Here is a 119,674-nt window from a genome sequence, read left to right on the forward strand (position 1 = left end):
GCAGAGTAACATAAAGTCAAATCCACTGTGTTATTTCGGGAGGTGTATTCCCATGCATCGCTTCACACCCACACATGGGTATACGCTTCCTCATTTCGGCTGTTTTTTGCTCTTCTCCTTATCCTCAGCCTCCACGACCACTATACCACCAGGGTGACCGTGGTCTATGTTGCCAGCATTGCAAGTTCCTCTGTCCTAATTTTTGGCAGCTTTTGCTTGGAAGGCATAGGCAAAGACTATGGGAGACCCACTCCCCAATAATGGGAATAATGTTTTTAATATGCTGTACTGCATGGCTCTTGTAAGGGACATTGCAAGTTCCCCCTTCCTAATTTTTGGCAGCTTTTGCTTGGAATTCATAGGCAAAGACTATGGGAGACCCACTCCCCAATAATGGGAATACTGTTTTTAATATGCTGTACTGCATGGCTCTTGTAAGGGGCATTAAAATCGTCTTGTTAAGCTACTGTGACCTCCACGTCTCTTCCAAGGTTCGTTAATATTGTCTTTTTATTCCACTGCGACCTCCACCACTCTTCCAAGGGGCATTAAAAGCGTCTTGTTAAGCTACTGTGACCTCCACGTCTCTTCCACAGGGCGTTGATATTGTCTTTTTATTCCACTGTAACCTCCACCACTCTTCCAAGGGGCATTGATATTGTCTTTTTATTCCACTGCGACCTCCACCACTCTTCCAAGGGGCATTAAAACCGTCTTGTTAAGCTACTGTGACCTCCACGTCTCTTCCACGGGGCATTGATATTGTCTTTTTATTCCACTGTAACCTCCACCACTCTTCCAAGGGGCATTAAAACTGTCTTGTTCAACCACTCTGAACTCCATGTCTCTTCCAAGGGGCATTAAAACCATCTTGTTAAGATACTGTGACCTCCACGTCTCTTCCACGGCGCATTGATATTGTCTTTTTATTCCACTGTAACCTCCACCACTCTTCCAAGGGGCATTAAAACTGTCTTGTTAAACCACTCTGAACTCCAGGTCTCTTCCAAGGGGCATTAAAACCATCTTGTTAAGCTACTGTGACCTCCACATCTCTTCCAAGGGGCATTAAAACTGTCTTGTTAAACCACTCTGAACTCCACGTCTCTTCTAAGGGGCATTAAAACCGTCTTGTTAAACCACTCTGAACTCCACAGCTCTTCCAAGGGGCATTGACATGTTGTTTGTAATTACCTCTAACCTCCACGACTCTTGCAACGGGCATTGCATTTCCTCCTAATTTTTGTCAGCTTTTGCTTTTCAATGCATACGCGAACGCTAAGGGAGACCCACTCCCCAATAATGGGTAGAAGGTTTTTAATACGCTGTAATCCACGTCTGTTTCAAGGGGCATTGCAGTGCCTAATAATTTTTGGAAAGCCTTCCATTCCTTGCTTAGGCCAACAGTGTACAGGAGACCCAGTTGCTATAAATGGAAAAAACGGTTTAGTTAAGGCCCTCTGACCTCCATGTCACTTCCAAGGGGCATTGGAGTGCCTCGAAATTTTTGGTAGGCATTGCATTCACTGTATGCCTTATAACTGTGTAGCTGAACCGCTCCTTTTGGTACAGAAACATATCCTACAAGACATGTGTGGTTGGCTGGCCTGATATTGATGTGAATGGTCCCTGTTCCTCCTGCTCTTTCTCCTTTGCCACCACCTCATCCATCATTCATCACCTGAAGCTTTGTTTTAACGGGAGTCATAGAACTGGGATAGTAGCAGGAAAACATCCAGCAATCCTCGAAGAAGGTAGAATATGCGCCAAAACGCTGACCACCTCAGGCCTAGCTGCTACTACATACATGCACTTGCATTCCAAGGAACAGAAAGCTAAGGAGGTGGATGGCCTCATGATCATGAATAATTTACTCGTTGTGTAGGAGGCCGACCACTGCTGCTGTCTACCTTCTGAACTTTGTGTTGAAGCCTGATTGACCCAGGACCCGCAATCCTCTATGTCTGGAGGACGTGTTGCATCCCAGTGTCCAACTGTGTCCCGGCTTCCACAATATTAACCCAGTGTGAAGGCGTCAGTGAGATGGACCATTATTGGCCACATTCACTTGTCCACGTGTTTGTGGTTAGGCTGTCCTTCCCACTAAATGCACTGGGGAGGGCACAGGTAATGTTTTGGTATGCGCGCTTGTGTATAAGGCGCACCGGGACAAATAGGGGCGGCTGGGGACCGTTTATGGACACCCGGCCATCCCCACGCGGGTGGGGACTGTGTGTGGGCACCCGGCCGCGGGGCGGCTGGAGACTGAGTATGGACACCAAGCCGCCCCCTGGCGGCTGGGGACCAAGCGTGGACACCCGGCCGCCGGGCGGCTGGGGACTGAGTATGAATACCAGGCTACCGACGCAGCCATGACGTGGTGGCCAGATTCCACCTCCACATGCCTAAAAGGCCCAATTTCAAGTGCATGCAAGCTAGCAGTATGGTATTGCAGCCTGGGGGTGGGTGGGTGGCAGGCTGCATACTTGCGCTTGTATTGCAAGTTATGGGGAGGTACAATTGAACACTGCCCTGGGACAAGGACTTGCACGGGGGTAGTTGCAAGTCTTCATCTTCTGATGCGGCAAGGATCACTTCTGATGGGCACACTTTTAGGCAGTGAGCTGGGTGTCAGAGATGCTTCCAGGGGTCTTCCCCATGCTGTTCCCATGTCTTTTTAGCACTGTATGCATGTGTCACACAGCACATGGCCAGATAAGGTTGTAAAATGTTAAAATGACATTTCCCGGTGAATGCATTTGAAAGCAATACAAACGTGCAAAAACGCATAAAAAATGCTACTTGTGAACATAGCCCAAGGTGTGGAGGAGTATTTTTGTTTTTGGTTATTTATTTTACCTTATACACAAGTCTTTACCCTGGAAAGGATGTTCCTTAACCCCTTTCCGACCTGGTCAGTAATAGTACGCACCAGGTCGGGAAGGCCGGTTCAGCGGGGGCTCCGGCGGTGAGCCCGCACTGAAGCGAGCACATGTCAGCTGATTATTGGAATCGCAATCCACCCGCGGCTGTTAACATGTTAAATCTCTGACCGTGGCATTTAACTCGCGCTTCTGGGAGTCCTAAGCCCCGCCCATCAGTGACCCCGTCACGTGATCGCGGGTCACCAATGGGTGGGCATGACAACTCAGGGTCTGCAGCAGACGCCTGTGGTTGTCATGTCTCAATTGCTATGAGCGCCACCTAGTGGTCAGCGCTCATAGCAAGTGAGCATTTCTCCTGCATACAAGCGATCTGCTCATCGCTTGTATGCAGTAGAAGCAATCAGACAACTGCTGCTTCTAGTCTCCTCTGGAGACTATAGAAGCAAGCAGAAAGTGTAAAAAAAAAGTTTTTAAAAAAATAAAAAATATATAAAAGTTTAAGTCACCCCCCTTTCGCCCCATTCAAAATAAAATATATATATATAAAAAAAAAAAACACATACACATATTTGGTATCGCCGCGTTCAGAATCGCCCGATCTATCAATATAAAAGAAGAATTAATACAATCCGTAAACGACGTAACGAGAAAAAAATTTTAAATGCCAGAATTAAGTTTTTTTGGTCGCTACAACTTTGCAATAACGGGCGATCAAAACATCAGATCTACCCCAAAATGGTATCAATAAAAACGTCAGCCCGGCACGCAAAAAATAAGCCCTCACCTGGCCCCAGATCCCGAAAAATGGAGAAGCTAAGGGTCTCGGAAAATGGCGTCTTTTTTTTGTTTTTTTTAGCAAGCTTTGGATTTTTTTTTCACCACTTAAATAAAAAAGAACCTATACATGTTTGGTGTCTATGAACTCGTAACGACCTGGAAAATAATGATGGCAGGTCAGTTTTAGCAATCTATGAACGTGGTAAAAAAAGGACCCAAAAAACAACTGTGGAATTGCATTTTTTTGCAGTTTCACTGCACTTGGAATTTTTTTCCCATTTTCCAGCACACGATATGGTAAAACCAGTGATGGTGTTTAAAAGTACAACTCGTCCCGCAAAAAATAAGCCCTCCCATGGCCATATTGAGCGAAAATTAAAAAAGTTCTGGCTCTGGGAAGAAGGGGAGCAAAAAAGGAAAACACAAAAACAGAAAGACCCATGGTCGTTAAGGGGTTAACATATTTCACAGGAAAGCACTTTCACTTTAGTTTTTGAACGTTTTATTGTGAGCCTGTAAAAGTGGCTTAATACCTCTGACCACGTTGTTGACAGCAGTGACCTGGGGGTCAGAAATGCTTCCAGGGGCGATCCCCATGCTGTCCCCATGTCATTTGAGCACTGTCACTATCGTTTTGGGCACTTTTTAGGCTTTCTACAGACTGCCGGGGGAGCTGCCGCAAAAATGTTTGGGTCTCCCATAGACTAACATTGGGCTCGTTGCTCGGGTCGAGCACCCGAGTATCACAGTGAGCTCGGCCCGAGCTTCGAGCACCCGAGCATTTTAGTGCTCGCTCAACACTAATAGGCTCTATTGATGAGCGAGCACTAAAATGCTCGGGTGCTCGAAGCTCGGGTCAAGCACATTGGAATACTCGGGTGCTCGACCCGAGCAACGAGCCCAATGTAAGTCTATGGGAAACTTGAGCATTTTTCTGGCGGTTCCCCCCGGCGGTCTGCAGAAGGTCAAAAATTGCAAAATCGGGGGAACAGTGATCAATTAAACGTCAGGCAGGCAGTATATAGGCAGGCTGGGTATATAGGAGGATGCATGAAAAACATAGCAGGGCACTTGGAACACACTAGTGCCCTCCGATTTTCATGCACCCGTCTCTTTAAAAAAGCCTGCCGGCAATTCATCAGCTGCATTCACCGGTACCGACAATTTAGAACAGAAAGAATAGAGCATCACACATAGATTTGATAGATAGAAACATGTCAGTCACATATGTATTAAGTACAGTGACAGTGTTGGTTACTGTACTTGTCATTTAGTGTTAAAGGATTTATTAAAAAAAAATAATAGTGTTTTCATGCACCTGTCTCTTTAAAAAAGCCGGCCGGCAATTCATCATCGGTACCCGACAATTTAGAACAGAAAGAATAGAGCATCACACATAGATTAAATAGATAGAAACATGTCAGTCACATATATAATAAGCACAGTGATAGTGTTGGTTACTGTACTTGTCATTTAGCGTTAAAATAAAGGATTTATTAAAAAAAAAAAATTGGCGTGGGGTTCCCCGTAATTTTAGTCTCTAGCGGAGGTTAAGCAGACGGCTGGGGCAGATGTTTGAAGCCTGGGAAGGGGGTAATACCCTCGGAGCTTCCCAGGCTACTAATATTAGCCCCCAACTGAATACCGAGCCTTTACTAGCTATTAAAATGGGGGACCCCTAAAAAAATGACGTGGGGTCCCCACTATTTTAATAACTAGCAAAAGCTAGGCAGACTGCTGGGGGCTGATATTAATAGCCCAGGAAAGGTGCCATGAATATTGGCCCCCTCCCAGGCTAGAAACACCAGCCGTCAGCCTCCCCAGAAATGGCGCATCCATAGGATGCGCTAATTCTGGCACTTAGCCTCGCTCTTCCCACTGCCCTGTAGCGGTGGCAGTGGGGTAATAGTGTTGGGGTTGATGTCAGCTTATAATGCCAGCTGACATCAAGCCCAGGTTATTAATGGAGAGGCGTGTATAAGACACCCCCATTAATAACCCCATAGTCAAAGTTAAAAAAAAAATGCAAACACCCAGAATAAAGTCCTTTAATTGAAATAAACACACAATTCTTTAATGTTCTAAATTAAATTCTACTTACCATCACGCCCATTCCAGCTGAAGCCAACGATCTCCTGCAATAAAAATAAAATAATAAACCAACCTCATCCTTACCTTTCCATGGTTCCCAGGACAGCTTCAGCTCTGCTTCATCGAGGTGACAGGCTGGATCATAGCAGAACGCTGCCATCCAGCTTGCCATGCCGCAGACACTGAGAAGCTTCTCAGTGAAGTTCCTCAGTGTCTCGCTATGACGGCATCCAGATGAGCCGAGTTCATGTCCAATGAACTCAGCTCACTTCATGCACGTCACTGACAGCGTGGGAGAATTCTCCTGCGCTCAGCGCGGGAGAAATCTCCCACGCTGGGATGGCATTCTGATGACAGGCTGGATCGCAGCTGAGCACTGCCATCCAGCTTGTCATCCTTCAGAGACACTGCCAAGCGCAGTTTCTGCGCACTGCGCCATTTCTGGGGCGGCTGACGACTGGTGTTTCTAGCCTGGGAGGGGGCCAATATTCATGGCACCCTTCCTGGGCTATTAATATCAGCCCCAGCTGTCTGCCTAGCCTTTGCTAGCTATTAAAATAGGGGGGACCCCAAGTCATTTTTTTTTGGGTCCCCCATTTTAATAGCTAGCAAAGGCTAGGTATTCAGCTGGGGGCTGATATTAGTAGCCTGGGAAGCTCCGTGGGTATTACCCCCTTCCCAGGCTTCAAACATCTGCCCCAGCCGTCTGCTTAACCTCTGCTAGAGACTAAAATTACGGGGAACCCCACGCCAATTTTTTTTTTAATAAATCCTTTATTTTAACACTAAATGACAAGTACAGTAACCAACACTATCACTGTGCTTATTATATATGTGACTGACATGTTGCTCTCTTTCTAATCTATCTGTGATGCTCTATTCTTTCTGTTCTAAATTGTCGGGTACCGATGATGAATTGCCGGCCGGCTTTTTTAAAGGGACAGGTGCATGAAAACACTATTATTTTTTTTTAATAAATCCTTTAACACTAAATGACAATTACAGTAACCAACACTGTCACTGTACTTATTATATATGTGACTGACGTGTTTCTATCTATCTAATCTATGTGTGATGCTCTATTCTTTCTGTTCTAAATTGTCGGGTACCGATGTATGCCGCTGCTGAATTGCGGGCTTTTCATGTTTCACTGTGAGCACTGTTCCCATCAATTTGGGCAATCACTGTAATGCCACAACCACCATGGCTGTGGCATTACAGTGAGTGGCAGACAATCCCTGCATGATTGGTGCTCTAAATAACGCCAGACATGCAGGACGGGGACCCGAGCTCCCGCCCGAGCATCGCGCAAGTACTCAGCGAGCTCCGAGCATCTCGAGTACTGAGATGCTCAGGCGAGTACCGAGCAGTGGCGAGCATGCTCGCTCATCACTAATAGGCTCCTGTCAGGTATATACTGTATTATTGGAGGCAGGAGAATGTATGGGCTCCTACCAGGTATATATTATTGGAGGCAGCAGAATGTATGGGCTCCTGTCAGGTATATATTATTGGAGACAGCAGAATCTATGGGCTCCTGTCAGGTATATATTATTGGAGGCAGCAGAATGTATGGGCTCCTGTCAGGTATATATTATTGGAGGCAGCAGAATGTATGGGCTCCTGTCAGGTATATATTATTGGAGACAGCAGAATCTATGGGCTCCTGTCAGGTATATATTATTGGAGGCAGCAGAATGTATGGGCTCCTGTCAGGTATATATTATTGGAGGCAGGAGAATGTATGGGCTCCTGTCAGGTATGTATTATTGGAGGCAGGAGAATGTATGGGCTCCTGTCAGGTATATATTATTGGAGGCAGGAGAATGTAAGGGCTCCTGTCAGGTATGTATTATTGGAGGCAGAAGAATGTATGGGCTCCTGTCAGGTATATATTATTGGAGGCAGCAGAATCTATGGGCTCCTGTCAGCTATATATTATTGGAGGCAGAAGAATGTATGGTCTTCTGTCAGGTATATATTATTGGAGCCAGCAGAATATATGGGCTCCTGTCAGGTATATATTATTGGGGGCAGCAGAATGTATGAGCTCCTGTCAGGTATATATTATTGGGGGCAGCAGAATGTATGGGCTCCTGTCAGGTATATATTATTGGGGGCAGCAGAATGTATGGGCTCCTGTCAGGTATATATTATTGGAGGCAGGAGAATGTATGGTCTTCTGTCAGGTATATATTATTGGAGCCAGCAGAATCTATGGGCTCCTGTCAGGTATATATTATTGGAGGCAGCAGAATGTATGGGCTCCTGTCAGGTATATATTATTGGAGGCAGCAGAATGTATGAGCTCCTGTCAGGTATATATTATTGGAGGCAGCAGAATCTATGGGCTCCTGTCAGGTATATATTATTGGAGGCAGCAGAATGTATGGGCTCCTGTCAGCTATATATTATTAGAGGCAGGAGAAAGTATGGGCTCCTGTCAGCTATATATTATTGGAGGCAGGAGTATGTATGGACTCCTGTCAGGTATATATTATTGGAGGCAGCAGAATGTATGGGCTCCTGTCAGGTATGTATTATTGGAGGCAGGAGAATGTATGGGCTCCTGTCAGGTATATATTATTGGAGACAGCAGAATGTATGGGCTCCTGTCAGGTATATATTATTGGAGGCAGGAGAATGTATGGGCTCCTGTCAGGTATATATTATTGAAGGCAGGAGAATCTATGAGCTCCTGTCAGGTATATATTATTGGAGGCAGCAGAATCTATGGGCTCCTGTCAGCTATATATTATTAGAGGCAGAAGAATGCATGGTCTTCTGTCAGGTATATATTATTGGAGCCAGCAGAATGTATGGACTCCTGTCAGGTATATATTATTGGTGGCAGCAGAATGTATGAGCTCCTGTCAGGTATATATTATTGGAGGCAGGAGAATGTATGGGCTCCTGTCAGGTATATATTATTGGAGGCAGGAGAATGTATGGTCTTCTGTCAGGTATATATTATTGGAGCCAGCAGAATCTATGGGCTCCTGTCAGGTATATATTATTGGAGGCAGTAGAATGTATGGGCTCCTGTCAGGTATATATTATTGGGGGCGGGGGCAGCAGAATGTATGGGCTCCTGTCAGGTATATATTATTGGAGGCAGGAGAATGTATGGGCTCCTGTCAGGTATATATTATTGGAGGCAGCAGAATCTATGGGCTCCTGTCAGGCATATATTATTGGAGGCAGGAGAATGTATGAGCTCCTGTCAGGTATATATTATTGGAGGCAGCAGAATGTATGGGCTCCTGTCAGGTATATATTATTGGAGGCAGCAGAATCTATGGGCTCCTGTGAGTTATATATTATTGGAGGCAGCAGAATGTATGGGCTCCTGTCAGGTATATAATATTGGAGGCAGCAGAATCTATGGGCTCCTATCAGTTATATATTATTGGAGGCAGGATAATCTATGGGCTCCTGTCAGGTATATATTATTGGAGCCAGCAGAATGTATGGGCTCCTGTCAGGTATATATTATTGGGGGCAGCAGAATGTATGGGCTCCTGTCAGGTATATATTATTGGAGGCAGCAGAATCTATGGGCTCCTATCAGGTATATATTATTGGAGGCAGGAGAATGTTTGGTCTTCTGTCAGGTATATATTATTGGAGGCAGGAGAATGTTTGGTCTTCTGTCAGGTATATATTATTGGAGGCAGGAGAATGTATGGGCTCCTGTCAGGTATATATTATTGGAGGCAGCAGAATCTATGGGCTCCTGTCAGGTATATATTATTGGAGGCAGGAGAATGTATGGGCTCCTGTCAGGTATATATTATTGGAGGCAGGAGAATGTATGGGCTCCTGTCAGGTATATATTATTGGAGGCAGCAGAATCTATGGGCTCCTGTCAGGTATATATTATTGGAGGCAGCAGAATGTATGGGCTCCTGTCAGGTATTTATTTTTGGAGGCAGCAGAATCTATGGGCTCCTATCAGGTATATATTATTGGAGGCAGGAGAATGTATTGTCTTCTGTCAGGTATATATTATTGGAGGCAGCAGAATGTATGGACTCCTATCAGGTATATATTATTGGAGCCAGCAGAATCTATGGGCTCCTGTCAGGTATATATTATTGGAGGCAGCAGAATGTTTGGTCTTCTGTCAGGTATATATTATTGGTGGCAGGAGAATGTATGGGCTCCTGTCAGCTATATATTATTGGAGGGAGCAGAATGTATGGGCTCCTGTCAGGTATATATTATTGGAGGCAGCTGAATGTATGGGCTCCTGTCAGGTATATATTATTGGAGGCAGCAGAATCTATGGTCTCCTGTCAGGTATATATTATTGGAGGGAGCAGAATGTATGGGTCCTGTCAGGTATATATTATTGGAGGCAGGAGAATCTATGGGCTCCTATCAGGTATATATTATTGGAGGCAGGAAAATCTATGGGCTCCTGTCAGGTATATATTATTGGAGGCAGCAGAATCTATGGGCTCCTGTCAGGTATATATTATTGGAGGCAGCAGAATCTATGGTCTCCTGTCAGGTATATATTATTGGAGGGAGCAGAATGTATGGGTCCTGTCAGGTATATATTATTGGAGGCAGGAAAATCTATGGGCTCCTGTCAGGTATATATTATTGGAGGCAGCAGAATGTATGAGCTCCTGTCAGGTATATATTATTGGAGCCAGCAGAATGTATGGGCTCCTGTCAGGTATATATTATTGGAGGCAGCAGAATGTATGAGCTCCTGTCAGGTATATATTATTGGAGCCAGCAGAATGTATGAGCTCCTGTCAGGTATATATTATTGGAGGCAGCAGAATCTATGGGCTCCTGTCAGGTATATATTATTGGAGGCAGCAGAATCTATGGTCTCCTGTCAGGTATATATTATTGGAGGGATCAGAATGTATGGGTCCTGTCAGGTATATATTATTGGAGGCAGCAGAATGTATGGGCTCCTGTCAGGTATATATTATTGGAGCTAGCAGAATCTATGGGCTCCTGTCAGGTATTTATTTTTGGAGGCAGCAGAATCTATGGGCTCCTATCAGGTATATATTATTGGAGGCAGGAGAATGTATTGTCTTCTGTCAGGTATATATTATTGGAGGCAGGAGAATCTATGGGCTCCTATCAGGTATATATTATTGGAGGCAGGAAAATCTATGGGCTCCTGTCAGGTATATATTATTGGAGGCAGCAGAATCTATGGGCTCCTGTCAGGTATATATTATTGGAGGCAACAGAATCTATGGTCTCCTGTCAGGTATATATTATTGGAGGGAGCAGAATGTATGGGTCCTGTCAGGTATATATTATTGGAGGCAGGAGAATCTATGGGCTCCTATCAGGTATATATTATTGGAGGCAGGAAAATCTATGGGCTCCTGTCAGGTATATATTATTGGAGGCAGCAGAATCTATGGGCTCCTGTCAGGTATATATTATTGGAGGCAGCAGAATGTATGGGCTCCTGTCAGGTATATATTATTGGAACCAGCAGAATCTATGGGCTCCTGTCAGGTATTTATTTTTGGAGGCAGCAGAATCTATGGGCTCCTATCAGGTATATATTATTGGAGGCAGGAGAATGTATTGTCTTCTGTCAGGTATATATTATTGGAGGCAGCAGAATGTATGGACTCCTGTCAGGTATATATTATTGGAGCCAGCAGAATCTATGGGCTCCTGTCAGCTATATATTATTGGAGGGAGCAGAATGTATGGGCTCCTGTCAGGTATATATTATTGGAGGCAGCTGAATGTATGGGCTCCTGTCAGGTATATATTATTGGAGGCAGCAGAATCTATGGGTCCTGTCAGGTATATATTATTGGAGGCAGGATAATCTATGGGCTCCTGTCAGGTATATATTATTGGAGGCAGCAGAATCTATGGGCTCCTGTCAGGTATATATTATTGGAGGCAGCAGAATCTATGGGTCCTGTCAGGTATATATTATTGGAGGCAGGAAAATCTATGGGCTCCTGTCAGGTATATATTATTGGAGGCAGCAGAATCTATGGGCTACTGTCAGGTATATATTATTGGAGGCAGCAGAATCTATGGTCTCCTGTCAGGTATATATTATTGGAGGGAGCAGAATGTATGGGTCCTGTCAGGTATATATTATTCGAGGAAGGAGAATCTATGGGCTCCTATCAGGTATATATTATTGGAGGCAGGAAAATCTATGGGCTCCTGTCAGGTATATATTATTGGAGGCAGCAGAATCTATGGGCTCCTGTCAGGTATATATTATTGGAGGCAGCAGAATGTATGGGCTCCTGTCAGGTATATATTATTGGAGCCAGCAGAATCTATGGGCTCCTGTCAGGTATTTATTTTTGGAGGCAGCAGAATCTATGGGCTCCTATCAGGTATATATTATTGGAGGCAGGAGAATGTATTGTCTTCTGTCAGGTATATATTATTGGAGGCAGGAGAATCTATGGGCTCCTATCAGGTATATATTATTGGAGGCAGGAAAATCTGTGGGCTCCTGTCAGTTATATATTATTGGAGGCAGCAGAATCTATGGGCTCCTGTCAGGTATATATTATTGGAGGCAGCAGAATCTATGGTCTCCTGTCAGGTATATATTATTGGAAGGAGCAGAATGTATGGGTCCTGTCAGGTATATATTATTGGAGGCAGGAGAATCTATGGGCTCCTATCAGGTATATATTATTGGAGGCAGGAAAATCTATGGGCTCCTGTCAGGTATATATTATTGGAGGCAGCAGAATGTATGGGCTCCTGTCAGGTATATATTATTGGAGGCAGCAGAATCTATGGGCTCCTGTCAGGTATATATTATTGGAGCCAGCAGAATCTATGGGCTCCTGTCAGGTATTTATTTTTGGAGGCAGCAGAATCTATGGGCTCCTATCAGGTATATATTATTGGAGGCAGGAGAATGTATTGTCTTCTGTCAGGTATATATTATTGGAGGCAGCAGAATGTATGGGCTCCTGTCAGGTATATATTATTGGAGGCAGGAGAATGTATGGGCTCCTGTCAGGTATATATTATTGGAGCCAGCAGAATCTATGGGCTCCTGTCAGCTATATATTATTGGAGGGAGCAGAATGTATGGGCTCCTGTCAGCTATATATTATTGGAGGGAGCAGAATGTATGGGCTCCTGTCAGGTATATATTATTGGAGGCAGCTGAATGTATGGGTCCTGTCAGGTATATATTATTGGAGGCAGGATAATCTATGGGCTCCTGTCAGGTATATATTATTGGAGGCAGCAGAATGTATGGACTCCTGTCAGGTATATATTATTGGAGGCAGCAGAATCTATGGGCTCCTGTCAGGCATATATTATTGGAGGCAGGATAATCTATGGGCTCCTGTCAGGCATATATTATTGGAGGCAGGAGAATGTTTGGGCTCCTGTTAGGTATATATTATTGGAGGCAGCAGAATCTATGGGCTCCTGTCAGGCATATATTATTGGAGGCAGCAGAATCTATGGGCTCCTATCAGGTATATATTATTGGAGGCAGCAGAATCTATGGGCTCCTGTCAGGTATATATTATTGGAGGCAGCAGAATGTATGGTCTTCTGTCAGGTATATATTATTGGAGATATTAATGTATTTATGTGAGCCCACTATTGTGCAAAAGGTGAAATACTGAGAGAAGACACAAAATGCAGCGTCTACACACAGAGCACAGCTGTATATAGTGCACAGACTACACAACCAGCAGATCAGCAGCCTTATAGATGTCCCAGATAGTAGAGCAGTGTGTACAGTATATACAGATAACTGTACCGTGTATAGAGCAGTGTGTACAGTAAGTAGAGAAGTGTGTACAGTATATAGAGCAGTGTATACAGTGTATAGAGTAGTGTGTACAATATATAGAGCAGTCTGTACAGTATATAGAGAAGTCTGTACAGTATATAGTTCAGTGCGTACAGACAGTATATAGAGCAATGTGTACAGTATTTTGAGAAGTGTGTACAGTATATAGAGCAGTATATACAGTATATAGAGCAGTGTGTACAGTATATAGAGCAGCATATACAGTGTATAGATAGTGTGTACAGTATATAGAGCAGTGTGTATAGTATATAGAGCAGTCTGTATAGTATATAGAGCAGTGTGTATAGTATATAGAGCAGTCTGTATAGTATATAGAGCAGTGTGTTCAATATATATAGCAGCCTGTACAGTATATAGGGAAAACAAAAACAGTTGGAGCGCCAATGGTGAAGAGCCTGAGGTTTGGGGGGGAGGGGGAGAATGTTGTGACCACTCACCTGGTCCTTCTGTGCCAAGGAGCCCCGCACAACAAGGGAAAACGCTTCCAGGTGGGAGTCTGTATGATGACCGCAACTTAACAGGAAAGCTGTAAGGAGTGACCGAAGTGGACGTTCCACAATGACATCACGGCAGGTCGTGTAGTGAGCTGGTTGTAAACAGAGCAGGTTCCACCGCTCTCCACAGGGGAGACTAGCAATCAAGAAAGAAATAATTGTGCAGTGTTAGGGAAGCACTAGAACATCTAGACAGGGGATTAGGGTTATAACACACAAACGTTTCATTGTTTAATAAGCTCTCTAATGCCACGACGCGTTTCGATAGCAGAAGCTATCTTCCTCCTCTACCTGAGGAAGATAGCTTCTGCTATCGAAGCGCGTTGTGGCGTTAGAGAGCGTATTAAACAATAAAAGTTTTGAATGTTATAATCCTAATCCCCTGTCTAGTTGTTCTAGCGCTTCCCTAACACTGCACAATTCTTTCTTTCTTGTACAGTATATAGAGCAGTGTGTACAGTATATAGAGCAGCATTTACATTATAAAGAGCAGGCAAATTTTGGCCACACAACAATACACGCCCATTTACCGATTTCTTTCTCCGCTGGCAGGAGGAGTTGTCAAAGGGGCGCTGGTAATGAGGGGCATTCAGCAGACGGCCCTCATCCCCATTCCTGGTATGCATGGCCCACTCATCCCCATTCCTGGTATGCATGCCCCCCCCATCCTGGTATACATGGTCCTCTCCTCCCCAGTCCTGGTATGCATGGCCCCCTAATCCCCTATCCTGGTATGCATGGCCCCACTATCCTGGTGTGCATGGCACCCCATCACTGCACACATGAAAAAAATAAACACTTCTACGCACCTTCCTTCCTCCCCTCTGCTCTAGCGCTGTGTCCTGTCTGTCAGTAGCTGATCTCAGCATCTGAGCAGCGCATGACATCACTGCCATGCGCTCTCAGATGCCAAGGTGAGTTGCGGGGATATTCACTCCTCTCCACACCAGGACTATGGGCGTGGAGAGGAGTGAATAGTCATTCTCCTTAATAGCACGCACTGTCAGCACGGGCGCAGCATCTGCTGCAACTCCGCGGTCCTCTGTGACTGCTACTAAAGAGAATGAATATTCACTCCTCTCCACTCCCATGGGCATGGAGAAAAGTGAATATTCATTTTGTTTAGCAGCGGGCACACATGGTAGTTGTGGCTGCTGTCTACTACCTGTGCTCGCTTCTCCACCGCCGCAACACCACCCTCCACAGCTGGGAGAACAACTGAGCCGTGACTGGGAGCGGGACTGAGCCGTCAAAGCGGGACAGTCCCGCCGAAAACAGGACGGTTGGGAGCTATGTGTACAGTATATACCTGGCAACATACAGTTGCACACACACAAACACAAAGTAACTGTAGGGGTAACTCAGGCACCTCCCTATTGGGGAGAGTGCCTTTTATACAAGATGCCTCCCAGCTGTTGGGTTGGGGGAATCTTTGCAGGTGCGCATGCTGCCCCTCTAAGAGCATGGGAGCACGCGTCAGTGTGGTGTGCTCAGGAGAAGTGGGGAGAGGAGTGTGAGGACGCTACCGTGGCCAGAGCAATGAGTTTGTCAGCGTCCCTCATGAAGAATGCAGGTGAACTATGCGAGGGCGCCGGCAATGGATAGTACAACCTTCTTGTAGTAATGCCCCATCCTGGTCACCTTCTTACAATAATGTGCTCATCCTCGTCTTCATATTGTAGTATTACCCCATTCTTGTCCCTATATTGTAGTAAAGTCCCTTATTGTACTGTTGTTCACATACACATAAAAGAAAAACAAAAAGCTTGTTCACACCTGTCCTACATTCCCTTCATGTCATTTTTGCACATGCGGCCTACAGGCACTCTAGACCCCTTGATGATTGCGGCGAGGTCCAGGGGTCCGCCGACGTCAGCGCACTGGACACATATTCAATTGAAATGTATTGCCGCGCAGAGACAAGCTCTCTGCATAGCAATACCAATACATTCAGCCCCTCAATGTCCCCACAGCCAGCTCCCACATATTATCTCCACAGCCAGCTCCAATATCCATTGACCCTTCCCAGCCTATTAATATCAGCCTCCAGGTGTCTGCTTTGCCTTAGCTGGTTATTAAAAATAGGGGGACCCCACCTCATTTTTTTAGGGTTACCCCACTTTTAACAACCAGCAGAGGCAAAGAAGACAGCTGGGGGCTGATAATAATAGGCTGGAAAGGTGCATGGAAATTGTCCCCTTCCCATCTTAATAAGACCAGCTCACAGCTGTCTGCTGTCACTTGGTTGGTTATTAAAAATAGGGGGGCCCCACCTCATTTTTTTAGACAATTTTTTTATTAAATAGGTTAAATAAGCCTATACACCCTTTAGTATCATATGAAAGGGACTAAAGAGTGCTAGTTTATTATATGTAGGGGGCTTGTGACATTAAATATCTACAGGATATCTATTCTAAGGGTTTTGCTGTGGATTTATTGTACTTGGCTGATGACATTTCCTGTCTTTACTGAGATGTGTGCGAGAAAAAAAGGACGGAGTGCGCATGGTCCGTGTGCCGTCTGTTTTTTTTCCTCGCACTCATTGACTTGCATTGGTGAGTCTCGGGCGTTCTCATGCTGCAAGTTTTTTACTCAACCCATTTCCACCTGACGAAAAAATCTCACAGATGAACACTGCTTTATTGAATAACATTAGTGCAAGTGCAATGCGATGCGATTTTTTTTTCTCACATTGCACTCGCCTTATTTATACACAGATGTGAGCGAACCAAAAGGGCTCATAGTCATCTGCATTTAAATCGGACGAGTGCAATCCAATAAAAAATTGGATTGCACTCTGACTAATGTTATTGAATGATTGTTTTCATCTGTGATTTTTTTCTCAGCTCGAATCGGACTGAGAAAAAAATCGCAGCATGCTGCGAGTGGCCGCGTATATCGGACGATACTCCGCAAGGCACACAAAATCGCACGTCACACAGACCATGCGTGTATATGCATAGTGTGACCAGTCAGAATAGAATAGATATATGCATAGAATAGATAGAAAGATGTCAGTGAGCTATATAGTTGCCATTTTCCGAGAGTTGTGGCGTCTCCATTTTCCAGTACGTCCCCATGACAGCACCATAGGAGGAGTAATCCCATATCCTGCGTAGGGACAGGAAGCACAAGAGGTTAAAAGCCCTCCCACCCCCAACCTCCTCAGTGTTTTTCCTGTCCCTACACAGGACAAGGAGTACAGGAGGAGCGCTGGTGCAGGAGCACTGGTGTGAAGATAGAGATACCTCAGGGGACCCCGGGGTGATCGGGGGGGCCACGGCCCTCTCCTTCCCGCCGCCAAGCGGGTCCTGGGCCGACACTCCCTGTCGGGAGTCCGTCAGCCCACCGGTGTGCTGGAGCCTCCGGGTGCCGCTTCCCCATCGCCGGGGCTCTCAGCGTCCTGCTCTGGGCGGGTCCGGCTTCTCCTGGCTCCAGGATCGCCCGGCGTCGGAACCGGTTCGGGATGACGACTTCCGGTGGCGGTCGCGCAGGAAATTCAAACCATGGTTAAGACCAGACGCCAGGGAGCAGGGAAAATGACTGGACGACCAGGTAAGGTATAAGAAGGGGGACTGGGGAGCACAAAGACAGGCTTACAGCTTGGTCACCCCTGACAGCAAAATGGCAGAGATGACTCACCCTGATACCCTCCCTGGATCGCCCCAGAGTCATGTGAGTGTACCATTACCTCCTTTATATGGTTAATGGAGCTTACTCTTACCAGGCCCTCCATATTTTTTATAGGATCTATCTGGGCAGTTACCACCTCCTTCTGAGAAAGGAGGTGGTATCTTTTGACCTAGAAGACACCAATGTGTGGGACACTATTCCTAAAATTGACGTCCCGGTGGCTAAGGTGGTCAAGAAAACCTCTATCCCCTTTGAAGACTCGTCAGGACTTAAAGATCCTATGGATAGGAAGGCGGATGGACTGTTGAAAAAAGCCTGGGAAGCTTCAGTGCCAATTATTAAATCTAATATTGCTACTACATCTATTGCCAGATCCATGAGAGTCTGGCTAGAAGAGCTAGAGAGTCACCTACGAGATGGCACTCCGAGGGAATCTCTCCTTCAATCATTGCCCCTATTAAAAATGGCAACAAATTTTATGCCCGACGCTTCAGCGGAATCGGTCAGATTTGCGGTCAGAAATAATGCGCTTTCCAACTTTCCGTAGAGCTGTTTGGTTAAAAACATGGTCTGGAGATACAGCTTCTAAGAACAAACTGTGCTCCATTCCATTTTCAGGGCTCAGAGTACTCGGACCGGTACTAGATGACATTCTAGAAAAAGCATCCGATAAAAAGAAGGGCTTCCCTGAGGAGAAAAAGAAGGAGCAGCCCTTTCGTAAACCTTTCCCCTCCCATAAATATAACACGCAGAAAAAAGGGGGGTCCACAAGCTGGAGTTTTAATAAGGGGAACAAAGATAAAAGATTCCAGCCCAGTACTAGTACCCGTCCAAAACGACAATGACTACGGTATGTCAGAGTAGGGGGCGATTAAAGTTTTTCAAAAACAGTTGGCATCGGGTAACTCAAAATCCCTGGATACTAACAACTGTAGCGCAGGGTTACAGGATAGAATTTTCTCAAAATCCCCCTCAAAAATTCCGTCTGACGAGAGTTTCCCCTACCTCTCTTTCCCGTCTGCAGGCAGACATAGAGAAGCTGCTACATCAGAGGATTATTGTACCAGTTCCAGAACACGAACAACATCAGGGTCATTACTCCTCCCTGTTTTCAATAAAGAAACCGTCTTTGGAGTTCCGTACGATTATCAACCTGAAACCCCTAAACCGGTGGGTCCGCTACAAGAAATGCTGCATGGAATGAATAAGATCAGCCATCCCTCTAATAGACATGGATGCGGTAATGTGCACCTTGGAACTTAGGGATGCATACTACCACCTGCCAATACATTCCTCAAGTCAGCAATATCTGAGGTTTGCACTACCATCAGGCAGTCAGATCAGGGGCAGACCTACCGCCCGTGCAGCCGTTTCATTGAACGGGGGCCCCCGAGGGAGATGGGGCCCCTCCAGCCTCCAGCAGGGCCGCCATCAGGGCATTACTGCCCTGACTCCAGCATGGGGCCCGGCAGGTCGGGGCCCCCTCAGAGCCCCGTTGGGGCCCCCCTCTTGTGCGTCTCCTCATGGGGCCCCCCCACAGTCACATCACCCCCCGCCGTCACATGACCGGAGATGTCCCTGCGCTCAGCATGGGTCCCCGGCCCCATGCTGAGCGCAGGGACATCTCCGGTCATGTGACTGCGCCGGCACAATACTTACCCCTCCCCGTGCCTCCGCAGCGTCTTCCGCGTCCTCTGACTGTGACGTCTCAGGTCAGAGGGCGTGGTGATGTCTTTACACCACGCGCGCTCTCTCCTGACCTGTCACAGTGCAGAGCGGGAAGACGCGCACAACGCTGGAGTCCGGAGCAGCGCCAGCAGCCGGTAAGAAGTGAGGTGAGTATTGGATTTTTTTATTTTTTTCATGTATGGGGGCATGGGGCATTATATGGTGGGGGGGTGACATCCTGCATGGGGCATTATATAGGGGGGGTGACATCCTGTATGGGGCATTATATGGGGGGGGTGACATCCTGCATGGGGCATTATATGGAGGGGGGTGTGACATACTGCATGGGGCATTATAAGGGAGGGGGGTGTAACATCCTGCATGGGGCATTATATGGGGGGGGTGACATACTGCATGGGGCATTATAAGAGGGGGAGGGGGGAATTGACATCCTGCATGGGGCATTATATGGGGGAGGGGGGAATTGACATCCTGCATGGGGGCATTATATGGAGGTGGGGGGGTGTGACATCCTGCATGGGGCATTTTAAGAGGGGAAAGGGGGAAGTGACATCCTGCATGGGGCATTATATGGGGGTGGGGGGGAGTGTGACATCCTGCATGGAGCATTATAAGAGGGGAAGGGGGGGAAGTGACATCCTGCATGGGGCATTATAAGGGAGGGGGTGACATCCTGCATGGGGCATTATAAGGGAGGGGGTGTGACATCCTGCATGGGGCATTATAAGAGGGGGAGGGGGGAATTGACATCCTGCATGGGGCATTATAAGGAGGGTGGGTGTGTGACATACTGCATGCTGCATTATAAGGAGGGGGGGTGTGACCTCCTGCATGGGGCATTATCAGGGAGGGGGTGGTCTGACATACTGCATGGGGCATTGAAAAGGGGGGAAGTGACATCCTGCAAGGGGCATTATATGGGGGGGAGAGGTGACATCCTGCATGGGGCATTTTATGGGGGGTAGAGGTGACAACCTGCATAGGGCATTAAAAGGGGGTTGTCATCCTGCATGGGGCATTATAAGGGGGGTAACAGCCTGCATGGAGCGTTATATGGGGGCCAATATTCTGTATGGAGCGTTATATGGGGGTCAGTATTCTGTATGGAGCGTTATATGGGGGACAGTATTCTGTATGAAGCAATTTATGGGGGCCAGTATTCTGTATGCAGTGTTATATGGGGACCAGTATCCTGTATGGAGCGTTATATGGGGACCAGTATCCTGTATGGAGCGTTATATGGGGACCAGTATCCTGTATGGAGCATTATATGGGGACCAGTATCCTGTATGGAGCATTATATGGGGACCAGTATCCTGTATGGAGCATTATATGGGGCCCATAATACTGTATGGAGGACTATACTATCCGGTCTGCACTGTGCGCTGTGAGGATTCGCCGGTTTCTGAGCTATTGTAGAATTTACAGTAGATATCGCTCATGTAATGTAGTAAGTGAAATCTTTGGCATTGTACTATATATATATTTCTCTGTGGTATCTGTGCATCATGAATCGTGGTATGTGTTAAAGGGGCCACTGAAACTCTGTCGCCCAGGGCCCACAAAAACCTGGAGCCGGCCCTGGGGGTAAGTATAAAAAGTTTTATTTTTTTTAAATACAATTAATTAACTAGGAGTGGGGGGAATCAGAGATGCACGGGGGGATGAGAGATGCACGGGGGGGAGGCCCTTCATGCCCCCTATGAAGGGCAGGGGGGGGGCCCCAAAAAAATTTTTGCACAGGGGCCCACTACAGTCTGTGTCCGCCCCTGAGTCAGATTCTACACTACCAGTTCCGATGTCTTCCCTTCGGCCTGTCATCTGCTCCCGGAATCTTTACAAAGATCATGGCAGAGGTGGTGGCCTATATCCGACTCAGGGATATTACCATCATTCCATACTTGGACGACTTCCTGTTGGTAGCAGGATCTCCTCTAGATATGACGCAACATCTGGAATTTGTCCTATGGACATTAACCGGCCTGGGTTTGATTGTGAACAAAGAAAAATACAGTCTTGTCCCAAGTACATCACACATCTTCCTGGGAGTCCATCTCGACTCCCGAATACGAATGTCTTGTCTCCCTGAAGACAAGATGCTTTCAATTCCACAAAGGATTCGTTCTTTTGCAAGAGAGAAGAAACCTTCAATCCGGAAGGCAATGAGTATTTTGGGAATCATGACGTCATGCATCTCCTGCGTCAGATGGAGCCAGTTCCATTCCAGGCCTCTACAGAAATGCATCCCAGAAGTGACAGACGGACATCAGAATTACCTAGGCAGGAAGATGTGTTTGTCCAGAGACGCCCAGGACTCTCTACACTGGTGGCTCGACCAGAAGAATCTACAGAAGGGAGTGCAGTGGATTCTGGAACCTTGTCTTTTAGTGACCACGGACGCAAGTCTCTCAGGATGGGGAGCTCGAGTGGGAGATTCTTATCTCCAAGGAACATGGTCCACGGAGATTCAGACCCGATCATCAAATTTTCGGGAACTTCAGGCAATCTGGGAAGCCCTACAGAGAAGCCGGGCGGTCTTAAAAGACAGACATGTAAACATTTTGTCAGACAACATCACGGCAGTCTCTTTCATCAGACATCAGGGCGGACCAAGACATCCACTTCTCCAGTCCCTGGCCAACAGAATATTCTTAGGTATAGAGAAGATAGTGAGCTCCATTTCAGCAGTTCATTTTTGGGGATCCGACAATCAGGAGGCAGATTACCTCAGCAGGCGTCAGATGAAGGCTTCAGAATGGGAACTGAAGGAAGAGGTGTTTCAGCAATTAACTCGCAGATGGGGTCAGCCGCATCTAGACCTTTTTGCATCCAGAACAAATACAAAGGGGACATCTTTCTTCTCTGTCGACCCAGGAGATCATCCTCTGGCAGTGGACGCACTCTCACAATAATGGGGAAAGGGCCTAACATATGCCTTCCCACCTGCTCCTCTAATTCTGAGAATGCTGCGGAAAATTCAGGAAGATCGAGCGACAGTAATAGCAATTGTCCCGTTCTGGCCAAGGAGAAGTTGGTTCTCCCTTCTACGTCAACTAGCATTGGAAGACCCAATCATTTTACCTTTTCAGGAAGATCTTCTGATTCAAGGTCCACTGTTTCATCAGAATCTTCAACAGCTCCAGCTCTCAGCTTGGCTTCTGAAGGGGAGATCCTGAAGAACAAGGGCTTATCCGCCAGAGTGATTCAGACTATGCAGGCTAGTAGAAAACCTGTAACCCAGGCCATATATAAAAAAGTCTGGAGGACCTTTAGTCATTTCCACAGGACGGTAGACACCTCTCAGCCAGACATCCCTGCGATCCTTGATTTCTTGCAGGCAGGATTTGACGCAGGTCTTAGACCAAGTACCTTGAAGGTGCAGATTGAGGCACTAGGTGCTTTCTTCGACACATCATTGTCCTCGCATCCCTGGATAATCAGGTTTGTCAAGGCAATCCAGAGATTTAGGCCTACACAGAGAATTTCTTCCCCTCCGTGGGATCTGAATCTTGTCCTGAGAGTCCTTTGCAAACCTGCCTTCGGCTCAGTTAATGATTTGGGAATAAAGAACTTGACTCTGAAAACAGTCTTCTTGGTGGCAATCACCACAGCTAAACGGTTGGGTGAAATCCAGGCTCTGTCTGTCGTCGAGCCTTGTATGCAGATTCGGGATGATTGCATCAGTCTGAAACTGAATCCAGGTTTCTCCCCGAAGGTGGTGTCATCGATGACCTTAAACCAAGAAGTGGTTCTTCCATCATTCTGTGAAAACCCTAGGAATCAGAGGGAGGAAGAGGTCCACCATCACGATGTCCGCAGAGCATTGTTGGCCTATTTGGAGGCCACTCGGAACTGGAGATTAGACTCTAACCTTTTTATACAGTTTGGGGGAAAAATAGAGGCAGGAAGGCTTCAAAACCATCCTTAGCTAGATGGGTCACATCCATGATTAATCTAGCATATCTTTCAGAAGGACAGCCTCCCCCTGAAATTATCAAAGCCCATTCCACCAGAGCAATTTCCACCTCATGGGCAACTAGAGCAGGGGCTAACATTAAACAAATATGTACCGCAGCCACATGATCAGGACATACTACTTTCTGCAAACACTACAAGCTAGATGTTCTCTCACAGCAGAGATCTGCGTTTGGTAGGAAGGTACTTCAGGCAGTTATCCCACCCTAAGCTATGATTTCTTGGGTATACTCCTATGGTGCTTTTGTAGCGCCCCGAGGGTTCGGCCGCTACAGGAGTATTGCACCTCAAACCAGAGGTGTGATATTCCACTCCCTGGTAAGGATGGAGTATGGACCAGGGCTCAGTTAGCTGCATATGACTCGCCCCCTGGGCCGTGGGGCACGCGGATCCGGGCGATAGGGGAACGACGGGGGTAGTAGTAGTGGCGGCCCGGTCCCGCGGCTCAGGGTGGTCAGGCCATTGGTAGTCTGCTACATACTTGAGATAATGTCCGACTACGCCACCCGTGGATTGCGGTTATTAGGAACCGCCGCTGCAAGGCAGTCCGCTGGGGCTGATGATGGGTGCAGCTGAGGTGATGTGACTCCCCACGGGAAGAGTGCAGCCCCAGGGCAGTGTAGTGGATGGTGGGAGTGATGGTAGTGCGAGTCCCGGTGCTGATAGTGCTGGAGGCGCGAAGGAGCACACAGACAACAAGTTACAGTCCAGGGTCTTTACTCACAGTTCATTTGTTCCGGGTCACTTCTGTCAGCAGTGACCGCCCGAGCCGTGCTGCGTCCACCAGGTGTGGGGCTCGGTCAACTCCCAGGCAGTTCAGGAGCATGGCACAGGACCCCCTTTTATCCTTTCTCTGGCCTGCCTCACCAGTGACCCACTTTTGTCCAGCTGCCGCGGACCTGTGCGGTTAAACGTGGGCCCCGTCCTCCGCTGTCCTATATGGTGCCTTCCTAGCAGGTTTGATGAGGTGTCGCACCAATAGATGATCACGACGACCGGTCTTTGGCTGAGGGTTGTTTCTCCTCCACCAACTTGGGATCCGGTACCCTTAATCTGCCTGACCCTGCACCCTGGATTCTCGTGGGTTCTTAGGGTCCCTTCCACCTTCTTGTTCCTGAGCCCTTCTGTTTCTCTGTCTCTCCTTCTTTGCAGTTCCTGTTCTGTTCCTTTCTGTTCCTTTCTCTTGGAGCTGAGATGAGCCAGAATCTCAGCTCCCCTTCACCTCCTCCTCGGCCTCTCACTAGGCCCTTCTGGAGTAGAGCTCCTACAGAGCCTCTACTCCCTGTCTTCTCCTCTGGCTGAACTGACTGAATGAACCAAGATGGTGCCCACCTTTTATACCTCCTTCTAACCATGAGCCCAGGTGACCAGCAACCAATGGGCTCCTACCTACGCTCAGGAACCGCCCCCTATCTGCCCCTACAGCACTGGGTGTTCCACCCCTCCCTCCCCACTCCAGCAGGGACATGGTCGGTCGTGCCTGCACTTATGTCTAGTGGGAGCACCGTTGAGCTGTCCCTGAGAAATGGGGTGTGTGTGCTGCATGCAGCTAACTGAGCCCTGGTCCATTCTCCATCCTTACCCGGGAGTGGAATATCACACCTCTGGCAGAGGTGCAATACCCCTGTAGCGGCCGAACCCTCGGGGCGCTACACATACAGCACACACACCCCATTTCCGAGCGACAGCTCAACGGTGCTCCCACTAGACAGAAGTGCAGGCACGACCGACTATGTCCCTGCCTGGAGTGGGGAGGGGGGTGGAACACCCAGTGCTGTAGGGGCAGATAGGGGTTGGTTCCTGAGCGTAGGAAGGAGCCCATTGGTTGCTGGTCACCTGGGCTCATGGTCAGAGGGAGGTATAAAAGGTGGGCACCATCTTAGCTCTAGGAGAAGAGAAGTTCAGTTCTGTCCAGAGAGGAGAAGACGGAGTAGAGGCTCTGTAGGAGCTCTACTCCAGGAGGGCCTAGTGAGAGGCCGAGGAGGAGGTGAAGGGGAGCTGAAATTTTGGCTCATCTCAGCTCCAAGAGAACGGAACAGAAAGGAACAGGAAGGAACGGAAAGGGAGAAGAAGAGACAGAGAAACAGAAGGGCTCAGGAACAAGAAGGTGGAAGGGACCCTAAGAACCCACGAGAATCCAGGGTGCAGGGTCAGGCAGATTAAGGGTACCGGATCCCAAGTTGGTGGAGGAGAAACAACCCTCAGCCAAAGACCGGTCGTCGTGATCATCTATTGGTGCGACACCTCATCAAACCTGCTAGGAAGGCACCATATAGGACAGCGGAGGACGGGGCCCACGTTTAACCGCACAAGTCCGCGGCAGCTGGACAAAAGTGGGTCACTGGTGAGGCAGGCCAGAGAAAGGATTAAAGGGGGTCCTGTGCCATGCTCCTGAACTGCCTGGGAGTTGACCGAGACCCACACCTGGTGGACGCAGCACGGCTCGGGCGGTCACTGCTGACAGAAGTGACCCAGAACAAATGAACTGTGAGTAAAGACCCTGGACTGTAACTTGTTGTCTGTGTGCTCCTTCGCGCCTCCAGCACTACCGGTACTGTGACTCTCACCACCATCACTCCCACCATCCACTACACTGCCCTGGGGCCGCACTCTTCCCGTGGGGAGTCACACCATCCCAGCTGCACACGTCATCGGCCCCAGCGGACTGCCTTGCAGCGGCGGTTCCTAATAACCGCAATCCACGGGTGGCGTAGTCGGACATTATCTGAAGCACGTAGCAGACTACCATTGGTCTGACCACCCTGAGCCGCGGGACCGGGCCGCCACTACTACCCCCATCGTTCCCCTATCGCCCGGATCCGCGTGCCCCACGGCCCAGGGGGCGAGTCACTTTCATGGGGACGTACTGGAAAACCGGAATTAGTCTTACCGGTAATGATGTTTCCAGGAGTCCACATGACAGCACCCTTATTTCCCTCCCTATATTGCTACTGTATGTGACTCTTAACATATGTCTAAGCAGTCTAAAATAAAATTTTGTTGTACCCAGCCAATGTGGTTCTTGGAAAATCACTGAGGAGGTTGGGGTGGGAGGGCTTTTAACCTCTTGTGCTTCCTGTCCCTACACAGAATATGGGATTACTCCTCCTATGGTGCTGTCATGTGGACTCCTGGAAACATCATTACCGGTAAGACTAATTCCGGTTTTTCGGGACCTGGCCTTGTGAGGGCTTATTTTTCACTCACCGAGCTGGCTTTTTTATTGATACCATTTTGGGGTAGATACGATATTTTGATTGCCCATTTTATTGCAATGTTGTGGCGACCAAAAAACATAATTCTGACGTGTTGATTCTTTTTCAAGTTACACCATTTAGCGATCGGATTAATTATTTTTATATATTGATATATCGGGAGATTCTGAACCCGGCGATACCAAATAGGTGTATAATTGTTTTGTTATTATTGTTTTATTTTGAATGGAGCGAAAAGGGGGTGATTTAAACTTTTATGTTTTTTAATATTTTTAAAAACATTTTTTTTTTACTTTTTACATGCTTCAATAGCCTCCATGGGAGACTAGAAGCTGCGATCATTAGATCGCCTGTGTGTAGCAGAAATGTTCACTTGCTATGAGCGCCGACTGCTGGACGGTGCTCATAGCATCCTGGCAATGACAACAGCAGGGGTCTCCTGCAGACCCTGGGTTGTCATGCCAACCCATCGGTGACCCGCAGTCATGTGACACGATGCCGATGGGCAGGACTAGTGACGTCCTTCCGCCGTTGCCATGTTAAATGCCACTGTCAGAGATTGACAGCGGCATTTAACATGTTAACAGCCGCGGGTAGATCGCGATTCCACCCGCGGCTGTTAGGGGCACATGACAGCTGATCAGAGCAGCTGTCATGTCCCAGAAAGGTGCTGGCTCATCGCTAGAGCCTGCACCAAAGGGAGAGACATGCCATGAGCTGTACATGTACGGCGCATATCGTGAAAAATAGGGAGCGTCCCACATCATTTACCCCTTTTAAATAACCAGTAAAGGCTACGCAGACAGCTGTGAGCTTTTATTAATAAGCTGTGAAGATCCATGGATAGTGGCCCCTTCCCAGAATAATAACACCAGCCTCCAGCTGTCTGCTTTCCCTCAGCTGGTTAAGAAAAATGAGGGGGATGGCAATGCCATGCAATTTTTTTTTTTTATTTATTTATTAGCTAAATACATGTACAGTAAGCTACACACGCACTGCACTAATTATCTGTCTGTATTTAAGATTTGTTTATTACTTAGAAAACTAGCTTGAAATGACACAGAGAATTACTGTATGTACAAGCTGATGTGAAAAACGCATTGCATCCGTATGTCATACGGATGCTACTTGATAAAAATCACATTGTACTCGTATGACACTTGCATTTTATTTTCATGTGTACTATTGATTTCTGGAAAAAAATTAAAATGACGGTTACACTTTAACATACTCAACCTTTCCCCCAACATCGTCCGTCAGGGGTGACTTGGCAGATGCCAGGGTCAGACTGGGACTTAAATTCAGCCCTGGCATTTGCGAACACACAGGCCCACTTGCTATGAAGTGAATGTGATATATGTTCATCTATTTTTGTGGATCGCTCGACATATACATCACATTTACAGAATGCAAACTGCTGTGAAGCCAGAATAACACTGTGTCAAATTTAAAGGGAACCTGTCAAGTTAGATAACTCTATTTACCTGCAGATATAGGGTTAATCTGCAGGTTAATAGTATTATGAAGGTGCCCAGCCGCTGTACTGAAAGTGTGGCACCCAGGACAAAATAAATTGTATTTCTCCCAGGAACCACCGGTTTCAGTCATGCAGACGTGCCCAAAGGAGAGGCCCACAGCTGGCACCAGCCCATCTGGCGTTTGCCAGAATTGCCACATGGCCAGTCCGGCCCTGGCAGACCCTCTGTATACATCAGTCCGCTGTAAGCGACTTTTGAAAACGTCCTCACCGTTTATCTCTGAGAATACAGATGAGAGGCACAAGGGAGCGGTCACTGATCACAGGTCACCCGGGAGCAGAGACCTACAGACTAGCATGGCCGGTGGGCACTGACATGGGTGGGGGCGCTCTGGCAGTGGTCAGTGTATGAAGCTGGGGCTTGTGTGCAAAAAATATAACATATACAAAAAATACCCAGTGTTACATAAGGTGGAGAATATACAGAAAACCCAGCGAAAATCCCCTCTCAGATTATTTTATTATATATATACTAGATACATATACACTGTACATGGACAGACATTGTAGATAGATGGAGAAATACATATATGACATGTACATAGAGAGATTACTATATTAGATAGACTGTGGATAGATATTTCATACAAACATATAAGATAAATACATAAAGATAGAGATATAGATAGATAATTATACTGTGGAGACTTCCCCCTAGCAACCAATCAGAATCCAGCTTTCATTTATTGTGTGCCAGTTTTTGCATGAAAGAAGTGATCTCATTGGCTGCTTAGGAGAACCTCCCAGAGGCGGCCTGCACTGCAGCTCTCCGTACACTCCGCAGCTCCATGTTCCAGCAGCGTGCACGCCCCAGATATTAGTACCGGCCTTGGTGACGTGCGCGCCCCCGGCAGTGCCGGCCTTGGTGACGTGCGCGCCCCCGGCAGTGCCGGCCTTGGTGACGTGCGCGCCCCCGGCAGTGCTGGCCTTGGTGACGTGCGTGCCCCAGCTCTCCCTCCTCCTGCTCTCGCCATGATCTGCCTGGTACTGACCGTCTTCGCGCACATTTTCCCCTCCGGTAAGAAGTGTCTGTGTCTGGGAGCAGTGTATGAACGTCACATGGAGGAGGCCCGCCCTTGGTTCATGCAGGATGGTGGCGCCCAGTGTGTTGTGTGACTACTACTCCCGGTATGCCAGGACATGTTGGGAGTTGTAGTTCTCCATGCATTGCACTTTGGGGGGCTGGGACACACGGTGGTCTCGGGGGGGTTTCCTGGCCCTATGGAGCACAGGTGGGTTCGGCCAGTGATGATTGATGTGTTGTCAGATATTGGGGTCTTGTGGAGAAGCAGTGAGGACCCCGCAGTGAGCCGCTATCCTCAGTGTCTATGGCGTCTGATTGCTGTCAGTGTGTGGAGACCTTCACCTCCCATTTACTTCTCTGTTGCAGCCTGGACGGGGGTCAATGAACGCACCTTCTTAGCGGTAAAACCTGACGGGTGTCAGCGGCGTCTGGTGGGCGAGATCATCCGGCGTTTCGAGAGAAAAGGCTTCCGACTGGTCGCAATGAAGTTAATGCAGGTGGGCGACGCACAGACTGCGGTAAAAAAGCTCTAATGTCACACAGCTTTTTTTTGCTCACATTTGTAGGTGGTCCTCTGCAGTGGGCTTCCCATAGGAAGGAGAGAAACCCACCACTATAAAAAAAATAAATAAATATATGTATATATGTGATGCATACTCACCCACTCTAACCCCCATGGCCTCAACGGCGGGACAGGAAGAAATGACCTGGTCGCTGACCCCCATGATTGGCTGCAGCCTGTCAAATAACTGGAAAAACCTCAAGAAAATCTGCCTTAAAATTAATCTTTTGGTGAATATGTGATGTGAAATTCATCTAAGGGCTCGTGCACTCGACTAATAATCGGATGAGTGCTGTCCGCTGCTTTGATGGATAGCACAAAATACCAGAGACCACCCAAGCCTTATGTTTGTGTTGTCTCATCACAGGCATCAGAGACCCTCTTAAAGGAACACTACATTGCTCTGCTCGACCGTCCATTCTATAATCGCCTCGTGAAGTATATGGGCTCTGGACCTGTGGTCGCCATGGTGAGTGCCGGCATTGATTAGAATAATCCTGGTGATTTATAGTTGGTTCTGCTTTACTGTAGCCTAATGTGCAAACTGATTTGTGCAGGTCTGGCAGGGCCTGGACGTGGTGAAGACAGCCCGCCTTATGCTTGGTGAGACCAACCCCGCCGACTCCTTACCGGGCACTATTCGTGGAGATTTCTGTGTGGATGTCAGCAGGTAAAATGCAAATAAATGGGTGGTATTGGTTCACATTCCCACAGGACTAATCCACTTCCACAGCACAAAATCCTTCATAACTGATATAGGTGGAGTGATTGCCGGGCTCGCTCCCCGACAATGGCGGATCAGACCTTCCTCTATGACAGGGATATCAAACTTAAAATACACAAAGGGACAAAATTAAAAGCTTGTAAAAAGTCTAGGGCCAATCTCCATACAATATAGTGGCCACACATAGTCCTCCATAAAGTATAATGGGCCACACATAGTCCTCCATACAGTATAATGGGCCCCACACAGTCCTCCATACAGCATAATGGGCCCCACACAGTCCTCCATACAGAATAATGGGCCCCACACAGTCCTCCATACAGAATAATGGGCCCCACACAGTCCTCCATACAGAATAATGGGCCCCACACAGTCCTCCATACAGAATAACGGGCCCCACACAGTCCTCCATACAGAATAACGGGCCCCACACAGTCCTCCATACAGAATAACGGGCCCCACACAGTCCTCCATACAGAATAACGGGCCCCACACAGTCCTCCATACAGAATAACGGGCCCCACACAGTCCTCCATGCAGCATAACGGGCCCCACACAGTCCTCCATGCAGCATAACGGGCCCCACACAGTCCTCCATGCAGCATAACGGGCCCCACACGGTCCTCCATGCAGCATAACGGGCCCCACACGGTCCTCCATGCAGCATAACGGGCCCCACACGGTCCTCCATGCAGCATAACGGGCCCCACACAGTCCTCCATGCAGCATAACGGGCCCCACACAGTCCTCCATGCAGCATAACGGGCCCCACACAGTCCTCCATGCAGCATAACGGGCCCCACACAGTCCTCCATGCAGCATAACGGGCCCCACACAGTCCTCCATGCAGCATAACGGGCCCCACACAGAATAATGGGCCCTGACTGGCATCGTGGGCCAAATATTTGCGGGCCATATAATGGGCCAGATTTGGCCCGTGGGCCAGAGTTTGACGTGTGTGCTCTATGGCAAGGCAAGGTTACACCATGCATGTCCTTGCTGTGCTCTCAGCCCCATATGAGTGACTGTTCTTGTTGATATTTCAGCATCCGAGTACATGTTTGAGTTTTCTTCTTTTTTCGTACAGGAACGTGATCCACGGCAGCGACTCTAGAGAGAGCGCCCAGCGTGAGATTTCTCTCTGGTTCAGACCAGACGAGATTGTCTGTTGGCAGGACCATGCGGAGAGCTGGATCTACGAGTAAAAGGTGTGGGAGAGATTCGGAGCTGTTACACACACATCACAGGGCTTTTTTTTTTATTTTTTTACCACGATTAAACAAAAGTCTGCAGGTGTAACATGAATGTAAATCATTTCCTTTGGAGTTGAGTAAAACAAAATTTGCGGCACCCTGGTCAGGTGGCCACATGAGTAGTCTGCAAACTTCCTACTACCTGCAACATCCCCCTACACCTCTTTTGATTAGCAGTTTGCCATGACGTCCATTATGTTGCTGTGTGACACTTGCATGATCTGGCAGCAACCTACGAATCAGAAGACGGATCGGGGATGTTGCAGGTAGTAGGAGGTTTGCAGGGCTCTGGTCCAGGATCCTGCAAAACTTTTATTTTCCTGTTTATTTAGAGGTCATATTGAGCCCAGGGCATTAAGTCGAAATTCCGTCCAAACTACACTTATATCATTTCTGATGTGCCCCCCGAATATTATTGAGTCCTGGTCAAACTTAAACTGATCCTTCAGCCTCCTAGAGAAAATGTGTACAGGGTGTGTATATGGGTGTGGATGCTCAGCATCAATCAGATGGGCGTATTACAACTCGCTCATTACTAATGATAACGTATTACTTGGGTGATTACTTTTGGTCATCACGTAGTAAAAGATGTCTACACAGTCAAAAGGAAAGAAGTTGGCTACTTTAAAGGGGTTGTCCAGGCTTGGGGTTCAAGTCTGCACTCACTCTGTGACTGCAAACTTGTGAATCCTCACAGCTCGACTCTACGGTGCCTAAAGCAGATGGATGTGTGAACGCAAGTATCTGATTTGCATACATGCAGCCACATGCCGACTAGACGTGTCTGGCCTTGCTCAATACAAGTGAATAGATCGAGCACGTCTAGTTGGAATGTGGCCAGAAGAATGCAAACGGCCTGCTTGTGGTCACATTACCGCCTGCTCCTGGCACTGGAGAATCCTGACATCACCCTCTGTGTGCGTTGTGAGAATTGCAAGTCTGCAGTCACATAGAGTAAGTGCAGACTTGAGCCCCAAGCCTGGACAGCACCTTTAAGGTACGTTTATGCTGGGGCTGTGTCTTGTCCCCTACTTCAATGTCACCATTTCCATCGTCCTGACCAGACTGCAGTAATATCTACAAGCTTTACTCTAGTTCTGGTCAATCCCATTTTCAGACATTCACATTTTGTTAATATATTAAATCCCGATACCACTTCTCTCTTTTATGATAACACTTGAATGTATTTACTGGGATTTTCGAGAACCTCCCTGCACCATATTATCCAGGACATGCCATCTGCTGCAGATCCTCAGGTTGTAAAGCACTCACAAAGCTCAGTACTGTCTGTCTATCATGTTCCTCACTCACAATCAGCAAGGCAGTATTTCAGTAATTATGTCCAAAAAATGCAAAATTCTGCCTGAGAATGGCCCCCATCCGCAACATTAGGCAAACTTGATTAACATCTATGCCTCTGACTTTAGCATAGGGGGCTAATGACGTGGGGCTCATCGGCCCCTTGCCAGGTATCTGCAGGTCTCGTGCACTCTTCCTATTCTGATTAATAGAAACCTGCCGGCCGTGCATGAAACCTGTCGAGCTGCCTATAGATACCTCATTGGTTGCGTCTTCTCCTAATTTCCAGGGGCTGAACAGAATGCTGTGCTTGGTTTATCGGCACCTGATCATGTCTTTTGTAATTCACACCCATCTTTATAATATCTTCCATGATTAGCGTGTGGGAGTCAACAAATTATGTTTAAATTGAAGGAAACTTTAAATATGGATCTATAAGATGGTCATAAAATGTTAAACTAGTAAATGTGACATTCAGCTGGAAGGGACATGGAACTTGACATCCAGCTGGAAAGGACATTTTTAGACAGGCAATTTCGGTCCAGAATATGAATGCACTGTTTACTGAATGTAGTGTTTGCGCCCAATACTTGATGACTTGCACTGTATAAAAGTCTTCTTGAATGTTTACTTTTGTGCCATTTTTGCAGGCCATTCGGTGTGGGTGATCTTTTCCATGACCTTAAATTTTGGGAAGGGTAAGGAATTCACACTCCAGGGTCAGGTTCTTTTAGGGTACATTTCCACAGAAACTATTCAATGCAGACCTCCCAAGTGATATCCATAGAGGATGTCAAGAAGATATGGGGGAGCCGCACATTTCAGGTTTTGCGTTGCAATGGGTGAAATTTGCCTGGTCATCAGCAGCCATACATTGACGTGCTGCGAATCTCAAAGCATTGTTCTTTTTTAATTTACACTACAGATATTTTTCGCAGTGTGACGTCTTAAAATCTCAGACTACGCTGCATTTTTGCTATGTGGGAACGTATCCGAACAGACAAAAAACTGAAGTTTACATTTTTATTTCAGCATGTCCTGTTGAAAAATTATTGGGCACAATGGGTCAAGAGTGGATAATCTTTACAGGATGTGGACAAATAAATGTTTTGTACTGCTTATTGTTCTCTTTTTGTAATAAAAGAATATTGGGGAAATTGTTATTTTTTTTTATTATTAGTAGTTTGTCTTAAAAAGTCCATAAATCTACTTCTTACTGCAGGTCCGTTAGTTTTACTGTTGGATTATTCAGAGTTTTTTGAATAATACTGACGCAATGATGCTGGACTAACACTGGCCATACACACGCAAAAGCTGACAGCTGGCTTTCCCCGACTCTCCTATACACATGTACATTCAAATTGGTTGAGTGATCATGTGTTTTCAATGGGAGCCTGGAAAACTGCTGCCATTCACATCTGGCAGAGGCTTATTCCTGGAGAGCAAAAGGGTCAGGCAATTGATTTTCAGCTTCCCGATCCTTCTCTCATCTCGACATCACCTCTTGTGTAAGGGAATCTCCTGACTCTCCCCATTAGATTTTCAGACGCTCCCACCTGTGGCCTGGCACATATTACAGGACAATATGACAACAGCCATTTCCTATAGCAGAAATATCTTTTGCAGTGATCTAAAAAAATCCAACATGGTTACTGGGTCATTGGCACTTAGTTCTTTTGTTTTGTTCTACCCCAAAGGAAAGTGGAAGAGATCAATGCATGTGCTACATCTACCCAGGAACCAAATTTTCCCTGATTTAACACAATTAGTCTAGAGTTACAAAGTGACAGCCGGTGTCCAACTAGTCGGGCAACCAAAAACCTTTGTGCTATTGCGTGACTTAATGGGGTATTCCCATCTCCAAGATCCAGGGGAGGAGTCCTGAGGAGATAATTTGCATATTCCCACTGCATTTTGGGAACATTAACAATAAGAACATGGAAGAGTCCAGGAGCCATTTGGTGAGCTGCATATCCTGCTACATGTTCACAGACTTGCCAGTGGAAAAGCCAAACTTCACATGCCAGAAATGCAAGCTTGTGTCCCTGTTGGAGGAAAAGTTGCGAAATCTAGAAGAGAGGTTAACTACGTTGAAAATCATTAAGGAAGGTGAAGAGTTCTTAGACAGAGCAGAATTATCTCTTCATGATTCAGAAAGAGAAGAAATTCGAACTGCACCTGACGAAACAGAGGAATGGAAGCATGTGACCCACAGAAGCAGGAGGATCGAGAGGCAGTCAGCACCCATACTGCTCAGGAACCAGTACCAGGCTCTCACGCAGGAGAACCATGAAGAAATACAGCAAAATAAGACTTTGCCAGCAATGAATAACCTTGTAAGCCCTCAGAATCCTCCTGGATGGAGAAAGAAGAATGTTGTGAAGAAAAAACGGAGAGTGGTGGTCATGGGGGATTCCCTGTTAAGAGGAACAGAGGCCGCTATCTGCAGACCAGACATAACCTCAAGAGAAATGTGCTGTCTTCCAGGAGCAAAAATTAAAGATGTGTCGGACAGGATATCAAGACTCTTCAGACCTACAGATCACTACCCATTCCTGCTAATACATGTGGGGACAAATGACACCGCAAGAAAGGACCTGGAAACCATCTGCAGTGACTTTGAAGACTTAGGCAAGAAAGTGAAAGAATTGGGAGCGCAGGTGGTCTTCTCATCCATCCTCCCAGTGGATGGCCATGGAACAATGAGGTGGAATAAGATTCTACAGGTGAACAACTGGCTACGTCGATGGTGCCGTCAACAAGGATTTGGATTTCTGGATCACGGAATGAATTACCTATACGATGGACTACTTGCTAGAGATGGGGTGCACCTTACGAAGACTGGAAAACATGTATTTGGAAGTCGCCTTGCTACACTCATCAGAAGAGCTTTAAACTAGAACAATGTGGGAAGGGAAGCAAAAGGCCAGAAAAAGCCATACAGCTGACAAATACTATTGAGATCTCTGCTACTGGAAGTGGAAAGGAAGAACAAAGACAAAACAATTTAAATAATAAAAATATGGGAGGAAGAGAAACCAATCACAAACTAAAATGTTTTTATACAAATGCACAAAGCATGGGCAACAAACAAGGAGAATTGGAACTACTAATGCAGGAAAAGGAATATGATGTCATTGGAATCACTGAAACTTGGTGGGACGATACACATGATTGGAATAAAAGGCTAAAAGGATACAACTTATTTGCAAGAAACAGACTTGATAAACGAGGAGGAGGTGTTGCATTGTATGTTAGAAAAGCGTATATCTGCACAGAGATTGAAGCTTCAGAGACTGGGAGTTCTGTGGAAACTGTTTGGGTAAGAATACAAGGAGAGAACAACGGAAAGGACACCATTGTAGGCATTTACTACAGGCCACCTGGGCAAGCTGAAGATATGGATGAACTCTTTATGTATCAAATGACCAAGTTCTCCAAAAAATATGACGTAGTGGTCATGGGAGATTTCAACTATCCAGACATTTGTTGGGAATCTCTCTCAAGTAAAACTAACAGGTCAAGCAAATTCTTATCCTCTCTTGCTGACAACTTTATCTTCCAAAAGGTAGGGGAGAAAACAAGGGGATCTGCTACTTTGGATCTAATCCTTATAAACAGGGAGGAAATGGTTGAGGAGGTAAAGGTGGCTGGGACCCTAGGAGGCAGCGATCATGCTATTATAGAATTTTGGATAACTAGAGGAGGAAGACATGTGAAGACTCAAACTTCAAGGTTAGATTTTAGAAAGGCAGATTTTAAGAGACTCAGAAAGAGAATAGGAGGGATCCAATGGCTGGATGTCCTTAAGGACAAAAATGTCCAGGAAGGATGGGAAATTTTTAAAAATGAGATTCTCAAAGCGCAATCGTTAACAATCCCGAAAAGTAGGAAGAATGGGAAGCATTTAAGAAAACCAGGATGGATGAACACAGAACTTAAACACATGCTAAAAAGAAAGAAAGAAATGTTTATTAAATGGAAAGAGGGAGGCATATCTAAAGAAGATTATAATGCAGTCTGCAGTTCCTGCAGGGCACGTATCAGGGTAGCTAAAGCTGACAATGAATTAAGGCTTGCAAGAGATGTCAAAAGCAATAAAAAAGGATTTTGGGGGTATGTCAAAAGTAAAAGAAAAGTCAAAGATGCTATAGGATTTTTACAGGATGAAAATGGAGAAATGGTAAGAGAGGATGTTGAGAAGGCCGAACTTTTTAATTCCTATTTTGCATCTGTTTTCTCTCAGAGAGAAAATGTAACATCAACTGATCTTCACTGTCCTTTTAAAGGAATAGAGGAATCCAAGTTATCTGTAAACAGAAAGATTGTGAGGGAATATTTAGCTAACATAAATGAGTTCAAGTCTCCAGGTCCAGATGAATTACACCCCAGAGTACTGAAGGAGATCGTAGAAGAAATTTTAGAACCACTCTCCATAATCTTTGAAAATTCTTGGAGAACAGGAGAAGTCCCAGAAGACTGGAGAAGAGCAAATGTTGTTCCTATCTTCAAAAAGGGGAAGAAGGTGGACCCAGGGAACTATAGGCCGGTGAGTCTGACTTCTATACCAGGAAAGATCTTTGAACAAATTATTAAACAACATGTATGTAAGTACATGGATAAGAATGAAGTGATTAACCAGAGTCAGCATGGGTTTGTAACTAACAAGTCATGTCAGACTAACTTAATTTCCTTCTATGACAGAATCACTGACTGGGTGGATCAGGGAAATGCTGTAGATATAGTATATCTTGACTTCAGCAAAGCATTTGACAAAGTATCTCACACCATCCTTATTGAAAAAATGACCAAGTATGCAATGGACCAGGCAACTGTTAGGTGGATTCATAACTGGCTTAGTGATCGGACTCAAAGGGTGGTTGTAAATGGCTTCACATCCAGCTGGATGAATGTCTCAAGTGGGGTACCACAGGGCTCCGTCCTGGGACCTGTATTGTTCAACATCTTTATCAATGATTTAGATGAAGGAATTGAGGGTAAACTGATTAAATTTGCTGATGACACAAAGCTAGGAGGGATAGCTAATACTAGAGAAGAGAGAGAGAGGATTCAAAAAGACCTAAATAAACTGGAGCAGTGGGCAGCAACCAACAGAATGGTTTTTAACAGGGAAAAATGCAAAGTACTACATCTGGGCAATAAAAATGAAAAAAGCATATACAGAATGGGAGGAAAAGAGCTAAGCAACAGTACATGTGAAAAAGACTTAGGTATACTAATAGATCATAGACTGAACATGAGTCAACAGTGTGATGCAGCAGCAAAAAAGGCAAATACAATTCTGGGATGTATTAACAGAAGCATACAGTCTAGATCACGTGAAGTCATTATCGGTCTTTACTCCTCTTTGGTCAGACCTCATCTGGAATACTGTGTACAGTTTTGGGCACCACATTTTAAAAAAGACATAGACAAACTGGAGCAAGTTCAGAGAAGAGCGACCAGAATGGTGACTGGTCTGCAAACCATGTCCTATGAGGAACGGTTGCAGGATTTGGGAATGTTTAGCTTGCAAAAAAGAAGACTGAGAGGAGACTTAATAGCTGTCTACAAATATGTCAAGGGCTGTCACATTGTAGAAGGATCATCTTTATTCTCATTTGCACAAGGAAAGACTAGAAGCAATGGGATGAAACTAAATGGGAGGAGACACAGATTAGATATTAGAAAAAACTTTTTGACAGTTAGGGTGATTAATGAGTGGAACAGGCTGCCACGAGAGGTGGTGAGTTCCCCTTCAATGGACGTCTTCAAACAGAGGCTGGACAGACATCTGTCTGAGATGATCTAGTGAATCCTGCTTTGAGCAGGGGGTTGGACCAGATGACCCAGGAGGTCCCTTCCAACTCTACCATTCTATGATTCTATGATCCTATCCCAATATATAGTAGGTGTAATCATATTAGCAAATACCTAAGTTAGAAGTTTAGTTCTTCTGATTCACTATGTTGCTTACCCCATGTGCAGGGCAGTAGCTTAGGTATCCATGGTTATGATCACTAAGAACTAACCAACTGTCACTATGAGTGGACGTAACCATGGGTACCTAAGCTACTGCAATGATCTGCACATGGGGTAAGCGACATAGCGAATCAAAAGAACTATACTACATTTCTAATTGTATGTATTTGCTAATATTTTTATTATTATTACATCTACTACATATTGGGATAGGACCTTGGAGATGGGAATACCCTTTTAAGCTGTTAAAAAAAACAAAAAAAACATTGCATGCAAATATGTGACCTCCAACCAAAAATTCAACAGGTTTCTTGTCAATAGTCTCAACTTGACCTCCATTGATATTCATTAGATGTAATATCACAGTGTGACGTGGCGATCTTTAGGTCGTGCAAGCAAAGCTGCCTCGGCCTAAAAAGGGTCTTCTGTATTATTATCAAAAAGGGTTTGTATTTTTCTTTAAGAAAGCAGTTCTTGCACATGCCCCGTGTCCCTTTTGCAGTCCCATAGACATTGAGGTTAATTGATTTTTTTCTCCAGCGTATTTTGGCCCCCAGTCCCAGAACGAGCAAAGCCTCATACGCCTACAATACTGCTTGGGTTACCAGACTTGCAGTCGGCCGTGACTTGAGGCCGTAATCTGGATTAGCCCTTGGGACTTTGCTGTCAGATCCTGTTTATAAATTCTTCACACATCTGTAGTTTGCATCCTGACCCACAGGGGGCATCACCACCACACAACACCAGCATCTTGCATTCATTTTGTAATACATTTATTACATACATAACAATTACATGGTGATCATGTCACAAGGGGGAGAGAAAGGAAGCAGAGCGGTATTCATACAGCTGTCTTTACATAATGCCACCGATAAGACCAGAGGATGGACGGGACACACTGCGGAGTTTACAAGCCTTTTTTTTTTTTTTTTGGAACAGACGTTAGAGCCCCCCTTGTGACACTTTCTTTACATATGTCGTCGCTGTAGGTAGAACGAGCTGTTAGAGCCGAGCACTTTATACCTTGCTGGCTGGTTAGTTAGTAATGTGCTTTTTTTTTTTCTGGTTTAACCCCTGAACTCCCAGAAAATCCTGCAACACTTGAGTATTGGAGGCAGTGCGGGAGCGACAGGAGCACATGCAGGGAAATAGCAATTGTTTAGATTGGTTTGATCGGGCCCGGCGTTACCGCTGGTCAATGAATTATGAGATATGTATGGAGTAACTTAGAATACAGGTTTTTCATGCTGAGCGAGTCCATTTGCCACATTGCCCATTGTTGAGGCTGGCAGGTCAATATGGTAATTTATACATGAAGTCCAAGTGGACCAGGCACCATAGTGAAAATAATATAAGGCCTACCTTCTGGTGCTGTCTTGGCACCCTTTGCCCCAATATTGGCAGTCCTATGAGAGTTGTTGGTGCTACACTTCCTCCTTAAACCTGTATCTAAGAAGCGGTGTCCATTAACCGAATGGATCCTGAAAGATTATGGCAGTTTTACTCCAGGTCCTGCTCTTTGAACTTAAAGGGGTTACGTGGCAAGGTCCAGAGGGGAGTGGTGCCGATGACCTTCTGGCCCTACACCTTCCCAGATGCATGAATGATTGGCAGGTACTGTCCACGTGTCCTATTGATTGGTTCACATGTACGATACCCACCTATCATGCACACGTCTTGGCTGATGTGCAGGGTCAGAATGCTATCGGCACCGATTGCCGACATCCACTAGATTTAAAGTCAGGCAAAGTTGTCAATTTCCGCAGGATCGGTTGGCGATCTAATGTATAAGGGGCCTCCTAATGGATGATGTCGGGAGAGAAGGATGGACCATGATGAATTCAAGTGCTCCGGCAGCAGCTTACTCCACTCTCCCCTTTGAGCACTCGTCCAAGTCCAACATTCATGTGTATGGGGGAATAGCTTTCGACTGAACGAGCACTTGGCCACCTAAAAGGGGTTGTCCAGCACCACCCGTCTTCAATGAAGAAGTGAGTGGCTCTGGACAATACCTTTAAATCATGTCATTTTACTTGTATGAGATAAAAGAAAACACGCTTGCTCGCTTCCTAAAACAGCGCCACCCTTATCTGCAGGCTGTGTGTGTTGCTGAAGCTCAGCTCAGTCAAGCAAATATTTCAAGGTATATCTACAATTTTTGGGGTTGTCAAAACTCTGAAATGCACTACCTCCACTATCTATAACCTACACCCTCTCCTTTCCAGCTTTGGAACTGCAAGACTGGCGGCAGGCAATGATGGGTGTTGTAGTTCTAACCTTATGGTGATGCAAGTAGTCTTATTGCTCGCAGGCAACCAATCAGGTCCTGCGTTTTTTAATTTTTTTTCAGTGCAATTTTTGAAAATTTGATTTTGATCTCTCTTTCCATAGATGGAACTGAAAATAATGCGATACACCAATACTGATAGATGTGTTCAGCCTTTGCATGAAATAGGTGCTAATTAATTAACTTCTTATGTGAACGATTTGGCATGAGAAGAAAAAAAAAAACTGGATCCTCGGATGCAGCGTAGCCCAAACTTTTGTGAACATCCCTAAATTCAGTCCCCTGTAATCCATATTGGAACCCGCCAAACATTTTCAGTGCCAGACTAGATGACAGGACCTTGATGCCAGCCTGGCAGAGGTGATATCTAATCGACCACATTATCATTTTTTGTCTTTTGAAGAAGAAACAAGAGAATTAGTTTAGACTGTGAGTCTCCGGGAGTTTGTGGATATGCTGCCATGTTCTGGAGTTTTCTACATATTGGTGAGTAAAAGAAGATGAGAAGACCAGCAAAACGCGGGCCGAAAAATTGCGCAGAATTGTGTCACAGTTCCAGTTTGGTATTTCCAGCGGGTGCAGGGAAGCAGGAGGCGTCTTGGCATTCTGGGGAGAAGGCTATGGTTGCATTCATTCAGGGACGTAGGAGACCTGCCATACAATAATATGGCTTCGCTCCGCCTTAGAGAGTACTGGTTTGGTCTGATTCCCATCATCTCCAGAGGGTTCTTCTGTTTCATCATCTTCTCCATCCCCTGGGAAAAAAAAGCACATTATTCCTTTGATCCATCAGAGCTTTGTATTTTACATTTTTGATCTTTTGTTTCCCTAGGGAGAAAGAGTGTCCCCTTATCTCCCAATAATGACAAAATGTAGGAGGATGGCTGACCAGTACATATAAGCAATTTGATTTGGTCCGGGTCCACTGCAATTCTCCATGGTAAACCTATCTTTGCTTGGGCGCCTCTGGTGCTTACTGGGCCCTGTGATGTCCACACGTCCCAAAGTGACCTGAAGCCTGGAGAAAAGCCTCATACAATGTCGCTGGGCACAAAAGTGTAGAATAGCTGCCATAGACGATGCCGGACCAAGGCAGAGCAAATCAAATTGCTTATCTTCACTGGCCAATCTTTTAAGTCCCCCGTTTCTCCAGAGATTTGATCCTCCTTTCATGATTTCTGCAAAACAGTAGTGGTCTCCAAGTTGTAGTTGCACTAAAGCCATGGTTTTGAGACCATTTATTTTGCACATCCTTGCTTTGCTTCATTATAATGTGTGCCATTTAACCTGTGCCCCCTTAGCTGATGTGAAGCCATGATTTCCAGCCTGCCAGGACACAGTCAGGACATGCTTGGAGGCATAGAGATACAACAGATAAGGGCACGTGTGCAATCAATTCTGTTACAAAGAGATTAAACGGTGAACTCACCGATTCGGAAGTCAATGTATCCCTCTCCTCCGCTCAGCACTAGCACATTCTTCAATTTTTGTTCCTCCGTCTCTGCCGATGGGGTGCCTGGGTTCTCGGAGGGACTGTCCAGCACGCTGCCATTAAGTGTGGCCAGCACGTTACCTGGAAATAGACACAATGGTTAGGTGATGGACATGATGGAAAAGCCTGGGACTACGTTACCTGTACTGTCACTGGCATTGCTAAAGAGGGCGTGATAGACCACCTGGATCTATTATTTCTATAAATATTGTATCACACATTTATTGTATTTATGTATGGAGATAAATAATAATAACTATACATTGAGTTTTGTAATGTGGGGAAACTATGGATTTGGCAAGTGACCATCTCTAAGGCTATCCATCCACATTAGGGCCGATCATCAGCCGACACTCCCATACACATGAGCGCTCTCTCGGCCAAGTGCTCCTTATGAGAAAGCTGCAGACTGACACATCGGTGGCTTATCTCGGTGCAACCAGCAGTCCAAAATCAGACATGTGCAATAGACATCTCTCCCGACCATCAGTCGGCCGGGTCCTCCGTAAATATTCGACCGTCTGCCGAACCCATCGATATCGGCATGTTCAGCCAACATTACTCTAATGTGTAGGGGGAATGTGGATCTCAAGATAAGAGTTTGGGGACCCCTAATCTAAAAATATTGAAATGTTACCTGGTACAGACACAAAGAACTTGACGGCATCACGGTGGCCGTGAAAGCAGAGCTGGGCCTGAGCCATAGAGCAGTATGGTATGAAGCTGCCTGCAGATTTTTCACTGTTCTCATCGCTGTACACGTGGATGACTCCACCGCCGGCCCGGGCTACTTCTCCAGAAGATGTAGGAGATGTCTTGTTGGCTGAAAACACATACAAGGAGTGAGTGATATGATGTGGCCTCTTACAAGGGCAAGATCAGCTGCCTCTATAGATGGTGCCCTTACTGGACCAACCCATGTAGACACAACCCAAAGGTGAAGGCTTTCTTCTCATGAAACTACCTTTGTCTAGTAGGACCACTCATCGTATTTGCTGCTTGAGATTTCTCTAACCAGGCTCCTACGGGAGTCGCAACATTTGCTAAAACCTGGTCTTGGTGTCCAATAAATGACATAAAAAGTGCATCGCATGATGATGTAGCCATCTTTGTATTAGGACTGTTTAGAGAACAACTGAGGAACACACCATTCCTAACGTGCGTCCTACCAAGACTGCAGGGGATAGTATAAGCAATCTGTAATGAATGATCCTGCCACATCTCTTCAACTGAAAAGGAAGTCTGTCAGCAGCACAAAATGACTGTTCAAACCAAGCACAGGTGCTCAGTGCGATGTTGGCGTGGTCGAGCAGTACAGCGCACCTACTTGCTTTCCATCTGTCTGCACCTTCCTCTAAGTCCTGTAAAGTCAGCTGTCAATCAAGGACGAAGGAGGATAGAGAGATGCAAAACAAGTAGGTGGAAAAGACTGCTTTTTTTTAATTCTCTGTCTGCATATAAAATGAAAAATTAAGCAATAGAAGTTAATAAAAAAATGTCCTACTGTATAGTTTCTATAGATCCAATGCAATGTTTGCAACTTCATGGTAATAGACAACAAACTGCGCAGTGTGATCCTGCAGTCATGTTCGCTCCAATCTGCCCTTTACTTTTGGCTAAACTGATATGTATACTGGAATAAAGTCAGAGGCAAATGGATGAAAGTGTGACTGCAGGATCATACTACGATAAGCTGACTTCAGGTGATCTCGCTCCAGGGATCCCCAGTGATCGGCTGTAATCCGTGAGTAAATCTGGCAGTAAGTGATCGATTTCCCTTCGGCGCCACCACTGGTGAAATTAAGGATTCATTATCCTGGATGTGTCTTCTAGAAGTAAGTATATTGTGGCCACTGTCTACTGTAAGGATCCCATGATAGAGTATTTCTTGGGTTGTTATACATTATAGAAGCTGAGTGTTAAATAAAATAATTTTAAACATTGTGGATCGTCCTTAAAAAATAAAGTAAAATATCAGTATCATCAGATGTTGTTATAAATACAATATTATAGGGCTGACACGTGATATGGCAATAGTTTCCCATAGATTAGCATGGAAACTTTTTAACATGCACCCAGTAGAGATTCTGGGAAGCGAGTGGCCAGGTGGATGGCGGTGTAACAGGCCCTGCTGTTAGGGCTCATTCAGACGAGACCAACGTATCCCCAAAACTGATGGCATACAGACAGCACACAGACCAATGCAAGTCAATGTGGTCGTCACATGAACGATTTTACGCACGGACTGAGGGTCGGCGAGTAAAGAATCGCAGCATGCCCTACTTTGATCCGTATTCTGGGTCAGATTCACCCATTATAAGTCAGTGGGTGCGTAAAAAAACATCACATATGGATTACCATGCGTTTTACTACATTTCTGCTGCGTTTTTTAGCTGCAGATTTTACCACATCTCATTAAAATCTATGGGGAAAATCCACAAATAAAACACATACTAGAAAAATGTACATGTTGTAAATATTAAATTCGCACTGCAAGTCAATTTAGACTGCGTAAAAAAAAAACACATTGGGTATGAGATTTATATAAATCCCACACACTGTTCTGGAACTGCAATATTCGGGGTCCAGCCAGGCCGTTAAATGATGGCTTTATGAACTGGGGTGTCTGTCCTCATAGGATGCACTTATATAGTGCTGGGCAGCCCGCCTAATCTAATAGTAGGGGCGTAACTAACATGCTGCAAGTCAGACACTGTGCACTACATGTGCCCTATACAAGCCGTATTTGTGTGCAGTTTTAATACTAAGCAATCACCCCCTCCATGAATTGGTCGGTTGTGAGTGATTGTCTCATCAGTATATTGCACAAATGTACCCAGACATTCTTGATAAAAATCTGCCATCTACCAGGATGATGAAAATGAAACGAGGGTGCACTTATCAGTAAGACAATGATCCCAAACACACAGCCAAGGAAACTCTTAGTTGGTTTCAGAGAAAGAAATAAAGCTGCTAGAATGGCCGAGCCGATCACCGGAGCTGAATCCAATAGAAAATGTATGGAAGGAAGTAAAGCTCAGAGTTCATAGAAGGAGCCCACGGGACCTTCAGGATGTGAAGAGTGGTTGAATGTAAGAATAGGCCAAAATCACACCTGAGCAATGCCTGCAACTAGTTTCTCCATACAGGAGGCGTCTTAAAGCTTCATCACCAACAAAGGCTTTTGTATGAAGTATTAAACAAATTTCAGTTTTGTGTTCAATACTTTTTCCCTGTGTCATTTCTCATTATTACACATAATTTATGGACATCTATGATTTTTTTTTTTGCCTGTGTGGATTGGATGGGTGGTTACCAACATCTGGTGAGAATTTCATGTCAATAGCACCTTTAGAAATACGTTTACGTAGAAAATTGATGATGTGTTCAATACTTATTTCACCCGCTGTATAAGCAGCTGCTCCCAGACACAATGATCCCTATATGGGAAGATGCAGACGCTCGTTTTTTCAGTCCGATTAAGACCTGACAAAACATCAGATTGCACTCGGACCAATGTTATGCTATGGGGCCATGCACATGTCCAAATTTTTCTTCGGACAGAGTCTGTCCATTGTGTCTTCCACATTTTAAGGAAATTTTCTATAAAACCTTATACCAATATCCGAAAACACATCAAAAAGTTCTGCCGCTTTGTGAATACCACAGAATGATGAAAAAATGAGGATGGAGACAGGACATGTTGGAAAGATGGGATGAGGCGACATAGAGTCAGGTCCAGCACTTACCCCTCAGCCCCAGCAGCTGGCCCCGGTGTAGGACTACCGCTAGCGGAGGTGGAAGGGTTGGGAGTATTCATAGGCCAAAGGAGGACAGGAAAAAGGATGGGGGGGTAGGAAAGGGATAAAGCATGAAGAACACAAAGAATAAATTATTGGCAGGATTTGAGGTGGGAAACCTATATATTGGGATGTGCAATACATCAAGTAATACAAAAAGGAAATATACAACAGTACCAGACTACGACTAGACAATAAAAACCCTTTGTTGATCCAGAGTCCGACTCTTATTATTGACATTTGTATATAATATTATTTAATTAAATTTATTTTTTTTAATCATTTATATATTGTAAAGGTATTACATACACTTTCTAATGTTCGCTGTAGTGGATGATAATGCACACAGGACTAAGGGAGATTTCATTTTATTGCCCTGTATAATATCTGCAGATTATTGGTTGCTGTTTATTGCCGTCTGTAGTCAGTTAATAGACTTTAGAATTAAGGGGGCTCATATTTCCTATTTTGACTATATTTATATATACAGTACAGACCAAAAGTTTGGACACACCTTCTCATTTAAAGATTTTTCTGTATTTTCATGACTTTGAAAATTGTACATTCACACTGAAGGCATCAAAACTATGAATTAACACATGTGGAATTATATACTTAACAAAAAAGTGTGAAACAACTGAAAATATGTCTTATATTCTAGGTTCTTCAAAGTAGCCACCTTTTGCTTTGATGACTGCTTTGCACACTCTTGGCATTCTCTTGATGAGCTTCAAGAGGTAGTCACCAGAAATGGTCTTCCAACAATCTTGAAGGAGTTCCCAGAGATGCTTAGCACTTGTTGGCCCTTTTGCCTTCACTCTGCGGTCCAGCTCACCCCAAACCATCTCGATTGGGTTCAGGTCTGGTGACTGTGGAGGCCAGGTCATCTGGCGTAGCACCCCATCACTCCCCTTCTTGGTCAAATAGCCCTTACACAGCCTGGAGGTGTGTTTGGGGTCATTGTCCTGTTGAAAAATAAATGATGGTCCAACTAAACGCAAACCGGATGGAATAGCATGCCGCTGCAAGATGCTGTGGTAGCCATGCTGGTTCAGTATGCCTTCAATTATGAATAAATCCCCAACAGTGTCACCAGCAAAGCACCCCCACACCATCACACCTCCTCCTCCATGCTTCACGGTGGGAACCAGGCATGTAGAGTCCATCCGTTCACCATTTCTGCGTCGCACAAAGACACAGTGGCTGGAAACAAAGATCTCAAATTTGGACTCATCAGACCAAAGCACAGATTTCCACTGGTCTAATGTCCATTCCTTGTATTGTTTAGCCCAAACAAGTTTCTTCTGCTTGTTGCCTGTCCTTCGCAGTGGTTTCCTAGCAGCTATTTTACCATGAAGACCTGCTGCACAAAGTCTCCTCTTAACAGTTGTAGAGATGTGTCTGCTGCTAGAACTCTGTGTGGGATTGACCTGGTCTCTAATCTGAGCTGCTGTTAACCTGCGATTTCTGAGGCTGGTGACTCGGATAAACTTATCCTCAGAAGCAGAAGTGACTCTTGGTCGTCCTTTCTTGGTGCGGTCCTCATGTGAGCCAGTTTCTTTGTAGAGCTTGATGGTTTTTGCAACTGCACTTGGGGACACTTTCAAAGTTTTCCCAATTTTTCGCACCAACTGACCTTCATTTCTTAAAGTAATGATGGCCACTTGTTTTTCTTTACTTAGTTGCTTTTTTCTTGCCATGATACAAATTCTAACAGTCTATTCAGTAGGACTATCAGCTGTGTATCCACCTGACTTCTGCACAACACAACTGATGGTCCCAACCCCATCTATAAGGCAAGAAATCCCACTTATTAAACCTGACGGGGCACACCTGTGAAGTGAAAACCATTTCCGGTAACTACCTCTTGAAGCTCATCAAGAGAATGCCAAGAGTGTGAAAAGCAGTCATCAAAGCAAAAGGTGGCTACTTTGAAGAACCTGAAATATAAGACATATTTTCAGTTGTTTCACACTTTTTTGTTAAGTATATAATTCCACATGTGTTAATTCATAGTTTTGATGCCTTCAGTGCGAATGTACAATTTTCAAAGTCATGAAAATACAGAAAACTCTTTAAATGAGAAGGTGTCTCCAAACTTTTGGTCTGTACTGTATATATATATGGGGTTCCTCTACTCAGGACCCTTTTTTTATTAGCCTGAATGAAGAGCTACTCAATAACAGCGACTCCTGGTCTGGCAGACTCAGATCGCCCATGCTGTACATGTAACGCTACATACTCTGCAAAAGCCAGGTCAGAAGATTAATAGCTGATATAGCAATCTACAATTATGGAACTGTTTCATATCAGTGAATGGAAACATTCTTCTTTATATCCAGAGGCTGAAAACTCATACAGATCTAATGAACCTCTCGGTTGACAGATTGCTACAATATATCCAATATATGCAATCCTCTCTACCAGGACCATAGTGGCATCTACGCTGCTCATTCATTTAAGTTTGGGTTCACATTACATTTTGGAAACATGTTTGTGACTCCGTTGGGGATTCCGTCTGAACCTCTGAGAAATGGGATTGAGGTCGTGCCCATGACGGTGCCATAGACTTTAAGCATCAAACAGAGTTCAAAACATAAAACTTTAAGCTTTTTTTGTCCATATCCATCTTTGAAGTTAGAAAGAATAGGGCAATAGACTACACTGCTGTCTCCGTTTGATAATTGTCTATGGACCTATCAGGAGCACGTCTCAATTTAGTTTCTTGGGGTTTCCTCCAATAGAGTCACAGACACGCGGCCAAAACATGATGTGATCCCAGCCTTATTACTCTGCGATAAACTGTTGAAGATATATGGTCTGTACAGGTTGTCATCCACTGGTAATCAATATTGTATGGCCAGCAAGCAGAGATCTTGAAAATCGTAAAGAAATTAATTTTCTTCACGGTAAAGTATGTTAAATGTTTGTGTCATTATATAATAAAATGCTTGGCTAGATTAGTCCACTGTGTCCAGAATGTCAGTCACTGCTATTTATTATAGGCAGTGTACTTTTAATTGGCTCTATGGTTGTTATTTTTATATGGGTACTGTATACTATAAAGTGATGAGTCGGGATACAATTTTCTTCTTTGATTTCAGGCAGCAGAAAATTAGAACTACACTCCAAACCTCTTGGAAATCACTCCTAAATAATGGGGCTCAGTGTAAACAGGCGGGTGTCGTATGTATCATGCAATCATTGTGCACTTTTAATTTTTTTTTACAGCAGGTTTTTATAAATACTGCTCCAATATTTCAATTGCTTGCACATGTATGTTCATTATATCATGCAGACAAGGATTTCAGTGTTCCCTCAAGAAGGGTATTTAATCATTACTTACTTTCCGTGAGGGGTATTGAGATGACCACTCCGTTTCCAGTTCCTACCCATAGTCTATTGCCGGCGATTAGCAACGCTGTTATTCTTACAAATGAAAATCCCAATTTTCCAGTGCCTGCCAAAGATGAGAAGAGAAGATAACGAGTAATTGAGAATGATAACATTCACGAAATAATAGTACATAATACATAATATACCTATATCACGTGCAAGATTACTACATCTCAGATCATCCTCTATACACAGAGCCATGAATACTGTACTGTCTATGCTTCACTGTTATGTTCTTTCCCATAAAGAACTAGGGAGGTAGGGTCACCCACCTAACATTTTACTGACATAAGGCTCAATATCCACATCCTGGAGATGCTGGTGGGTGTGGGCATGGTATAACCGCAGCGTGGAGTCCAACCGGATCGAGACCCAAACCCCATCTCCAATCCATGCCAGCTGTCGCACTTGGCTTTCCCTTCGAGGATGGGCATCAAAGGATTTCTGAAGGTAGTAGAAGAAGAAATCATAGAATCACAGGGTATAGCTTTTACTTGTGATAGATAGATAGATAGATAGATAGATAGATAGATAGATAGATAGATAGATAGATAGATAGATAGTCAGACCACTTACCGGTATTTGCATGGTTTTAGGCTGAATCACGTATATTTTGTTTTTGTAGCCGCACCATACTCTGTCATATACGACCGCCATACAGCGAATGGAGTGATGCGTGTGCCCGAGGTCCATCAAGTGATAATTACTGAGGTCCCACTGTTTGTCTTATGAAGAGGAATATATAATATGTTAGCAATGATCACTTATTAACACTCTTCTTTATTACCCAATGCTTATTCCATTTCACTAAAACTATAGGTACAAAATACTAGCAGTAATGAGATCAGATTATAAGGGAATGTGCACATGATGCCTTTTTCAGGCAGGTCCGCTCCAAAATCCGCTTTAAAAAGTGCATAAAAAATTATAAAAAGAATGAACATATGCATTCCCATGTCAAAACGACTTGCTGTTCATATGTTCAGTCTTTGGATGCCATTTGGCTTCAGTCGTCCTTCCTATTGATTGGGACAGATCAAAAAATAGAGACTAGCGGGGACACCGGGAGTGTATGAAAGAGGATCGGCATGGGATTTATTAGAAGAGACATTTTTTTGGTCATTCAAAACATTTTTTTATAATTATTATTTCAGCTGAACAAGCAATTTAGACCATGGTCACACGTTCAGTATTTGGTCAGTATTTTACATCAGTATTTGAAATTTGTATTTCATTTGGTTCTGAGTTTTCAATTATGTTTCACTATCAATAAACTGCACGTACTCTTCTGCACGTACTCTTCTGCACGTACTCTTCTGCACGTACTCTTCTGCACCTACTCTTCTGCACCTACTCTTCTGCACCTACTCTTCTGCACCTACTCTTCTGCACCTACTCTTCTGCACCTACTCTTCTGCACCTACTCTTCTGCACCTACTCTTCTGCACCTACTTTTCTGCACGTTCTCTTCTGCACCTACTCTTCTGCACCTACTCTTCTGCACCTACTCTTCTGCACCTACTCTTATGCACCTACTCTTCTGCACCTACTCTTCTGCACCTACTCTTCTGCACGTACTTTTCTGCACGTTCTCTTCTGCACCTACTCTTCTGCACATACTCTTCTGCACCTACTCTTCTGCACCTTCTCTTATGCACCTACTCTTATGCACCTACTCTTCTGCACCTACTTTTCTGCACGTACTCTTCTGCACCTACTCTTCTGCACCTACTTTTCTGCACGTACTCTTATGCACCTACTCTTCTGCACGTACTCTTCTGCACCTACTCTTCAGCACCTACTCTTCTGCACCTACTCTTCTGCACCTACTCTTCTGCAAGTACTCTTCTGCGCGTACTCTTCTGCGCGTACTCTTCTGCGCGTACTCTTCCGCACGTACTCTTCCGCACCTACTTTTCCGCACCTACTTTTCTGCAAGTACTCTTCTGCACGTACTCTTCTGCACGTACTCTTCTGCACGTACTCTGCTGCACGTACTCTGCTGCACGTACTCTGCTGCACGTACTCTGCTGCACGTACTCTGCTGCACGTACTCTGCTGCACGTACTTTGCTGCACGTACTCTTCTGCACGTACTCTTCTGCACGTACTCTTCTGCACCTACTCTTCTGCACCTACTCTTCTGCGCGTACTCTTCTGCGCGTACTCTTCTGCGCGTACTCTTCTGCGCGTACTCTTCCGCACGTACTCTTCCGCACCTACTTTTCCGCACCTACTTTTCTGCACGTACTCTGCTGCACGTACTCTTCTGCGCGTACTCTGCTGCGCGTACTCTTCTGCGCGTACTCTTCTGCGCGTACTCTTCTGCGCGTACTTTTCTGCGCGTACTCTTCTGCGCGTACTCTGCTGCACGTACTCTTCTGCACGTACTCTTCTGCACATACTCTTCTGCACGTACTCTGCTGCACGTACTCTTCTGCACGTACTCTTCTGCACGTACTCTTCTGCACGTACTCTGCTGCACGTACTCTGCTGCACGTACTCTGCTGCACGTACTCTGCTGCACGTACTCTGCTGCACGTACTCTGCTGCACGTACTCTGCTGCACGTACTCTTCTGCACGTACTCTGCTGCACGTACTCTGCTGCACGTACTCTGCTGCACGTACTTTGCTGCACGTACTCTTCTGCGCGTACTCTTCTGCACGTACTCTTCTGCGCGTACTCTTCTGCGCGTACTCTTCTGCGCGTACTCTTCTGCGCGTACTCTTCTGCGCGTACTCTTCTGCGCGTACTCTGCTGCACGTACTCTGCTGCACGTACTCTGCTGCACGTACTCTTCTGCGCGTACTCTTCTGCGCGTACTCTTCTGCGCGTACTCTTCTGCGCGTACTCTGCTGCCCGTACTCTGCTGCCCGTACTCTTCTGCGCGTACTCTTCTGCGCGTACTCTTCTGCACCTACTTTTCTGCGCGTACTCTGCTGCACGTACTCTTCTGCACGTACTCTTCTGCACGTACTCTTCTGCGCGTACTCTTCTGCGCGTACTCTTCTGCGCGTACTCTTCTGCGCGTACTCTTCTGCGCGTACTCTTCTGCCCGTACTCTTCTGCCCGTACTCTGCTGCCCGTACTCTGCTGCCCGTACTCTGCTGCCCGTACTCTGCTGCGCGTACTCTGCTGCGCGTACTCTTCTACGCGTACTCTTCTACGCGTACTCTTCTGCGCGTACTCTTCTGCACCTACTTTTCTGCGCGTACTCTTCTGCGCGTACTCTGCTGCACGTACTCTTCTGCACGTACTCTTCTGCACGTACTCTTCTGCACGTACTCTTCTGCACGTACTCTTCTGCACGTACTCTTCTGCACCTACTCTTCTGCACCTACTCTTCTGCACCTACTCTTCTGCACCTACTCTTCTGCACCTACTCTTCTGCACCTACTCTTCTGCACCTACTCTTCTGCACCTACTTTTCTGCACGTTCTCTTCTGCACCTACTCTTCTGCACCTACTCTTCTGCACCTACTCTTCTGCACCTACTCTTATGCACCTACTCTTCTGCACCTACTCTTCTGCACCTACTCTTCTGCACGTACTTTTCTGCACGTTCTCTTCTGCACCTACTCTTCTGCACATACTCTTCTGCACCTACTCTTCTGCACCTTCTCTTATGCACCTACTCTTATGCACCTACTCTTCTGCACCTACTTTTCTGCACGTACTCTTCTGCACCTACTCTTCTGCACCTACTTTTCTGCACGTACTCTTATGCACCTACTCTTCTGCACGTACTCTTCTGCACCTACTCTTCTGCACCTACTCTTCTGCACCTACTCTTCTGCACCTACTCTTCTGCAAGTACTCTTCTGCGCGTACTCTTCTGCGCGTACTCTTCTGCGCGTACTCTTCCGCACGTACTCTTCCGCACCTACTTTTCCGCACCTACTTTTCTGCAAGTACTCTTCTGCACGTACTCTTCTGCACGTACTCTGCTGCACGTACTCTGCTGCACGTACTCTGCTGCACGTACTCTGCTGCACGTACTCTGCTGCACGTACTCTGCTGCACGTACTCTGCTGCACGTACTTTGCTGCACGTACTCTTCTGCACGTACTCTTCTGCACGTACTCTTCTGCACCTACTCTTCTGCACCTACTCTTCTGCGCGTACTCTTCTGCGCGTACTCTTCTGCGCGTACTCTTCTGCGCGTACTCTTCCGCACGTACTCTTCCGCACCTACTTTTCCGCACCTACTTTTCTGCACGTACTCTGCTGCACGTACTCTTCTGCGCGTACTCTGCTGCGCGTACTCTTCTGCGCGTACTCTTCTGCGCGTACTCTTCTGCGCGTACTTTTCTGCGCGTACTCTTCTGCGCGTACTTTTCTGCGCGTACTCTTCTGCGCGTACTCTGCTGCACGTACTCTTCTGCACGTACTCTTCTGCACATACTCTTCTGCACGTACTCTGCTGCACGTACTCTTCTGCACGTACTCTTCTGCACGTACTCTTCTGCACGTACTCTGCTGCACGTACTCTGCTGCACGTACTCTGCTGCACGTACTCTGCTGCACGTACTCTGCTGCACGTACTCTGCTGCACGTACTCTTCTGCACGTACTCTGCTGCACGTACTCTGCTGCACGTACTCTGCTGCACGTACTTTGCTGCACGTACTCTTCTGCGCGTACTCTTCTGCACGTACTCTTCTGCACGTACTCTTCTGCGCGTACTCTTCTGCGCGTACTCTTCTGCGCGTACTCTTCTGCGCGTACTCTTCTGCGCGTACTCTGCTGCACGTACTCTGCTGCACGTACTCTGCTGCACGTACTCTTCTGCGCGTACTCTTCTGCGCGTACTCTTCTGCGCGTACTCTTCTGCGCGTACTCTGCTGCCCGTACTCTGCTGCCCGTACTCTTCTGCGCGTACTCTTCTGCGCGTACTCTTCTGCACCTACTTTTCTGCGCGTACTCTGCTGCACGTACTCTTCTGCACGTACTCTTCTGCACGTACTCTTCTGCGCGTACTCTTCTGCGCGTACTCTTCTGCGCGTACTCTTCTGCGCGTACTCTTCTGCGCGTACTCTTCTGCCCGTACTCTTCTGCCCGTACTCTGCTGCCCGTACTCTGCTGCCCGTACTCTGCTGCGCGTACTCTGCTGCGCGTACTCTTCTACGCGTACTCTTCTACGCGTACTCTTCTGCGCGTACTCTTCTGCACCTACTTTTCTGCGCGTACTCTTCTGCGCGTACTCTGCTGCACGTACTCTTCTGCACGTACTCTTCTGCACGTACTCTTCTGCACGTACTCTTCTGCACGTACTCTTCTGCACGTACTCTGCTGCACGTACTCTGCTGCACGTACTCTGCTGCACGTACTTTGCTGCACGTACTCTTCTGCACGTACTCTGCTGCACGTACTCTTCTGCACGTACTCTTCTGCACGTACTCTGCTGCACGTACTCTGCTGCACGTACTCTGCTGCACGTACTCTGCTGCACGTACTCTGCTGCACGTACTCTGCTGCACGTACTCTGCTGCACGTACTCTTCTGCACGTACTCTTCTGCACGTACTCTTCTGCACGTACTCTTCTGCACGTACTCTGCTGCACGTACTCTGCTGCACGTACTCTTCTGCACGTACTCTGCTGCACGTACTCTGCTGCACGTACTCTGCTGCACGTACTCTGCTGCACGTACTCTGCTGCACGTACTCTGCTGCACGTACTCTTCTGCACGTACTCTGCTGCACGTACTCTGCTGCACGTACTCTGCTGCACGTACTTTGCTGCACGTACTCTTCTGCGCGTACTCTTCTGCACGTACTCTTCTGCGCGTACTCTTCTGCGCGTACTCTTCTGCGCGTACTCTTCTGCGCGTACTCTTCTGCGCGTACTCTTCTGCGCGTACTCTGCTGCGCGTACTCTGCTGCGCGTACTCTTCTGCGCGTACTCTTCTGCGCGTACTCTTCTGCGCGTACTCTTCTGCGCGTACTCTTCTGCGCGTACTCTGCTGCCCGTACTCTGCTGCCCGTACTCTTCTGCGCGTACTCTTCTGCGCGTACTCTTCTGCACCTACTTTTCTGCGCGTACTCTGCTGCACGTACTCTTCTGCACGTACTCTTCTGCACGTACTCTTCTGCACGTACTCTTCTGCACGTACTCTTCTGCACGTACTCTTCTGCGCGTACTCTTCTGCCCGTACTCTTCTGCCCGTACTCTGCTGCCCGTACTCTGCTGCCCGTACTCTGCTGCCCGTACTCTGCTGCGCGTACTCTGCTGCGCGTACTCTTCTGCGCGTACTCTTCTGCGCGTACTCTGCTGCCCGTACTCTGCTGCCCGTACTCTTCTGCGCGTACTCTTCTGCGCGTACTCTTCTGCACCTACTTTTCTGCGCGTACTCTGCTGCACGTACTCTTCTGCACGTACTCTTCTGCACGTACTCTTCTCCACGTACTCTTCTGCACGTACTCTTCTGCACGTACTCTTCTGCGCGTACTCTTCTGCGCGTACTCTTCTGCCCGTACTCTTCTGCCCGTACTCTGCTGCCCGTACTCTGCTGCGCGTACTCTGCTGCGCGTACTCTTCTACGCGTACTCTTCTGCGCGTACTCTTCTGCACCTACTTTTCTGCGCGTACTCTTCTGCGCGTACTCTGCTGCACGTACTCTTCTGCACGTACTCTTCTGCACGTACTCTTCTGCACGTACTCTTCTGCACGTACTCTTCTGCACGTACTCTTCTGCACGTACTCTGCTGCACGTACTCTGCTGCACGTACTCTGCTGCACGTACTCTGCTGCACGTACTTTGCTGCACGTACTCTTCTGCACGTACTCTGCTGCACGTACTCTTCTGCACGTACTCTTCTGCACGTACTCTGCTGCACGTACTCTGCTGCACGTACTCTGCTGCACGTACTCTGCTGCACGTACTCTGCTGCACGTACTCTGCTGCACGTACTCTGCTGCACGTACTTTGCTGCACGTACTCTTCTGCACGTACTCTTCTGCACGTACTCTTCTGCACGTACTCTTCTGCACGTACTCTGCTGCACGTACTCTGCTGCACGTACTCTTCTGCACGTACTCTTCTGCACGTACTCTTCTGCACGTACTCTTCTGCACGTACTCTGCTGCACGTACTCTTCTGCACGTACTCTTCTGCACGTACTCTTCTGCACGTACTCTGCTGCACGTACTCTGCTGCACGTACTCTGCTGCACGTACTCTGCTGCACGTACTCTTCTGCACGTACTCTTCTGCACGTACTCTTCTGCACGTACTCTTCTGCACGTACTCTGCTGCACGTACTCTTCTGCACGTACTCTTCTGCACGTACTCTTCTGCACGTACTCTGCTGCACGTACTCTGCTGCACGTACTCTGCTGCACGTACTCTGCTGCACGTACTCTTCTGCACGTACTCTTCTGCACGTACTCTTCTGCACGTACTCTTCTGCACGTACTCTGCTGCACGTACTCTGCTGCACGTACTCTGCTGCACGTACTCTGCTGCACGTACTCTGCTGCACGTACTTTGCTGCACGTACTCTTCTGCACGTACTCTTGCAATTTGAGTGCCAAAGTTTCTACTTTTTAACTAATGTACTTATTACATGAAATAGAAAGAGATGAAATGCCATACCTTCTCCTCGGTGGAAGATGGCCAACGTCCCATCCGCTAGGGCCACCAGAACCCGTCCTTTCACATGCCTAGGAGTTACAAGATGGTGCGTCATTTACAATAGAGGCTGTTACACGACTCTGGTGTATGGGTATAAATGGAACTGAGCGAATTCTGTGGAGATCCCTGTTTTGAGATGTCCCACTTTTGTTTTTTCTTGTTTTATTTTTTGTTTTGGAAAATGCAAAGTAAGAGTGTCATATAAGTACGAAAATAATAATGTCATGCAGTGTCTAAAATGGGTGTTCCCATCTCCAAGATCCTATCCCAATATGTAGTAGGTGTAATAATAATAATATTAGCAAGTACCTCCAATTAGAAATGTAGTATAGTTCTAATTAGCTATGTCGCTTACCCCGTGTACAGTGCATTGCAGTAGCTTAGGTATCCATGGTTACGAACACTCATACAGTGAGTTATTTGCTAATGGTCATAATTATGGATACCTAAGCTACTGCAATGCCCTGCACATGAGGTAAGCGACATAGCTAATCAGAAGAACTATACTACATTTCTAATTGAAGGTATTTGCTAATATTATTATTATTACACCTACTAAATATTGGGATAGGATCTTGAAGATGGGAATACTCCTTTAATAATGCTGCAATACAGTGCCAATACATGCACATATCATTTTGCTAACCCAGCAATTTTGCCGGTGCCAGCCAACCAACTAATATATATGGAGGAACTTTTGATTCTCCCTGACAGACGTCATAGGAAAGATTTGTTGGGCATTTTGGATTGCAACATGGCCAAACCTTTTGTTCTTTGAGAAAATAAGCCAATGGCACAGGGTCTGGCAGCAAATTCCCCCATTCAGGACACATCCACACTCAATCGAAACGAGAGGGCACGTGTATGTGGGGGTTGCTGTCTTCCAATAACAATATCACCACTTGATGCTGCCAAACATTTCTTATATATTACTGCTATACTGTATACATATACCAGTTCCATACAGTGCCCTAATAAGAGTATAACAAACTTTCCAGATAATGCAAAGCCACAGTCATCACTAGGATGGCCCTTTTACCCATTCTCCAGCCCTGATAATATGACCCATTTATATACGTACACGATGCTCAGCACCGAGTCCTTCAGCTTTATGGAGTGCAAACACTTTTTCCAGTTGGAGACGGCAGAATGAACGTACATCCTAAGGAGAAGCAAGCAGAGATGATGGTCACATGGGCAGGCGTTATGGGTATCATTGTTATGGCATACACCGCTGGTACCATCTGTGGGGTACACAGTCACATACCAGCCGTTCTGTGCCCCCAGCCACATCGTTGGTGCAGCACTGGTGCCAGTGGGGGTCTCGGTGCTCGGCTCCGTCTCCTGCTGCGCTGTGTTCCCTTCAGGCTTTAGGTGCCCGTTTTCACTGGTAGCGAGAATAGAACATTACAATAATCTAAGGCTAATAGCTGAAAAAACGTTATCTTATATTAAGTTCTACATGGTTATTTATCTCCGGCTTCTCTACAAGGATCATCAGCATTCACATCAGTCCTGGTGCTCACTGGGGGCTCACAATCTACCCTCCATAGCAGGGATGTCAAACTCAAATACACAGAGGGCCAACATTAAAAACTTGGTCAAAGTCACTCTCAAAACTTGATATTTATTTTAAAAAAAAACTTAATTTTCAATGCAGTCACAGAGAAGCATATCTCACAATTTTGCAGCCTTTACAGAGTAATTTTCCTCCTATTGAAACTCCTAGACTTGCCCCCATAAATTATGAGGCCACCAAAGTGCCCCCCAAACACAGTATGATACCCCACAGTGAATTCCTCCACAGTACCACCCACACGTATGGTATGATGACCCTACTGTACCTGCAACTCCCAAGGCAAAGTATGATGCCCCAACTGTGATCTCCATACAGACCTCCACACAGTATAATGGGCCCCACATAGTCCTCCACACAGTACAATGTACCCCACATAGTCCTCCAAACTGTATTTGGGCCCCACATAGTCCTCCATACTATATAATGGGCCCCACATAGTCCTCCATCCAGTATAATGGGCCCCACATAGTCCTCCATATAGAATAATGGGCCCCACATAGTCCTCTATACAGAATAATGGGCACCACATAGTCCTCCATACAGAATAATGGCCCCACATAGTCCTCCATACAGAATAATGGGCCCCACATAGTCCTCCATACAGAATAATGGGCGCCACATAGTCCTTCATACAGAATAATGGGCCCCGCATAGTCCTCCATACAGAATAATGGGCCCCACATAGTCCTCCATACAGAATAATGGGCCCCGCATAGTCCTCCATACAGAATAATGGGCCCCGCATAGTCCTCCATACAGTATAATGGGCCCTACACAGTCCTCCATACAGAATAATGGGCCCCACATAATCCTCCATACAGAATAATGGGCCCCACATAGTCCTCCATACAGAATAATGGGCCCCACATAGTCCTCCATACAGAATAATGGGCCCCACATAGTCCTCCATACAGAATAATGGGCCCCACATAGTCCTCCATACAGAATAATGGGCCCCACATAGTCCTCCATACAGAATAATGGGCCCCACATCTTCCTCCATACAGAATAATGGGCCCCACATAGTCTTCCATACAGAATAATGGGCCCCACATAGTCCTCCATACAGAATAATGGGTGCACATAGTCCTCCATACAGAATAATGGGCCCCGCATAGTCCTCCATACAGGATAATGGGCCCCACATAGTCCTCCATACAGGATAATGGGCCCCACATAGTCCTCCATACAGGATAATGGGCCCCACATAGTCCTCCATACAGAATAATGGGCCCCACATAGTCCTCCATACAGAATAATGGGCCCCACATCTTCCTCCATACAGAATAATGGGCCCCACATAGTCTTCCATACAGAATAATGGGCCCCACATAGTCCTCCATACAGAATAATGGGTGCACATAGTCCTCCATACAGAATAATGGGCCCCGCATAGTCCTCCATACAGGATAATGGGCCCCACATAGTCTTCCATATAGAATAATGGGCCCCACATAGTCCTCCATACAGGATAATGGGCCCCACATAGTCCTCCATACAGAATAATGGGCCCAACAAAGTCCTCCATACAAAATAATGGGCCCCACATAGTCCTCCATACAGTATAGTGGGCCCCACACAGTCCTCCATACAGAATAATGGGCCCCACATAGTCCTCCATACAGGATAATGGGCCCCACATAGTCCTCCATACAGAATAATGGGCCCAACAAAGTCCTCCATACAGAATAATGGGCCCCACATAGTCCTCCATACAGTATAATGGGCCAAGCATAGTCCTCCATACAGTATAGTGGGCCCCACACAGTCCTCCATACAGAATAATGGCCCCACATAGTCCTCCATACAGAATAATGGGCCCCACATAGTCCTCCATACAGAATAATGGGCCCCACATAGTCCTCCATACAGTATAATGGCCCCACATAGTCCTCCATACAGTATAATGGCCCGACATAGTCCTCCACACAGTATAATGGCCCCACATAGTCCTCCACACAGTATAATGGCCCCATATAGTCCTCCATAAAGAATAATGGCCCCATATACCTCCATAAAGAATAATGGCCCCACATAGCCCTCCATACAGTATAATGGCCCCACATAGTCCTCCATACAGAATAATGGCCCCACATAGCCCTCCATACAGTATAATGGCCCCACATAGTCCTCCATACAGAATAATGGGCCCCACATAGTCCTCCATACAGTATAGTGGGCCCCACACAGTCCTCCATACAGAATAATGGCCTCACATAGTCCTCCACACAGTATAATGGCCTCACATAGTCCTTCATATGACATCACGGGCCAAATATAATCCCTCTGAGGGTCAAATTTAGCTCACAGGCCAGAGTTTGACATGTGTCCTCTATAGAGACACAAAGGCTGAATTATCACTATCTGCATCTACCATAAAGGCAAACTAACATCGTGTCTATGGTAGCACTATTTTTGGAGCACCCATTTTCTCACGGTCTTCTACGTTTTTTTATACTAGACCATGTTCCATGTGCCAGGGCGTGAAAACCATTTTGATGGAATTTACTCACTTGCATGTATTACTGCAACCAACCATTTACACAGCCTTAGATACCTGCACAGTCGGCCATTTGCCACAGGGGCAGGGTCTGTGAATACATGTTCTGTTAGGGGTCCTGGTCGAACCTGTGCTGGTTCCGCTTCACAGATTGATGATTCTGGTACCTCCAGAGCTTCTGTGGCTTCCTCCGCTGACTGATGCTGCGTTAGTTTTCCATTGCTTATGGTGGAAACCTCCCCTGGTTGGAAAAATCATAAACATCTCCACATTAGCCATACTGCATTTTAACCATTTTAACATGATGACCTTAAAGTGGGCATTTCTGGGAGTATTAATCACGAGACTTAAGGTGAGGCTTAATCTCCTTGAAGGGGAATAATAGCTAAACACAGTGAGAGGAGTCCAGAAAGAGGGGAAAAAAAGAGTCCATTTGGCGGCTCCCTCAGTTTTTTCCAGCCCAGCATGGCTTGAATGACAGATGACGCCCTATTCACAGCAAACTCTTCTCCCCCTGTTAGGACTCCTGTTCCAAAGGTTTAAAATCTCCCTTACAGATTAATCATAGCCAGACATAAGAAGAGGAGTCCAGACAGGGAAAAAAGAGTACAGTGGGCGCCCCCCCCCCAGTTTTTTCCCACCCAGCGTGGCTTGAATAACAGATGACGCCCTATTCACAAATAGGAAGAGACCTGTTTTGGACAGCGATGAGCAGAGTCCACTGGGCGGCTCCCACCAGCTTTTCCACACCCAGCCCACCTTAATTTACAGATCTCTCTCAATAGGCAAATAGGAAGTGATCTGTCAATCAAGCCGAGTAGAACAAGGACTCTTCTCCCCTTCCAAGGACTCTTGTTCCCTGGGCTAAATTCTTCCTTAAAGGGAAATCATAGCTAGACATAGAGAAAGGAGTCAAGACCAGGGAAGAAGAGTCCATGGGGTGTCTACTCCCAACTTTCCCCAGCCCAGCTTGATTGACTGAACTCTCCCTTTATGCAAATAGGAAGAGAGCTGTCAATCAAAGCCGAGCTGGGCAAGAAGTCCCCGTCCAGCAGACTCTTCTCCCTCTGCTTGGACTTCCCTTTCTAGTGCCTGGCTCATTTATGTCTTTTATTACATGTTTCCCTGTTTCAGTCTATCACATAGCATTCTCTCATGAGGAAGACTGTCAGTATTTCATGCTGTCTGTGGTATAGCGAATATGAAGAGCTGACAGTTTTCCTTTAAATGGGGATACAAATATTGAGAAACTTTCAGAGATTACGGAACAGAGCTCCAAATATTCTGCATAGAATTAACAGACAACATGCCTGCTGCCTGCAGCTACCACTAGGGGGAGCTCTGGAGCTCAATATATAGTGTGCTATTACTGGGGCAGGGCATAGATAGTACGCAGTAGTAACACAAACCTTGGTTTTTGTCTAGGACTGGGGTATCACCCCGGGAGGAGCAGTTACTTCGTGGCACATTGCACCTCGTGGCACATCCCACAATGGTGATTCCCGCTAGGACTCCGTCAGTATCACTTGCATCCTCTGTATTAGCCTCTCCCTCCAGGAATATCTCCCCTGGCGGGTAATCGCTATCACTGGCAGCTACAGGAGACAGAGAAATACACAGTCTGGTGATGAGGAATATCAAAGTAAGGCAATAGGTACTCACGAGTCATTGTCCTACCTGGGATACTGGAGATACAGAGCACATGGGCATTGCAAACTGTAAATTGGTCCACCAGGGTGCCAGGCTGATTGGCATCTATAATCACAACCTTGCTAGTTGATAGAGTGCTGGTTAATATCCATACACGACTGGAGGTGGCATCTGCCTCATAGATCTCCTTGGTCTGCAGACAGGGAGTAAGATGAACTCACTTTAGGCAGCTTTATGTGCTGTATTTGGGTACCACTGGCATTACACCATTGGCTCGGCCAGTTCATAGAAACCATTGATCTCTGTGTGAGTACCAGGGTGCTTTAAGAGTAACCAGACGTTTATTATTTTTTTTATATTTTGTAGGCACTTTAAATACCTGTAAATCAATGAGGGTCCAGGTCCTGAGATCCTCACTTATTGCTCAAAAGTCGGCTGAGAATTGAGCCTGAAAAATGGCATAGGCTTTCTACTGAATCTGTGCGCTCCTCCTCCCGAGCTGCACACTTCTCAGGTGTGTTTTGTGCGATCAGTGAGGGTCTCAGGACCTGGACCCCTACTGCCTACAAAGATTTAAACTTCCAACAAAATATTTAAAAAAAAAACACTTAAAGGGGTTTTTCCATGAACAAAGATAATTTTAAAGTTAATTTAAATCAATACATCTTGGAATAATATGTTCAACAATTGGATGTGATTGAAAAAAATGTTCCTGTGCTGAGATAATCTTATAAATGTGCCCCTGCTGTGTACTGTGTAATGGCTGTGTCTGACCGTGCAGGAACATGGTCTGATCATACCACATCTCCTGGGCAGGGGAGGAAGGAAAAGAGTATACAGACATTACAGCAGGGGATCACAAATTATTCTTTTTGTGAGATAAAGCATTTCACTGCCTGTTTTTAAGAAATGTTTTACCTCAAAGAAAGAATTATTAGCGATCCCGTGCTGTAATATCAGTATACTCTCTTTTCCTTCCCCTCCTGCTGTGTTATGATCAGACCATGTTCCTGTATGGTCAGACACAGCCATTACACAGTACACAGCAGGGGCACATTTATAACATTATCTCAGCACAGGAACATTTTATTTAAACACATCCAATTGTGGAAGTTATTATTATTCAAAGATCTAGTTAATAAAATATACTTTGTGGGAAAACCCCGTTAAATGATTAGTTACTCTTTAATTTGAAAACACAAATTGATGACCTTGGGGGGGGGGATTAGCTATAATACTCAAATAAAAAAAAATTGCAACTAATCCCAAAATTGTTAAAAAAAAATCTGTTCTGCCATTACTTACTAGATGACAATCAATATGACTACCATTATTAGGTATTTTTGGAATTAATGTAAGGAGGACTCCGACTTGGTCCCTTTATGGGAGAGAAGTTGAGAATAGCTACAGTGTTCCTCAGTCTGGATGACCCAGCATGTACAGTTCTTACACAGACATACCACTGATTTCATTAAGAACAATGTAATGCTTCATTTCACCTTTGGAGGCGCTGTAGGATAATTAAATAGTTACTTATTTATCAGCTGATCCCTGATGATCCCAGCAGCAGGACCCCGTTATCAGCCTCAGTGTCCTCACCTTCTTCTTCTCCGGTGAGGTGTGAGTGCTCTTGCTTTCTCCTTCCACTTCACGGTCAGCTGTTAATGGATCTCGACCAGTAGTTGCTTTGACCCCAGTTATAGTTTCCTCCTCCAATGGCTTCCAGCCTGTTAAATCCACTCCGGCTGCGCACCACAACTGTAAAGAAGGGCGCAGGATCATTTAGTGATCCTTTCATTATAGGGGGTAATAGAGTCAAAGTATGACAGTACCTTCATAGTGGGGTCTTTCTCTACAAGAGGTCTACAGTACACGGGCACGGGCACATTCTTCATGCGGTTGTCCTCCTGACCTCCGTTTGGACTCAGCTTATTAAACAACACACATAAAATGGTTCTGTCAAAACCCATTACGTATGGAAAGGCTAAAGGCATCGGCTTTCCCCATTGCCTGCAATCAGTAATGCTGAACCCACGGTACCATTGGGGTAAACTATTCAGAGCAGTCCTTCTCCATATGCCCAAAAAATAGTGCTGATCTCTTTTGGGGCATTGTCAAAAATTGAAGTTGAATGATCATGGGATGCAATACCAGACACAGCCTACTGACAGGTGTGGCGCTATTTCTGGGGAATATAGTAGTTTTTTGAGTGTTTTTGCATATTTTGGATAATATGGACGTCAAGTTCTGGGAGGAATAACCCACCAATTTGCCATTATATGCTATGTGCATAGCTCAGATCATAAAATCGGATACACCACTGTGTGTAGGCAATGAGTCCACTGACTTAATATCCCGTCCAAAGTCACCAACCTGCTTGTACTTAGCAGGCAGGCTCCACCCACAAGCTTGTAGGCGACCGTCATCGTTACGCACGTGTTCCCGCACTTGGCGGTACTGCTCGCGTTTTTGCTCGCGACGAGCTGTGGAGGTGCAGTCACTGAGGAGAGAAGCCACAGTGTTACTTCTCAATCTAGAGGGAGAGAGAAGGGGAGAGAAGGTGCCCAGCGTCAGGGGAGAGCCGAAAGCAAAGCAGCAAGGGTTAACGGCAATGTATTAGTAAGGTTACTGCATGTCCGAGCAAAGCCATCTGGAAATAAAGAGTTATTTTACTCTGAGGCTTTGTGCACACAGAGTTTTTTGAGGAAAAACTGAGCGAAAACTCTCAAAAATCTGAAAACTCCTCAAAAACTTTGAGTTTCTTCTGCAAAAACTCATCAAAAAGACTCTGTGTGTACAGCCTAATGCAAAAAAAAAAATCTGATTAGGGCTTCGAGCTGTTTTTTTTTTTTCCAGATATCTCAACTCAGAAGGAGCAGAATGTATGAGCAATAGGCAAGCAATGGGAAGCAAATGTAGAGGTCATAGCATCGTACAATCACCCTGTCCAGTTTGCCAAGTATTCTGAAAGATTCAGAATGGATACAGATAAATACATTCTCAATATTTAATTCTCTTCTTAGGAGCCCAATCATGTCCCTTTTCTTCTCACTTTCCTGTGACTGGCCATGAAACAACTGACTGCAGCAGAAGCCTCCCCCCTCTGTCCTGTCTGTATATTTACCAACATTCTTATAAGCAAAATCAGAACATTCCCGGATGAGCATCTCACAAAAACAACAAGACTTCCTACTTTTAATAGGTTTGTCTAAACCAAGACCCGTTTGCTTTTTGTTTCCTGCCAAAATCAGGACTGTTGGCAAATATACTGACACACAGATCATTAAGCCGCGCTCTTGGCTAAGCCTAACCCTACGCTGAAAATGGAAGAGATCAGCAGGAAATTATCTATTATTTTCTCTGCAACATTTATTTTCTACAAGATTTCGGGAACATGCAGAAAATAGTACTTGAAGCAAGATTATCCCTTGTTTCATTCTATCATTTATTTCTAGGTTTAGATCTAAGATTGATATGTATATGTACGTGACTGGGACGTGACTGTGCTTAAATAGCCATGTCCATGTATATAGTGGCCATAGACATAACATAGACATAGCTGAGCTGTTCTACAGAGGACAGTCATCCTCTGACTTCATATAAACAGGCACTTTTGTAAAACTTGATGGAACCTCAAATGCAGTTGTGAGTAGAGGCTCAGTTAGTTGTTAGTAAAAGTCAAGAAATCAACTAAGCATGAGGTTGTATTAGGGCTTGGAAGCAAAATGTTTAATATTAACCAACAAAGCATTAGAAAAAAAAACACATTAATCAGTAATACATTATTTATAAACCACATGGTCTTCCTGCCCTTATCCTCCACAACAAGGTACAACCGCTTTTCATGCACATACCAGTCTAATATGTGCAGGAACTGTCTTGATTCTCATACTCTGGAACTTGCCATCCACTTATTTTTGAGTGGGTGGATCCTCTTCATCAGAATTCTGCCAGCACTATTGGTACTAAAGCTGTCATTCTCTCATTCCCGATTATGCATGCCTTTCTTCAATTACCTGTTTGTTCTGAACTGAAAGCTCGCCTCTCTATTATGCCTGTATACAATTTGACAAGACAGGAGAACAGAAGCAGAAAGACAAAGATCTGCCTCTACTTTCTATAGAGAGACAAAGTCCCATCCCACTTCCTTTGGAGAGACAAAGACCTGCCCACCACTTCTAGACACAAAGACCCACTTCCTCCAGATGGACAAAGACTCATAATTCTTATAGAGAAATAAAGATCCACCTACACTTACAGTAAAGACACAGACCCAACTACACTTCTTGTAAAGTCATAGATCCACTCTCACTTCCTGTAGAGACACAGACCTGCTGTAGAGACATAAACCAGCCCTCACTTCCTGTAGACATAGATCCACTGTTAGGCGTCGGGCTGTTGCTGGATTCAAAATGGGTCCAGAACCTTCTGTGGTCTCCCATTCCAGTCCAGCCAGGGTTGATGCTGCTCTGCATCATCATCAGCTCCAACGCCTAGCTGGTCCACAAGATGTACAGATTGTCTCTCGGGTATTTGTGCCTAGCAATGTTAAGCATAGGTTGCGGAGGGAGACAGGGCTCTTGGAGTCTAAGTCCAGGATTCGCCGCACTGAGCATGCCCGTGACCTGGCGGACCGTGATTGTTGGTTTAGCAACCACCTGACCCGGTGACCTGGCATCGCCTGATTGCTCCACGGGTGGCGTCACCAATGGTGCGACGGTGGGCAGGGCTTAGTCTTTAAAAGGCCCGCCCACAAACATGGCTGCACGCTCTGATCATTGCGCAGTTATGCTGTTGTGTGGACGCTTGGTCGTTTGAGCTCCACATGTGCTATAGTTTAAATAGGCATTTTAGTGGAAATAGGCAGGTAGTTTGGTCTGGCAATCTGGCTCTTACTAGGGGGTCGCCATACACCCCGAGGCGTCTGCAGACGCTGTATTCCCAGTACCGCCTGTGGGCCACGTGGAGCGGTTCTCCTCAGTCCGGTAGCACGCCGGCTGAGAGCACGTATACCTGGCGTGTATCACACACGCATCCTAGCGCCTTCAGCGTAGTCCCTGTGTAGTTAACAGGACTACAGCTACTTCCCCGGCCGCACATCTCCCATGCAGTTAACGGAGATTGAGCGAAGCGCTATACCCGTTCCCGTGTGCAGTAACACGGAAGGGTTTATCATTTAAGTTGGTTGTCTTCCTTCTCACCCAGAAGGTGTTCGGCAGCAGTCCACCAGGTAGCATTGCGGACCCCGGGGTCGGTTGCTTTCCATTATAATAAAGTTTGTTTGCAACCATCCCCATAACATCCGCCCTCACTTCCTGTAGAGACATAACCCCCCTGTAAAGACATAGAACTGCCCTCACTTCCTTTAGAAACAAAGAGCCACCTACAGTTACAGTAGAGAGACAAAGACTTGCTCATACTTCCTGTAGAGAAACAAAGAGCCACCCTCACTTCCTATAGAGAGACAAACTCCTATTTGCACTTCCTGTAGAGAGATAAAGACCCACCCCCACTTCCTGTAAAGATAATAAGACCCGCCCCCACTTCCTGTAGAGAATAAGACCCACCCCCACTTCCTGTAGAGAGAATAAACCCGCCCTCACTTTCTGGAGAAAGAATGAGACCTGCCCCCACTTCCTGTAGAGAGAATGATATCTGTGCCACTTCCTGTAGAGAGAATAAGACCCGCCCCCACTTCCTGTAGAGAGAATAAGACCCACCTCCACTTCCTGCAGAGAGAATGATACCTGTCCCACTTCCTGTAGAGAGAATAAGACCTGCCCTCACTTCCGATAGAGAGAATAAGATCCGCCCCCACTTCCTGTAGAGAGGCAATGACCCACCCCTACTTCCTGTAGAGAATGAGACCTGCCTCACTTCCTGTAGAGACAATAAGACCCGCCCCACTTTCTGTAGCAAGAATAATACCGCCCCCACTTCCTGTAGAGAGATAATTACCCACCCCCACTTCCTGTAGAGAGTATAGTACCCGCTCCCACTTCCTGTAGAGAGAATAAGACTCGCCCCCACTTTCTGTAGCAAGAATAAGACCCGCCCCCACTTCCTGTAGAGAGACAATTACCCACCCCCACTTCCTGTAGAGAGAATAGTACCCGCTCCCACTTCCTGTAGAGAGAATAAGACCTGCCCCACTTCCTGTAGAGAATAAGACTCGCCCCCACTTCCTGTAGATTCAAAGACCTAAAATCCACGGAGACAATGACCCGCCACCACTTCCTGTAGAGAGAATAATACCCGCTCCCACTTCCTCTAGAGAGAATAAGACCCTCCCCCACTTCCTTTAGAGAGAATAAGACCCTCGCCCACTTCCTTTAGAGAGAATAAGACCCTCGCCCACTTCCTATATAGAGAATAAGACCCTCCTCCACTTCCTGTAGAGAAACAATGACCCGCCACCACTTCCTGTAATACGTCTCAATGTCCTAAAGTGGAGTTATCAATGGACCCATGTACATTGTTTTCAGTAGGCCGCCCCTCTCAGGAAATGGAAGCTGAAGTTTTTGCCATATATCTACTAAAGTGAATGAGAGGAAAAAATAATAAGGGGAAGAGCTATAAGGGCGCAGAAGTAGCAGTCACCCCTCGCCCTGATGCCTGAGGGGTCCTAAAGGCCTCTCTACCCCATAAGAGGACAGCAGTATTACGCACACAGTGGGAAGTGGGGCCCTTTACAGATTCAGATATAGTACAGAACATATGGTAGCTGGACTTACTCATCAGGGAAGAATTCGATTGTGCGCCCCCCGGTTGATATCTGACACATGGTATGACTGCGGCGTTGGCTGAACCCAGCTGGGGTGGGTGACTTGTAGTGGATGTTGACTGGAGGGTACGATCTCTTCGCAGGAGGTGGGCTGGAGGAAGAGCTGAACAACCTGCTGAAGCTGGAATACGAAGCAGACAGATAATGTGGTTATTGGGAGTAAACTGTAGGAACGCATAAATTCTTTGTTACCGGTCTTGTCATTCAAGGGCTGTACGGCGATATTCATTTCTGGAAGCCAACCAAAAGTCACACGCATAGACTTGTATAGGTGCGTATGATCCGAATATCGGAGCCACTTAGCATGAGAAAATAATCGCAGATCTGCACTGCCCCATAGTATAACATTGGGCCGTGTTATACGGCAGTGTGAGCGAGCCCTTAGCTTGCTAATAATAGCTTTACCTGATACTTAAAGGGGATATCCGATCACATAATATTAATGACGAATTCTCCAAATGGGTCATCAATATGGGGGTCCGGCACCAGGCACACCCACCGATCAGCTGTTATAAGCTCTAGCAGCAGCCAGATGTTCATTGTCTTGAAACCTCTCCTGGATACTGTGCAGATCAGCCCCAATTCTCTCAAACAGTAGGTGATCTACAGTATTCAGCAGCGACTGCTACCTATTGAAAGGAGCTGGGCAGTGCAACAGCTGATCAGTGGGGGTGCCTTTCTTTGGAAAAAGAAAACATAATTATTAAACCCATTGTAGAAAACAATGATGGGAGTGTATTGTACTATATAGTATATATTGGTGTATATAGGGGCACATACATATATTTGGATTTAGGGCGGTGGGCCTAACTAAGTACAAATGGTGGTCTACAAATGTCAAATGCCGTGATGTTCCCATGGGAGAAGCAGGACATACATTGGGGAAAATAAATATTTGATACACTGCCAATTTTGCAAGTTTTCCCACCTACAAAGAATGGAGAGATCGGTAATTTTTATTGTAAGTACACGTCAACTGTGAGAGACAGAATCTTAAAAAAAAATCCAGAAAATCACATTATGATTTTTACATAATTAATTTGCATTTTATTGCATGAAATAAGAATTGGATACAAAAGAAAAACAGAACTTAATATTTGGCACAGAAACCTTTGTTTGTAATAATTGAGGTCAGATGTTTCCTGTAGTTCTTGACCAGGTTTGCACACACTGCAGCAGGGATTTTGGTCCTCTCCTCCATACAGATCTTCTCCAGATCTTTCAGGTTTCGAGGCTGTCACTGAGCAACATTGAGTTTCAGCTCCCTCCAAAGATTTTCTGTTGGGTTTAGGTCTGGAGACTGGCTAGGTCACTCCAGAACCTTGAAATGCTTCTTACGGAGCCACTCCTTAGTTGCTTTGGCTGTGTGTTTCAGGTCATTGTCATGCTGAAAGACCCATCCATGACCCATCTTCAATGCTCTTACTGAGGGAAGGAAGTTGTTGGCCAAAATTTCACGATACATGACCCCATCCGCCTCCCTTCAATGCGGTACAATTGTCCTGTCCCCTTTGCAGAAAAGAACCCCCAAAGTATGATGTTTCCCCCACCGTGCTTCACAGTTGGAACGGTGTTCTTGGGGTTGTACTCACCCTTCTTCTTCCTCCAAATACCACATACCACATGATCTTCCCCTATGCCTCCACTGGATCATCCAGATGGTCATTGGCGAACACCAAACGGGCCTGGACATGTGCTGGCGTAAGCAGGGGGACCTTGCCTGCCCTGCAGAATTTTAATCCGTGACTGCGTAGTGAGTTACTAATGGTAATGTTTGAGACTGTGGTCCCAGCTCTCTTCAAGTCATGGACCAGGTCCTCCCATGTAGTTCTGGGCTGATTCCTGACCTTTCTCAGAATCATCCTTACCCCATGAGACAAGATCTTGCATGGAGCCCCAGACCGAGGAACATTGACAGTCATCTTGTGTTTCTTCCATTTTCTAATAATTGCGCCAACAGTTGTTGCATTCTCACCAAGCTGCTTGCCTATTGTCCTGTAGCCCATACCAGCCTTGTGCAGGTCTACAATTTTGTCCCTGGTGTCCTTAGGCAGCTCTTTGGTCTTGGCCATGGTGGAGAGGTAGGAGTGTGATTGAGCGTGGGGACAGGTGTCTTTTATACAGGTAACGAGTTCAAACAGGTAATGAGTGCAGAGTAGCAGGGCTTCTTAAAGAAAAACCTAGAGGTCTGTGAGAGCCAGAATTCTTGCTGTTTGGTAGCTTAACAAATACTTATTTTTTCCAATAAAATGCAATTTAGTTATGTAAAAATTATACAATGCAATTTTCTGGTTTTTTTAAGATTCCTTCTCTCACAGGTGAAGTGTACCTATGATAAAAATTACAGACCTCTCCATTCTTTGTAGGTGGGAAAACTTGCAAAATTGGCAGTGTATCAAATACTTATTTTCCCCACTGTATATTAGGAAATAGAAGCATATCAGAGCCCTTGTTATTTCAGCCATGTTTCTCTATTCCAGCATGAAATACTTTTTCCTTTGACTATAAAGATGTCCATGCCGAAAGCTCACACAGTCATGGACGACACATACTAATACTTACAACTGCCAGATTGTGGATTTCTTTTTCTCCTGGACGGACGGATGTTCCCGTGAGGCCCTGCAATGAGATAAGCAACGTTACCTGTCATGGTGGAGATTTTCAATGTTAGTCTTTTCATAATATGTCTGTTGTGTTGGTTGGTTTTGTGGTAGTAATACACATGAACAATATAGAGTCTGAGCCATAATTCTCCAACAATGATGTGAAACAAGGAACCAGAGGTTTATTACACATCCACAGGATAGACGGTAAATGTACGATCTCTACTGATCTCACCGGTCACCAGAATGGCGGTGCCATGCCCCCAATAGAATATCACACAAACGCAGTAATGCTCCACTAATTGTCTGTGGGACTGACAGGTATATAAGTGCAGCCCTTTGCTGTCTGTCAGTCCCATATATGCTCAATAGTGCATTAGTGTACATGCATCCATATGGGGTTGCCTCTAATTATCTGGGAAGGATTTCTACAAGATTTTGAAATTGTCTGTGGGATTTTTGCCCCTTCATCCAGAAGAGCATTTGTGAGGTCAGACCCTGATGTTGGGGAGAGGCGGGGGTCACAATATCCATTATAGGTGTTGGATGGGGTTGGGGTCCGGGCTCTGTGCGGCCGCTCATGTGCTTCCACCAAATTCCCCCAACCTTGTCTTTATGGAGCTTGTGCACTGGGCGCCGTCATGGGGAAAATATAAGGGTCTTCCCCAAACTGTTCCCTCAAAGCTGGAAGCTACAATTGTCCAAAATATCCTATATGATGAAGTATTAAGATTTCTCTTCACTGTAACTAAGACGCCAAGGCCCCCCCCTGATAATAGCCCATAGCATTATCCTCCTCCACCATCTGTACAGCACAATGCAGTCATGGGGTAACGTTCTCCTGGAATCACCAAACCCAGACTCCTCCATCAGACGCAGATGGAGAAGTGTGATCCGTCACTGCACAGAACACGTCTCCTCCAGAGTCCAGTGGTGGCCGTTTTACACCACTCCATCCGACGCTCGACATTGTGCTTGGTGATGTACGGCTGCATGCAGCCGCTCGGCCATGAAGCTCCCAGCGGGGACTCAGTGCTTGTGCTGATGTTATGCCAGAGGAGGTCTGGACTCTGCAGTTATGGGGTCAGCAGAGCATTGGTGACTTTTCTGCCCTCTGCTGCTCGGCACTTGGCCCCCCAATCTGTAACATTACAGTGTCTCCACTTAGTAGCTGAGTTGTTGCGGTTCCTTCCACAATGGGGAGAAGATTTAGGAGGGAAGAAATGTCATGAATGGACTGCAGGACCGCGCTGGCATCACTGAACTCTATACCAGCCATTCTGTCACATGTTAGTAAAGGCAGACACCATGGTGGGGGGCTGGAGGGTTATACACCGGGGGCAACAGAACTGGATGTTATACATCGGGGGCGATGGGACTCAAGGAAGAACCTGAATTCCGTGATTAAGAGGTGGGGCACAGTACTTTTCTCCATATAGTGTATCTATTACATCTCTCCAAAAATGATTTCCTTTCATTGGGGCCTTTCTCCAACATAGTGCAATCACCTGATCATCTCCGTCCACCTCACTGCCTCCTGTAGCTCCATGAGCCTCTCCTTGTACTGGTTCCTCTCCATAAGGACACGAGCCATCTCCACACGTGTAAATCTCCGGCGTTGTGCAATCGGGATGTTATCTTGCAAAGGAGAGGAACTCTGCTGACAAATAACAGATTCCACTTAGGATCGGATGAATGTAATTCATGTTTCTTTTCCAGAATATCAGTGTCACTTACCTCATCCACCTCCTCCTTAGGCTCTTGCATAGCGACAATGGCTTCAGATCTCACCCTTAAAGTTGAAAAAAAAGGAATTTATGAAAAGTGTAGATCAAGGAATTATTAATGTATATTATATGGTTACTCGGTACCTTTTAAGTTCCTCTTCCAGCTCTTTCACGCGGGTCTCCATTTTGCCCTTGGCCTGTTTAGTGGCCTCTAGTTCGCCCTTCAGGACCTCCTGCTCTCCTGACAGCTGATCCACCTTTGCTATCAAGTCATTCTTAACAATGTTTAATGCATTCCTGAAAAACAACATAATAGTGATAGATAGACAGATAGACGGATAGATGGATGGATGGATAGATTATAGATAGATGTTAGTCTGATTCCAGTGTTATCATCCAACATATTTGGAAGAAATATCAAAGTCAGATGAACATGGACTCACACTTTACATAACTATAGAACAGTTTTCTTAGGTTAAAGGAAAAAAAACAAGCATCTTACTTAGTTTCAAGAAGTTGGGAGTTTTCTAATAGAAGATTGCCCACTTCTTTGCCCATCCCTGTAAGAACAGCAGAAAATTAAGAGTCAGGCAATGATAGATAAGCTCGCCATCCCTTTCCCCGCACACAGGCTCATTATTCTTCTGTATATTCCTCTTATTGGACAAAACACAGACAGTAAGGAAAAAAAAAACACAAAATAAGTTTTCCCCAAAAATGATATTTTAAGAGTGATTTTACTGATTGCTCCCAGGAGAGGGCAGTACTGAGTATGTTGTTTTCCCTGGAGTGGCAGGAGATGTCAATGCAGAGACCTGGAGGAAGTGACTGCACGGGATTGTGTATTGTTTAGGCTCGGGCTACTCGGACAAGGTTACTATGTGTCGATGCTATGACCCTTTGGGGGGACAATGTGCCTCCATTCATTTGTATTGCTCTGCGATGTATCAGCGACACATAGCGAACTTCGGCCGAGCGACTTCTGTCGTAGCCAATTTTTCCATGTAGCCGCAGCCCAATAGGCCCCAGGATTTACTAACTATAGCAGTGCACCCAGGCCCTGAACCTAAAGGAGACCAAAACTCCCATCTGTCCCACTTGAGGACACCAGTATTATAGATGGCACATAGGCAGTAGGAGCCCTGTTACAGATTTAGCATTTGGGGGCCCTTCTGCGCCAGAATTAATTTTCCTGTAAGTTGAAAAAAAAAATAAAAAAACACCAAAAAAAATAAAAATACAACTTTTATTGCAGCAAAAAAAAAAAAAAAAACACAAAACAATGGGGAGGCCTGGACTGATAGGAGGGGCGCGGACCTCCCAAAGCCTTACCAAAGAAATCATCCCTCACTAGGAGCGCAGCCGCATGGGAGGAAGAGAGGGAGGAAGCAGAGAGGGTAGAAAAAACAGAGCAGCAGTTAAGAAGTGATCGCAGATCGGCCCATACAGCAATTGTCGCCATGCACCGCCCTCCAGCGGGCACCCGCCGCCCGTTCTATATCGCTAGCCATGCAGAGGCCCCAACGCCCGGAGTGTTTCCCTGTGCTCCAGGCGAAGCTAGATCCCATATTCCAGGATTTGCAATGTCTCATTTAGTATATTTCTGTTTTTACTGCTTGTTCTCAATATTTCTTAAAGGGGTATTCTCATTTTCGATTTCTTTTTGGAATGAAGAGATAGCTGTGCCTGCGCGACTCTCTCCGTCTGTTTGTATGGGAGTTCTGAAAACTGGTGCCCACAAATTTTAAGGTGCATGTACACCTCTCCTTTCCAGGTGGTGTGAAATAGGACCCCATTCTTTAGCGGTAAGACCTGCATCTATCAGATCAGACTCCAGAGGATATACCGTATATGTCTGAGATAGGAATAACCCTTTAAAGAGGTGGGGGGAGGGGTTGCAGATTTATTTTAGTTAATTATTTCAATTTCTCATTATCTTCTTACTGTGGAAACATTGGTTTAAGAGGTTGTCCTAATCATAAAGGCAAGTGCAGACGCGTGTATTATCAGTCCGAGTGCGATCCGACAAAACATCAGATCACACTTGGACCACTGTTATTCTATGGGGCCGTGCACTTGTTCACTTTTTTTCCTCTGTCCAAGGAAAAAAAATCGCAGAGTGCCTGAGTTTGATCCGATATTCAGATCGCATTTGGCCGTGCGAGTCTGAGTCCATGGAAACCATTGGACTGCACTCGGGTGACATCTGAGTGTAGTCCTTTTTCCGTGCACTGACAAAATGGAGAAGATGGAGACATTTTTTTCTCCATCTTCTCATCTGAGAGAATTGGATCACACTATGATCAAACTCTGATTATAGTGTCATTTGTATAGGAGGAATTGGTGAGAGGGGGAAGGTTTGAGCTGTTCATGCTGGTAACATGGATGAATCCGTTGCTGTGGTTAGAAACCAGTGGGTGCCGCATTTGCTGGTGATTGCAGCTGACAGAGAGAAAAACGAAGTTGTGCTCAGAAGTTTACATACCCCGGCAGAATTTTTCCTTTCTTGGCCTTGTTTCAGAGAATATGAATGATAACAAAAAATCTTTTTCTCCACTCATGGTTATCGGTTGGATGAAGCTATTAATTCTCAAACTACAGTGTTTTCTCTTTTTAAATCTTAATGACAACCAAAAACATCCAAATGACCCTGATCAAAAGTTCACATACCCCAGTTCTTAATACCGTGTATTGCCCCCTCTAACATCAATGACAGCTTGAAGTCTTTTGTGGTAGTTGTGGATTAGGTTCTTTATTTTCTCAGATGATAAAGCTGCCCATTCTTCTTGGTAAAAAGTCTCCAGTTCCTGTAAATTCCTGGGCTGTCTAGCATGAACTGCACGCTTGAGATCTCCCCAGAGTGGCTCAATGATATTGAGGTCAGTAGACTGAGATGGCCACTCCAGAACATTCACTTTGTTCTGCTGTAGCCAATGACAGGTCGACTTGGCCTTGTGTTTTAGATCGTTGTCATGTTGGAACATCCAAGTACGTCCCATGCGCAGTTTCCGAGCTGATGAGTGCAAATTTGCCTCCAGTATTTGCTGATAACGTGCTACATTCATCTTTCCTTCAACTTTCACCAAGTTTCCTGTGCCTTTGTAGCTCACACATCCCCAAAACATCACCGATCCACCTCCGTGCTTTACTGTAGGAATGGTGTTCCTTTCATCATAGGCCTTGTTGACCTCTCTCCAAATGTAACGTTTATGGTTGTAGCCAAAAAGTTCAATTTTGGTCTCATCACTCCAAATTACCTTGTTCCAGAAGTTTTGAGGCTTGTCTCTGTGCTGTTTGGCGTATTGTAGGCGAGATACTCTGTGGCATTTGCGCTGTAATGGCTTTCTTCTAGCGACTTGACCAAGCAGCCCATTTTTCTTCAATCAATTCTTCTTATTATGTATCTTGAAACAGCCACATCGCTAGTTTTCAGAGAGTCCTGAACTTCAGCTGATGTTATTTGTGGGTTTTTCTTTGCATCCCGAACAATTTTCCTGACAGTTGTGGCCGATATTCTTATTGGTCTACCTGAACGTGGTTTGGTTTTTATAGAGCCCATGATTTTCCATTTGTTAATCAAAGTTTGAACGCTGCTGACTGGCATTATCAATTCCTTGGATATTTTTTTGTATCCCTTTCCTGTGTTATACAGTTCAACTACCTTTTCCCTTAGATCCATTGACAATTCTTTTGCTTTCCCCATGACTCACAATCCAGAAACGTCAGTGGCTGGATGAAAGGTGTAAGAGTCTGTCTGGATCCCAGAAACTCACTCAAATTTTATGCACACACACTGATTGCAAGCAAACAGGTCACAGGTGAGGATGTTACCTTTAGTAGCCATTCAAATCCATTTCTGTCAAATTCTGTGCATGTTATCAGGCCAAAATCACCAGGGTATGTGAACTTTTCATCAAGGTCATTTAGATGTTTTTGGTTATCAAAAAGATTTAAAAAGCAAAAACACAGTAGTTTGACAATGAATGGCTTCACCCAACCAATAACCATGAGTAGAGAAAAATTTTTTCGTTATCATTCATATTCTCAGAAACAAGGCCAAGAAAGGAAAAATTCTGCCGGGGTATGTCAACTTTTGAGCACAACTGTAGTTTCCGGCACAAAAAACTGGATAAAATATATAAGAATATTGAATGGACTTTTAACTTGATTCAATAAACTTATATATTTTATCCAGTCGGTTGTGCTGGAAACTACCTTAGTTTTTCTATCTGTCATTTGTATAATCGAGCCGATTCTCTCGGATGAGGGAATATATGGCCGTCTGCACCTGCCCTGGAGGTCAGAATGAGCCACCAGAAGAGCCTTCAGACATAATCAGGCCCGTTCCCTACAAAGCGCATTAAGCTCTTCAGGAGATGAGCTCTTTGCGGGGTAACAGAACTTTTTTTGGTTACTCCACAAATAACTTGCTGGTATCTATTAATTCCTTACGCATGCAGTCAATTATAGTTTTTTGCATTTCCTCCCCTTCGTCTAAGAGTCAGAACGTTTTTATTTTTCTTTCAACCATCCCCGATATGGCTTTTTGTTGGACAAGTTGAATTTTTTTCCCGCTTTTCCATACATTAAATTCTATACAAGTGGAGAAATATGGTTAAAAAAATGCAATCGTGCTATTGTGTATGTCACCATTGTTTCTTCATTGCGGGGTAAAAACAGCAATACTAAACTTGTATAGTTTTTCAATTGCATTAGTGACTTAAAAAAAAGTCTGAACTTTAGTTTGTGTCGCCTGTAACTTTTTTTTTATTTTTCCATCGATGGAGCTGCAAGAGGGCTTGTTTTTAGCTTGCCAAGCTGTAGTTTTTATTGGTTCTATTTTGGGGTACACAAGATATTTTGATTGCTTTTTACTGCAATTTTTGGGGAGGTCCAGAAGCCAAAAAACAAGAATGTTGGCATTTTGATTTTCTTTCTTTATGGTGTTTAATGAGTGGGTTAATTAATTCAATATTTTGATAGATTAGATGTTCATGGACATGGAAATACTGAATGTATTGGCCTTCTTCTTATTTCTTTATTTTTGAATGGGTAAAAGGGCAGTGATTAAAAATGTAACATATATATATATATATATATATATATATATATATATACACTGCTCAAAAAAATAAAGGGAACACTCAAATAACCCATCCTAGATCTGAATGAATGAAATATTCTCATTGAATACTTTGTTCTGTACAAAGTTGAATGTGCTGACAACAAAATCACACAAAAATCATCAATGGAAATCAAATTTATTAACCAATGGAGGCCTGGATTTGGAGTCACCCCCAAAATTAAAGTGGAAAAACACACTACAGGCTGATCCAACTTTGATGTAATGTCCTTAAAACAAGTCAAAATGAGGCTCGGTATTGTGTGTGGCCTCCACGTGCCTGTATGACCTCCCTACACCGCCTGGGCATGCTCCTGATGAGGTTGCGGATGGTCTCCTGTGTGACCTCCCTATAACGCCTGGGCATGCTCCTGATGAGGTTGCGGATGGTCTCCTGTGGGATCTCCTCCCAGACCTGGACTAAAGCATCCACCAACTCCTGGACAGTCGGTGGTGCAACGTGACGTTGGTGGATGGAGCGGGACATGATGTCCCAGATGTGCTCAATCGGATCCAGGTCTGGGGAACGGGCGGGCCAGTCCATAGCTTCAATGCCTTTATCTTGCAGGAACTGCTGACACACTCCAGCCACATGAGGTCTGGCATTGTCCTGCATTAGGAGGAACCCAGGGCCAACCGCACCAACATATGGTCTCACAAGGGGTCCGAGGATCTCATCTCGGTACCTAATAGCAGTCAGGCTACCTCTGGTGAGCACATGGAGGGCTCTGCGGCCCTCCAAAGAAATGCCACCCCACACCATTACTGACCCACTGCGAAACCGGTCATGCTGAAGAATGTTGCAGGCAGTAGATCGCTCTCCACGGCGTCTCCAGACTCTGTCACGTCTGCTCAGTGTGAACCTGCTTTCATCTGTGAAGAGCACAGGGTACCAGTGGCGACTTTGCCAATTCTGGTGTTCTGTGGCAAATGCCAAGCGTCCTACACGGTGTTGGGCTGTGAGCACAAACCTCATCTGTGGACGTCGGACCCTCATACCACCCTCATGGAGTCGGTTTCTAACCGTTTGTGCAGACACATGCACATTTGTGGCCTGCTGGAGGTCATTTTGCAGGGCCCTGGCAGTGCTCCTCCTGTTCCTCATTGCACAAAGGCGGAGGTAGCGGTCCTGCTGCTGGGTTGTTGCCCTCCACGTCTCCTGGTAGTGCCTCCAGCCTCTGGACACTACGCTGACAGACACAGCAAACCTTCTTGCCACAGCTCGCATTGATGTGCCATCCTGGATGAGCTGCACTACCTGAGCAACTTCTGTGGGTTGTAGAGTCCGTCTCATGCTACCACGAGTGTGAAAGCACAACCAACATTCAAAAGTGACTAAAATATCAGCCAGAAAGCATTGGTACTGAGATGTGGTCTGTGGTCCCCATCTGCAGAACCACTCCTTTATTGAGGGTGTCTTGATAATTGCCAATAATTTCCATCTATTGCCTATTCCATTTGCACAACAGCACGTGAAATTGATTGTCAATCAGCGTTGCTTCCTAAGTGGACAGTTTGATTTCGCAGAAGTTTGATTTACTTGGAGTTATATTCTGTTGTTTAAGTGTTCCTTTTATTTTTTTGAGCAGTATATATATATATATATATATATAGTACAGACCAAAAGTTTGGACACACCTTCTCATTTAAAGATTTTTCTGTATTTTCTTGACTGCGAAAATTGTACATTCACACTGAAAGCATCAAAACTATGAATTAACACATGTGGAATTATATACTTAACAAAAAAGTGTGAAACAACTGAAAATATGTCTTATATTCTAGGTTCTTCAAAGTAGCCACCTTTTGCTTTGATGACTGCTTTGCACACTCTTGGCATTCTCTTGATGAGCTTCAAGAGGTAGTCACCGGAAATGGTCTTCCAACAATCTTGAAGGAGTTCCCAGAGATGCTTAGCACTTGTTGGCCCTTTTGCCTTCACTCTGCGGTCCAGCTCACCCCAAACCATCTCGATTGGGTTCAGGTCTGGTGACTGTGGAGGCCAGGTCATCTGGCGTAGCACCCCATCAGTCTCCTTCTTGGTCAAAAAGGCCTTGCACAGCCTGGAGGTGTGTTTGGGGTCATTGTCCTGTTGAAAAATAAATGATGGTCCAACTAAACGCAAACCAGATAGAATAGCATGCCGCTGCAAGATGCTGTGGTAACCATGCTGGTTCAGTATGCCTTCAATTTTGAATAAATCCCCAACAGTGTCACCAGCAAAGCACCCCCACACCATCACACCTCCTCCTCCATGCTTCACGGTGGGAACCAGGCATGTAGAGTCCATCCGTTCACCTTTTCTGTGTCACACAAAGACACGCTGGTTGGAACCAAAGATCTCAAATTTGGACTCATCAGACCAAAGCACAGATTTCCACTGGTCTAATGTCCATTCCTTGTGTTCTTTAGCCTAAACAAGTCTCTTCTGCTTGTTGCCTGTCCTTAGCAGTGGTTTCCTAGCAGCTATTTTACCATGAAGGCCTGCTGCACAAAGTCTCCTCTTAACAGTTGTTGTAGAGATGTGTCTGCTGCTAGAACTCTGTGTAGCATTGACCTGGTCTCTAATCTGAGCTGCGATTTCTGAGGCTGGTGACTCGGATAAACTTATCCTCAGAAGCAGAGGTGACTCTTGCTCTTCCTTTCCTGGGGCGGTCCTCATGTGAGCCAGTTTCTTTGTAGCGCATGATGGTTTTTGCAACTGCACTTGGGGACACTTTCAAAGTTTGCCCAATTTTTCGGACTGACTGACCTTCATTTCTTAAAGTAATGATGGCCACTCGTTTTTCTTTACTTAGCTGCTTTTTTCTTGCCATAATACAAATTCTAACAGTCTATTCAGTAGGACTAACAGCTGTATATCCACCAGACTTCTGCACAACACAACTGATGGTCCCAACCCCATTTATAAGGCAAGAAATCCCACTTATTAAACCTGACAGGGCACACCTGTGAAGTGAAAACCATTTCCGGTGACTACCTCTTGAAGCTCATCAAGAGAATGCCAAGAGTGTGCAAAGCAGTCATCAAAGCAAAAGGTGGCTACTTTGAAGAACCTAGAATATAAGACATATTTTCAGTTGTTTCACACTTTTTTGTTAAGTATATAATTCCATATGTGTTAATTCATAGTTTTGATGCCTTCAGTGTGAATGTACAATTTTTATAGTCATGAAAATACAGAAAAATCTTTAAATGAGAAGGTGTGTCCAAACTTTTGGTCTGTACTGTATATATATATATATATATATATATATATATATATATATATGTAAGGCAGCGCTCGTCATCATACTGGGGGTAACTCGCTTCGCTGCGTCAATCAATGCACACGTGCAATGTCTTTACGTTTTTCACACAGTGTTGCAGTTTATTATGGCACTTCATAAACCGCTGTTCACACACAGTTCATCTTAGTCCGCCACCGGCAGGTTTACACACATAAACAATTCATGAGCCAAGTGGCACACCGGCCCACTTGCTCCAGGGTACAGCTTACGGCAAGGTAATAAAGTAGCAATGTTCATATCACAATGTCCATATAGCACCGGGTATTACCTTTGCCGGGTATAGCTGTCTCAGTCCGTTACTCTGCCACCACTGTGGCTCTGCGGATTCCCAGGTAGGGGTCTCCAGCCGTCGTTCCCTCAAAGGCCACTGACATCCACACAGGATCCAGGCTCTGCCTTCCAGGACTCTTACTCAAGCCGGCTCTCCCTCAAAGGCCACTGACATCCGCACAGGATCCAGGCTCGACCTTTCAGGTACCAGGCTTCACTTCAAAGCCGCTGCCTTCCAAGGCCACTAGCATCCGCACAGGATCTAGTCTTTGCCTTCAGGCTGCCAGGCTTCACGGTATCACGGTCTCCCACACACATGGGGAACAGGCCTCACGCCTCTCACACCGAACACACCTGTCTCAAATTAAGCAGGTTTATATATGCTGTGCACAGACAGCCACATACCGACAGGACCTTGCTGATGTCACAGTCATGTGATCAGTCAGCTGTGTGTATAGGTCCTGTGTGCTGTCCCAGTCATGTATACAGAGCTTTACTGTGCATGCAGGACCTGGGTGATGTCACAGTCATGTGACCAGTCAGTTAAAGGGGAAAGTACATGGTCCGGTAAACACATCCTGGACCATTTACAGTAATGCTAGCAAGCTGCTGCATTACATATCCCCCCCCTCTGTTCAAACTTGTGGGGTTGAACACATAATATACACAATAACATTATAACCCCCAGCTCACATAGAGACCATGAACTTTACAATTGTGCTACTCAGCCCCTGGAACCTTAGTCAATGACACTAGCCCATTCCTTAGGGACCTACCATTTGTCACTGTCACTGACTTCGCCAGGTCACCTTTCCGGGTCGTAACTTTGTCAGGTCTCCCCCGCTCCCAGCGGTCAGTTGTAACCTTGTCAGGTCTCCCCCGCTCCCAGCGGTCAATCGAAATCCTGTCAGGTCTTCCCCGCTCCCAGCGGTCAATACAGCAGCGCGACTCACATGCCCCGGTATCTAAGGTCCGGTTCGACTCCGTACTGTCCCGTCCTCTATTGGGTCGTTTGTATGGGCTGCTCAAACCGGAGTTACTGGAGGTCTCACTACCTCTAAACCCACACCCACTACTCTCAGGACATCCTAAAAGGTCCCTAACTTCAGCTGTAGCTGTTCTGTTATTTAGGGGGCCCTTTCTCTGTCGGGTCTCACTATTTCTAGACGGCTTCCATCTTCTGCTGCTCAGATGATGCTGTCTATCTACTCGCAGTCTAGCGAGATTCAATTGTTCTACCTCCTGCAGGTAGGTCACTCGGTACTCAATCAGCATGCGTATATATTCTAGGCTTTCTTCTGTTCCTACAGCGGAGAAGGACACCATGCCGTCTTCGTCTGGTATCCAGTCCTGTTGATCACGTGGACTGCTTACTCTCATCACACCAGACTTTTTGACCATCATCTGCATGGCTCGACCGCTTCTCCCAATGAGCTTTCTCACCAGAACATGAGGCACCCGGATGACCTCTTCACGCATACTGTGAGCTTTCCTCCTAAGCTCCAGTTGTCTAACGGCTTGCTCCGTCTTCAACCGGAGAAACCGCTTCGTGCGAATACATCGCCAGTGCATATCACTTAGGATCGCCACCCTCTTCACTGTGACTTCGGTCGTGGACAGGACCACTAGCTGTTTAGCTTCTGAGGTCAAGTACACCTTACAGGCTCCCACAGCCTTCTTAAACTCTTCATGCACGGACTCACGGGTGCATTCTTCCCTCAAGTCCTCGGGTACATCTACGAGGCACTTGTACCGAGACGTTTCGGTCTCACCAGTGGTTTCCAGAAGATCAACCAGCTCAGGTTTCAGGGACAACTGACTTCCAGCTTCTTCACCCTGGACGCTTCCCCTGAGCTGACTCACAGCTACCACTTCACAACTTTTCGTCTTGACCACCTCCACTTCACCTTTATCTTCCAACACCATACTTTTAGCTCTCCTCAGGTCCACCTTCTCAGGGTCTAAGGGAGTAAGTGCAACTTGTTTGCCTTTTCCCTTCTCCAAGGAGACCTCGTTCACCACGTGACACTTTGCTAGGCGACCTTTGAGCTCTAAAACTTCTCCTTCCAGCTCAGTTACTCGCCTCTCAGCGGCCCGTCTCTGAAGCTCTTCCTGCTTCAACTGCTCTTCCAGCAGCAGAGCTCTCTCAGACCTCTCCGTCTCCAATGTGCCCACTCGGCTCTCAATAGCCAGTCTCTCACGCTTCTCTTGCGTCCACTGGGTTTGTAGCAACTCCTTGAGCTCCCTGATCTCGGCTCTTACTTCCACCGAATCATCCAAGCTCGCATCACTCGAGGAGGTATCTGTTTCACACCTCCCCTCACCAGCGGCCAACTCCTGGCCCTGGTCTGTGGCTTCTCTGACGGACTCCTCCATCTTTTTCCGCTCAGCTTCCATCTTGCTGACTGTTTCTTTAAGGCACGTCTCCGCCCTCTGTAGAGTATCACAGGACATCTGTAGCTCCTTCACCTGAGCTTCCAGATCTAGGGTCTTTCCCCGGAGACCATCATTCTCCTCACGGGTGTCTTGCAGAGTGGTCTCAACCACTTGGCGCACTTGCTCTGCACCCGCCTTATCCTCCTCTAGTTTTTCCTTCACCTTGAGGAGATCCTCATAATCTCTCTTTATCCACACTCGTCGTCCTGTGCCGTTGCCCCTAGCAACCGGGGTTGTCGTTGCCACTAGCAACCGGGCTGCCGTTGCCCGCATTCTCCACCATATGTAAGGCAGCGCTCGTCATCATACTGGGGGTAACTCGCTTCGCTGCGTCAATCAATGCACACGTGCAATGTCTTTACGTTTTTCACACAGTGTTGCAGTTTATTATGGCACTTCATAAACCGCTGTTCACACACAGTTCATCTTAGTCCGCCACCGGCAGGTTTACACACATAAACAATTCATGAGCCAAGTGGCACACCGGCCCACTTGCTCCAGGGTACAGCTTACGGCAAGGTAATAAAGTAGCAATGTTCATATCACAATGTCCATATAGCACCGGGTATTACCTTTGCCGGGTATAGCTGTCTCAGTCCGTTACTCTGCCACCACTGTGGCTCTGCGGATTCCCAGGTAGGGGTCTCCAGCCGTCGTTCCCTCAAAGGCCACTGACATCCACACAGGATCCAGGCTCTGCCTTCCAGGACTCTTACTCAAGCCGGCTCTCCCTCAAAGGCCACTGACATCCGCACAGGATCCAGGCTCGACCTTTCAGGTACCAGGCTTCACTTCAAAGCCGCTGCCTTCCAAGGCCACTAGCATCCGCACAGGATCTAGTCTTTGCCTTCAGGCTGCCAGGCTTCACGGTATCACGGTCTCCCACACACATGGGGAACAGGCCTCACGCCTCTCACACCGAACACACCTGTCTCAAATTAAGCAGGTTTATATATGCTGTGCACAGACAGCCACATACCGACAGGACCTTGCTGATATCACAGTCATGTGATCAGTCAGCTGTGTGTATAGGTCCTGTGTGCTGTCCCAGTCATGTATACAGAGCTTTACTGTGCATGCAGGACCTGGGTGATGTCACAGTCATGTGACCAGTCAGTTAAAGGGGAAAGTACATGGTCCGGTAAACACATCCTGGACCATTTACAGTAATGCTAGCAAGCTGCTGCATTACAATATATATATATATTTTTTTTTTTTATTTATTTTATTTATTTTTTGTAATTTATCTATTTTTTAAACTTTTTCTTTTATTTTATCACTATATTTTAAGTCCCCATAGGGGATGTGATTGTTTGATTGCTTGAACTATATACTGCTATATTTTAGTACTGCGCTTTCCTATGAAGACCAGGTCCATTTGCTGCTGTTAGAGGCAGGTGCTGGCTGTATAACACAGCTGGCACCTCGCCTGAGTAGAGTAGGCTCAGGTACTGAGGTACTGAGCCTGCGTCATTCAACCGCACCCACTCCATGGCGCAATAGTAAGTCTTGGAGCGGGAAGGTGTTCATAACATGTTTGATTGGTGAAAACTCAGCTGTTTTTAGATCTCCAATAGAAGTGAATGGAAAAAACTGTGCATGTGCGGCCACCTATCCATTTACAGCAGTTTCATTACTGGCCAAGGCAGACGTTGGGGAACGCCTGTTCTAGAGATTGGAGAGACAAACATACATAGGAACCGTTTCTATCAGACATTTATAGCATATCCTGAGGATATGCCGTAAACGTCTAATATGAGTATACCCCTTTAAGGGTGGCCCTCTGAGTCATATTCACTTGTGACACCCAAGTGCCCCATATCTTGGTCATATTATCTTATCTGAGTCCCAAAAAGTGGTTATTTTGGCCCCATATGTGATCACTCAGCTTCCCAGGAATAATAATACAGGGGGGGACTAAGGTGACAATATTCACAGTATTTTTAGACATAAATACCCTCTAAACAATCCTAATGCAAATCCCACAAATGTACGCCGATCCTGTGCCAGTCTTTATTTATAGTCCTGCAAGCTGAGTAGTCAAATCGATTGGAGATTTACCAGCCAGAAACTAGAAAACGCCATTCATTCAGGGGTTAGATGGGAAATTTTGGAAAAGTTGAGGAATTAACATACAGGTGACGAGAAAGAGTACACACCTGAGAATTCTCCTATGAAGACCGTCCAGCGGTGACATGAGTGGGGGATGAGAAGGGAAATAGAGGGAAAGACCGGGTCAGTCAATGGCTAGCTAGAACCAACATAGTAAGCGAACAATCCTAAAAACAGTAGGGCATGCAAGGGGACATTACATGCACAACACAACGCAAGCAAAAGTACCGACAACTACTAGAATGGGAAAATGGAGACTAAACACTGATATTAATTTATATTATGCAACTGGTTGCTGCATCGAGAACCTATCACTTGGCCATCTGGATTTCGATTGACCATCAATGACTCCTCACGGACACCACACTAGAATCCATGCAGAACATCACAGCCCGTTCTACCCTTACCAAGTAGATCGGCTCCTTCGTCAACATCCCCGATGACTTCCGACCCAGCCGTGGACAGCTCGTGGTACAAAGAATCGGTGTTGATCCCGAAGGCTTTGTTCACAATGCCTTGTGTGGGACTGATGGAATAATTATATTGGACATATTACACATTAGCTGTAAGGGTTAAAACCTAGGTTATAATGTAGACCATAAGTGTTCATACCTGGTCCCTGAACGTTCTAGTCGAGGGTCCTGACACATGTCCAACTCTGGGGTTGAGTCGATGATGTCCTGGACGTCGGACCATTCATCACTGCTTCCCATGCCTGTGTGACACCCATTAGCATTGCAGCCCATAAAGCATTTTGTAGGGTAGGATGTACATTTACTCTAATGTTCTTACCTATGCTAACGTTTCTCATTTCTTGGGTCACCTGCACCTCCATGTTGTGGCTGTTCCTCTTTTCCCGTGACCTCTTGCTTTTGCTAGTCATGCCATAGTCCTGGAGGGGGCCGAGACTCTCATGTAGAGGTGTTACGGCTGCCGACGGGACGGATGAGGTGGGAGTGTTAGATTTGGTACCAGTGGTGCTTGGGGTGGCGGCCACCGATGACTGCCCAGATTCTGACATTTCATCCTGGCAGAAGGTTATATAGATATTAAGGAAGAATTTCCAGTAATTCATTATGTATAGTAATATCTGTAGAATTGGTGAAAGCAAGGACACTACGTCTTAAAGGGAAGGTCTCATGCATTTCATATCTCTGCAGGTAGTCATATTAGAGGCACACTCTTCCTTTATTGCCTACGGAAGCCTTACACCGTTGCAATGAATGGGAGTAAATGGACAGAAAAGTGTGAGTTTATTAATCTAGTGATAATGTACAGCCACCTCCCGAGACCAAGAAGTGACAGGGAGCTGCATAGAACGCCTCTTCTATTGCCTGACAAAAAGCAAACTGTATGGGGAATGATTGATCACATCGCTCATCCCTATCCAGTTTGCATTGCCCCTGGAAAAAGGCTGATAGATATGATTGGTGCTCATAAGGGGTATAAATCTTTCCTTGTAAACCCAACTTTAAACTTATCTAGGCCTCCGGCAGTGCAATATATCTGTCCATCCACTGTCTTCTAAAGGAGATGACTCTGCTGACACTGTCCCAGTCTAATTGGCACAGCTGTGTCAGTGTGAAAGCCAAAAAATTAAAACACCATCAAAGGTGTTGTCGCATCTCTTATCTTTGCTCCCGTTTCCACTTTCTACTTGCCATGGGGTGGTGAGCTCCTGATGATTGACTGTTTGGACCAGCGAAATGGCCCTGCTGCTTGCCCAAACTATGCAACCTCCGATGCTAAAAGCAGAAGCTGTGTTGTCTCTGCAGCATTGGAGGAGTGCAGCGGCCCTGAAGCTGGACTGATCCAGCCAACTTCAGAACCGCGCTTACAAGCTGTATAGTAAAGAGCTTGTAAGTGCTGTACTCCTTGCCTAGGAGACTTCTGATACACATCAGAGGCGACCGATTACCTATGCAACGAGCAGAAAACTATTAAATTAAAAATCCTCTGTAATTTTCAATTCGTAATTTGCTTTTTTTACAATTACTTTGCTGTTTTACCTCGAGACTCCTCGGGCTCCTCGAGACATTGGATTGTCAAGAGGTTTGGCCAAAAAATGGTGTAGAATTAAAAACTCCTCAGGAGCCCCCGTTTATTTGAAAGTGGATCTGTCATGGCAGTTTTCGGCACAATATGGTGACAGGTCATTGGGTAACGGAGCCTAACACATAATGCAGCAAACTCTGCTATATTCATGAGGGGAGGGATACCCCCAATTCTTCCCGCCCCTCTCACCAATGATCGATAGATGTCATGTGTTCCCACAAATATGCCAAAAGGTGGACTAACACTGAACAAACATGCGGTGAACAGGATGAACGTGCAAAGGCGACATAATGCAAAGGATTCTGGGTAAGAGAAATTTGGGAATGGTCTAATATCTATGAAATCAAATCCGATAATGGACCTAGGACCCCAAAAATCCCCCCCTCTTAGCGACTCACATCAAACAGCCACAAGCACTGCTATCAATGTCCATTGCAAGGATGGATGAGATGGTGATGGAGACACACGGTCATGTTCCCATGAATATCTGAGCCAACCTTGTAAATGAAGCTGGACTTTAGCTGGCTGAGGTCACTCAGGTGCCAGTGGTCCGAGCTTGGGGTGATCTTGCCACCCACCTGCCCACGTACCATTCCGTCCGCCAGTGAAAAGACGTTGAGAGAATTTGGGCGCTCCTTTCGGCTGAGGGATAGAGAAGAAAATATGGTACATGTCAGAAGAAGAGGAAAGTAGAACATCTTGTAGCACAAAGCATTATATCATAGCAAGGCGAGATTAGGCTTGTGGGCAAAAAAAAAAATTGATGTGCGCCCCATTTCACCTCTGCGGAGGATCATAGAGGCTGGATGCTAGAGGTTATTCCGAGTAGAATGGAGTCAAGACTTCAAGGGAATCTGTCAGCAGCTCTTTGCTACATAATCTGAGAGTAGCATGATGTAGGGGCAGAGACCCTGATTCTAACGATGTATCACTTCCTAGGATGTGTGCTGTTGTTTCAATAAAATCAGTGTTTTATCAGCAGGAGAGTATCACTACTAGACAAGGTGTTGCGTGCCTCATAGTCAAGTGCTCTGTGTAACTCCACCCCCCACCACTGATTGGCAGCTTTCTTCCTATGCAGAGTAAGCAGCCAATCAGTGGTGTGGGCGGGGTTATATAAAGCTCAACATTCTGAGATCTGCAGCAGAGAAAACTCTAATTGTATCATAACTGCTGCACCCAGTAAACTAAGTGACACATCCCTGGAATCAGGGTCTTTTTCCCTACATTATGCTGCTCTCAGATGGGGTAGCAAAAACCCGGTGACAGATTCCCTTTAAAATATTAAATAATGGTATGGTTATTATATAAAATATTATTATGTGCTTCCATGGCAACAGACTACAAACAAACCCTGCGTCATCTCATTTTGCAATCATACTGGCTTCTTCCCACCCCCCACATTATAGTGACCTCCTGAACTTATGTTAGAAAGATGAACAGGACAGAAGTAGGGGCCTGCAGGATCACATTACATGGGGCTTGTTGGTGGTCTGTTACCGTAGAGACACACAGGACTGCATAGGAGCTGTAGGCACAAAGCGATAGGAGATTTTTAATTGACTATTTGCTTTATTTTTCACTGTAGATGCATTGAAACAATAAAAAGAAAAAAAATATGAAAATGGAGCTAAAGAGAACAGTAATGACCTTCACTATAAGCTCTGCTGAGGAGTGTAAGACCATGTTCCCACGTAGCAATAAAGCTTTATTTTTCCCACAGGAGTCAGTACCAAAACGTACAATAGCAATGAGCTCTGATGTGATTATGATGTGCTCTATTTTATGCATTTTCCCTTTTTTATGATGCATTTTTGCTTAAGATTTGAAATGTGTTTTTTTTTAGTGCAGAAACACTGGGATTCTGCACTAAATAAATGCAAGTGCATTTTATAAATACATTTTTTTGAGGCTCCCCACGTTTCCATAGTGTCGTCAAACGCACATTGCTTGAACTATTTGGCTACGTTCCCGCTGCGTTTTTTCTCGCTGCGTTTTTTGGGGTTTTTTTGCATGAAATTGTATTTAACAGTCCATGCAAAGTGGATGTGATTTCATGAAAACTCATACCCTCTATGTGAAACTTTGCTTTTTTGGGGGCTTTAATTTCCTATAGGCTTCTATAGGGAGCCTGAAAAAAGTATGTAAAAAATGCAATTGCCTTAAAGGGGTCAACCAGGATTAAATTATCGTTTTACTATGAGCCAAAAAACTAACAGGCAGTTAGCAACTATCCGCCTGTTCTATCTGGGGCCACCACTGCTGAACCACATCCACAGAGCAGCTCTTTGATAGGGGCGTGACTGCCAACGTCATGCTGATTGACAGACAGCTCCCCGCAGTTAGTCAGCAGGGAGCCGGCTGTCAATCAGCATGACATCGTCAGTCACGCCCCGTCAACAGAGCAAAAAGGAAGAGAAGCTGCTGCTCTGTCGACATAAAGTCAGTGGAAACCGCAGAATCGCCTGCCGGCAGGAGCGGTCTGTGACCTCTCTGGCAGCTAATTGGCAACTACTTGCCTGTTAGTTCTTAGGCCCACAGTAAATAATTAATATAACCCCAATCCCTTCTGTATAAAAAAAAAATGGTGCATGAAATCTGCACCAAAAATACATAATAATAAAAAAAGCGTCAAAAATACAAAGATCAGAGCAAATTCCTATTGCATATTTTGGGGCAGAAAAAGAGCAACAATTTTGCACGAGGGAACGTGACCTAAGACAACTAAGGGAGTAACCACTTAGACCTAATTGCAGCGACATTTACCTCTTCCTCCATGACTGGCGGTGACTGCAGTGAGAATTCACAGACAAAACACCCAAAACACAGCGGCCACAGCACGAGAAGCAAGACAAGAAAACAGCGGTTAGATGCCCGGTCCATGCAGAAAAATATGGAAAAAAAAGTAAATCGAATGAGCAAGCGCGAGAGCGGTATGGCACACAGATATGGCGGCGTATCGGTAATCAGGAGCTGAGCACAACCGAATATAGGGCGCTGATTGTAATCAGTACAGCCCTGAGATTAAGGGATACTGTCATAAAACACAACTTTGTATTATATACACAATATAGTAGCCAGAGACACAAAATACAATATACTGTGTTACAAAATTGTATTTTGTGACACATAATGTTTCTTTTCCTACAAAGTTAAATTTATACAAAGGCGCCCCCAGATGACCAACATGCATTGCACACGTGTCGCTGAGCGCAGTATTACAAACAGCCATCAGTCCATACAGGAAAAACAATGTGTGCAGATAAAGAAATAAAGTACTTAGTAGTTTAAATCATCTCGTGTGTATGATTCGTTGTACGGATCCAGATTACTGGATCCATAAACTTCTGGGTTTATATTTATCAGAAGCCATGACAAAAAGATTGCAAGCTCTATCGCATGCATCATTACATAGGGATCTGACGAGGGTGCATAATACAGAACAATAAGGACTACGTGTGCCTCTTTCCAGAGTCTGTACATTAGGCAATGCCATACACATGGGCTTAAAGGACTGACACTCTCTACCGATCCAGTGACACTTAGTACATCACCTAGAACCCTCCCTGTGCCAGCCTAGTGGCTTATAAAGGGTTTGTCTAATCTTCTATCCTCAGGAAAGCATCGCTAATTGGTCTCCCGGCTTCTTGCTCGCCAGGGGGCGGGTACAATCCTGAAGATTGACAGTTCGGACCAGTAGCATGATCATGTCGCTGGTCTCAACTGTGCAAATTGTCTGCAGCTTTGCTTCTGCAGCACTGGAGAAGCATACGGATCACTAAAGCTAACCGGATCCTGCTAGCCAGAGGGCGTGTATGCTCCTGATGATTGACAGTTCGGACCAGTAGCATGGTTGCACTGTGCGAAGTAGAGGCAGCTTTCTTTCTGCAGCATTGGAGAGGCATATGGTCAGATCCTGCTTGCCAGGGGGTCGGTACGCTCCTGAAGATTGACAGTTTGACCTGTAGGATGGTCGCACCACTGGTCTGAACTGTGGAAATAGAGGCAGCTTTGCTTCTGCAACACTGGAGAAGCACAGGAGGCACTGGAGCAGACCAGGCCCTGCTTGCCAGGGGGTGGGTACGCTCCTGATGATTGACAGTTCAGACCAGTAGCATGGTTGCACTGTGCGAAGTAGAGGCAGCTTTGTTTCTCCAGCATTGGAGAGGCATATGGCCAGATACTACTTGCCAGGGGGCGGGTATGCTCCTGATGATTGACAGTTTGGACCAGTAGCATGGTTTCACCTCTGGGCTGAACTGTGTGAAGTAGAGGCAGCTTTGATTCTGCAGCACTGGGGGCACTGAAGCTTGCTGGATCCGGCAACACGAGGTAACTACAGCACTTGCGTTTTCAAGCGTTGTAGCAGACAGATTGCAAGCATTGTGCTCTTTGTCTAGGAAACCGGCCACCGCTGACAGACTGCAGAGATGGCCGGTAACTTAGACAATGAACAGTAAACTATAGAATTAAAAATTTCCTCCTTTCTTGAGAACTTGAGGATTTTTAATAAGAAGTAAATTGCAAAGTAGCTTCTTTTTACAAGCACATTGCAATTTTACCAATTTAAGAAGTTGAGTCAACTCCTTTATAGAGCCCTAAGTTGTAGGTCGGCCTCATACCCAGCCAACCAGTCTTATTCATTGCTCTGACTAGGGCCAAGAAGCCCAAAACAGCTGTCTGCAAGCGGAGATCTTTTCCTGAAGAACATTCTGGTTTGGCTTTATATCTTAAGTCATGTGGCAAGGTGCTTTGAAGGGTCAGTACTGACTTCTAGGATTGCTACCTCCATTAGGTGGCACTAGAGGCCCTGTTTTCTTCCTCTGTGTAGATTTGTGGTAGATGGGGTGGAGGGGGAGTTTCTGGATAGCAAATTACAAAAAAAATGCTAAATTATAACAACAAAAAAAGTTTTGAAAAGTTTTGTTTAAAAAACGTATTGGTTTCTTATTTAAAAAAACTCGCACCTTCGGCCCGTGACGCCGCCATCCGATTGGCTGTTGCCAGCGACTTGCTGTAGTTTGGATCGTTCAATGTGTTCCACATATGTCTGGATCATCTGTAAGATATACAAAATGGCAGCTTGAGGTTTTAAAAGACGCACCTGTACATGAACTACATTACTTATTTTATGCTAAGCTGCAGTTATAGCCAGAGCTGCATTAACGATTCTGATGGCCTCAGAGCTGAAATTTCTAAGCATTCTTTGACAACTTTAATGTCTGCACAAAGATTTGGTGATTTTCATTTTGGTTCAGAAATTAAAAAAAATAATAAAAATAATGGTCCTTCTGCATTACAGGAGCTCTGCTAAACTGTTAGGGCTTGGTGTCTGTTTCCCAATGACAACAAGCAGAATTATGAATGCAGCTCCGGAGTATATCATGTAACTAGAACAGTAAAGGTTTTACAATGTCAATTAACGTCTTGCATATAACTTTATAATGTTAGACATATTCTTTATGATATGTTCACAAAGTGGTGCATACGCTGGAGATTTTCCATCTGGATTTACTGGGTGGAAAATCTGTAGTGTATTTCAGTACCAGCAAAGTAAATGAGTATTTATTACATCTGAAGAATCCAATCATAAATTGAAATGCTCTAGACTCTAACCATTTACAATGCACAGTATATATGTATGGTAAAGCTGAAACAAAATCTGTCATGGTCAATTTACATCCTGGGTAGCGGTATCCTTAAAAAGGACCTGTCAGTCAAATAAATTGAGCTAAATAATTTGTTTAAAAAATCCCTGAGCTCCCCTGATTCTGACGCTCTTTTTCATTTTGTGCTGCGTCGCTTCATTGCAGAGATATTCACATTTGTTGCTTCTAAAGTGCAGTATGTGAAATCTCTCAGTGTAGACCAACTGGGCACTTCTACTGGGAGTGTGTGCCTTTACCCCTCCCTCCTAGGCAGCAGAGCTGTGATTGGCAGTCTATCTAGTCATCTCAGATGTTGCCAAGCTGTGATTAGCAATGTCTGTAAGGGAGGGATAAAAGCGCACACCCCCAGAGAAGACTCTGAAGACACGCCCAGTTGCACTACAAGCAGACATTTCACATACTGTGCTCCAAAAGCAACAAATGTGAATATCTCTGCAATGGAGCGACTCAGTGTAAAATCGAAAAAAGAGGCAGAATCAGGGGGGCTCAGGGATCTCTACAAAGTATTTAACTCTTTTTTTAGCAAGTGACAGGCCCTTTTTAAGGAAAAAAACATTACAACATTTTCCCCACTTTTACCTCAGTGTGTCTCTGGTGCAAGGCATTGTATTCTTTTTTCATTTCTGACTCTCGCTCTTCTAGCCTGGAAACTGAAATACAGTTGTCAGCAAAATGATTGAGGGATGTCACCTATATGAGTCTTATCAATATATATATATACAGAAATACATATACAAGCACACATAACACGTGGGTTGTCACTACAGTCTACACACGGGGGGGTATCACTACGGTCATCTAAGTATAGTTCGTGAAAATTGAAAATATTAGCAACCTGTCTATTTTAAATGTAAAACTCTCGGCCACGTCCTCATAAGTTTAAAGGGGTTGTCCACTACTTTAACATTGATGGCTTATCCTTAGGATAGGTCATCAATGTCTGATCTGTGAGGATGCGACACCTGGCACACCTGTTGATCAGCTGTTCTCGGTGCCGGGTTGCCGACACCAGGTACTGAACATCCCCCCTTTTCAAATCAATAGGGGGCAGATGTGCAGTACCCAGCCGTGGCCACTATACAGTAGGCGGATCTGTGCTGTGCAGCTCCATAACTGGTCAATTCTAACCGACACCGAGAACAGCTCATTGGCGGCGGTGCACTCCCACCGATCAATCATTGATGACTTATCCCAATATTAAAGTAATGGACAAGCCCTTTAAGTGCTTTCAATGGGGCAAAAAGAGAAAGCCACTGTCAGACAGATCGGGCAGTGGCCTATTTCCCCTTTAATCAAAAGGAATGGGTGTATGAAAGTTCATTTTACCAATCGTTATCTCCCCAATATAAAGTTGTGAGATGTCAATACACATCAGATGGTCGGCTGGTCGGGCTACTTTTATGCAATGTTTATGTGGGTGTTTAACTAAAGACCGGTCCCTTATAAGGCACATTTGGTTTAATTAGGACTCATTCAGACGTGAGTAATTTTTCTTGTATGCAAAAATGGTCTCAATTTTCATCAGTGTTTGGTTTGTGTGTAAGTTTTTACCATCAAAAGTTTCATCAGATTTTCTTGTACGCAAAAAAAAACTGATGGAGGTTTCTCCAGCTTCTCTTAGCAAACAGTTAGTGAAAAACGGAAAGTACACGGATGGCATCCAAGTGCAGTCTGATTTTTTCACTCGCCCATAGACTTGCATTGCCGAGATTGATCTGAGACTTGGATCAAAAACGGATATATCTTTGTGATATGTGCGGACTACTCAGTCATGTGAATACTCCCATAGTCTTTAATAAGTATGAGTTTTATCTTTGATAAAAAAAACTGATGTCTGAATGAGCCCTTATAGAGGTGATGGGCCAGCGTGCCCAATCCATGTGTTCTCGGGGAAATATGACACTGCCGTAGATGGCTGGTAGCAGATTATTTCTGCTTCCCATTGAGAACACATGTAAAATCGACCGAACTAGGAAGAATAATTGTGCCGGATGGGTGTCCCCCCCCCAATATCCATCTGAAGTGTTTAGTCCTAGTCATATTATATTATTATTATACTATTATAACTGTTCATTAATACATGGATTGACTCATACTCTGGTCGGCGTAGTTTTTGGTCTTTAGCTCCTGCTGCCGGGCCTGAAATTCAAGGATTTCCACTTGGTACTGCAGATCTTTCTTCTCCTGCTCCAGCGCATCTTCAAATTCAATAAATTTCTGAAAGAAAGAGTAAAAAAAATAAATACATTATAATACTAATAACAATCCCTATTTTCTGATCCCTGAAGACATTGCTTATAAATAGTCCTAATGGAGAACAGTTGATCTGATCAGTCTAGAGCCGCTTCAGGATTTCTAAACCAAACAATTGACAGGTGGCTACTGTATTAGTATGGGAGGCAACCAAAATGTTCACACCATACAACCATACAGCGGCAGCGGGATGCTTCATCTAATCATAGTGGATTTGGGTAGTCTAGTGTCCCAATACATGGAACAACCAACTACACAAACGGCCTCATCTATTACTGCATTTGCGCTTTTTTAGGTACATTTTTGATGTTTTTCACCTGTTCTTCATTTGTGCTTTGTTTTTCTTTTAATTTGCTTCTTTTTTTAAAGTCTATTTTATATGTTTTCATTGGTCTTGTTATGTTCGCCATTGTGGATAGAATTTTTATTTTCCAGGTTTTTTCGGCTGATTCATCAATTGCGACTTTTAAAAAAGTTGCACAATTTTTGCCCAAATCTACTCCAGTTTCCCCTGATTTTCTTTTATAGTCACAACATTTTTGATAGTTTAGCAGTACATATGACTTTTTACTCCAAAAAGACACAAAAATAATGGACCAGATTCATCATTTGCGGTTTTGTCTTAATCACTTCTTTTTTTTTTCTCTTGTTGTATTTGTTGATGTTTTTGCAAGAAAAGTGCAAAAGTGGTTCATGAATTTTGTGCAAAATAGAAAGCACCCTTTATTTTTTATTTTTAACCTTTATTGCCTTTTTTAGCGCATGTTCTGCTAATGTTGTAAAATTTTGGCAAAAAAAAATTCAGGCGTATATAGTGACTTTTTAAAAAGTCACAATTGATGAATCTGCCGAAAACATCTGGAAACCCCAAAACTCGCCCTCAATGATGAACATAAAAAAAAACAGGTGAAGCCGTATCAAATAGACTTTAAAAAGTACACAAATTAAAAAAATATGACGCAAGTGAAAAATAGGCAAAAAATACTAAAAAGTATACAAACAGACGTTAATACAATAATGAATTGGGCTCATAGAGCATTTTTACTTTTGCACACAATTCATGAACTGTGGGCGCCACTTTGAAGAATTTGGCACAAAAATATCAACAGATACCACAAGACATGAGACCTTACTTTTGTGGGGGCTCAGAACTTGGCCCCAGCTATGAATACCCTGATAATTTGGTGAATCGGTCCAACCCAAATTTAGAAAACATCATATTTTGATTACATTTTTGCTAACTATATGATCCATATGTAAATGCATATAAAAATATGATTTAAAAATTGCAGCTTTCTTTTTGACCACTAGATGTCAGCACTTCAGAATACAGTAAAGGCTGGAGAAAAAAAACATCATCTTGCTTTACTGCCTGTAGTAAAACTAAAAGTTATTACCTTATTATCACCAGTGGGCTATGGGAAAATTATATCATACTGCTAGAACCTAGATAAGAAGGCATTCACAATGATAGTGTATAAAGGAATGTATAAAAATAGAGCACATAGATGTACAGAAAATCCAGCTACTACAACCAGTTAGTGGCTCCGGTGTCATAATGTCTGGGGGACACATATCAATACCATCACACGTAGGAGGAGGTTTAGCTGAGACATCCAGCGCCTCGTGACCAGGGCTTGACATTGTAATTTCACTCCTAAACCACTAATTAGCAGTAATCAGTTTTGCATTGATCGCCTGTCAATCAGCAGTTCCACTAATATCACTGCACATTCCTGCTTTACCTATTAACCTGAATATATTGATTTTTTTTGAGAAATATAAAAGCATTGATTTACTCTGAAGTCCGTTGCATACGCTCCAATAGTTTGTGAATTTCCATCTGAATATATCCTTCATTCCCGTCACGTCCGCTTTGTTACATCTCTTAATAGTCTTAGTAGGGTTGTGGAAGATGAAACAGAAACAGCGCCACCCCTGTCCATGGGTTGTGTCTGGTATGGAAGCGAATAAGAGCTGAGCTTCAGTACCTGAGAATGGCTTCAAATGGGCGGCCAAATCATCATTTTAAGGTTATGGTCGAACACGACCATATTTTCTCTAATCTGAGAGAATCAGTCCAATTATACTAATCACTCTGATCTTCTCCATTCTGTCAGTCCGTGAAAATCAGACCACACTCCGATTTCTTCTGAGTACTATCTGATTTTTCCCACAGACTCATTGAATTGCATGGCTAAGTGTGATCCGAAAATTAATTGCAAATTGTGCATGCTGCAATTTTTTTACTTGAACAGACTCTGTCTGTGACATGTGCACGACCCCATAGCATAACATTGGTCCGAGTGCGATCCGATATTTAGTCAGATCACACTCAGACCGAATACATAATCGTCTAAACGAGCACTAAGTCGACCTTGATGCCTGTGGCCACCCCACCTGCAGGCTCCGATGGTCCCCCATAACAAACACATAGAATTGAGGCAGCATATATGAGGAGGCAGAACATGCAGATTCCCATGTGAGGGATAATATTACCTGCCATTAATAATTCACAATGTGAACATGCATCACAGCTGCTTCCTTCTGGCACTGTATGAAAAGCAGAGGAGCGGCTGCACTTGTATTCACAGCCCCCCAGTGCCACCGCCAACCTCTCTTCTGCCATAATCTGCTTTATTTCCTTACTCATTAACTCATTACTGATTTCTATGAAAGGTGCAATGGTCAAATTAATCTAATATGTTATGTTATAGATAGATAATAAACAGATAAAAAATAGATAGATAATAGATAGATGATAGATTGATAATAGATATATAGATAATAGATATATAGATGATAGATAGATAATAGATAGATAGATGATAGATAGATAATAGATAGATAGATGATAATAAACAATAAATAAATAGATAATAGATAGATAGATTAGATAGATGGATGACATATCCTGCTTGCTGTCAGTGAATGGACATATTCTGTCCTCCTCTCATGTGTAGGGCTTGTTATGATCAGAGCTCTATCCTGCATTATTCCATGCGCCTGTTTCAGTTGGACACGATCAGGTCAAATTTGAATAAAAACAAGAATGTTTCCATTCACAGTAAACAAGCAGAGATCTTGAATATGGGAAGGAATTTAAAAAAAAAATAAAAGGAAAATGAACGGCATGCCATTTCGGTATTTGTAGATGTAGTATTGTTTGCAGTTAATCAAGAGCCTTTCTATTCACTGTAAACAAGCAGAGAAAATAAACACTAATTATGTGAACACCTCATCATCTTCCATAATACAATGAATTCGCTCTTTTGTTTCCATAAGACTTAAAAGCCCCTTCTTAGTAATTAGAGGGCTGTGACTACCAGCAGGGCCCTATATAGGTTTCCATGTCTGGCACAGACATTTCTCATTCACACCATTAGTGGATGAAGCTGTCACTGCCACTTGTAAACAACAAACGACATCCATCATGACGAGGGACCATAGAGTACACCAAGGGGTCCGCAGCCAGCGGCCGCCCCATCACCATTAGTTATCTCTGATGTGTAGCCTCCAGCTATTGACCATGTAACAAGCTGCAGCCATTAACAACCCACTGATGGCAGGACGGCACTGGCACTCTTCTAACATGTTGACCCCCTTTAATTTATTTTTCCTGTGCAATTCACTACAATTCCCCGGTGCCCGAGCTAGAAATTGAATTTTTCCTGTTATTGAGAGTTGATAAGTGGAACGCCGGATGGGATCATACATTTCCATTTTGGGGAATTGAAAAAAGTTATATTTTGTCACTAATGTCAGCAAATCTCCCGAATACACTTAGTAGCAAAATTACATCAGCGGGATGGAAGGGAGGATGACTGCAGGATCTGACTACACAGGTGTCACGCAAGGTGAGGGAAGGAACAAGTGTACAGCAACGGGAAGAGGAGGAAGGGAGCCCAACAACTAGGGAAACGGGGAGTGGAGACCCCTGGGCAGATCTAATATCACCCTGACTACCCTATCGTCCCTTTAGAGGTTCCGCACCTATCGGCGAGCAGGAAACCTAATCCCTGAATGTCTCTAGAGCGAGGCCCTAGGTAGGGAGGGGACGGGGTGAGCAATAGTCAGACCCCACTGTAACTAAAGACAACAAGGTAAACAAACAAAGGGGATACACTCAGCTTGAGAAGACACCAGAGAGATAACGCCAACTGTCCTCCAAGGGAAGTCCAAAAAGAATCTAGCCGAATACTAGTACTCCAGGCAGGAACATAGAACTATCACCGGCGACTCTTTGGTGACACTGACAGTTTTTAACAACCAAGCAAGGGTATGTCAATAAGCAGCAGAAGGTGGAGGTCGCTGCTAGGTCCTAAAGAGAGAAAGATATCCCTACACTACAGAGATGAGAGGATCAAGAAGGCATCTGCAATGCCAAGCGCTTTGACCTTCTACAGCCGGATCCAGGTCGACTGTCTGTCACACTTGATACACCCGTGACAACAGGGTTTTGTAGTCTGTACCCATAGAAATTCATAGGTCTGCAGAGGAGTTAAATACCCCAAATGGCAGGTGTTTTTTTTTCAATAAGTCGTGCTGCGTCTTTCCAAAGCTGGAGCCGGCACCATTTTGTAACCCAGAACTGTCCATGATTCTAGGGCATTCGCCATCTATCTGTCCCTTAAAGGGCCAGCAACAACAAATTGCTCCTGATTTCAGCTGCCTGAGCAAAAAAGGTCCATTAGGTTCCTGCTTCTTCTCTTACTAACCCAGCTTGTATGTTTGATCCCATCTACTGTAGGTTCAGATGTCTGCCTGTCTACCACTTACAACCATACTCCGCCTGTGCGCTGTCCGAATACAATTCATGTCATTTTTCAACCTCCTAACTGCACCTTGTGCCATGCAAATTAAATGATATATTGCTTGTTCCTATTCACAGTATTCTAAATGAATGCCCCATCCCCCGTCCTATGTAAATTAGGGCTTAGGAGTCATCTGGCAGTTCTGGTCTGGAGTAGGACAGGTGCAGGATACCTTCCGGTCACACATGTGAGCCAGCAGATATGTGTAGACGTCACATCAGCGGCCACACTCACCACTTTCGAACTGGTGACAGGACTTTAAGACCCAACCTCCTTTTTTCCATCTTTTGAATGACAATTCTGTCCACTATAGATGCCACTAGGGGGAGCCTAAGAGCTGCATTACTGTAAGTATTGTGTTTCATGTATACACTGTATGCAGTAAGCTCCCTCTAGTGGTGACTGCAGGAAGACAGAATTTTATCATTTGAGGGGGATTTTGTGCTCTGAATAAAACAAAAAAATGTTTGACCGCTATAAAGATAGAATGTAAATGAGCACTTATTTTAAACCTATTTAAATGGTTATTTATTTGGAAATTCGCTTTTAAGATCACCCATCTACCCTCCTCCCCCAAAAAAAAACTCCCTATTCTTACCATTACTATTCTCAAAGGTGTTGTCACTCAATTGATACCAGTGGGAGCTAAAATGGGCACTATTAGATAGGAGGAGGTGAAACTGATTAACAGATGAGGACAACTCAAGGACTCATTTTTCATTTATTTATTATTATTTATTATAAAAAATGCTAAAAAATAGAGGGCAAAAAACGTAAAAATTCAGCGTTTATTAAATATTCTCTTCTAGACTGAGATGCATCTGTCTCAACGTCTGATGAGCTAAAAGGATTACCAATATAATAAAGAACAGACCCAGCCCATAGTGTCTCCGGAGACAGATCCACCGACCTTCCTGCACTATTACTTCATCGCTCGCATTAACCCCTTCAGTTCTGGAATGATGACCTACTACCCACATACCCCCCACCATCCAGCTAGACCATAATGCATCATTGCTTTTAACTGCAAACCAGATCTATAGGATAAATGGACGCAGTAACCAGATCTCCCCATAGAGAAAAGCTTCTGAGCAATAATCCTCCCACTGAGGAACAATAGATGAGTGTCTGTAGTGTGCACGTCGGCATACGGCTATTAGGATTATCAACATTGGAAAAATTAGTATAAATCCAACAAGGTAGAATGAATGCAAATCAAGCATCACAATGATAAGGCGCATGTCTAATACTCCCGGCTTCTGTGTGGTCAAATCCAAATAATTTGGTCGTCTGAACAATTGGTCCTGACCTAGTTTTCCTTTTTGACATTGATGGGATAGATGCAAATTCAGTGGAAAAATCTTTCATAAACCTGCCTAAAGAAAATCAACCCTTCACCCTTTACAGATGGGGTATACAGGGTAACATAGGCAACGTTCACACTTTATAGATATTCTATGGATTTTCCATCTGGATTTTCAGACAGAAAATGTGCAGCAGAATAAAGTACCAGGAAAGTGGATTCATTTTTTTTTTTTTATCTCATCTAGACATCTACACATTGCTTTTATTCTCCAAAAATAACCCGTTTTGGGGGCGGAAAGTGGTGATTGCATATGATGAAACATAATCAGAAGCCCTAGTAGATTACCAGCAGAAGTATATATTTTTTTGTTTCTTAAAGGGAGTCTGTCACCAGGTTTTTGTAGCATAATGTAGGGGCCGAGACACTGATTTCTGTGATGTATTACACTTACTGAGCTGCTTAGTGGAGATTATCACTACTGGACTATTTAGCCTGATGCCAGGTAGTCCAACCCCGCCCCCACCACTGATTGGCTGCTTTCTGAGTATGCACAGTGTACACAGAAAGCTGCCAATCAGTGGTGTGGGCGGAGTTATACAGGGCTCAGCATTCAGAAAACTGATAGATCTGCAACAGATTAAACAGTTTTTAACGAAAAAAAACTGCAGCACCCAGTAGAGTAAGTGCTGGAATCAAGGTCTTTGCCCCTACCTACATCATGCTGCTTCCAGATGGGGTAGCAAAAACCTGGTTACAGATTCCCTTTAAACAAAGAACTCTATAAATCTGAATGTAAATCTGCAGCAAAATTTGCATGATTTTTTGCATATCTGGACCTGTGGACCTCACTGTGGATATTGTACGTCCCTGCAGACAGCCATAAAATCCGACAGATCAGCCACAGAGGTTTGATTTCTCATGTTACCCAAATGCAGGAATAAGCTGGTGCGAGAGAGTTATACTGAGCAAGCGGGCACCAGAGCAGGCAAACAGTAGTGGCATGAATTATCTGTACTATAGATATTTTATAAGATATTACTGTTAGACTAAGGTTATACTACACGTTTAATCATAAAAATCCAAACTCTGGGCCTAGCTAGTGTAGTTTACAGGTACATAAAAAAGATTATGGGTTCAGAGATTGAAAGTTCTGATCCACCTGACTGCCGTCATATACAGTACGTTATATGGTCAAGAGTCCTACATACGCTGTAATAATGAAGTATTGATTTGTATATTGATCTGGTATCTTAACACCAGCAGGCACTTATATAGCACCACTTTTCCTTAATGATACAGCAGAGGAATTTTTGGGGTCTACATCAACTATTTTTCCACCATTGCAGGGATACTTTATGCTTATGCAGGTCATTGAGAATTACATAATTTCTGATTTGCATGATGCTTTCTCTAGGACGGATGTTTATTTAAAGCCCATTGTTTTTAACAACCAAGCAAGGGTGTGTCAATAAGCAGCAGAAGGTGGAGGTCGCTGCTGGGTCCTAAAGGGAGAAAGATATCCCTACACTACAGAGATGAAAGGATCAAGAAGGCGTCTGCAGTGCCAAGCGCAGTGACCTTCTACAGCCGGATCCAGGGCAACTGTCTGTCACACTTGATACACCCGTGACAACAGGGTTTTGTAGTCTGTACCCATAGAAACTCATAGGTCTGCAGAGGAGTTAAATACCCCAAACGGCAGGTAATTTTTTTTTCAATAAGTCATGCTGCGTCTTTCCAAAGCTGGAACCGGCACCATTTTGTAACCCAGAACTGTCCGTAATTCCAGGGCTTTCGCCGTCTATCCTTCTATTCCTAGCCAAAAAAGGTAGCAAGGCTGCATAAACTGAGTGCCATAACTTCTGCAGCCCTGCTAAAAAAAACACGCTGATGGCTACAAGTACCCCATTTTTCCACCTGATCACCCCAATCAGGATTGGATTTTGATCCTTAAAGAGTTATTCCAGCCAAAAGCCTTTATCACCTACAGTAGTATTCAAAAAAATAGCAGTCCAATATGACTAATCAGATTAATCACTGTTTTTGGTATAAATTATATTACCACATGTCAAACAATTTACCAGTTGGTGCAGTAGATTGTAAGAAAACCAACAGGCTCCACATTCATGATCTGCAGGTTTTTGAGTCTGTGTATTTGAATAATTAATTGAAAGGAGGTGTGTTCAAAATAATAATAGTGTGGAGTTCAATTAGTGAGGTCAATCATTCTGTGAAGAAACAGGTGTGAATCAGGTGGCCCTTATGTAAGGGTTATGCCAGCACATGTTGTACATGCATTTCTCCTTGAAAGCCTGAGAAATATGGGTCATTCGCAACATTGTTTAGAAGAACAGCACACTTTGATTAAAAAGTTGATTGGAGAGGGTAACACTTATAAAGAAGTGCAGACAATGATAGGCTGTAAAATGATCTCCAATGCTTTAAAATGGAAAGCAAAACCAGAGAGACGTGGAAGAAAATGGAAGACTACCATTCAAATGGATCGAAGAATAGCCAGATTGGCATAGGCTCAGCCAATGATCAGCTCCAGGATGATCAAAGACAGCAAGTTACCTGTGAGTACTGTGACAGTTAGAAGACGCCTGTGTGAAGCTAATCTCTTAGCAAGAAGTCCCCGCAAAGTTCCACTATTAAAAAAAAGACATGTACTGAAGCAGATATAATCAGGGCTGTGGAGTCGGAGACCATTTTGGTGGGGTCGGAGTCGGTATAAAATGGACCGACTCCGACTCCTAAAATATATAATAAATTGGGTACAGTAGTTCAATGCAGTTTGTGTGGAATATTTTTTCATAAGAATTTGGGAAAGTTATGAAATGTCCTATAAATGTCTGTCCTATTCCTGATCTAAAGATCTAGACTTTTAGCTGAGATGAATCTGTGCTACAGTAAATTTACCACTTAAACATGAGCCATGTATGAGGGAGTCGGTGTCATGGAAATTGAGTCGTCGGAGGTTTGGCTTACCGACTCCACAACCCTGGATACAATTTGCCAAAGATCACATCAACTGGCCTAAAGAGAAATGGAGAAATTAAAATTGTTTAGGTCCAAGGGCCACAGACAGTTCATCAGACGACCCCCAAACTCAGCATTCATGCCACAGTACACTCTGAAGTCAGTGAAGCATGGTGATGCAAGCATCATGATATGGACATGTTTCTCTTACTGTGGTGCCGGACCTATTTACCACATACCAGGGATCATGGACCAGTTTGCATATATTAAAATACTTGAAGAGATCATGTTGCCTTACGCTGAAGAGGATATGCCCTTGAAATGGGTGTTTCAACAAGACAACGACCTTAAACACACCAGTAAATGAGCAAAATATTGGTTCGAGTCCAACAAAATTGGGGTTATGGAGTGGCCAGCCCAATCCCCGGACCTTAACCCGATAGAACACTTGTGGGGTGACATCAAAAATGCCATTTCTGAGGCAAAACCAACATATGCCAAAAAATTGTGGGATGTAGTCAAAGCATCCTGGGCTGGAATAACAGGTGACAGGGGCCAGAAGTTGGTTGACTCTATGCAACATAGATGTGAAGCAGTTCTAAAAAACTGTGGGTATACAACTAAATATTAGGTTAGTGATTGTAACGGGTCTGGGAGGCGGAACCTCTGAGCTACTATACAAGGGGGCGGTCCTTGTAAGGGAGCGGGTGGCGACCAGGCAGGCAGTCACAGCAGGTGACCGGGACAGTCTCTGGAAGAACGGGCAGGAGATCACGGCAAGTGACTGGGGCAGTCTCTGGGTGAACGGGCAGATGGTCACGGCAAGTGACCGGGACAGTCTCTGGAAGAACGGGCAGATGGTCACGGCAAGTGACCGGGGCAGTCTCTGGGTAAAGGGTTGGTACGACCTGTGGCGGCTGATGGTAGACTTGAGCTCCCAGGTGAGCAGGCGAGAGTCTCTGGATAAACGGGTGGTCACAGCATGTGACGGCGGAGCCTCCAGGAAGACCAACAGACAGGCGGCAGATGAGCGCTCCCAGATGAGCGGGCGAGAGTCTCTGGATAAGCGGGTGGTCACAGCACGTGACGGCAGAGCCTCCAGGTAGGCTAACGGACAGGCAGCAGATGAGCGCTCCCAGGTGAGCGGACAGGAGTCACTGGACAGGCAGGTGGTCACAGCACGTGACGGCGGAGCCTCCAGGTAGGCTAGCAGGCAGGTAGCAGATGAGCGCTCCCAGGTGAGTGGGCAAGCTGGTCCATAGACAGACTGACAGGAGTTGGAAGGCAGACCGTCGGACCTCAGGCAAGCAGGCAGGTAGCTGAAGTGCGCTCCCAGGTGAGCGGGCAAGCTGGTCCTTAGACAGACTGACAGGAGTTGTAAGGCAGACCGTCGGACCTCAGGCTAGCAGGCAGGTAGCAGAATATCAGGCAGGAATAAGACAGCAGGCTGGCAGGAATCTGGCAGGTATCTGGCAGGTAACTGGCAACGGGACCTGAGGGCTGAAGCAGAGTAGTGAACAGTGCAACAACATTGCTCGGGCACCTCCATTTTGGAGGAGGTGCCTTATATATGGTGAAGTCCTCCGGCCATTGGCCGGGGACTCCTTAGGACGGCGCGCGCGGCCCCTTTAAGAGGGAGGGAGAGCGCGCGCGTGCCCTAAGCACAGTGGCCGGGAAGGAGCACGCGCTGCCAGCAGAGCGGGAGGAGGACGCCGGGCACGGAGCAGGGAGGTGAGGGGAACAGCGTCCCTGCCTAGCAGAGGGCAGGGACGCCGGCGCTACAGTGATTCACAGGAATGCTAAATCTTCAAAAAAGAGTACATATTGTGAGTTTGTAAAGACAAATGCAGACACTGCTATTTTTTAGAACAGCCCAATGTTCATTTTTTGTTATTTTCTGTAAAGCAGTTAAAAATAATATACATTTCTCTTCATGTTTTGAATTACAAAACAGTGTGCAATGTTCCCAATGCACGGAAATAACAACTAGTATAAAGGTTTTGTGCTTAACTCATGTTTTTGAACACATGCTATTATTTTGAACACTACTGTATGTATTGATGACATGATATATCAATAGGGTCCAATTCCTGTGGTGGAGGGGGTAGCCTGGAGTAAAACAGAGGCCAGTGATCCCCAGTTTTAGCAATTATCCAGTGGACATGTGGGTTGGGATACCCCTTTTAGTATCGTATAAAATATTGAAAAGTTGCAGGAAAATGTAATTACTTTGTTATCAAACCTCTGGGTCCTCTACCGATCCAAAAAAATGAAGGGGATGCACTGACCAGAACACTGCTGCAGGTATCCACACAGCTAGGTGACCAAGATCGGTGCTGTGCGGGAAGAACTGGAAAGGGACACAGCATAAGACCAGCTCAGTGTCACCTATAGGTGCTTCACACATCCGACATTCATGATGCAATTACAGACTGCAATGTACAAACCGGCCGCAGGTCTACTCGGTGGGGATTAAAGAGGTCAGACTCCCACCAATCATAGATTTAAAGCATATTCTACTAATATGATATTACATCCTCCGTTATAAATTCTCTACAAATTTTTTTATAGGAAAAGCTAGGTGACAAAAGGAATCTTATCGAGCTTTCCTAGAGCCCTAAATGGCAAATTTGTCGTGGATCAATATTGTGACCAACTAGGTAACAAAGCAGATTTGCCGTTTAGTACTCGGCGATAACCCTTGTGATGGCTGTAATGGCAACCTCATTTGTTTTAACCCAGGTTGTCCAGAGATCTTACCCCAGAGACAGAAGATAGACACTGTCTAGTTTATGGGAAAACTGGCTGACATCCAAATTGTTTGTCATTATAATTCCCAGTGTGAATGTGACCCAGATTTCCCAGAAAAATAATCCTATGGATTGTGACGGCTACTGTCACTGAGGACACACGTCACGGCTATGTTCACACGCAGCTGAATTATTGCAGACATTTCCGAGACTGAAAGTCAGATTTATGGGCGCAGTCAGATGATCGTATAAATCGGATCAACATCAAACCGCAATGCACAGACTGGCCGGTGGGTCCCCCGACCCGAGCATGACATCTGCATAGAATTACGTGAAGTTGTCATGCTTGGCTCGGGAGACCCACCAGCCTGTCCGTGCATTGCGGTCTGATCTCTGTCCGATTTATATGGTAGTCTGACTGCGCTCTTAGAATTTCAGCACCAAATTTCCTAAGCGTGAAATGATTCTAAAGATCTACAGGTGCTTCTTACAAAATTAGAATATCCTCAAAAATGTTATTTATTTCAGTTCTTCAATATAAAAAGTGAAACTCATATATTATATAGAGTCATTACAAACAGAGTGATCTATTTCAAGTGTTTATTTCTGTTAATGTTGATGATTATGGCTTACAGCCAATTAAAACACAGAAGTCATTATCTCAGTAAATTAGAATACTTTATAACAACAGCTTGAAAATTGTTTTTAAAATCCGAAATGTTGGCCTGCTGAAATGTATGTTCAGTAAATGCACTCAGTACTTGGTCGGGCTCCTTTTGCATCAATTACTGCATCAATGCAGCGTGGCATGGAGGCGATCAGCCTGTGGCACTGCTGAGGTGTTATAGAAGAGTTTGCAATCAAGCGCAGTGATACTGTTGTGTGTAAACCAGGTATTGGTACTTTTGGCAGTGTGGACAGGGGCCAAGTCCTGCTGGAGAATGACATTTCCATCTCCAAAAAGCTTGTCGGCAGAGGGAAGCATGAAGTGCTCTAAAATGTCCTGGTAGACGGCTGCGCTGACTTTGGTCTTGATAAAACACAATGGACCTACACCAGCAGATGACATGGCTCTCCAAACCATCACTGATTGTGGAAACTTCACACTAGACCTCCAGCAGCTTGGATTGTGGCCTCTCCACTCCTCCTCCAGACTTTGGGACCTTGATTTCCAAATGAAATGCAAAATTTACTTTCATCTGAAAACAACACCTTGGACCACTGAGCAACAGTCCAGGTCTTTTTCTCCTTGGCCCAGGTAAGACACTTCTGCCGTTGTTTATTGGTGATGAGTGGCTTGACACAAGGAATGCGACACTTGTAGCCCATGTCCTGGATACGTCTGTGTGTGGTGGCTCTTGAAGCAATGACTCCAGCAGCAGTCCACTCCTTGTGAATCTCCCCCAAATTTTTGAATGGCCTTTTCTTAACAATCCTTTCAAGGCTGCGGTTATCCCGGTTGCTTGTGCACCTTTTTCTACCACACTTTTTCCTTCCACTCAACTTTCCATTAATATGCTTGGATACAGCACTCTGTGAACAGCCAGCTTCTTTAGCAGTGACCTTTTGTGGCTTACCCTCCTTGTGGAGTGTGCCAATCACAGCCTTCTGGACATCTGTCAAGTCAGCAGTCTTCCCCATGATTGTGGAGCCTACTGAAACAGACTAAGGCACCTTTTTAAACGCTTAGGAAGCCTTTGCAGGTGTTTTTGTTAATTATTTTAATTTACTGAGATAATGACTTTTGTGTTTTCATTGGCTGTAAGCCATAATCATCCACAGTAACAGAAATAAACACTTGAAATAGATCACTCTGTTTGTAATGACTATTTAATATATGAGATTCACTTTTTGCATTGAAGAACTAAAATAAATGTAATTTTTGATGATATTCTAATTTTGTGAGAAGCACCTATATATAAAGATGCTAAAGGGGATAAATCTAGTTTGGGGGCACCTAGGATTTTTTGTAATTTAATGAAAACCCAAGTTTTGAGCAGTAAACCAGAGGTAACATATATAATTATCCACAGATTATGTGATATACTATGTACTATGGGCTACAGACTATTGTAAACAGTCTGTAATCAGTTGAGTGATTGATTGCAGGTGAAATGGCAATACAGGCTTTTTCAGAGGTGTCTTATTCTTAAAGGAGTGGTCATATCAATACATATCAAGGGTACAACCTGGCAAATGCAGGTACGGAATAGCAATATCACATTGTGCTCATTAAAAGTAATGGGTTACACTAGGGGTCCTGACGAGGAACACACTCTGTGACATCCATTTGCCCTAATAAATCACATTGACATGGGTTACAAATCAGAAAAACATGGCTCCTTTCTTACAAAAACAGGCCTCAGCTGCGTCATGTCTTAACTTCATTGAGGTGAATAAGGTTGACTTTCAATCACATGCCGATGGACAAGGGTGGCGCTGTTTTTTGGAAGAAAGCAACTGTCTTTCTCTAGGGAATACCCCTTTAATTGCTACTTTTAAAGGGGCATTCCCTATTTACTTATCTCCAGGACAAAAATCTTAGACTATATTTAATGGGGAACTGTAAATAGTACCCTCCACAAATTGGCTAACTAGACAGGACTCCTTTGACCTCATTCAAAGGTCAGACTCCGACCTCACTGTATGGTGCATAAGGAAACAATAGGCCTCACTTATAGAAAATAATGGAAAGGAGAAGTACCTGTGTAGCCATAGCAACCAGATATAATAAAACAGTGATCTTTTTAGATCACAAATTACTTCAACTTTCGTTGAAAAAATGAGGCCTAGTAGGCCTCATTTATCAAAATTGTCTTTGTTGCCCGTAGCAACCAATCAGAGCTCAGCTTTTAGTTCTTAAACCGCTCTGAAAAAATGAAAGCCGAACTCTGATTGGTTATTATGGATAAGAAGGACAGAAGACAGTTTTACTGCAAGAAAGTTTTAATAAAAGTCTGAGAATCATAATTATGACAATCCTCTATTAGCACAGTGGGGGTTTAGAGGAAATCTTAAAACATGTACTCCAAATATACAATGCCTCTATGAGAGACAATAACACTGGAAACTACTACTACTGCCTCCGCCATGCTGGGCATGTTTATTAGGCCCTGTGACTTTGCAGTGCGACTCACGTCATCAGTGACTAGGCCTCACGCCAGGTCACAGGGCCTGATATGTGCCCGAGAGGCCCAGGATGCCAGGCGAGCGAAAAATGGCTACCACCGAATATTGAGCTGTACGCCTGACAAGGGCAGCGCAAATCAAACTGCTATAAAAATCACCTCGTACAACCGTAACAACCATAGACAATGGTTCCTATCATTACAGGTTATTGTAGATCATTCCTACATTGTAGAGCTCATCCAATAGCGGATAAATTGTTACGTCTATGGACGGTTTAATCTAACCAGTCTCAAAACCCTAGAGATCCTGCAAATCTTCACTGATGACAATGGCTTTCATGAGAATTCCTCAACCACGAATCTGCAAAAACCCTACTCCACTCCCTCATCATCTCCCGCCTCAACTACCGCAACCTCCTGCTCTGTGGCCTCCCTTCCAACACTCTCGCACCCCTCCAATCTATGCTAAACTCTGCTACCTGACTAATCCACCTGTCCCCCCGCTATTCCCCAGCCTCTCCTCTCTGTCAATCCCTTCACTGGCTCCCCATTGCCCAGAGACTCCAGTTCAAAATCCTAACCTTGGCATACAAAGCCATCCATAACCTGTCTCCTCCATACATCTGTGACCTAGTCTCCCGTTACTTATCTGCACGAAACCACCGATCCTCACAAGATCTCCTTCTCTGCCCCCCTCTTATATCCTCTTCCCACAATTGCATACAAGATTTCTCCCGTGCATCCCCCCTACTCTGGAACTCTCTACCCCAACACATCAGACTCTCACCTACATGGAAACCTGCAGTAACCCTCGCTCCACCATACCGCTGCATGACCAGCCCTACCCTCACCTACTGTATCCTCACCCATCCCTTGTAGACTGTGAGCCCTCGCGGGCAGGGTCCTCTCTCCTCCTGTACCAGTCGCCGCGTCGCGTTTTTGTTCAAGATTATTGTAATTGTTTTTGCCATGTATACCCCTATCACATGTAAAGCGCCATGGAATAAATGGCGCTATAATAATAAATAATAATAATTACGTATTAAGAAGAATAAAAGGGTCTTAAAAACGTACTTAGACTTATCTTAGATTTCAATACATGGCACACCTCCAATGAGATGTGGTCAACATGCTCTTCATTCACTGGATGCAAGATCTTACTCACGTCTCAGGAGCCCGTCACACCGACAGCACAATAGAGTGCTAGCTCTTAGAACCAGTGACCAAGGCAAAAAAAAAAAAAAACATACAAGGATAATGAATGACCATCACCCACCTCCTCCGCCTGCTTCCGGAGGGCCTTCTCCCGCTCATACTGTGTCAGAAGCTGCTCATTATCCTCCTTCAGGAGCTCCAACTCCACCTCATGTTCTTGGTTCTCAGTCAAGACGGCATCAAGGTTCTCCAGAACATTGACCACCAGCGGCATCAGTTCCTTTACCACCTCCTCGTCGTAGCATTGTATCAGCCGTTCAAACTCTCTGTAGATACTGTTCGCCAGCCCCGACACCCGTTCTGACATAACCGACCCCGAACAGTAGTCGTCCTGGTACACCACCCCATCGTCAATCTGTATCTCCATCATCTTGAAGAAAGATCCTTTACTCCAAGGGCAGCAGTAAAATAAATTGGGTGTGCTAAGTTTCAATAAAGGGACAATGGATGCCCCCTTTTTTTTAAGCAATTTAACTACCCTTTCCTAGAGGGAGTAAGATGCATTGACTTTGACTAGTAAGACAACTTGGATTTAAGTTACAATTTTGGATTGGTAAATGAAATCCCCTTGTAGATTAATCCGGTATATATAGGAGGATCTGGTGGATTGTAGCTGGAAACTTATTAGCAGCTTGACCCCTACATCAAAGCTAAAGACACGGATGCAAGTGCATTATTTACAGGAATTGCTTTTGCACCCAGGGTTCGGGCCTTCTGTCACCACTGTGTGTGGTTCCTATCTGTGCCAATGCAATGCAGCACCAGCCTCCATCTGCAAAAACAAGAATGACCAAGGCCGCTCTTATAACCTCCTAACGTCCTATTAGTGTCATTATTATGGCCTTGCTGACCAAGCAAGATGACAGATCTGCCTCTGGAGATATATTCTGTATATAGCGGGAAGAATATCATATATTACATTATATATACTACGGGACAGTAATTTCTAGCAGTCCATGCAATAAGAGGATCCTCTACAGGGGTATCTCCTCCATCCTAAAGATGGCCAGTGCTTGGCCAAGAAAAATGCATTTCGCCTGCTACTCTCTGCACCTGATTCCTTCCTTCTTCCCTCCCCCACCCTGGAAGGATACCCTGTATGACAGCCGATATTCCCCGCTAATATGGATTGAACACACCTGCATTGGTTGTGGGGTGATCCTTAATGATGATGATGCTCCCCTGCTTGGATGTCAGAGGAACCCCTCCATCTCATTATAGTGGTGGTGATGATGGTGCTTGCAGACAGAGGCACCTCCCAGCTCTGCTGTAAGTGTGGGAATAGGAGGCAGGCTGCGCTTGCCCCCTCCCTGGGCTGACAATCTGACGTCAGGCTGTCTGCATTATGGGTAAAGAATACAGCTGATTCACTCCCTGCTCCCAGCCATCTCCTGCCATGCCTGCTGGACCACAATGCTGGAGGAGGCAGGAGAGCATGCTCATCAGATGATGCTATGCTATAGTATGTCTGCGGGGAAATATAATAATAAGTAATAATACACAGGCGTCTCATGGATGTAAATCATCAGCTATAAGGGCAGCGGCAAAAGGGACGTCATCTAATCCGGCGTATTCCCCCAAAGAGAACTTTATGGATTCTAATAAAAAATTAAAATTAAAGGGCAGTTCCAAATACAACATAGCAATACCTAGACCCAGTCCTTACCCAGGAACATATAAAGCTTTAGCTCATATTCACACAGAGGTTTTTTAAGACATTCAAAAACATCAAAATTTCCAAGTAGAAATTACTTCTGTAAACGCTTCTTTTTTGGAACGATTTTGTTTAAAGAGTTTAAGAAGCGTTTTTTTTTCCTGAAATGTTCTTTGCAACCTTTTTGAGTTTTTTTTTTTTAAGCGGATCCCCAACAAAATCTTAATCAAAAACTCTTACAATTCATCCAACCTGGTGAGGTTTTTTTTTGAGCTTTTTTATTTAAAAAAAAAAACTCCTGATGCAAAAAAGAAAGTGGATATCACTCCTGTGAAGCGGATCCTTAAAAAAAAAACCTCTCCAAACTAGGTACTGTCCAATAAAAAGGCTGCAAAAAAAAAAAATAAAACCTTCAGGAAAAAAACTTCAAACTCACTTCAGGAAACTCTTCAGGAGAAGAAAATCTCCTCCAAAAATGCAAAGGAGTAAGTGATTTCTGCTTGAAAAACTCATGGTTTTTGACTGCTCAAAAAAAAAATCAGTGTGCACATACACTTTTAAGCCACATTCACACATTCAGTATTTGGTCAGTATTTGGCATCAGTATTTTTAAGTCAAAATCAAGAGTGGGTGATAAATACAGAAGTGGTGATGTGTTTCTATTATACTTTTCCTCAGATTGTTCCACTCCTGATTTTGGCTTACAAATAATGATGTAAAATACTGACCAAATACTGAACGTGTGAATGTGGCCTTATTGTTCAGTGCCTATTTTGGAGAGGTTTCCTTCAGGATCTGCTTCTTTTTTTCCCCACCAGGTGTTTTTCAAGACCTTCTTCACAAAAAAAGGCCAGAACACTGCTCATAAGAACAGTAAAGTGGATTTCCATCATAAAATAGAATGGTAAAACTTTCCAAAGTTTTGAAGCGGTTTTTACAAGCACTTTTTTCATCTGCAAGCCTTGAACATGCTGCAAAAATCTCTCATGTGTACTTGCATATTTACAGCGTAGTGTGCACACTGACTGATAATACATTCATCTCAATGTAGCCCTAGGATATGTTTTTTTATTGCATGAAAATTGCAGGCTAGCGCAAGAAAACATCTGCGAAAGTTATGCACTTTTTCGGCGCATTTTTTATGCAGTTTTTAGTGCTATGCCATTGTGGTCTCAAAACTACAGTAAAATGACATGCTATGTTTTTTAAAGACCAAACCTGAGGTTAAAAATAACACAAGGAAAAAAAAAACAGACAGTATGAATGTGATATAGGAAATCCCTTTCATTTTGCTGTTACTGTAAAACACTGTATTTTTTCAGTACGAAATAAAGCATTAAGAGACATAAAGCAAAAATACAATGTGTGAATAAACTCTTAGGCTTCTTGTTTGTCAGCATTTTTATGCTTGTTTTAAAATGCAATTAATTTCAAGCTGTTTTTATTATGTTTTTGGGTTTTTTTTTATTCTTCTACCTTTGTAACGTCCATTTTTTTCTGCCACTGCGAGGTCCTATAGAAAAGCCTATGGGGAAAAAAATGGAAGACAAAAATCCATGAATAAAGTATGTTGCATTTTTAGGTTATTGATGATTTTTTTCCAAAACGCAACATACTTTATTCTTGGATTTCTGTCTTCCATTTTTTTCTCCATAGGCTTTTCTATAGGACCTCGACAATGGCAGAAAAAAATGGACGTTACAAAGGTAGAAGAATAAAAAAAAAAAAAAAACATAATAAAAACAGCTTGAAATTAATTGCATTTTAAAACAAGCATAAAAATGCCGACAAACAAGAAGCCTAAGGCTGCGTGCACACGATGCGTTTTTCATGCGTTTATGCTGCGGAATTTCCGCAGCGGAAACGCATCAAAAAACGCATGGTAATCCGCATCCCATGGTCCCCAATGGCATTCCGCAATGTCAATGCACATGCTGCGGATTTTTCTGCAGCATTTCTGCAGCGCTCATAAATCCACAGCATGTTCATTAATTTTGCGGAAGCGCCGCCATTGACTTGCATTGAGACGCATAGAATCCGTGTCAGTACATTTGTACAAGCGGATTTTATGCGTCTCTATGTGCGGATGGTACCCAGTTCTGGAGGAGAGGAAACTCTCATCCAGACCTGGGTACCATTGTACCTGTGAAAAAAAATAATAAAAGTTTATATTCACCTGTCCGACGGCTTCTCTCTGCATGCCGGCAGCGCTGAAGGACCTTTGGTGACGTCACAGTCATGTGACCGCAGGCCCTTCACCGCTGTGTCTCGCGATATGCCGGCAGCCAGGAACGAGCGCTGCAGCACACGCCTGGGCATGGGGGGTGAGTATAGCTTTATTTTAAGCATTGTTTTACGGTCACACTGTATAAATCCATGCTGTTTGCATGGATTTATATAGTGTGACCAGTTGTCAAGCACTTTCCAAGTGATGCTAATCGCCTGGAAAGCGCTTGTCAATCTGCATGCGGAAACACATGTGAATCCGCATGTGAATCCGCATGTATTCCGCATGTATTCTGCAGGAAAAACACATGCACAATCTGCATGTGTTTTTTCTACCAGGGAGATGCAGAAATGCTGCAGAAATTTTCTGCTTCATTTCTGCATCGTGGGCACATAGCCTAAGGCTGTGTGCCCACGTAGCGTTTTTCAAGCGTTTTTGATGCGGAATTTCCGCAGCGGAAACGCTTGTAAAACGCTTGGTAACCCGCACCCCATGGTCCCCAATGGGATTCCGCAAGTTCTATGCACATGCTGTGGATCTTTCCGCAGCGTTTATGCTGCGTTCAAAAATCCGCAGCATGTCATTTAATTTTGCGTTTCCGCAAGCAGAATTGCCTTTGTCCAATGCATAAAAAACGCAAGGCAATTCCGCATGTGGAAAACGCGTGATAAACGCGCGAAAAATGCGCGATAAGGCTATGTGCCCACATTGCATTTATGAAGCAGAAAATTTCTGCTTCATTTCTGCAAGTCCTCTCCCGGAAAAACGCATGCGGAATTCCGCACGCGCTTATCGCGCATTTTTCGCGCGTTTATCACGCGTTTTCCACATGCGGAATTGCCTTGCGTTTTTTATGCATTGGACAAAGGCAATTCTGCTTGCGGAAACGCAAAATTAAATGACATGCTGCGGATTTTTGACCGCAGCATAATAAACGCTGCGGAAAAATCCGCAGCATGTGCATAGAACTTGCGGAATCCCATTGGGGACCATGGGGTGCGGGTTACCAAGCGTTTTACAAGCGTTTCCGCTGCGGAAATTCCGCATCAAAAACGCTTGAAAAACGCTACGTGGGCACACAGCCTAAACGCGTGCGGAATTCCGCATGCGTTTTTCCGGGAGAGGACTTGCATTTATGCAGCAGAAATTTTCTGCTTCATAAATGCAACGTGGGCACATAGCCTAAGAGTTTATTCACACATTGTATTTTTGCTTTATGTCTCTTAGGCTGTTTGCCCACGTAGCGTTTTACAAGCGTTTATGCTGCGGAATTTCCGCAGCATAAACGCTCCAAAAACGCTTGGTAATCCGCCCCCCATGGTCCTCAATGAGAAGCCGCACTGTCAATGCCCACGCTGCGTTTTTTTCCGCTGCGTTTATGCTCCGCGGAAAAATCCGCAGCATGTCATTTAGGCTATGTGCCCACGATGCAGAAATGAAGCAGAAAATTTCTGCAGCATTTCTGCATCTCTCTGGCAGAAAAAACGCATGCAGATTGTACATGCGTTTTTCCTGCAGAATACATGCGGATCCACATGCGGATTCACATGCGTTTCCGCATGCAGATTGACAAGCGCTTTCCAGGCGATAGCATCACTTGGAATGTGCTTGACAACTAGGTCACACTGTATAAATCCATGCAAACAGCATGGATTTATATAGTGTGAACCGTAAAAATTAAAACAAATAAAGCTATACTCACCCCCGAGGCCCCGGCGTGGCTGCAGCGCTCGTTCCCGTCTGGTTCCCGGCTGCCGGCATATCGCGAGACAGAGCGGTGAAGGGCCTGCGGTCACATGACTGTGAAGTCACCGCAGATCCTCAAGCGATGCCGGCATTCAGAGAGAAGCCGCCGGACAGGTGAGTATAAACTTTACTTATTATTTTATTCTTTTTTTACAGGTACAATGGTACCCAGGTCTGGATGAGAGTCTCCTCTCCTCCAGAACTGGGTACCATCCGCACATAGAGACGCATAGAAGC

General features: G+C 45.0%; 2 protein-coding genes across 16 annotated transcripts; one reads left to right on the plus strand and one right to left on the minus strand.

The window, feature by feature from the left end:
* The first annotated feature begins 28,978 nt into the window (after nt 1-28,978).
* On the plus strand, nt 28,979-31,724 carry NME3 (NME/NM23 nucleoside diphosphate kinase 3). The gene is made up of 5 exons (XM_073648174.1): nt 28,979-29,133; nt 29,506-29,636; nt 30,069-30,170; nt 30,259-30,371; nt 31,513-31,724. Exons 1-5 carry the CDS (start codon nt 29,088-29,090, stop codon nt 31,628-31,630), a joined length of 510 nt encoding a protein of 169 aa, XP_073504275.1. The 5' UTR covers nt 28,979-29,087; the 3' UTR covers nt 31,631-31,724.
* Nucleotides 31,725-39,710: 7,986 nt separating this feature from the next.
* Nucleotides 39,711-115,131, minus strand: MAPK8IP3 (mitogen-activated protein kinase 8 interacting protein 3). Of its 15 annotated transcripts, none has more exons than XM_073648178.1 (31): nt 113,872-115,131; nt 97,462-97,582; nt 95,945-96,015; nt 94,664-94,755; nt 92,463-92,486; nt 90,194-90,338; nt 88,434-88,668; nt 88,254-88,356; nt 88,049-88,167; nt 74,914-74,971; nt 74,556-74,708; nt 74,422-74,476; nt 74,193-74,344; nt 72,644-72,700; nt 70,032-70,202; nt 65,671-65,797; nt 65,130-65,225; nt 64,897-65,055; nt 63,325-63,490; nt 63,057-63,242; nt 61,705-61,888; nt 58,836-58,955; nt 58,650-58,730; nt 57,530-57,597; nt 50,511-50,659; nt 50,207-50,378; nt 49,885-49,998; nt 46,488-46,526; nt 43,376-43,561; nt 42,676-42,819; nt 39,711-42,001 (listed from the first exon to the last, which is right to left on the minus strand). In XM_073648178.1, the coding sequence occupies exons 1-31, from the start codon at nt 114,178-114,180 to the stop codon at nt 41,877-41,879; spliced, it is 3,981 nt and encodes a 1,326-aa protein (XP_073504279.1). In that variant the 5' UTR covers nt 114,181-115,131; the 3' UTR covers nt 39,711-41,876. The 15 variants fall into 15 exon arrangements, with proteins under 15 accessions (XP_073504279.1, XP_073504290.1, XP_073504284.1 ...); XM_073648189.1 differs by having other exon boundaries at nt 90,287-90,338; nt 113,872-115,130; XM_073648183.1 differs by having other exon boundaries at nt 65,671-65,830; nt 90,287-90,338; nt 113,872-115,130.
* Between the last annotated feature and the right edge of the window lie 4,543 nt (nt 115,132-119,674).

This window comes from Phyllobates terribilis, unplaced genomic scaffold (genome assembly GCF_046119375.1).
Source record: "Phyllobates terribilis strain yellow unplaced genomic scaffold, ASM4611937v1 Scaffold_9__5_contigs__length_417890890, whole genome shotgun sequence".
Lineage (NCBI taxonomy): Eukaryota > Metazoa > Chordata > Amphibia > Anura > Dendrobatidae > Phyllobates > Phyllobates terribilis.

Coding starts and splice junctions, on each gene's coding strand:
- NME3 (XM_073648174.1), top strand. CDS start 29,088: ATGATCTGCCTGGTACTGACCGTCTTCGCGCACATTTTCCCCTCCG. Junction 29,637..30,068: donor TCGCAATGAAGTTAATGCAG/GTGGGCGACGCA, acceptor GTCTCATCACAG/GCATCAGAGACCCTCTTAAA. Junction 30,171..30,258: donor CTGGACCTGTGGTCGCCATG/GTGAGTGCCGGC, acceptor TGATTTGTGCAG/GTCTGGCAGGGCCTGGACGT.
- MAPK8IP3 (XM_073648175.1), bottom strand. CDS start 114,180: ATGATGGAGATACAGATTGACGATGGGGTGGTGTACCAGGACGACTAC. Junction 61,889..63,056: donor AGTCCTAGACAAAAACCAAG/GTTTGTGTTACT, acceptor TTTTCCAACCAG/GGGAGGTTTCCACCATAAGC. Junction 58,731..58,835: donor CTGGGGGCACAGAACGGCTG/GTATGTGACTGT, acceptor GCTTCTCCTTAG/GATGTACGTTCATTCTGCCG.